At 39.1% G+C, this 144,179-nt stretch overlaps 7 protein-coding genes and 2 pseudogenes across 11 annotated transcripts; all 9 read right to left on the bottom strand.

Moving 5' to 3' along the window:
- Window positions 1–2,335: 2,335 nt before the first annotated feature.
- TAAR5 (trace amine associated receptor 5) lies at window positions 2,336–3,349 on the bottom strand. The gene has a single exon (XM_065928494.1). The coding sequence runs from the start codon at window positions 3,347–3,349 to the stop codon at window positions 2,336–2,338; it is 1,014 nt and encodes a 337-aa protein (XP_065784566.1).
- Window positions 3,350–12,748: 9,399 nt separating this feature from the next.
- LOC136163349 (trace amine-associated receptor 4) lies at window positions 12,749–13,792 on the bottom strand. Its single transcript, XM_065927783.1, has one exon. It carries the CDS (start codon window positions 13,790–13,792, stop codon window positions 12,749–12,751), a length of 1,044 nt encoding a protein of 347 aa, XP_065783855.1.
- Window positions 13,793–21,563: 7,771 nt separating this feature from the next.
- LOC136163348 (trace amine-associated receptor 3) lies at window positions 21,564–22,595 on the bottom strand. Its single transcript, XM_065927782.1, has one exon. It carries the CDS (start codon window positions 22,593–22,595, stop codon window positions 21,564–21,566), a length of 1,032 nt encoding a protein of 343 aa, XP_065783854.1.
- A 9,080-nt stretch (window positions 22,596–31,675) lies between these two features.
- On the bottom strand, window positions 31,676–36,262 carry LOC136163347 (trace amine-associated receptor 2). 2 transcript variants are annotated; one of them, XM_065927781.1, is made up of 2 exons: window positions 36,236–36,262; window positions 31,676–32,674 (listed from the first exon to the last, which is right to left on the bottom strand). In XM_065927781.1, the coding sequence occupies exon 2, from the start codon at window positions 32,594–32,596 to the stop codon at window positions 31,676–31,678; it is 921 nt and encodes a 306-aa protein (XP_065783853.1). In that variant the 5' UTR covers window positions 32,597–32,674; window positions 36,236–36,262. The 2 variants fall into 2 exon arrangements, with proteins under 2 accessions (XP_065783853.1, XP_065783852.1); XM_065927780.1 differs by lacking the exon at window positions 36,236–36,262 and having other exon boundaries at window positions 31,676–32,692.
- Window positions 36,263–48,257: 11,995 nt separating this feature from the next.
- TAAR1 (trace amine associated receptor 1) lies at window positions 48,258–49,268 on the bottom strand. The gene has a single exon (XM_065927779.1). The coding sequence runs from the start codon at window positions 49,266–49,268 to the stop codon at window positions 48,258–48,260; it is 1,011 nt and encodes a 336-aa protein (XP_065783851.1).
- Window positions 49,269–67,814: 18,546 nt separating this feature from the next.
- LOC136165225 (pantetheinase) lies at window positions 67,815–88,856 on the bottom strand. Of its 4 annotated transcripts, none has more exons than XM_065931331.1 (9): window positions 88,501–88,856; window positions 85,715–85,871; window positions 84,311–84,441; window positions 79,482–79,674; window positions 78,227–78,518; window positions 77,430–77,791; window positions 72,325–72,495; window positions 71,050–71,184; window positions 67,815–69,341 (listed from the first exon to the last, which is right to left on the bottom strand). In XM_065931331.1, exons 2-9 carry the CDS (start codon window positions 85,766–85,768, stop codon window positions 69,306–69,308), a joined length of 1,374 nt encoding a protein of 457 aa, XP_065787403.1. In that variant the 5' UTR covers window positions 85,769–85,871; window positions 88,501–88,856; the 3' UTR covers window positions 67,815–69,305. The 4 variants fall into 4 exon arrangements, with proteins under 4 accessions (XP_065787403.1, XP_065787402.1, XP_065787401.1 ...); XM_065931330.1 differs by lacking the exon at window positions 88,501–88,856 and adding an exon at window positions 70,683–70,737 and having other exon boundaries at window positions 85,715–85,945; XM_065931329.1 differs by lacking the exon at window positions 88,501–88,856 and having other exon boundaries at window positions 85,715–85,945.
- On the bottom strand, window positions 80,452–80,547 carry LOC136165748 (U6 spliceosomal RNA; annotated as a pseudogene).
- Window positions 88,857–94,244: 5,388 nt separating the features above from the next.
- On the bottom strand, window positions 94,245–100,849 carry LOC136164172 (vascular non-inflammatory molecule 3-like; annotated as a pseudogene).
- Window positions 100,850–107,922: 7,073 nt separating this feature from the next.
- VNN2 (vanin 2) lies at window positions 107,923–129,005 on the bottom strand. Its single transcript, XM_065927778.1, has 7 exons — window positions 128,782–129,005; window positions 128,531–128,661; window positions 122,533–122,725; window positions 119,302–119,590; window positions 117,228–117,601; window positions 115,540–115,710; window positions 107,923–110,595 (listed from the first exon to the last, which is right to left on the bottom strand). The coding sequence occupies exons 1-7, from the start codon at window positions 128,992–128,994 to the stop codon at window positions 110,404–110,406; spliced, it is 1,563 nt and encodes a 520-aa protein (XP_065783850.1). The 5' UTR covers window positions 128,995–129,005; the 3' UTR covers window positions 107,923–110,403.
- Window positions 129,006–144,179: the final 15,174 nt, after the last annotated feature.

The following is a 144,179-nucleotide window of genomic DNA, read 5'->3' as shown; positions in this document are numbered from 1 at the left end:
GTTCTTCAAATTCTCTCCTCACAGCCACATACTTCCTGAACTGAATATAACTTCAGAAAGCCTACTGTACATCTCCACACCAGTTTTCTTAGAATTTGAGTCACAGCCCTTAGTTTATAACTTTTAATCAGTAGGCATACAGATGTGTGCATCCTAAAACATGATGGATATTCCAGACACACCCACAAGTATCTTCTGTGACTCACAGAGAATAGATTAAGGTGTGCAAGATATGTTACTTTAATGCAGCCATCGTTATAATGGTAGCAGGCAGCTAACAGTATATATAAGTGGTTTGGTTTACATGTATTAAGTCATAAAATGGTTATGTGCAAAAAAAAATGAAGTCAGAAGTATTATTATCCTTATTTTATAACCCTAATGGATTGGGAATGGGTATGGATATATTCTAGGAAGGGAAGAGGAAAATGTGTTTTTAAAAATAATGACTGACATACTTTGCAAATTATATTTATTGCTACATCTAAGACACAGTGTTCCAAGCTCCTTAAAGTTTCAAAACTTTAGTACTAAGATAATTTGAATTTGTAATTCACTTGTAATTTATCTCATAATGCTTGAGCTAAATGCAAAAGAAAAAATAATTACTTTCAAGGAAGTATTAAATGTTAAAAAATACATTGAATAAGGCAGTGTGTACAGGAACACTGCTATAGTTTAAATAGATAACCAACAAAAACGTATCGTATAGCACATGGGACTCTGCTCAATGTTATTTGCCAGCCTGGATGGGAAGGAGATTTTGGGAGAAAATGGATACCTGTGTGTGTGGCTGAGTCCCTTCACTGCTCACCTGAAACTATCACAACATTGTTAATACAGGGTTGTTAATACATTATTGTTAATATTGTTAATACAATGATCAGCTACACCCCAATACAAAATGCTTTTGTTGTCAAAAAAAATTTAAAAACATTAAAAATATATTGGAAAATATTTTTACAACAAATGTATTTTTTTAATTATGAAAGAGTGGGATCAATAGAAGTTATTTTTCCATCAAAAATTAAAAGAAATAGATCCATTTTAGCTAACTTCATTGCCAAAATATGACTTTTACTTCTTTATTTATTGATTGCTATGTCTCCATCTGTATCTGCATCTGTATATCATCTATATATCTGTACTCCAGACACTTAAAATTAATTTACAAATAGTTTTCCAAGTAAGTAATTATTAATCTGAAAAAGTCACTAAGAAATATGGAATTAGACTGACTAGACACCTGTAGGGAAAGATTTAGGAAGAAAACAGAAACAATATGTACATAAAAGGCACGTCCTTCCTAGTAATAGCTCCTGTAAAGAATGATTCAATTCTGATCAAGCATGTGGCATAAATAGCTTATTTTTCTGAAGAAAATCCACATACCAGTGTATCTTGAAAAATAGGTCTAACTTGTATGATTTTTTAAAAGGAGAAAATATTAAAATGATGAGATGTGGAGCATCATTAATTTACAAACATGCCACACATTTTCATTTTTCAATTATTAAAGAAAAAAGAAGAAAACATTTCTCCAAGAATATAATACATTTACTCAATGAGCATTGAAACAAACCTGACTTATCATCGACCTGTTTAGCAACTGGGTTTCAGAGAGACAGCATTTTTAATGGGACCATTTTTAAAAAGAGACAGTCTGAACACTTGATCTGATTATGAAAAATGATGCAAAATTAGGATGCAAACAATATTTCCCAAATTTCAATTATACAAAGCTCAATTATTTGAACTTAAGGACATCTTAGAGAGCGAAGAGTACAAACCCCTGATTTTTTTTGATGGGGAAACTGATGAAGGGAGGGGTAAGATATTGTCCTGTGCTGCCAGCTTATAGGACCAGGTCAGGATCTCAGAAAACTGCCCTCTGAGTTTCTTTCCCTCACCTCTGCATCTTAATTGTCTCAGGGAAGTAATAAATGAGGAGATTAATATTTGCACAGAGTTTTGAATTATCCAATAAACATTTAGAGGATGGCACTCTCTCCTTTCCCTACTTTCTGTAGAAACATGGAAGGAGAAGAATGCTGTATCTTTTCCCAGAATAAGAGGTTTGTCTTTTTCCCCACTGCTCAAACCCTAGAAGCCTGCCCACAAACCTCCAACACGACACAGCCCACCCTCATAGTTCCACTCCTGCTTTTTGCAAAACCCTATCCTTGGATGGTTAGATGGCATCACCGACTCAATGAACATGAGTTTGAACAAACTCTGGGAGATAGCAGAGGACGAGGAGGCCTGGGGTGCTGCAGTTCATGGGGTCGCAAAGAGTCGGACATGACTTAGTGACTGAAAACAAGCCTGCATTCAGTCAGTCTTGGTACAAATCAATTGCGGGAGTCCGTGGTGAGAAGATCTCCCGGCTCAGGAGAAGTTTCAGCGCCTTCCTGAACCACCGGTAGGAAAAGACATAGATGATGGGGTTGCAGGCCGAGTTGAAGTAAGCAAGCCAGATAAAGGTGTCGAAGACCAGCGGTGGCGTGATGAAGTTAAGGAGGCTGTCGACCATCGTGTCCACGGTGAAGGGAAGCCAGCACAAGAGGTACACACCCACGGCGATGCCCAGGGTCTTGGCAGCTTTTCTTTCACGCTTGGCAACTCCAGCCAGGCTTTTGCTTAAGTTGTTGATCTGCTGAGCCTGCCTGGTTGCAACCACAAAGATCTTCACGTATAAGCTGATCATGATGAAGCAGGGGAAAAAGAAAACAGGGAAGTTTAGCCAGCCCCAAAACTTATTGAACAGCAGCTGGCAACTGCCCACACAAGGCATCTCTGCCAGCCACGGGTGGAGCCCTCTTTCTGCCACGTCTGTGTAGAGCAAGAAGGCAGTGTAAGCTGCTGGCACCCCCCAGCCTGCCAGGATGTACCCGAGGGCCACCCTGACCGTGAACTTAGAGGGATAGAGCAGGGGCTCACAGATAGCACAGTGGCGGTCGATGGAAATGAAACAGAGATGGAAGATGGAGGTGAGACAGAAGAGGGTGTCTAGGTAGGTGTGCAGGCGGCAGAGAGGGTCCCCGAAGAACCAGCAGCTCTCCACGGAGCGGACAGCGCTGAGGGGCAGCACCAGCAGACCCAGGGACATGTCGGCCAGGGCCAGCGAGAGCAGCAAGAGGTTGGTGGGAGTGTGAAGCGCTCTGAAGTAGGTCACAGCGAGCACCACAAACAAATTTCCTAGGACCGTGATCAGCACGCCTGCCGCACAGGACAGGTAGATGGCCAGCCGGATGCCCAGGGGATGGACTGTCCTGGGGCAAGACCCATTCATCTGGTAACAGAATGTCTCCGGGCGCTCTTCAGCATCTTGGTTGAGGACCACACTCATTTATGGTTTCTCTTCCTCTTCTCTTTCTGGGAAGGGTTGCCTGTCCCCAAGAACAACATCAACAACAACAAAATTTATCTGATAAATGACTAGAAAGTGAGATCTATAGGAAGACCTAGAGGAAGATTTGAATCAATTGAGCCTTGAAAATCAACTACAGCATGGGACTCAAGGTCCCAGAAGAGCTACTTCTGTTGGCCCTGGTTTGTCTGACTAAGCACTCTTAAAAGTACTGGAGACAAAAAAAAAAAAAAAAAAAAGTACTGGAGACAACATCCTTAAGGAAAGAGAAGAAGGATGTAAGTACATATTTCCTCAAAGAAAAAGCTAGTTATATTACAGTAAGTAAGTAAGTAAGTAGGTAAAGTCGCTCAGTCGTGTCCAGCTCTTTGCGACCTCACAGACTGTAGCCTACCAGGCTCCTCTGTCCATGGGATTTTCCAGGCAAGAGTACTGGAGTGGGTTGCCATTTATATCACAGTTGGGAGTATAAAATTATTGAGAGGTGTCTCTTCCATTTTTAAAACGTACCTGCTGTCAAATGTAAAGTGATATATAAGTGATGAGGGGGAATTGGATGAAAATAATAAAAAAGATACAAGCTTTCACTTATAAGATGAATAAGTACCTGGGATATAAAATACAACATGATAAATGTAATGAACACTGCTGTATGTTATACATGGGAATTCTTAGGAGAGCAAATCCTAAGAGTTCTCCTCACAAGGAAAAAATTTAAAATTATACAGTACTTCAACCTATACAGCACTGTAAGTCAATTATATCTCAATAAAACTGGAGAAAAAACAAAATTATTTTTGAGTCTGAACCAGGGAAGAATTAATTCTTGTTAATAAATCATTACTTGGGGAGATGTAACTTCTGGCTCCACCTTCTAAGAATTAAATAAGCCGACAGTAAAATCAACTGAGTAAGCTGTTTTTAATTTATTCACTTATATTGAGGTATCATGACATATGGGACTTCCCTGGTTGCTCAGTCAGTAAAGAATCTGCCTGCAGTGCAGGAGACCCAGGTTCGATCCCCCTGGGTCAGGAAGATCCCCTGGAAAAGGAAATGACAAACCACTCCAGTATCTTTGCCTGAAAATCCCATGGACAGAGGAGCCTGGTGGGCTGCAGTCCATGGGGTCACAAAGAGCCGGGCGCAATAGAGCGACTAACATGCACATAATGACATGTAACCTTAACTTAGTTTCAAGAACAACATAATGTTTTGATATTTATATATATTTATATTATGAAATGATCTGCACACTAAGTTTAGTTAGCATTCAACACTGCACAATTTTTCTTATGATGAAAACTTTTAAGATCTACTCTCTTAGCAACTTTCAAATATGCAGTACAGTAATATTAACTTCAGTCATTATCCCCATGACTTAATTATTTTATAAACAGATGTGTGAATGTTTTGACACCCTTCACCCATTCACTCAATTCCAGTCTCTGGCAGCTTCCAGTCTGTTCTCTGTATCTATGGGCTTGTTTTTTTAAATTCTACATATAAAAAGTGAGATCACACAGTATTTATTTTTCTCTGTCTGATTTATTTCACTTAGCATAATGCCCTCAAGGTCCATCAATATTGTCTCAGATTGCAAGATTAAATTTTTTATGACTTGAATTTTTTATGACTAAACTATATTCCATTTAATTTATTATTTATTTTTTAATTGGAGGGTAACTACTGCTTTACAATTTTGCACTGGTTTCTGCTGTCCAACACCACAAACCAATCATAAGTATAACTCCCTCCATCTTGAACCTCCTTTATGCCTGCCCACCTTCCTGCCCATCTAGGTCATCACAGAACACCAGGCTGGGCTCCTGTGTTATACGGCAACTTCCCACTGGTTGTGATAGTGGATCTATGTCAATGATACTTTCTCAATTTGTCCCATCCTCACCATCCCCTGCTACATCCACAAGTCTGTTATCTCCATCTGTGTCTCCATCCCTTCCCTGCAAAGAGTAAGCTTTTTTGAATTACATGTCAACTCTCCTCAGGGAAAGAATTCAGCATACAAATAATTAAATGAATAGAATTGCCCTATTTTAGTTTTGTGAGCTACACGATTTCTAAAGATAACACAATGTTTACACACCCTGGGGGAACTGTCACAAATAAAAAAAGCATTTTATCTATCTAGTCTAGTCACTAGTCTGTGAAATTTTAAACAAAGTCTAGTAAAATTGTATTCTGAGCTTTTAAGCTACTTACAGAAGAGTCAGAATCACTTCATGGAAAGGAGTTCTTCTTTTAGCAGGTGACATAAGGTACATAGCATTCACTTCCTTTAGCAAAGATGGCAGATGTACAAGCAGGTAATGATTTTATACTCCAAGTAGAAACTGCTCCTCTATTTTGGCATGTGAAAAAAATTAGTGCTGAAGGAGTACCCAGGGACCTAGTTTGCACAGTTCACACGTCTCAGTAGTTTAAGGCTTCTTCTCAATATAGGATCATTTATCCTGCTAATTAATTAGAGATGAAATTTAAAGACACTATTTTATTTTGCTTAATTTTACTTTAAGTGTGTTTCATATATCTCTTTTGCTTTAAGATTGTGTATTTTTCTCCCAGCATGAGAAATAATTGAGAGAATGATTGAGAATGAGAATAATAATAATAATAATGAGAATAATTGATCATAAGCCCTTTGGTTTGTGACTCCTACATGGGATTCATCATGGATTCTTTTTAAGCTCTCCATTTTGTGCTGGTTAAAGAAATCACAGAAGGTGAAACAGTTCACCTGGACATAGCAAAGTTAGATTCTTGTTCTGCCACTTCCTAGGTCATCACGGATCCTCTTCCTCCCTTTGTTTCCCCATTGATAAGACGACCTACGATTACAATCATATGTCTGTATATCACAGAGATAATATCGAGGAAAATAACATGTTCAGTCATACTCTGCTTGTTCTGTTTCTTGGTACCAAAGCTCCAAACCTCCTTTTTGGCCTTGGAGAAATCATTCCACAGTGCAAATTAAACTGATGTCACAAAAATGACAGAATTCTAAAGGGAACAATAGATTATATCTAGCAGCAGGGATGTAGGACAAGGTGGAAAGTCCAAAAAGAAAGGAAGGAATTTGGCATGTACCTCCCCCTTCTCTGCAAAGTCGGGGACACACCCAATGCTGACTGTCAGAAACTTGCCTTGTGCATGGTTTTAAGGTGACGGACTAAGACAGAAAAGACAAGCACAAGAAGATACACAGTCCATTTGTCTTGCAAACTGGAGGTTCAACTATTAACATTATAAGAATATACTCACCTCTAAAACAATGCATATTAAAAAAAAAAAATAAGCGTTTCCTAGTCAATACAGATTTAAGGACAAGTGTAGGCTATTTCCATGAAGTATATCCTACAATTTCTCCTGAACCAAGACTACAAAACAGACTGTTCAGGAATACCAGCTCCTAGTTTTACATCTTTTCTTCCATCTCCTTCTTCTAAACAAGCCACATCTGGTATCCCAAAGGCCATTCAAGAGTCTACATGGATTATTTTGATTAGTGTGCAATGAGAGACAGGAGCAGCTAACAGGTTATATGTCACCACTTCCTAGCTCAGCAATAATCCTGGAAAGGTGGTATTATATATATTATTTATACTGAATTGTCTCTAATTTGCATCATTTCCTTCCTATGTATATTAAAACCAAAGCATAATATGATGGGGAGGAAACAGTTAAAATCTAGTATTGGAAATTTCAATCTATTTCAATGCCTCCCCCTCACCTAACGGGTGAAATTCACCCTTCATCAGGCATAGAAGGTCCTCCCAGTTCACTCCCAACATCTCTGCAGTTTCATCTCTCTATATCACGTGGCCAAACTGGTTCTCACACAAATATCTGGCTGCTTTTTTCTTTCACTTGTTTTATTCCTTGTGATGAATTACGCTCTGCCAGCCTGAGAAATGTGTTTCCCAGAATCTCTTTATGTATATGATTCCAAGTTAGAGGAACTTTGGGGAGATTTGGAGAGCAGAAATGAAGCTGCAGTCATTATTCTTCTGCTTTTTCCTGGCAGACACAGAGGATGATATATTTGGATGGCATCACTGGCTCAATGGACACAAGTCTGAGCAAACTTCGGGAGCTGGTGAAGGGACAGGGAAGCCTGGCGTGCTGCAGTCCATGGGGTCACAAAGAGTTGGACACGACTTAGTGACTAAACAACAACAGTGGTGGACAGACAGAGGTAAGAGGCTCCAGCTTGGCCTCACTCCTGTCTGCTGGCACCGCTGACCAATGGTAGCCTCAGATATCCCATCAGATTCCTGGAAGGATGCACCGAGGCAGCAGTCAGCCAGAGACAATAGCTAACCATCGACTTCTCTATAAGCGCTGACTTTGCAGTCCTGTGTCTGACTGGTGGAGAAGGAAATGGCAGCCTGTGTTCTTGCCTGGAGCATCCCAGGGACAGAGGAGCCTGGTGGGCTGCCGTCTATGGGGTCGCACAGAGTCGGACACGACTGAAGCGACTTAGCAGCAGCAGTAGCAGCAGTGATTGGAAGTGAGTTCTTTAATGAACCTGATGATACAATCCTTTGGCCTAAAACTCAGGCTACCGCTCCTGCTGCTACACTGAAGTGCTCCTGTCACTTCAGTCGTGTCCAGTCTTTGTGACCCTATGGACTGCAACCCAGAAGGCTCCTCTGTCCATGAGATTCTCCAGGCAACAATGCTGGAGTGGGTTGTAATTTCCTTCTCCAAAATGCAGGCCATCTTCTCTAAATCCCAAACCTGGCTAAATTTTCCTCCTCCATGCTGCCTTAGCTTCCTGCAGTAGAACTGAGTGGTTATGGATCACAAGCTTCTTAAGGCCAGGATTTGTTTTATTCGTCTCAGATTCACACGCACTCAGAGCAGCTCTTGGCACACAGTAGATGGCCATTAAATGTTTAATGAACTGAGTGGTTTTTAACAAAGAGAACAAAGTGTCCATGGCAGTCACCATGCTGTTGAGAAAATGACTACTCTGTTCATCCTAGATAATACCTAGATAGAAGATCTATTTTGGATTAGGAATAAGGATGGGATGATTCACTTTTTATATGAACTGGCCTGGGAAGAGGATGTGGAGCTGTTTTGTGAAACAACTGAACTAACATTCATGGACACCCTTTGAAAACTACAAAAGTCCTCCATTGAGGTAAGAAAAGATTGTGACTGTGGTAGAAGCTTCTACCTTCTCCTTCATTTCTTCTCTATTTAGCTCAGCTCCTAGTGGGCTAAAAAAAAAAAAAATGCTAGGTGGTATAGAAAAAGGACCACCCCATGGCCTCAAACCCCAGTTTCTTGATGTTAGGTAACACATTTTATGTGATCTTAATAAGAAAAGAACTATGTGCTGAATGAATGGCTCCCCAACCTATTCAGTCCCTCAGATTCAGCAACCCAAACATTTGTGCTGAATCCCCAAAGAGGAAAAGAGGCTCATCATGGGAAGTGGATTATAAAGTGCTCCTGTCCTCATAAAGTGGTCTATTGCCCATCAGGCCCTGGAAGGAGGTCTAACTTGGCCTGAAGTCTGAGGAATTATTCCTGTTCTTTTGATTTTTCCAAAACAAGTGCCTTTCCCTCCAAATACTGCCTTCAGGATTATGGGTGGAGAAAATCTCCTCCTGAAGGACTACATTACTGCTCTCAGAACAGAATAAACTAATTCTCTATTAAGCATCTTAATGCCCAATTTTGATTTCATATACTGTACTGTGATAACAGTAATTTGCTGAAACATCTCAGTACTTAAATATGCTATATTCAAACTACTGAATTACAAGTACTAACTTTGGGAAGCTATGAGTGTTCAGTAGAACACAGATCAAGAGGTTATTGAGGATTTCCAACTGAATAGAGATGTTGTTAAAGGTGTTTTAAAATAATGAGTAGTTTTCTCAATAGATACACTGAAACAAGGATAGATTTTTTAAAAAAGCAAAAAGTTTCATGAAAGTCTTAGGATTTACCTATATGAATATTGGAAACCTTAGGATTAGCTGTACCGCATAGATGTGTGATGTCATTTTACCAGCTCAGAGAATCAGATATTCTGATATCACTGTAAGAATTACTACAATCAAATACACACTTATTTGTAGCAAATACATACATGCTAAAGGTAACAAGTTTTCTTTTTGCAATTCGCCAGTGACTTTTGGTTATTGTTATGAAAAACAACCTTACTTTCTGCAAAAAAGAAACCTAAGGTTGATGAATATGTTACTCTAGCTACATATGAACAGATTCTAAGTTTGTGACTATATTCCATTTGGGCTGGATGAATGAGCCTATTAATGATTTACATTTTAAAAAAATCTCAGTCTGCTGTGGCTGATTCATGTTGATGTATGTTAAAAACCAACACAGTATGGTAAAGCAATTATCCTTCAATTAAAAATAAATAAATTTTAAAACCTCAACCTGTTAATACATAGAATAGTGAACAATATTTCTGTACAACCACACCTTTCTATAAAGCACTTGTACTACTGAGGCATTAGGAAAGGAGAGACTTAATTTCTATCCTCAGGAAGTTCACTGTGTGAGCATGAAAATTGCAATCTGAATGTTGCACGTGTTTCTGAGCTGGTCAGTCATTTTCCACTGTGTGCCTCTTCTGGCCTTGCCCTCAAGTTTCCCAGCACAGCATTGTACACATATGACCAAAGCCTGTTAGGACATGTTTTAAATTCGGTTTAATCCTTCTTTACAAGTGGACTTTTCCCCCATCTTCCTTGCCAAGAGAAGGAGCCCCCACTGTCCAATATCCTTCATCATTGTTTCTTTCTGTGAATTTGAGGAGCTCCCTCCCGTTGTCCTCAAAGTTTCTATGTTTTGGTTATCCAGTGAATGCATCCAGTGATTTTTATTGGAAAAGAACTATACTAATCACTGTGGGATACAAAGATGAATAATATAAGGAGTCTTGCACACAAGAAGCTCATAATCTACATGAGCAGCCAACACATTTGTGCATACTTAACTCCAGTATTGGTGGCTCAGATGGTAAAGAATCCACCTGGTGCAAGAGACCCAGGTTTGATCCTTGGGTCAAGAAGATCCCCTAGAGAAAGAAAAGGCTACCCTCTCCAGTACTCTTGCCTGGAAAAACCCATGGATAGAGATGCATGGCAAGCTACAGTCCATGGAGTCGCAAAGAGTTGGACGCAACTGAATGAATTAAAAAGCAGAGACGTTACTTTGCCAACAAAGGTCCATCTTGTCAAAGCTATGGTTTTTCCAGTGGTCATGTATGGATGTGAGAGTTGGACTATAAAGAAAGCTGAGCACCAAAGAATTGATGCTTCTGAACTGTGGTGTTGGAGAAGACTCTTGAGAGTCCCTTGGACTGCAAGGAGATCCAACCAGTTCATCCTAAAGGAGATCAGTCCTGGGTGTTCATTGGAAGGACAGATGTTGAAGCTGAAACTCCAATACTTTGGCCACCTGATGCAAAGAACTGACTCATTTGAAAAGACCCTGATGATGGGAAAGATTGAAGGTGGGAGAAGAAGGGGATGACAGAGAATGAGATGGTTGGATGGCATCACTGACTCAGTGGACATGAGTTTGGGTGGACTCCGGGAGTTGGTGATAGACAGGGAGGCCTGGCATGCTGCAGTTCATGGGGCTGCAAAGAGTCAGACACAACTGAGTGAGTGAACTGAGCTGAACTGAACTGAATGACTAATCATGCAACTCCAGTACAAAGCAGGAGGCAGAAGAGACAGGATTGGGGTGGTGACGGGGGGCAGGGAACACAAAAGGAAGATGTCAGTTACATCGAATTTAAGATCTTATTGGGGCGCCAAAAAGATCCTCCTCTGGTAGTAAGAAAAAAGAAGCTCAAATTTGGGGGAAATGATAGGACTGAAAATAAATACATTTGAGACAAATACATGGAGAGGTAGTAATTGAAGCTGTAAGGCTAATAAGGTTAGAGCAGAATTTCTCAATCATGGCACTGTTGAAGTCTGGGACCAGAAAATCCTTTGTTGTCAGGGAGGCTGTTCCACGCACTGTGTGATTTTTGTCAGTATCTTTTACCTTTGCCCTTGAAATGTCAGTAGAACTCCCTCCCTGGCTATAAGAACCCAAAATGTCTCTAGACTTTGCCAAATGCACTCAAGGGGCAAAACTGTGCCAGGCTGAAGACCACTGGATGAGAGAGATAGAGTAACAGTGTGAAGGGCGAAAAGATCATAAAGGGCGCAGTTTGTGAAATAGGTTTCTAGGGCAGGAAAAGGAGGAGAAAAGCAAAACATGGAGAAGAGACAATCATTGAGGCAGTAAATATCAACCAAAACACTAGGGAGGGAAAGGACTTCAGTTTTGTGGCAGTAAGTATCAACCAAAACACTAGGGAGGGAAAGGACTTCAGTTTTATGAATGAAGCTTAATCTTGGTGAATAAAATGTGCACACACAGCCAAAGAGCTATCCAGAGCGCTTGTGTGTATACACGTAGGCCATGTGACTCTATAGATCAAAAACATATGTTAGAGAAAGAATACATTCCTAAAATCCATTCTGCTTATTTAATGAGACAGTCCAATTTTATCAAACTATTGCAAAAGTCACTTGAAAAAAAAAAAGAAAAAAAGTCACTTGAATTCTTTTTTAAGAGATTAAATCAGAATCAGTAAAACTGGAAGCAACCGCAGCTGCTTCCTTCTCCCTTCCCGTGTCCTCACATGCTCTGTAATTCAGCCTCACAATGTTCTCAAGCTCTCCCCAGTCTCCCAAAATGTAGTAATCTCAGGGAAGACTCAGATAAACTCTAAATGGCTATTAAAAGTGTGAAGTCCAACTGTCTCCTCTTTTGATGTTTACAGGATAAAAAGAAGATCCCCATCTGACATGCCAAAGGTGTGAAAAGCTAAATCTCTAATTTTGGAAATTTGGGAATCAACAAGTCTTGGGAGAGAGTTTCTTTTTACTGGAGGTATCTCCCCCACAACCCCAGAAATTGACCACTTTGGGAACTCTGGTATAACCAGAAGGCTAGATCTATTGATTCCACCTAGGTGTCTTTTACACCAGCTGCTGGATCAGATGGTAAAGAATCTGCTTGCAATGCAGAGTTCGATTCCTGGGTCAGGAAGATCTCCTGGAGAAGGGAATGGCAACCCACTCCAGTATCCTTGCCTGGAGAATTCCATGGAGAGAGGAGCCTGGTGGGCTATAATCTATGGTGTCACAAGGAATCTGACACAACTGGGTGACTAATACACAGGTGTCTATTACACCAACTGGAAGAATATCCTTGTCTAGTCAATCCACTCCCTTACCTCCAGGGGGAAAGAACATCCAGTTTCCTTAGCAGGAAAGAATTGTAGAGAATGGAGACCATTGCCTAAGCACATGCAGGAAATATGTTTAGGCTGGAAGAGTCAGGGTGGAAGATTGTTCCTGAGACAATTGTCCTCAATGCTTTGCGAAACCAAGGATAAAACATACCATATATAATGGGATTGAAAGTGGAATTAAAATAGCCCAACCAGAGAAAGACATTGTACAAATCTTCAGGCGTTGTAAAATTAATGAAAGGGTCTGTGATTGTCAAGACAAAAAAGGGCAGCCAACACAACACAAATACTCCCATGACGATGCTCAAAGTCTTGGTGGCTTTGCTTTCTATTTTGGTTGATGCCTTCATTTTGCTTTCTGACCCAATGTGTTTCATCATAGAACCTGTGCCAATTTGCTTAGCGTGCTTCCTGGCTACTGTGAAAATATGTATGTAAATTCCCACCATTACCGTCCCAGGGAGAAAGAAGGCTATAAAGGAGGCCAGCACCCCCCAGAGCTTATTAAATATCAGCACACATAAACCTGTACAGTCAATGGCTGCCACAAAGTCTTCTGCACCAATTATGTTTAATTCTGAGAATACCAGGCCGAAAGCAAAAAAGATGGGAATGGACCAACTGATGAAGAGAAAGACTCCTACGAGAGAGACGGTAATTTTGGTGACATAATGTAAAGGGTCACAGACAGCATAGTAGCGATCCACTGAGATGAAGCAGAGGTGGAAGATGGAGGTGGTACAGAGCATGATGTCACAGCAGCTGTGGACTTTGCAAAAGAGATCTCCAAAGTACCAGCAGGACTCAATGGACCGGATCATACTGAAGGGCATGACCACACAGCTCAGCAAGAAGTCAGTGGTGGCCATGGAGAGGATCAGGAAGTTGGTGGGGGAGTGGAGCTGCTTGAAGTGGGCAATGGAAATGATCACAATCAGGTTGCCCAGCATGGTCATTACTATGGCACCGATCATGACCACGTACATGGCACAGGCACTCAGCCCAGACCTCATGTTTCTAGGGCACGAATTGTTCACCAGAGCAAAGCAGAATTGTGCTTCTGAAGGGCTCCAAAGGTCCAGTGAATTCATAGTCTTGGTCTTGTGGGTACTATGAGTCTTTTGCAGAAATACTGTGTTTTTCTCTTTCCTGTGAAAGAAAGAGGAAAAACAATAAAAATAGTGCAGCTTTTCAGAGAGGCCCAACTAACTGCACTTTCGATCCTGGAATAAGCTCCCTACTGACCGTGAGTGATGCTTCATAACTTTAATGTGCATGTGAATCAGTTAGAGATCTTTTCAAAACACAGATTCTAGTTCTGGGGTGGGGACTAAGAATCTGCTTTTCTCACCAGCTCTTGGGAAATGCCAGTTCTATTAGTCAAAGGACCATCCCTTGATTAGAAAAGGACTAAATGCAACTAAATGAATATTGTCACCCAACATCTAAATAACCCAGTTAAAACCATCTAAATAATCCAGGTAAATGCATGTTCTGATTGTACCAATATGTTGTCTTTACTCAGGATTCTGAAAACATGGGCAGATCAGGAATTTTCCCTGTCCCACTTTTATTAATCAATTTGATTTACTGGATAATTCCCCTCAAGAATTACCAGGACCTCGGGAACTATTGTTTAATGCTGAGTTTAAATAAGAATTGTGATCTAAAGATTGTGCATCTTCTTTTTTTTAAATTTCTCTTGTGAGTATTTGCAAATGTTTTGGATCTTGCCATTTAATACATACTGTTCAATTAAGAAAATATTTTTCTCTTCAGTGTGGTCCATTTAGATTTCAGAGTTTAGAACTATAAACATAACTAAAAATACTCTAAATCCTACAAGATTATACAGGAATTGCCTCAAAAGAGGGGTGGGAAATATCTCAAGTGATAGATTGTGAAATTCTCTGGGTTGTCTCCTTCCATTTGGCAGCCACATTCATTCATAAGCTCACATTCAAGTTGATGTCATCTTGTCCACAGATTTTAAGTCTCGCGTTGGTAACGAATTTGACAGATAGGGTGCTCATTGATGTTATATGTAATTTACGCTGTTGTACTTAAAATGTGAAAATAATGGGACGGACTCATCTGGAATATGACAAGGGTTTGACTTGTTTTTCCAGTGCTAGGACTGGATGTGTGACTCTGATGACAAACGACAAGCATTCATGAGATCTAAGGCCAGGTTGGAGAATGGAGTTTAGCCTGAGAATAGATTAACATTCACTGGTCCATTGGGAAAATGAACCCACCAGCAAGTCCTTGCCAGATTTACTTGGAAAAGATGCTAGTGAGAATACATGTAACTTTGAAAATAATATTTACATTTACAATACTTGCTACCATAGCTTAACAAATTTTTCCAATGTGCATTATTTGAAACCTTAACATTATGGCACATTTTATTTGCTCTGGGTATACTGAATTAATTTCTTAGACTAGTATTTTTTTTAAGATATATTTTAACTAAACTGTTCCAATATTATGCAACTGAGTTGAACTTGAGAAACCAAAATAGAGAGTAAAATATGAGAGACAAAGATTTAGTCAACTGTTTTTTAAACTTGCAGAGTATCCAGCACTAATTATTTGATTACTTATCATTTTGGTTCCTAAACTCTGATACTGAATATAATAAAATCTTAAATGTCTAATCACCTTCTTTAATAAATGAACTTTTAAAAATTATTTTTATCCTTTTTACTCTTGTGAATTAAAGTTTTTTTCTTTAATTATTTTATAAATTATCTTGAAAGATATCTAACAATTACCACAAAATAACTTATACATTTGTCACTAATGGGCTTCCCTACAGGTAAAGAATGGCAACCCATTCAGTATTCTTGCCTGGAAAATTCCGTGAACAAAGGATTGATATAATTTAACCTCATAGGTTTGTAAAGTGAATTTTGCTTCTTTTATTTTGGAAGACAAGTTATGAAACAGCTGCTAGAAATTAATAGTATTATTTCATGTTTCTGATGAATGGTAGTGTATATTAGAGAAATATTTCAACATTTAAGTATCATATTAAGACAAAAGGATAGAATAAGACACATTTATTTTAAAAGGTAATACATGGAAGATTTGTTAAGATAATATCAAAGATAAGTAAACCTTCATCTTAAGTTCTGAGTTAAAAGTTGCAAAAATGAGTAAGCAAATGCAAGTATAACTGCTACTAGTCTACTGCTTTGTTAAAAAAGAAAATAGTCCAAAAAAAAAAAAGGAAGTTATTAAGTGCATGGGATTTTATTTAAAAACTTAACAAAGTAAAGATTCCTTTTCGTTGAAGATTCACCTCCAGAAAAGAATTTTTTAACAGTAATTTTTAACAATGTAAAGTTAAATCCTCTATGGCATCTGACTTCTATCATGGGACATTTTTGTTACACCTATTTAATTAATTAATTAATTTATTTATTATTGACATTTCAAAAAGGATCAAATTAATGACAACACTGCAAAGAATGGCCTAAGGAAAGTATAGAACGTTGTTAACTTTACCAGGAGGTAAAGTTTGCTTCTGAAGAGAAGCAAAAACTGTATTACTCTTTAGTTCAAATTTCATTCTTTCTGGGAAAAAATTACAGAATTGATAAACAGACTCAAGGACACTGAAATAATAATTTTGAAAAATGTAAAAATTCCTCAGAATTTTAAGGAAAATATGAAAAAGAAATTATATAATAATTTCCCTCAAGTATTAAATATTTAAAATTCTATTAATATATATGTATTTTCCTCAAATAAGAAGGAAAATATCCAACAAGCTCAATAATATATTGCAAATGAAATGGAAGAAATAAAGAGAGAACTTATATTTGCTTTATCAGGAATGATTTTTCTCCTCTTACTGGTTATGAGGCTTAAACATTCCACCTCTGAGACTGTTTTTCTGAAAACAATAATTTTATCTTGCTTTGCTCTATCTCACTCAAACAATAATTTCCTAGGTAAGAGAGAGTACTTGTGAATTAGATGTGAGAAATGACTGCTGTGGGTCTTTAGAATTGCCTCTTTAGATTTCCAGCGATTTTTAAAAATGATCCAAATTTATTTTTATAGATCTTAAGCTTTGTAGAATTTATTGATTAATATTTTAAGTTTGGTTCTTTGAACTTGAAATAAATAAACACATACGTATACATACATACACATATCTGATCTTTTCTCTCTCTTAAGATACTCCTCTTTTGCTTATCAGAATTTGTTTGGCTAAGTGATTTATTTGTTGTGTGAAGGTGTCTTACCATGCAAATGAGCCTTATGCTTCACCACTCTCTTCCCTGCTGATTTTCCCCGGAAAAGACCCTTAGGCCTGAGATCTTACTGGTAGGCTCCTGGCAGTCTGTGTTGTCATCAGTATTTATATACAAAATATGCCTCCTGTGGCTGCATTACCTGGGTTCTGCTTTTAACAGGAGTGTTCTTTAACAACTTCGGCATGTTGTCAGCAGAAATGCTATATTGAGTCACCAGAGAATTGGCTCTGGGAGAATAAAAGTTTTGTGCTGTCATCTCCATGACTCCAAAGGGGCACCAAGCACTAGCCTCACACAAGGCAAAAGTGGAGAAGATTGAAAGGGGGAGGGGAGGGTGGGAAGGAGGAAGGAAGGAAGGAGTTAAAATCCAACAAATGCTCACTCTACTTATTACCAAATGCTACATGTTTTCAAATAGTGAGTTTTTTAATTCCTGTGAAAATTTGACTAATTTATATATCTTTTCCTTTTGCTGCCATGTGCAGATCAGTGATACTCATTCACCCTGCAGTGCTTTGTCTATAATTTTCTGAGCCCAAACAAAAAGCAATAAGAGCCATGCTTCAAACCAACCAAGTGGAAAGGGGAAACTTCCATCATCATGTGGGTATTTTCATAGTCACTGGGAGAAGGTGTATCCACTAGTGCACTATAATTCCAATGGTGCACTAAGCTTCAGGGAGTTTATGATGACAATTTTATTATCCACCAAACCACAGAATTGTTATATTTTAAATACTCAATGCTTAGAGGGTATTAAAGCTTATTTATAAAAAATAGAATCAAATTATCTATGTTTAAATTAATTGGTCAAAATTAACTTTTACAGCCTCTAAGGATTTTCATCATAAAATGAATAGGAATGATCAGAAAATACTGTTTTCTTTACATGTTCATCTGGGTTTACAAAACTTCTCTTTAGAAATTTCTTCCCAGGTACATGAAGCAAATCAATCACATAGTATTAATATAGTTTGTGCTCAGTTTAAAATTAATCTTTATACATTTGTCATTTTCAGTATTTGTAATGTTGAAAGGAATTTAGCATTTACTACAATAGCTTTATGATTCCTACTTAAAAGTGTCATTAAATCATTGATTTAGCTATGATTTTTAAGTTGAGAGGAAGAAGTAAAGTTTCCTAAGTTTACTAAACTTATTATAATTGTTAAGATTTTTAAATTTACCATATTTGTAAGTCATAAAATTTGCAAGAGTTAGGTACTGGGGAATGTTTTATGTATGTTTGACAATTAAATTTTCAAAAAGTGACCTTGAAATTTTAATTTGATAAATGTAAATAAAATATTGAAGGAATTCAATTACCTAAGTCTCTAACTGCTTCTTAAAAGATGTTAAAATTCACTAAGTGTAGAATAACTTATAGTCTAAGTTAAATAAACTTCAATAGAAATTATAAGTTAAATAAATTTTAAAAGAAGAGCTAATTTCTTCAATATTGTTTTCTAACTGAAATATTAATTCTAAAAGTCAAAATTATCTTAAATAGTCTGTTTTATACACAAAAGGACACCAGAAATCTCAAGATGACAACTGATCTTCAAAAGAAAATAAGTTTGCCAAGTGGAGGAGGGTGAACCGCCCCCAGGGAGGGCCAACGCAGGGGGAATGACTTATTAGGGGGCCAGTGATTCCTTTAGAGGAGGGTAGACTTCAGAAGAGTGACTAAGTGTAGAAACTTAGTTTCTACACAGAGAGTTAATTTTTGTAGAAACACAAAGAAAGGCCAAGTCAGGCTTATACAGACCAAATGTCTTTGAGGAGAATTTCAAAATTTTATCTCAGAACAATGAAAACCTACATTCGTTCTTGGTTCAGCAGGAAACAGATGGTGCAATCAGCCTGTATGATTGAGGAGAGTTTAATTAAAAAAACAGAAACAAAAAAACAAAGAAAGAAACTATTTACAAAGACGTGGGCAGTGCTTAAGGGAAGCAGGCAGAAAATTCTAGCACCCAGGGACAGCAATAGCAGGAAAATCCTATGGACAGAGGAGCCTCGTGGGCTATAGTCCATCAGGTCGCAAAGAGGCAGACACGATGAGCATGGGAGCATTACCTTGGCTGGGCCCAAACTGATAGCAGACGAGGATGGTTCCAGGAGGACTAGAGGATGGCTCTATGGGAAAGGAATCTGAATGGCCTTTCCTGAAGGACTCAGCCAGCCCCAGGGTAACTGGGCAGGGAGGTGGCCTGTGTTAAGCACCCTGATTGCCCCTCCTTCCATCCTCACATCTCCTGCAGGTGTTTCCTGTCGGTAAAATGTCATCCATCAGACACTCCAGGGCAAGAGACCTTGTAAATCCTAATCCGATTCTGTGCTTTCTATACAGAGTTTGTGGAGAAGGCTTGGACAAACAGAAGGGATTTAGCTTGGAAACCACGTAAGATATTTAAGAGGAAAGTGTCAACTTGGGATAATTGTGCAGAGTAGATTGCAAAGCTGTGAAATGGGAAGCAAGAACACTAGCTAACATGGTGGGAGAAGAGGCGTATGCTGAGGATCAATTCTAAGTAAATATTCTTATCCCTTACTGAGAATGCAATATCTATCTCAGTGAATGTAGACAATTTTCCTGTAGCCTCTTGGCTATATATGATCAGTCGTGTCCGACTCTTTGTGACCCTGTGGACTGTAGTCCACTGGGCTCCTCTGTCCATGGGATTCTCCAGGCAAGAATACTGGAGTGGGTTGCCATTTCCTTCTCCAGTATATTTCATACAGCCAGCTAAGTCCATTCTAATAGATTGTTCCATTTATATTTAGATAGATTTATATGTTCAGTCTAATAATCCCATGCTAATGTTCCACATACTAAAGCTGGCCATCCCTACACTGCTCCCTTCCCACTTTGAAAATTCCTAATCCTGCTTCCGTGAGAAGCACATGGGCATAAACATACAGACACAGACACATACACACACAGACATACAAACAGAGGACAAAGACTCTCTCCTTTGATCAAATTTTAATCAAGCTCCTATGATTCCTCTGCTTGCCTAAGGCAACCTTGGACTTCCCTCTTTGCCGTGGTAGACTCTAGACTGAGCAAGAATCCTGCTAAGTCAGTTTAGCAAAAATCCCCCACTCTTGGTATCTGACTAGCCTCACTATCTTATCACTCTGCCCTGCGTTCAGGAAGAATTCTGATGAGTCAGTCTAGCAAGAATGCTGCTTGATATTTCCTCTTAATAATTTTCCATCCACTACTCACAACCCAGTCGCATGGGAGCAAATCCCCACTGCACCTTGTTAGAGCTGAATTCTATCTCTCTACTTTACTACAAAAACCTTATTGTAGAAGCTGTCCTTGAATAAAGTCTGCCTTACAATCTTTAACAAATGTTACGAATAATTTTTTTTCTCTAACACCCAGAACATGAAGTTTTTAAGAGTAAAGAAATTGTTCAGAAATAGAGAAACAGATGAGAATTTTAAAAGTTGAAGGAAGCCAAACAGAGCAGACCCATCACTGGACGTGAAGTGTATGTACTCCTGAAGGGGTGCAAGTCTATTTGAATGTCCTCATCTGTGAAGGGAGTGGCATAATAGGATCATGTCCATGGTCTTGTGAGACTCTCAGGAAGAAGGATCCTGGCCTTGCCCTCACAACCTAATATGCCTCTTCCTGGACAGAGCCTAAAATGTTCACCTCAAGACCAGCAGTCAGACTGGGTTAATAAATGCTCTTTGGTAAACATAAAAACATTCATTGGCTACCAGTTATACATTTATTCTGCACATTTGCTTTTCTACCAAGAAGTTGTTGTTGTTCAGCTGCTGAGTTCTGTCCAACTCTTTGTGACCCCACGGACTGTAGCACACCAGGCTCCTCTGTCCTCCACTATCTCCCAGAGTTTGCTCAAATTCATGTCCGTTGCATCGTTGATGCTATCTAACCAGCTCATCCTCTGCCAACCCTTCTCCTCCTGCCCCCTCAATCTTTCCCAGCATCAGGGTCTTTTCTAATGAGTGCAATGAGTCAGCTCTTCCCCTCAGGTAGCCAAAGTATGGGAGCTTCAGCTTCAGCACCAGTCCTTCTGAAGAATATTCAGGATTGATTTCTTTCAGGATTGACTGGTTTGATCTCCTTGCAGTCCAAGGGACTCTCAAGAGTCTTCTCCAACACCACAGTTCAAAAGTATCAATTCTTCGGCATTCAGCTTTCCTTATGACCCAACTCTCACATCCATACATGATTACTGGAAAAACCATTGCTTTGACTATACGGACTTTTGTCAGCAAAGTGATGTCTCTGCTTTTTAATACGCTGTCTAGCTTTGTCATAGCTTTCCTTCAAAGAGCAAATGTCTTAATTTCATGGTGCATGTAACAGGCACAGGGAATAAAAACTGTAATGAACGAAGTAGCCCTTACTGAATATTATGCTTCAAGACACAAGTTGAACCTATATATTTGAATTATATTATTAAATTATTCTTGGATCTAGAATTATTGAAATTTAATAAAATAATATTTGCAGTGACCTGGGGATGTAACGTACATGCTTCAGGTCGAAATAATAATCATCTCACTTTCAATACTCTGTTCACTTGTAATGGCCTTTTTCTTAATGTGCTTCAGGAAACAGATTTGCACTTTCTGAATGGGAGCTAAATATTTTTCCTGACACTATGTATTTAAGAGCTTTCCGAAACCATGGATAAAAGAAGCCATGAATGAGAGGATTGCAAGTAGAGTTGAAGTACCCAAGCCACACTAAAAGATCAAGTACTATCATGGGGGTGGAGTAGCCTAGATATGGGTCAATCAAAACAGCAAGAAAACAAGGCAACCAGCAAGCTAGAAACACTCCCATTACTATGCCCAGGGTCTTGGCTGCTTTGCGATCCTTTTTCTTGGATAAGTTTTTTCTCACTTCCCCCTTTGTGTTTTCAGGCATCTTGTCCATAACTCTAGCGTGTCGTTTGGAAACAATAAAGATTTTGCCATAAGTACCAACCATAATGGAGCCAGGAGTAAAAAAACATGTAGTGAATAATATCGTCCCCCAAAATTTGTTGAAAGCAAGGGCACAGAAATTGAAGCAAGCAATGAGAATCTCATAGTTCTGCATACCAGAAACGTTGGCCTTGGATAGAACTAAACCAAAAGAAAAAAGAGCAGGGGCTGACCAGCAGAAAGCCAGCAGCCGCTTTATCATGGAGATGGTCATTGTGGTTGTGTAGTGAAGAGGGTAACACACAGCATAAAATCTGTCAATAGCAATGGAGCAGAGGTGGAAAATGGAGGCCAGACTTAGCATCATGTCAAAGCTTGTGTGGAATTTGCAAAAGCCATCCCCAAAATACCAGCAGCTCTCTACTGATCGCACCATGCTATACGGCATGATGACCAAACCCAGCAGGAAGTCTGTGGTTGCCATGGAGAGGATCAGAAAGTTTGTGGGAGAGTGAAGCTGCTTGAAATGCGATATGGAGATGATTATGACCAGGTTTCCAAAGACAGTGATGAACATGGCTCCGATCATAATGGAGTACATTATTACTCGAATGTGAAAATGGCGGTTGGTGGGAGGACAGGACTTATTTCCAAATTTTGGACAACTGGATAAATCTTCAGGAATATGAGTTAGATCCATGGTGCTTTAATCTCTTTAAGCTCCTTTTTTGGAAGGTAAGTCAACGTTTCTTCTCCTTTTAAAACGATTCCAGGAAATTTCAGCCCTGAAAGTACAATGAAGTCACCTGTCATTAATTCAATTATAATATATTTAAATACTTAAAATTACATTATTGGTGCTTACTTTCTGAGTTGCTTGCTGCTCGCTCTTTCCTGTTCTAGTCAATTTTCTTCTATTTCATCCTTGTCTTTATTCATTCAAGGTGGGCTTATCTATTGGCTGTTTTATTCCCCATGATATATCGGAAGCATTTTAAAGATTTACTCCACTTACATGAAACATCTAAAATAGTCAGATTCATGAAGTAGATAATACAGCAGTGGTTACTGGGAGGATTGGGTGGTGGTTGTTCAATGTGTTTAAAGTTTCAGTTATGCTAGATGACTAAGGTCTAGAAGTCTGCAAGTCATAATGCCTATAATTAATAAGATGAAATTGTGCACTTGAAAATTCATTAAGATGGTGTATCTCATGGTAAGTGTACCACAAAGAAACAAGCAAATCAGAGAAATACAAGAAAACCTTGAGACATGTTGGATATGCCCAGTACCTTGATTATGGTGATGGTGTCACAGGTATTTGCATATGTTCAAACTCATCAAATTCTGTAGTTCTCAGCATCTTAATTATACTGCAATGAAGCTGTTTTTTTTTTTTTTTTTTAGAAAAAAGGGTTAACTTTCACCTTAAACAGTCACTTCCCCAGAAACTCCTTTGAATTGCAATATAAAAATACTTAATCCACAAAAGCCAAGTGAAATCACAATGTGTTTGCTTCTGCATTCTTTCAACAATTTGAAATCTTTTGTAAAAAGTACACAGATGTTTCAAGAGTTGTAAATGGCATGCGGCTACTGAAATGCACAGAAGACCAGGCACCTGCTATGGGTTAAACCATAGCTTCTATAGTCTGCTCCCTTCCTCTCCTCTGCTGTCTTCTACTCTTCATTTCCCTTCCTTGTCTTCCTTGAGTCTTCTTCCTTATCTGAGATTCTAACTGGTGCAGCCGTGTCACGTCTTGCATCACCGACTGACTCATTACAGTCACAGATTTCCCACTCACAGACCTTGGCCAATCAAATCTCACATGACTCATATTGATCATAGGCATGCCTTTCTCTCATTCTACTGGAGGCAAAGAACTAGTCTATCTTGTTTTCCCTGAAATCTCGGTACTTAGGTTAATGCTTGTAGCAGGCACTAGATGCATATTTATGAATGAACAAGGATACACATAAATGTGAAATTATGGTTGTTTTAAAATACTTGCACTGTTCCAATAAAAGCAACTGTTTCAATACACTTATAACTTTGCTGGAAAGAATCGAATAATTTCAGGAGCTCAGTTCATGAAAATATCTTTCTATATTAAATTGCTTCTGATACTGCTATAAAAGAATCACTCCCAGAGTAGCATTAGAGAGGCAGACCTGAGACATTTTCTCTAAACATATTTTACTGATCCTTTAGGCTAGTGAGATAAGACCTAAGGATTTTGAGTCCAGATATGGATATGAAGGTATTAGTAAAACAAAAACAAACAAACAAATAAAAAATGCTGCAGGACTTTCAGCTAAGTGCCTTTGGGAGATGGTGGCAGAGGTGGCATAAGAACCCACTCAGCACTCCATGACCCTGTTAGGATGGAGGGATATGTGTGCTCAATCATATCCAACTCTTTAGGCAACCCTATGGACTGTAGCCCGCCAGGCTACTCTGTCCATGCGATTTTCCAGGCAAGAATACTGGAATGAGTTGCCATTTCCTGCTCCAGGGGATCATCCCGACCTGGGGATTGAACTTACATCTCCTGTGTCTTCTGCATTGCTGGTGGATTCCTTACCAGCTAAATCATCAGGGAAGCCAGGATGGAGTTATACTGGCTTTAACGTCCCTTATGCATTGTTTGGTGCCTTACCTTTGCAGAGTTGGAACTGCTGACTCACATACTCTGAAAAATTAAAGAAAATACTATGTGGGAGACTTACAACTTACAACCACACTTACATACTTCTAAGTTCATGAACACGCAGGCAAAGTACACTATTATCCAAATTTAGTTTTTCCTCCTTTTTATCTGCTGAAAAAAATCAGATGGATTAGCAAGGGAAAATAAACATTAGTGTTGTTAGTTCTTTAATATACTAACTCAAATTAAATGTTTTAATTTTTTATTTGTTTGATAAGGTTGATAAAAAATGTGCTTTCACTTTCTCCTTTAACTTTTGATTGTTCCACGCTTCCTGGCATCTAAGGCTGAAGCCTAAAGTATTTCAGCTGTTAGAAAACTGCTTAAGAGAACTATATAAAGTTTCAAATCCACTTCTCAAAATGTAGACTTTTCTGAATGTCTCTGCTTATGTCTTTCAGTTAGGAGAAAGAGACTTTTTACTGAAAGTAGGACCAACTTAAAGACCTGGAACTAACACCAATAATAACTGTTTCATTTCTCTCTCCATTGATCAGAAAGTAATGTCAATATTTATAGTATCTATTAAAAAGAAAGATCTTAAACTCCAAGTCTCAAATATAAATTCTATTTTTTAAAGCTCCAAAATCATTCTAAATTATTCTAAATAAATAACTCATCTAAATAATAAATCATTCTAAATTAGCCTAAAAAGCAGATGCCATTCAAACAGCAGATTTGTGTTAATTTTTTTTATTAAATAAAGAAAAAAGTATGATTTTATGAGTAATTTAAAAATTTGAACTAGTATCTATAGTGCAACAGTGTAAATGGTACATGTAGTATAACAGGAAAGATAAGCAAAGGTTTGAAATTTACGAAAATCCATGATGTTGGATATTTTCTGTAAGTTCTCTAATGTCTTACACAGACCGTAATGAATATTTGAAGACTACAATAACAGAAACTGCTTGGAAACCATTCCAGGGATGACAATAAGTAGACTACATTCAGATGCTGTGCTGAAAACTAAGATAAAGAGAAGAAAAAAAAAATTTTTGTGACTGATTTCTATGACAAATGATTAATTTATTCCAAATAAATGGAATCACAGTCTGTAAGCAAGCTTCATAAAACCATATGGCAGTTGGCAATGGGCAGAGACAACCCCTTGAAAACAGTCTTCTTAAAAACATCTGGGAGCAGGAAAAACATTTTAACTGATAGTAAATACTTACCAGAAACAGGCAGAGAGAACTCCATGTCAGAGAGCGGGGAGAGAAAGGAGAGTGAAAATTAAAACCATAGTAAATATCTTTCTCATAAATAGCCATAAACTACAGAATTATTGAAAAACAAAGAGAAGAGAAAAATCTTTACTACAACTATCAAAGAAGTATGAGGTCCAAAGGAAATTGATCTAAATAAATGTTTTATCAAATATATGTGTACTTTTTTTGGTGGATACCCGAAAACGGTCTGGAAAAACATGCCTTGGCTAGAACATCAGAGCACTAGTTTGCCTGTGATAAATGATAAATATTTTCAGCATCTGTTGGCATGGAAACCCCGGTTGTAATCCTTCCTCCCTTCAATCTACAACACCCCAGCAACCTTTGGTCATGTATTCTCTATGTTCCCTGCAAACACCTGTGGTTTGGCCAATCCCCTTTTCTCCAGCTGACCCTTCATCTCTTGAAAATCTCAAGGCTCAGCTCAAATATCATTTCCTTCTAGAAACCTTTTTTCACTCTCCCAGTTGGACTACTGGGATGACTAAAGGTCTTAGAGTTATGTTGTCTTCCTTGTTTTCCAGCTAACTTTGATTTCAAGTGCCTTTTATTTCCTTTTCCTAGCACAACACTTAAAAAAATATGCCTGATGTCAATTTACAATTCAAATTTTTGAGAAATTTACAGTTAATGAGATTAAATGCCCTTAACCGTCTAAGGCTGGCAACACTTAGTACAGAGCTGTGTTCATCTCAGGCAAGCAGTAATGGCTTGCTGAATTAAATGGAAAGAAATCAATTCCAACACATTAAGAAACCTACAGAATAGGCACTTTGTCTCATGGTATTAGAGACATTTGGTTTGAGAAAGATTAAATCACTAGGGAAACAATAAATTTTGTTTATTTAAATATTTAAAAAAAATTTTATGGTGTTATGTTGGTTTCTGCCATACACCAGCTCAGATCAGCCATAATTATACATACATCCCCTTCCTCACTTACCTCCCTGCCCTCCCCTCATCCAATCCCTCCAGGTCATCACAGAGCCGCAGGCTGGGCGCCAGGTGCTACCCAGGAACTTCCCACCAGCTCTCCATCTTACACCCGATAGTGTGTATATGCTGATGCTACTTTCTCCATTCGGCCACTCTCTCCCTCCCGCACTGTGTCTGCAAGTCCAATCTCTACATCTGCATCTCCAGTCCTTCCCTGCAAATAGGTTCATCAATATAATGTTTCATGTATATGCATTAATACACTGTATTTGTTTTTCTCTTTCTGACTTACTTCATCCACCTCACTAGAGCTTACTCAAATTTGTTCTTTTTTACGGCTTATTTAGAAAGTACCTAATAAATCTTCTCCCTAGACATACTGAACTGAACTAAACATACAATATTCCAAATGAAACTGAGTCAACAAAAATTCTAGATATTTTAAAGTTTTTTAATTACTTGAAAGGCACATTTCCACTGCCTCGTCCCAACTTTTTCATGTATAGAATGTAACTAAGGTCTTGAGGGAGAGTTGCTACTAAATGCTGTAACTAACATTACAATCCAGGTCTTTTAGTTCCTGCTGCAATAAGCTTCCCATGATTGCTTACTATGTTAGAATGGGAAATAATAATAATATCAGTAAGAAAGTCTCTGGCTTCATCTGTTCATATTTCTTTCATAGAGCAAGGTGCTTATTAAATTATGGCTCATAATTGGCTATGGATGACATCATCTCCTGGAACATTTTTGGAAATGAAAAATCTCAGACCCCTCCCCAAATGCACTTTTGGCAGGATACTTATGTTATTTACATGACCATTGAATCCTGGAAGAATGGTTCTAGACAGCAAAGAAACTGTATTTTTAGTTTGAATATGAAATGAGTGGATAATCTTGAGGACTAAAGAGTGACAGACTAACTTAAGTAAATGCTGCTTGCAAGAGAAAAAATATCAAAAGTGAAATGTATAGTGTCTGGCAGTGAATTAAATAGTATATACCAAGAATTTTTTTATTTGGATATATTATCAAAGAGGAGAGTGCATTTTAACATTATTAAAATACATATGTAACATATTTACTATAAATTATGTCTTACATGGTTTCTGTTATCTGCAAAAACATTTTAAAAATGCCACTACATAGACTATAAACCTTGCCATTTTGATGGAAAATTTAAGGCATTTTTTAATAATAATTTTTTTGCAGCTAGAAAAAAATTCTGCCTTTCCTCTTGCATGCTATTGGTAACAATTTTTGGTTCTTTATAAAATTTAACTACTGTTATTCAGTTATTTTGGAGAAGAGAATAAATCAGGTTTTAGAAAAAACAGGATAGTACATTTCTAATTCTTTTTATTGACTCAGTACCTTCCCTCGCTTGATTAGTTAGTTGTGAATCATTGTGTCTCTTCTGCTGGCTTTGCAGGCATCGGGTCAGGATTGTAGAGAATGCAGTGTCAAGGACTGAGATATCCGACTCATATAAGTTTACCTCTTCCCTCCAGAGGACTGGAGTGAAGAACACAGATTCAGGAGTTCCTAGAGGGAAACTAAGCGCACAGTCCTGGTGGAATTGCTCTTTTAACTCTCTTTCCTGAGGGATATTGACCTATTCTGTCTGTTTTTAATTTCCCAGATAGTTTTCAGTGCTTTTTTTTTCCAAATAAAAGATGACAACTTCACATCAATTTCATGGTCATTTGGGCTTCATTCTGGTAAAATGGGGTAGAAAAATTTATATAGCTTAAAAACATATAGGCTTATGTAACTAAATTAAGTGTTGGCTGATATCCAAAGTAGAAACAATTATCCAAATCATAAAAGGCCTCATTTTACACTTTGATCCCTGGATGAAATAAGAAGATAATGGGATGGGAGAAAAGTATTTATTTTTGCTTCAGTGATTTGCACCAGTTTAATAGAATCCTTAGTTAAAAAAGCAAAAGTAGACAATCCCATTAAATCTTGATAAAAACTAGTATAGTAAATCAGGAACACTGAACAAGAAGTCCAGAAAGCTAAGTTCTAGTTCTGCTTCTACAAAAAATTATATCAGTTCAGTTCCATTCAGCTGCTCAGTCATGTCCGACTCTTTGCAACCCTATGGACTGCAGCATGCCGGGCTTCCCTCTCCATCACCAACTCCCAGAGCCTGCTCAAACCCATGTTCATCGTGTTGGTGATGCCATTCAGCCATCTCATTCTCTGTTGTCCCCTTCTCCTCCTGCCTTCAATCTTTCCCAGAATCAGTCTTTTCCAATGAGTCAGTTCTTGGCATCAGGTGGCCAAAGGATTGGAGTTTCAGCTTCAATACAACAGAAAACTGTATAGTCTATGGCCATACCACCCTGAACGTGCCCCATCTCGTCTGATCTCGGAAGCTAAGCAGGGTCGGGCCTGGTTAGTACTTGGATGGGAAAACTGTATAATCTGGGGCAAATCATTCAATCTCCCTGGGTTCAACTTTCTCATCTATAGTGGCCTATAAAATTCTGAGTGTGAGGGGAAACAGTACTGACTTTGGGAATGAATGGAGGATGAACAGTGGAAGAAGGAAAGTAGATGGGATGCTGGGTTACTGTCTTTCAACTAGCAAACAAGCCAGGATGACCACATTCTGAAACTAAAAAGTGCCTCAAAGAGACAGAGACTTAGAGAACAAATGTGCGGACACCAAGGTGGGAGGGAGGGGGTGGGGTGAATTGGGAAATAGGGTTGACATGTGTACGCTACTATGTATGAAGTAGATGGCTGGTGAGGGCCTGTTGTATACGATTCCACTTCTATGAGATCCCTAGAGTAGTCGAATTCATAGAGTTCCTAAGTACTTTGGTAGCTGCCAGGGGTTGGGGAGTAGAGGGTAGTAGGGTGGAGAAGAGGCATGGGGAGTTTTTAACGGGAACACAGTCTGGTTGAGGAGGGTGAAAAGTTTGAGAGATGGATGGTGGTGAGAGGTGCACAGCGATGTAAATGTACTTACTGCCTCTGCACTGCACAGTGAAATATGGTTAAAATAATTTTTAAAAAGTGCAAAGAAAATTATGTTTCAGTGAAAAGGGGAATACATGAGTAGAATATTTAGCTACATGAATGATTTTTAAAATATGAGAATTCTAATAGAGACGAAGCAGCATGAGAAACTTTTGGACCACGTAGGACTGACGAATTGTGACTTCATCCGTAAATACCAGAATAAACCACCACCGCCATCACAAACACTATCATTCTGTGAAAAGAACACCATTTCAAAGACGCTGCACTGTTCCACCTCAACCTTATCGGCTAGAGGGTGAGACCCACCTATCATTAGGACAGCAAGGATGGAAGGGACATAGAAGGTCTGGAGAACACAGGTCAGCCCATCTTCAAGCAACCAGGCAAGACTACCACTTAAGCTGGCTGCTGGGTATCACTATTCCCTTGTTATCTGTGCGATGAACTAAGATCAAAGCACATTTGTGGGGAGCTGGGTAAACATTTCCAAAAAGAGAAAAAATTTGCTCATTGATACAATGTAATGGAATAATTAAACAAACAAACAAAATTTCAGTGAAACACAGTGTCCTTACACACACACAAAACACATCCACAGACATCCTTGTATATATACAACTAAAATGAAGACTTCATAAGGCAATCTTTACCCTCAATGCAGGTCATGTATTCTGAAACTATCTACTTCCTTCTAGTCTGGTTTGCTTTTCATTAAAAATGTTTTTTGCAGTCAGTGGTAAACTAGAACCTCTCATGTCCACGTGCAGGAGTAGGTTAACTTTTGAGGAATTTTAGAACCTGTTGATATTACATTCATAGCTTGAAATCAGCTCAATGGGGGAAAAAAATCAGATTCTACAAATCTGGGCTTTTTTCTTTCTTTTCAGACCCAGATGTTAAACATTTTCTAGCACACCCTGGTTGTAGACTTCTAAGTGGATTTTACAAATTACTAATGGGTCACAACTTATAATTTAAAAGTCATTGAATAGCAAATGCTGTATAAAGTTTCTTGTACCCACCACCATAAATAGAAGCTTTCTTCTTTGCTTCCTCCTCCTGCTACTCTATTATTCAAAGATATATGTATACATATTAAGCAAAAAAGAGTGATTGAGTCAAAACACAACTTTTTTTGGTATGTACTTCACATTTATTAAAAACCAGTACACCAAATAGCCATACAAAGTGTGAATGAGCCTGAGAAAGAAAGGAAGAATTCTCTGGCTAGAAAAATAGAAAAGAAAAAAAAAAAGGAAAAACACCAACTGCATGATTAAGATGATACTTGGATGGAAATGTGGATGGAATCTGGGACCTCAGTTATACCGTGTCCATTTCTTATTTTATTTAAAAAAAAGTTCAATCTCACAACTGTAAAATCTAGTAAAGGCTTACATCTCAGCTATCAAATGACTGACTCTTGACAGCATATGGCTTCTTGAAATTGTTATTTCCATATTTACTCACCTATAATTTTTAGTGGTCGATGTTTCAAAATACCTCTGATCAGACTCTGAGGAAGAAAATGGAAATGAAATATCACACAAGATGTGTGTGATGGTGAGGATGGGGAGAGCAATAGTTGAGCTCTGCTTGTGTTCTGCTTTCTTCCAAATGGTACAAAGCTTTGTGTGTGTTCTCTTCTTCCCCTTTCTGGCTGTTCCTACCTTCTCTTCACCTTTCTGAGTTTCTTCTTTCTTCTCTACCAATAAGCAGTAAGAACTATTCTGAAAAGACAGGATTTGGGGTTCAAAGAAAAAGTTCTTTTCTCCTCTCAAGTTTTAGAAGCTAAAAACTTTCCATGGTACTTAAGTCACACACACATGCACACAGAGTTTAAGTAACTTCATTCTTCTAAATTCAAGTCCTTTGCTTCTATTCACTCACACAGAATAAGTCTAATCAGTTTCTTTTTCTGTAAACAAATTAGCATTATGAAAATGTGAGCTGAAAATTTTACCCAGGAAAATGTACTTCAGGGCTCTGCGAAACCAGGGATAGAAGAAACCATATATTAAGGGATTACATGTGGAGTTAAAATAGCCAAACCATGTCAAAGCATCAAACAAAACTACAGGAGTAGAGAAGCTCAGAAAGGGATCCAATAAAATCGTGAAAAAACAGGGAAACCAACATAATAAAAAAACACCCATCACTACCCCTAAAGTCTTGGCTGCTTTCTTGTCTTTCCTCATTTGATTATTTTGATTTTCTGGTAAGTTATTGATTGCACGAGCATGCTTTCTGGATACTGCAAAAATTTTGCCGTAAATCCCGACCATCACAGACCCAGGAGCGAAAAAACCTGCCATAAACAAGGTGGTCCCCCATAGCTTGTTGAACATCACTGGGCAGGAGCTAGAGCAAGCAACCAGGATATCATAGCCTTCTATTCCATCTGCGTAGGCCTCAGAGAAGACCACTCCGAAGGCAAATGTCCCGGGGACTGACCAGCAGAGAACCAGCAACTGTTTAATGACTGGAATCGTCATTTTGGTTGAATACTGTAAAGGGTAACAGATAGCATAAAATCTATCAATGGCCACTGAGCAAAGATGGAAAATGGATGTTATGCTGAGCATCAGATCAAAGCTATAATGAATCTTGCAAAACGTCAGCCCAAAATACCAGCAGTTCTCCACTGATCTTATCATACTGTATGGCATGATGGTGAATCCCAGCAGGAAATCAGTGACCGCCATGGAGAGGATGAGGAAGTTGGTTGGTGTGTGAAGCTGCTTAAAGTAGGAAATGGAAAGGATCACGGCGAGATTACCAAACACTGTGATGAATATGGCTCCAGCCATGAAGGAATACATGGCAGCTCGGACGCCTACCGGCCTTTCATTTTCTGGGCAAGATCCACTTCCATATTCAGAGCAATTCAGTAGTTTCTTAGGGAAAAGCAAGAACATGTGGGATTGTGTCAGTTAATAGATAATATATCATGTTTTTTATATACTTTCATAGAAAAATTTAGAAAAGACTTAAAGAAGATCATTTATGATGAATTATTATAATCTTTCTTATCTTAATCTGTATTTTATCTTAACCTGTAAATTTGCAATTCATAGAATTCTAACTTAATGAATTTAAGTGATCATTATTTACTTTACTCTTGCCTTTATTCAAATTAAGGCTTCCCTGCTAGCTCAGTTTGTAAAGAATCCACCTGCAATGCAGGAGACCCTGATTTGATTCCTGGGTCGGGAAGATCTGCTGGAGAAGGGAAAGGCTACCCACTCTGAGTTGGAACGTTCTGACCTGGAGAATTCCACGGGGTGGGAAAGAGTTGGACATAACTGAGCGATTTTCACTTTTCACTTATTCAAATTATACCACTGACATTCAGTAAGCTCTTAATTTAGGCCAGGGCCTGAAATTAGAAGGAGGAGGAGGAGGGGGGGAGTCAGGAAAAGATTGAGGGGAGGAAGAAAAGAGGAGGGGATAGATGGAAAAAAGGAGAAGAAGAAAAGTTTATTATTGAACTTAATATAATTGTTCTTCCCTGTGTACATAGGAAGAATAGACACTGATACTTATTAGACAATACATTCACTTCTTCCTCAAATGAGTCAGGAACATGTAACCAGACTTTGTTTGATTGGAATCTATTGGCTTATGGGACCAGGAGTTTACTAAGCGAAAAACAGATTTCTGCATATGTTCTATCACTCTCACTGTGCTTCTATTTCTTTCATGCTAATCTCATTTGAAAGAGGAAGAGTCACTTAAGGAAGTCTAATGGTCTGGAAGAATCATCCTCTTCTGCTAGTCATGGAACTGTGATAAGCATCTCACCATCAGAGCAGCTAAATCAGAGGAGGGCAAAGGCCAAAGCCGATCACCCCCACTTCTTTGCGAAGAGTAGGGGCTCCACTGCAGTGCGTCTCCTCAAGCCCCGTGCAATGATACCAGCCTGGCGAGTTTCAGCGTGTGGGTCACACAGAGAGCGAGGAGCTGGGCTGGGTACTAGCGAGTTTTAGGAAAGAAAGCCAGTTCTAAGCTGCAAATGCTCTCCATGCAAGGACCCAGCATCTTTATTTTGCATATAAACATCTGCATGTTACCATTTACATGTATACTTGGGATGGAACATGTTTATGAATTAAGATAACTTTTTTCTTTTTCTAATACATACTATTTATTTATTTTGCCTTGCTGGATCTTAGTTGCAGTGTGGAGTCTAGTTCCCCATCAGGGATCCAGCCTGGGCCCTCTGCATTGAACATGTGGATTCTCAGGCATAGAACCAACAGAGAAGTCTTAGGATAACTTTCTTCTTTAAATGTACATTAGGGAACAAAAAAAAAAACACTATCTAAATACAAATACATGCCCACAATCCCTGAGACACAATGAAAGGAACGAGAAAGCGTAAACTAATCCCTGGCAGTAGACAGTCTATAAAACAGCTAAAAAGACAAAACACATCAATGCTTAAAACCCAGATGATTTTGGATCACAGATTAAAAGCAACTGGTGATGAACTGACTGAAGAAAAGTCTAGGCGATATGTTCATTCAAAGATCAAAAGTGGACAAGAGGCTTTCAGGCTGGGTCAACAAGATGCCCCAGTGAGGATAAGACTTTTGCCTGGTTCTCACTGGGTGTGTAAGATTTGAACAGAAAAACAAAAACTCTATTTTAAGCGGGAAGGGTGAAGAAATGGCATAAGGTTATCCAGAGACCTTTGACAGTCATTCTCACGGTCTCTGAAACATGACAGAGAAAACTGGGTGTGGAGGAGAGGATAGAATGGGAGAAGGGAGAATTTCTAGTGTCAAGTTCCCTCAAGCCGCTGTTTTTAGTCTGCATTCAGTCAAAGGAGCTTTCCCACTTTGTTCTCATATTTAGGCAGTTATGTCTGAACTGTCTTCTACTCAAGTGTTAAAAGTGATTGCTGCATTCCCTAAGAAAGTGATTAAACTGTAGGAGCAGACCATAATAATAAAGAATTTTCTGATTATTCTAATATGATCTCATTTCTTTTTATCTTGTCATTAAATTTTTGTGCTTCCACTTTAAATATTCCACTGCTTTAGAACCCACTCTTTAAGGGTTTTAAGAGGCTTTTAAAAGTACTTTGTTCTGATAATCATTCTACTTTCATTGAATTATTCTGACCTTACCCAAGCAATTGGTTCCTTTCAGTTGCTTAATATCTATCAGAAACTCATGTTAATGAATCTTAACATATTAAATAATACATGTGAATAGTCTTAGCACAATGCCTGATGCATAAAGAACACTATCAAAGGTGACTGCCCTCTTGTTATTCTTCCTTTCCTTCCTTCCTTCTTTCCTGGTTGGGATGAACACCACATTCAACATTCAAGGACACATTTCACCAGAAAAGATGTCTCCTAAGAAAGCAAAGGAATGGGATTGTATGTAAAAACCCAGGTAACTGCCTTAACCTTCTGCCTCACACAGCTGAACACTTGTGGTAAATGATTTGCTCAGTAGCTTATAAACAAATAACCCTTTCCATAATTCTAAATCTTCTTCCTAGGAAACATGCTGCACTGCCAAAAGGCAGCACATTTTCCTGTTAGCATAGTTGAAAACCTCTGCCTTTTATTACAAATTTATATTAAGTCCTGCATCTATAATCTTCTGCATTCCTACATGTCTCTTTGTATTGGACCAAAATAAAAAAAAATCAATCTGCCAGCAATACCACTGTATTATTAGAGTGACAATTTGCTTCCTGAGAAAACCCAAGGAAAAGAAAGTGCAGATCCGTCCTTCTCAATCTCTTCTCCACATACCTGTTGTACTGCAGAGGATGACATTGCTAATTAAACTCCTTCCTAGAGGAACTGTACTTCTTTGTTTCTTTTCCATCTAAGTGAATGCTTTTATGGAACTGAACAAGCTGAACTATGTACATTGCGCTGTTCTGCAACTTAAACAATTAGTCTCAAGGGAATTTGGTCTGAAAATTAAAAAAAAAAAAGCAAAGCAAAACTTTGCCTTTCTAAAGTTTAACAGCTAAATGAGCCTAAACCATTCCTCCATCCTCCCAGGACTCTGCTTTCTGAAGTTTTCATCACCTCCAGCACTGGCAACTCTAAATCCACTATTATATGACAAATGTAAAAGTAACTCTAAACCTTCCAGTTATGGGTGACCCTAAGGAACCTGATTCAATTACACATGAATGAGATTGGTAGTTGGAGTAGAAGGATGATTATATGTCCTCCATCTCTTTAGGAAAATCTAACTGTCACAGTCCATGCATTGTCACATTTCAGTCACTAAGAAGGGCTCTTACCACCTAACATTTTTGTCTTTTTCCTTTGTTTAAAGGTGACTAAAAAAGCAAGTCTCATAAACCCTCTTAGATCTGGAGGAATGGAGCAAAATTATTATCTCTTTAAGGAACTCAAGTAATGATGCCAAAATCTCAGATGTTACTGACCTAAATCTGTTCACATGTTGAAGAACCTACCTTTCCGTTTTATCCTTTTAAAATGTGAAAGCTCCTTTTGCACTGTTGGGGACAACTTTGGGAGGCAACACACTCTAGATGTAGAGGAACTATAATACTGGTCACTAAAAAGCATCAGGGCCTGTCAACAGGACCTATTGTCCTTGTTGGAACTCTGCTCAATGTTATGTGGCAGCCTGGATGGGCGGGGAGTTTGGGGGAGAATGGGTACATATATTAATGTATGTACGGCTGAGTCCCTTCACTGTTCACCTGTAACTATCATGATATTGTTAACTGGCTATACCTCAATACAAAACAAAAACTTCAAAAGAAGACAGAAAAAAATCAGGGTCTGCTTGCCTGAATTAAAATTATAGCTATTCTCTGATTTGTCAGCTCAGTGTAGGGCTGTTGCTTGGATATGCCACTTGTGCGGTCACATGGGGTCACATGAAGTCCTGAGCTTCAGAGGGTCCACGCTTGGCTCAATGGCTCTGCTAATGCCCTTTTGGAATGTTTAATGCATTTTAGGAAAGAAACTGCAGGGCTTCCCTGGTGGTCCAGTGGGTCAAGAATCTGCTTGCCAATGCAGTATTCTTGCCTGGAGAATCCCATGGACAGAGGAGCCTGGCGGGCTATGATCCATCGAATTGCAGAGTCGGACACGACCGAAGAGACTTAGCAAATAGCACAGTGCAGGGGAGATGGGTTCAGTCCCAGGTCCGGGAAGATTCCACATGTCATGCGGCAACTACACCCGTGCAGGGCAGCTGCTGAGCGGGCGCTCCAGAGCCTGCATGCCGCAATGACTGAGCCCTCGTTCTGCACCCACAGAGCCCACACATCCGGAGCACATGCTCCACAAGAGAAGCCACTGCAATGAGAGGCCTGCACATCACAACTAGAGAGTAGCCTTCCCTCCCTGAAAGGAGAGAAAGCCCACATGCAGCATCAAAGAGCCAGCATAAACAAAAATAAAGGAACAACAACAAAAAAACCCTGCATTTTCAGTCTGCTGTGGGTTCCCTAAATTACATAGCTGGTCCTGCTTAATCTCTCTTGGGAGCTCTTCTTGAAGAAGAGAAATACAAAAAAATAAAAATCTCTTATTTCAGAATTATGAATTCAGAATAAATTCAGAATATGAATTTATATTCATATTTATGATAGTTGAGAAAATGTATATGAAGGTATTTTTTAAAGAAAACTTTACAAATATTAACACAGTTACTTGCCAAGAAGGTAGGACTTATTTTAAAAGCAGAAGGCATTACTACTCCAAGGTTGCCAGCAACTACTCTGTCTTCTGGGGGAAGACAGTAAGTCATTTTAGATAAATCTTCCTGGTTCTGTAAATAATTAGTTAAACACTCTCTTTTAATTATGTAGATGGGAGACATTTAGCAGAGGTAGGTTAGAATGTAAATTGTTGCTTTTAAAGAGCTAAGGAGCCAAAGGAATGAGTTTTGTCTTCTTCCTTTCCAAGGTTCACTGCGATAGAATATATCTAATAAACTAAAATATATCATCTTGATACACACTAGCTTAATCAAGAGCCTCATATCCCAGTTGGCAAGAAAGAACTCTAGGACTTTTCCGAGCAGGACTGACCGTGACACAGGGCAGATAGACAATCGACCCTTGAAAACTCCTCTGAACCAGCCTCTTTAATCCCAATGAAAAGATCTGAAAGTGAGAGAACTCTTTGGTGAACGTAAGTGCAGCGAGCGTCAGCTCAGGCCTCTCCTTTCTAAGCCCCTGGAATCTGGAGTGTCCCCTCTCAGCCCCGTTATCACATCTCTGCGGACGGAGCACCACCAGCCCGGGGGCTCCCTGGCGATACTTGCGACGGCGACGCCTTGTAGCAACTTGGGAGAACTGAGCCTTCGGATTCACTCCTTAGAGAACGTATCAGAAGATCAGAAAGGATATAAGAAAGGTGGTTAATTTAAGTAAAACACAGAGATATGATCTTGTTTTGTACCTCAAGCTGGAGAAAATGGATGTATCACTCATATAACTGTTCACATTTTTAATGAAACCCAGACGTGCAGAATTAATTACAATGAATCAGGCCATAGGGCTTCCCAGGTGGTGCTAATGGTCAAAAACTCCGCCAGTGCAGGTTAGGCATAAGAGACACCTGTTTGATTCCTGGGTCCCGAAGATGCCCTGGAGAAGGGAATGGCTACCCACTCCAGTGTTCTTGCCTGGAGAATCCCATGGACAGAGGAGCCTGGCGGGCTGCAGTCCATGGGGTCGCACAGAGTCGGACAGGACTAAAGGAACTTAAGGACGACCCGGTCACAATCAGGCCATACATCTTGCTTTATTGCTTCGGTTGTAACATACTGAGCACCCATGACTGTGAACTAGCTTGACAATAGTGTCCTTATTTCTGTATTCTGCAATCACTTCAGATAATTGCTACACTGAATTTTGTGTTTATCAGTTTTTGTATTCTTTTAATAGATTTATCATGCTATGGTTCATGATTAAATCAATGTATTGATGAGTGTCATTTTTCAAATTTCTTATAAAATGGGTATCATGCAATTTGTCTGTTAGAATTAGTTTTGCTCTTATTTTTTCACTTAATTTTATACTATATGTAACTGTAGTTCATTCATTTTTATTGCTATGTAATAATCTTTTCTCCTATCAAAAGATATTTGAATTATTTCTGGTTCTTTTGCTATTATGAATGGTGCTATTTTGAATATTCTTGTGTAAGTTTCTTGATACTAATAGTCAAAGGATTTTCTTGTAAACATACATGAGAAAATAATTATGGAGTAAAAGAATGTGAATATTCAGTTTCACATCACTAAACAAATTGTATTCCAAAGTGGCTGTACTATTCTAAATTCTCACAATCAATATGTAGAAATTCTATTGACTTATAATACAGATAACACATGATATTAACACAGTTAAATGTTTAAAATTTAATGAGTGAAGAGTTGTATTTTATTGTAGACTTGATTTGCATTTTCCTGATTTCCAATGAGGGACAGCATTTATTTGTGTGTTTATTGTTGTTTCCCTTCTGTGAAATCCTGTCATTTCTTTTTATTTACATTTTCCTTTTCTTCTTGATTTATACAAGCTATTTTTATATCCTTAATAATAACCTTTTATCAGTTATTATATATGTAGTAAATATATTCTCCCCATGGATAACGTGCCCTTTCCTTTCAGGTAGGTTTTTGATAAATGAAATTTCTTTTATATACCTAAATTTATCAATCATTTATGTTTTGTAACTTTATTTTTAAAAAATCCTTCCCCAGTTCCAAGTGAGAAAAATTGCCGTGTAAATTTTCTAGTGAAAATTTAAACATTTTGCCTTTAATATTTGTTTTTAATTTATCTGTAATTGTGTATGATGTGAAGTAAGAAAAAACCTTTTTTTTTCACATAAACCATCTTTTTCCAACTCCAATTATTGAGTAGAATTTCCTTTCCCCAATGCAGATGTCATGCATCAAAGTCCACACAGATCTCTGAGCTCTGCATACAATTCCATCCACTCACTCATTTAATGCTGCACAAATACCACATTGGCCTAGTTATCATGGCTTGTAATGACTCTTAATATTTAAATAGAATAAGTCCTTTCCCCCTCCTCTTCCCCTCCTCCTCCTCCTTCTTCTTCCTTCCTTCAAAGATGTTAATTATCTTTCCAAGATCCGTACAAATTATGTTGGATTTTGAGGGAATAATATTAATATCGCCTCACTATTATATCTCATTCATGAGCATGGGGTAGATCCACATTTATTTGGTCTTCTGTAATGCTCTATTAAGTAAACTTTCTTAATAGTCTACAAATGTGTCTTGCACACCTTCTGATAATTTCATTCCTGAGTAACTCAATTTTAAATTGGTGTATTTTTAAATCCATAGTTTCATTGTTGCTTATTACTGGTGCACACATTCAACTGAATTTTGTATTCAGGCAACTTGCTCAATTTTCCTATTGTTTGAAAATTTTCTCTGTAGACTCTTGAATTTTCTCTGTGGTTAATAATGCTACCTGCAAATTATTATGGTTCTATTTCCTCCTCTAATCCTTGAGGCCTTCAATTTCTAGTTCTTAATATACTGTACTAAGATCTTTAGGACAATGTTGATTGAGGCATTGTTATAAAATGATTAAGCTACTTTTAAAATGAAACAGTTGCTTCTTATGACATTTAAAAAGTCTATTAGGCAATATATGACAAAAACCACTAACACATTGTAAAGTAATTAGCCTCCAACTAATAAAAAATAAAGGAAAAACAAACAACTCTATTAGGGACTTCCTTGGGACTCCAGTGGTTAAGACTCCATGCTTCCATTACAGGGTGCTCGGGTTTGATTCATGGTAGGGAAACTAAGATCCCACCTGCTTTATGGCCAAAAAAAAAAAAAAAAAAAAAAGTCTTTTAAAGATGACAAGGTCATGAGGAGAAGACCTGACAAGCAAGGCAGATCAGGACTTCAGGGATTTCGAAAAGCTGCCCCGGCACTCACCTTAAAGATGATCTCTGTCTTTCTGATGCTTGCTATATTAGAATACTCCCTAATTTCTGTGACACGGGTAGACGGCCTTCCCCGATCTCTCTCCAAACAGAATCAACTTAGAACTTTAATCAATATGTCCCCTGGATGGTGGGATCCTATAAGATTATCCAGGATGAAAGGAGTGTTTCAGTTTAGACCCCTTTGCTGGCATTCTAGCCTGCTTGGCAAATGCGTACTAATGCACGTGACTGCTCACAACACCTTAATCATGAACAGCATAAAGAACCTGATCACACAAAAGGCCCTAATAGGCACAGAGCCCTTCGGGGGGTGAGGAAGCCCTATTAGAGAACACAAAAATATTACTCTATAAGTGGTTATAGTTAAAGATTTAGAAAAATAAGAGTTTAGAATTGTTCATTTTAACCAGGAATGCTAAACAGGGGCTGCCTCACCAGAGCTGCAGAGTCTTTGTGTGGTAAACCTTTTAGATAAATTTAACTGATAACTTCTGCAAAAGGACTGACCTTTGTGTTAATGAAAGAATAGATTTCGGAAAACAGCTTTGCATTCACCTAGGTCATAAAATGTCAATAGGCCCCAAGGCCAGAAAATAATGTACAAGACTCTCACAAAGAAGTTGCAGAAAACACCCTGGTTTCAAGAAGGATAAGCCAATGTAATATTAAACTATCTTCCCATTAAAAATATGTACTAACTTAGAATATAAAAGCCACGGTAAAAAAATAAAGATTTGCCAGACTCTGCTGCACCCCCCGTCTGGTCTCTCTCTCTCTCTCTTTCTTGCTGACGCCGTTCATCCTGAGGGTACCCCTGGATCCTGCTGAGGCTGGACCCCAGCAATTCAGGTCTCTATCCTTAGCATTTAGCTGACACAAAGACTGTTATATGTCAGGTGCTTAATAAGTTTGTTATGTGAGTGAATAAATGATTTAATGAATGAGTCAGTCTTCACTACAACTCTGAAAGTTACATGTTACCCATTTACAAACAAGGAAACTGAAATTTAAGGTTTGGTTAATTGCTTTCTGTTGTCAAACATGGCTGAATAGCTACTAATAAACTATGTTTGAGTATAAACTCAAGCCGAAATATTTCCAGGATTCATCCCAGCAATGATTCTGGTTTCTTTTGTTTGTAGTCTTATTTGATGGTTGTTACAGGGGTGGGAAGAAGAGAATTTAGATGACTCAATTACCCGGGTAATGACTACCATTTTTCACTTCTTTTTTAATTAGAACAAACATTAATCTAGTTATACGTATTCAAATTTAGCATTGTGGTAATTGCCTCTCTAGTCTACTACATGTAAAGCAGGTGTTAGTATGGTATTTTGTTGTGTTATATTTTGTTTTATTGTTCTTGCAACATGAACCATGGAAGAAAAATCAATGGATTATCTGTGTTTTTCCTTATTCTCCCAACTTTTAATAATTTTCTGCACTTGGGAGAATATACAGACAAAATGAAACTGCTAAGTCACTTAAAAATAAAGTCATTAGCACATTTCAAACTTATGATATCACTGTTTTCAAACTCTTCTATTAAAAGTAAAGTCTTATGAGAATTGCTAATAACAGTAATTAAATGTGTTGATTGGATATTTACCAATGTCCACAGTACTTCATTTACAGTTTGACACTTGGAACCTGCAATTCGAGCTTATAGTCCAAAGAGACCGGTATAAGCAGCATTTCTCTCTTTACTCTCATTTGTTAAACTTTTGAGTAAATGGAGACCAGAGGGCATCATTAACACATTGGCTGTTCTGCCTTGATTGTGATGGGAAATAATTTCACACTATTATTCATTGGGGAAGTAGTTGTACTTAGTGGAGACAGGAAAACATTTATCACAGAACTCTATTTGAAGAACCAAATGTTTGGGGAATTCTACAGATTATTAAGCAAAGTGCAAATCTGAAAAGAAAACTTTAGCTGATGCAAAAGAGGCAAAATAGTGACCTCTGTCTTAGTCTATCTTCTTATTTGATGTAAATGTGTTTACAGAGCTGGTATCATGAACAAAAAACAAAGAATCACTTCTCTGGAAGATTTCAGAAATCTCAGAAAAACCATTCAGCTAACATTACATTTCAACTCTGGTTGGAGATACAAGAAAACTCTTAACTATATACTCATTTTGTTTGTCCCTTAATGAGTAATTCCAGATTTTAGAATTGTAAGTAAATTACATGCATTGAGTAAATTAAGATTCTGTGTCAAAAAAGGGTATAACATGACAAAAACAACTTTTGTCTTAGTAGCAAGACTTTTTTTACTTGCATTTGGTTGTGGCCTTTGTCATCTATTTTCACTGAATTTTAAGCATAGGTTATAAGTGGTCCTTACAACTTTAATTTCTTCAATGATTGGCGCTAACCTGATGCCTCCATGGTATGCTGCAGGCTCACCATCAACTCTTATTGCCAAAACACCTTTCTTGCTTCAAGGGATACTAACAATAGTGGAATAGTTAGTAGAATAGCTGATTTGGGGATTTCATAAAAAGAAAGTTTTAAACGTGGGCAAACATGCTGCCGCGCTGCGCTATGCTGTCGCTTCGGTCGTGTCCGACTCTGTGCGACCCCATGGACTGTATGTAGCCCGCCAGGCCCCTCTGTCCATGGGGTTCTCCAGGCAAGAATACTGGAGCGGGTTGCCATGCCCTCCTCCAGGGGATCGTCCCAACCCAGGGGTCAAACATAAGCTTGTCAAATGAGATCCTTGTCAAAATCTTTTGTCTGTTATTACCATATTTTCTTTCATGAAAAGAACATCCTAATCCTGGAAATTTAGCAAGGAATGCTCTTAGACAAGAGACAGTCTATTCAATTCAATGCCTATTCCATAACGAAAAACTCTCAGACTGTGTTGACAAAACCCACTACAATATTGTAAAGTAATTAGCCTCCACCTAATAAAAATAAATGGGGGAAAAAAAAAGAAAAACTCTCAGACTGTGTCGATTTTCTCACTTCATAATGACCAGTAAACAGCGTGTCCCAGCCAACACTAGGCTTCAGACTGGGAAAATTTGAGAATCCCTGAGTTAGATGGCTAAGGCACCATTAGTTTGACAAAATAACATTAAAAGGCTTAAATTTCAAAACATGACTTTAGAAATAGTTTCTCCCACAAGGCACTCTACTTGATGCCCTGAGGTGACCTCAACGGGGGAGGAAGGGATACGTGTATCAGTGTAGCCGATTAACTCTGCTATGCCGCAGAGACTAACAGCACTGTGGGGCAACTATGTTCCATCGAAAATTAATTTAATAAATAAATGCTTAATTAAAATTTAAAAAATTAGAATGTTGCCCTTAAATCAGTTAGTCATCTTTCTTTTCTCCCTTCCTTGGACAAATGTTCCTGGAGCAACTATTCTGGCCCAGGCCCTGTGGCAGACGCTGGAGAAAACTGAGTCCCTACTCACAGGAGCTCATAGCCAGGGCTTCTGAGCTCATTTTTAAATGCATTGTGCTGTTCATTATTCCCCTAAATTTTCACTGTACAATATAAGCATTTGTTTATATTTGTTAAATGTAAGCACACACCAATAAAATGACAGAGAATAATGCTAATAAAATGTATTTGCTGAGTCTTTTTACGTGCATGGCCCCATGTTAGGCAGTATCTCTCATGTAATGATTAATGGTCCAGTGAGACAATATTATTGTCCTTATTTTGCAGGTGAGTAATTCACTGGGAGCTTACAGACTTCATAAAGGGATTTGAGGAGGAGGAGGAATACGGAACAGAAGGTCAGGACCTGTCAAAGACAAATTTACCTTCTCTAAATGCTTGTTTACAGTTGGCCATGTACTCAATGACCTGTTAGGAACACTTTGGGAAATGCATATATACTTTATCTTAAAAAAAAAAAATCTTCAATTTGATTCTTACATTACTTAGGTTATTTGAGTGCAACACTCAAAATATCTCTCAATACTTTTTTTGTATACTTTATAGTTTGCTAAATTTAAAAACATAAATCACTATTTATGAATCTTTAAACATTTCGGTTAATATTCACACTCTGGTTGACAGCATACAACAAACTGACTCATCAAAATCCACAATTTATGGGAGTTTATATGGTTTGCTTTACTTTTTTGGCAAAAATTATGATTCTCCAAAAATTGGATTATTGACTTCAAGAACCAAGTTGAAAATCAGGCTAGAACTTCCATTGTACTGATCTCTTAAGATTGCAATATTATTATTACAAAAAAATCAGTTCCAAAAAGTTCTTTGCTAGTACATTTTTATTTTTATCTCTTCTTGAATGGAAACTTATTTGAATACTTCTCTTTGAGAAAGGAGAGGAATATGACACTTTTTTGAATGGACTTTGTCTGGACTAGGAAAGGAGTGTTATACTGTGTTGTTACAACTGCCTTCTTTATGTTTACCATAATATTGTATGTCAAGTTCAAGTTCTTCTCTTGCATGCAACCAAAAGTTATGCCTACTGTGAATTCATTAGAAGACTATCTGGGAGTCATGAAATTCATGAGAGAATGGAGAACTCAGTTTGGAAATGAATACTTGGGTATCTCTGGAATCTGGGAGGCATGAACTCCGACAACACCAAGAGTCTTACCATATGAATAGAATGGAAATCCACATTTTTTTTTGCTTTCTGCTAATGATTCTGGTAAAAATAATTGTCTTTTCCCCTTCTTTTAAGGTTCAGTTTCTAAAGAAAGACCTTCTGAAATTTTTAGTGTAGATTTTCCACCCATCTGTTTAGTTAAGGGGAAAGGCAGAAGACCACTCTCTTGATTACAGTTCCAATAAATTATATCTAGTCGGGATGAGAAATTTCCCAAAGCTAATTGTATTCCAGTTGAGAAGCAGATTCTGGACAACTAAAAGACTAAAATACCTCTGCATGGAGGAACGGAAACTAGAATAAAGCTGCCAATTGGGAAAGACGAGGTGAGCCTTTCTTGTTTGCTGAAAGGATGGGTTACTGGTTGTTTTCTTATTAAGAGTTTTAAAAACAGAGGCTACAAAGAGAAATAGGCTATAGGGGATTTAGTACTAAGTCTAAAAGGTAGAATTATCTGAGTCATAAACTTGTCCCAAGAAAAATGTGATCTCAATAGCCATTTAAAATAGATGGAAGACAAAGATGACATATCAGCTTTATCAATGCTTAGTTGCTTAAGTCGCTTAGTTGTGTCTGACTCTTCATGACCCACTGGACTATGGCATATTACTCTAGAAATTCTGACTAATGAAGTACAGCAAAGACTGTAGATAAGAATAACTATTAGAAAAGAGAAAAAGTTTAGGATTTTTTGAGGATAATATGACTGTATAATGAAAATCCAAGCAAGTCAACTGAAAGGCTGGAATAAATTTTACTATACACAAGCAATAATATTATATAGAAAATATAATGACTTTTAAAAAGATACATTCATAACCATCAAGACACACAAACACAAAAGTATAAAACATCTAAGAATGTGTGGGAGCAAATGAAGAAAACCACAGAAACTTGCTATAAGGTATAGAAAACTATCTAAATGCTTTTGTTCCCTTTTTAAAATTTAACAAGAATAGTTTCACAAGTAGAAAAGTTAAGATAGTTTATGAAGCCAGGAGTGATTAGGGGCAACTTCTTACCATATACTAAGTGAAAAAGGTTTTAAAGCTGCTTTTAAAATCTACAAGAACAAAATCTAGTCAGATCAAGGAAACTAAATATACAGTCCTGAAAGAGATTGCAATAGATAGAAGGGTGTGAAAAGAAATGTATATACAGGAACTTGCATCTTAAAATTTTATTTAAAATTAACTGCTTCACCTTAACTTACCCATGAGGGTAAATCACAATTATGAAACAAATAAACTCAAATCCATGGTGCTGCTTAACATGATACCCACTACATGAAGTCTAGATTAGAAACAGTTCAAGTGCAAATTGATATTTATGATTAAGAATGCTTGCCCACTTCTCCTAAGGGATCTTACTTGAAACCACTATTTCTCCTTATTTTTCTTTTGTATATGCCATCGTAATAGACATGGGATATACTGTGTCCGATTATACATCTTCTTTACCTCATGTTTAGCTGCTCTGATGAATACCTGCTTCTCTTTCAGTGTAGCCTGGCACCCAACAAGTGAATTTGCTTTACTTCCTACAGCTTGCATTTTGAGTCCTATCACACCAGGCATGACCTTGAAATAGGATGAAATCCTCCCAGACATTTTTGTGAGCTTCACTAACAGCTGCTGTGTGCTTAGTTATGTGTCTGACTCTTTGTCAGACCCCATGGTCTTTAGCCCGCCAGGCTCCTCTGTCCATGGGCAAGAATACTGGAGTGGGTTGCCATGCCCTCCTCCAGGGGATCTTCCCAACCTGGGGGTCGAACCAAGGTCTCCTGCATTGCAGGCAGATTCTTTACTGTGTGAGCCACTAGGGAAGCCCCGGTAACAGGCATTTAATTGGGACTGTTCAAAAAAAAACAGAAAGAAAGAAAAAATGAACTAAGTGGTCAACAATGGGAAAATGGTTAAAAAAATATTTGTGCATCCATACAATTTAACATTTTGCATATTACAAAATGATGTTTTTAAGAACTTTGAATGATATAGCTCTTAAGTGAGCTATGAATGAGACTTTAATTTTTATTTTGTTTCTATACATTATTTTTATTTTCCTTTATTTTCCAAATTTCCTACAAGTATGAAAACAAAAAAAAAATTTTTTTAATGTAGACATTAATGGATTTAAAAATCAGAATATGTATTAATAATTAGTGACAAATAGCAAATTATGTGAAAACAATAGTAATATTTAATGTACACTTTTAATTGACTTTTTAAAAAGGCATATATATTCTAGCAAATGAATGATAAAGTCCTTCTAATTTCCATCTCCGAATGTAGCCTGTTAGTTTCCACCACTGAACAACTGAGTAAGGTACCACCTTCAATTTCATGGCAGTTCATGTAAGGGTAGGAAGTGTTCTTTAAAATTTTAAGTTATTAATTTCTGGACTTGTAAAACTTCAATATACATAATACAAATGGCATATAAGAAGCAAGATGTAAGCATCATCTCTCACTATACAATCTTTGACCCAAATATTTGATCAAAGTCCCTGCAATTGGCGCAGGTGGTTGATAATATGCATGTTCATAAACATGATCACCAACTATTTTCTAAAACACTAGAAATCAGTCCTGAATATTCACTGGAATGACTGATGCTAAACCTGAAACGCCAATATTTTGGCCACCTGATATGAAGAACTGACTCACTAGAAAAGACCCTGATGCTGGGAAAGATTGAAGGCAGGAGGACAAGGGGACAACAGAGGATGAGATAGTTGGATGGAATCACTGACTCAATGGACATGAGTTTGAGTAAGCTCCAGGAGTTGGTGATGGACAGGGAAACCTGGCGTGCTGCAGTCTATGGGGTCGCAGAGAGTTGGACATAAGTAAGCAACTGAACTGACTGACTGAAAGCATATTTCTATGGATTTATTCTGAAAACAGTTTACTCCTAGATGAATCTTTGTGGAAAATTTTGCCAACTAAAATCATCTTTAGTGCTCTTCTGAACCAGGGATAGAAAAATGCGTAAACCATTGGATTAAAAGTAGAATTCAAATAGCCAAACCAAATCAATGCATCGTTCAAAGTGGGTGGGATAGTATACTCCAGGAAAGGGTCCATGACCATGCAGACAAAGAAAGGACACCAGCATGTTAGGAAAACTCCCATCACAATCCCTAAAGTCTTTGCAGCTTTCCTTTCTCTGCTTCGTGAAATTCCATTTCTCTCTTTCAACCCAATTTGAACCTTCTGCTTTGCATCATGAATTGATCTTGCCTGGCCTTTTGCTATGAAATATATTCTACAATAGATGCACAACATAATAGAGCCAGGTATATAGAAAGAAGTCATAAAGGCCAGAACCCCAGATGTTTTGCTGAAGAAGACAGAGCAACTTGCTATGCAGTGACTGTGTTTGTAATACATCTCTTCAGCTCCTTTGAAGTTTAGCTCCAGAAAGATCATCCCAAATGCAAAAAGAGCAGGAATACTCCAACTAGTGAAGATCATCAGAGAAATAACCAAGATGTTGATCTTGGTTTTGTATCTCAGTGGGTCACACACAGCATAGTAGCGATCAATGGAAATGAAGGACAAGTGAAAAATGGACGCTGAACTCAGCATAATGTCAGTGCTGGTGTGAATTTTACAGAAGACTTCTCCAAAAGACCAGCGGTGCTCAACGGATCTCACCATGCTATAAGGCATGACCAGGCACCCCAGAAGAAAGTCCACAGTAGCCATGGATTGGATGAGCCAATTATTTAGGGTATGCAATTGCTTGAAGTGTGATATGGAAATAATAACTAGCAGATTGCCAACCACTGTGGTCAGAATTATGAGCACCATTAAACTATACAGGGAAGCCCGGATGTCGTTGGACCAGCTGCTTTTCACACAAGAAATATTAATTTTATTGTGGCAAAAGGACATCATTTCTATGCACTGGTTGTTATCTTTTCCTTAATGCATTGAAGAGTCTCTCTTCGAAATCCATGATCAGGTTAGAGTTCCTTCTCTTACTTCCATATATGTATTCCAGAAACCTGTGGGTTGGGGGGGGGGGGGAAGGAAATTATTAACAATTTTATTCTTCTCACTTTTAATGCATTTACCTATTACTTCTTGCTGAAAGATAATTATTTTGGAAAGAGGTTTTATTTCCAAGTTCAGTTCAGTAAATTCAGTTCCTATAAGTTTTTCTAACATCTACTTCATGTTAGTCATTGTGTTGGAGATGTAAAGCTGAATTATTAGTGTGAAATATATGATTCCATAATTCTGTAATACTCAGCTAAATTGTGGGGAATGTGCAATACATTTTGCAATATATGTTTACTGTATATTATGTGTAATAGTTAACATTATGTTACATACTTATATATTATAAAGATAAAAAGATGAGGAGAGAGAGTTCAGAAGAACAAAGTAAATTCTGGCTATCAGTGAATAAGCTGTCATTACATTGGGAAAATGCTAGAAAATAGCAACAAATCTTAGAATTTCAGGAATCTACTCTCCTTTTGAAGAAAGTAGGGAAAACCACTAGACCTTTCAGGTATGACCTAAATCAAATCCCTTATGACTATACAGTGGAAGTGAGAAATAGATTTAAGGGACTAGATCTGATAGACAGAGAGCCTGATGAACTATGGATGGAGGTTTGTGACATTGTACAGGAGACAGGAATCAAGACCATTCCCATGGTAAAGAAATACAAAAAGGCAAAATGGATGTCTGAGGAGGCCTTACAAATAGCTGTGAAAAGAAGAGAAGCGAAAAGCAAAGGAGAAAAGGAAAGATATTCCCATTTGAATGCAGAGTTCCAAAGAAGAGCAAGGAGAGATAAGAAAGCCTTCCTCAGTGATCAATGCAAAGAAATAGAGGAAAACAATAGAATGGGAAATACTAGAGATCTTTTCAAGAAAATTAGAGGTACCAAGGGAACATTTCATGCAAAGATGGGTTCGATAAAGGACAGAAATGGTATGGACCTAACAGAAGCAGAAGATATTAAGAAGAGGTGGCAAGAATATACAGAAGAACTATACAAAAAAGATCTTCATGACCCAGATAATCACGATGGTGTGATCACTCACCTAGAGCCAGACATCCTGGAATGTGAAGTCAAGTGGGCCTTGGGAAGCATCACTACGAACAAAGCTACTGGATGTGATGGAATTCCAGTTGAGCTATTTCAAATCCTAAAAGATGAAGTTGTGAAAGTGCTGCACTCAAAATGCCAGCAAATTTGGAGAACTCAGCAGTGGCCACAGGACTGGAAAAGGTCAGTTTTCATTCCAATCCCTACTAAAGGCAATCCCAAAGAATGCTCAAACCGCACAATTGCACTCATCTCACACTCTAGTAAAGTGATGCTCAAAATTCTCCAAGTCAGGCTTCAGCAATATGTGAACCGTGAACTTCCAGATGTTCAAACTGGTTTTAGAAAAGGCAGAGGAACCTGAGATCAAATTGCCAATATCTGCTGGATCATCGAAAAAGCAAGAGTTCCAGAAAAACATCTATTTCTGCTTTATTAAATACGCCAAAGCCTTCGACAGTGTGGATCACAATAAACTGTGGAAAATTCTGAAAGAGATGGGAATACCAGACAACCTGATCTGCCTCTAGAGAAATCTGTATGCAGGTCTGGAAGCAATAGTTAGAACTGGACATGGAACAATAGATTGGTTCCAAATAGGAAAAGGAGTACGTCAAGGCTGTATATTGTCACCCTGCTTATTTAACTTATATGCAGAGTACATCATGAGAAACGCTGGGCTGGATGAAGCAGAAGTTGGAATCAAGATTGCCGGGAGAAATATCAGTAACCTCAGATATGCAGATGACACCACCCTTATGGCAGAAAGTGAAGAGGAACTAAAAAGTCTCTTGAAGAAAGTGAAAGAGGAGAGTGAAAAAGTTGACTTAAAACTCAACATTCAGGAAACTAAGATCATGGCATCCAGTCCCATCACTTAATGGGAAATAGACAGGGAAACAGTGGAAAGAGTGTCAGACTTTATTTTTTGGGGCTCCAAAATCACTGCAGATGGTGACTGCCGCCATGAAATTAAAAGATGCTTACTCCTTGGAAGGAAAGTTATGATCAACCTAGACAGCATATGAAAAAGCAGAGACATTACTTTGCCAGCAAAGGTCCATCTAGTTAAGGCTATGGTTTTTCCAGTAGTCATGTATGGATGTGAGAGTTGGATGGTGAAGAAAGCTGAGCACCGAAGAATTGATGCTTTTGAACTATGGTGTTGGAGGACTCCTGAGAGTCCCTTGGACTGCAAGGAGATCCAACCAGTCCATTTTAAAGGAGATCAGTCCTGGGTGTTCATTGGAAGGACTGATGCTGAAGCTGAAACTCCAATACTTTGGCCACCTCATGCAAACAGCTGACTCGTTGATAAAGACCCTGATGCTGGGAAAGATTGAGGGCAGGAGAAGAAGAGGATGACAGAGGATGAGATGGCTGGATGGCATCACCGACTCGATGTACATGAATTTGAGTAAACTCCGGGAGTTTGTGATGGACAGGGAGGCCTGGCGTGCTGCGATTCATGGGGTTGCAAAGAGTCAGACACGACTGAGCGACTGAACTGAACTGACTGACCCTCTTTTTTTTATCTCTTCTCATTCCCTCTGGGCTGACAGTTTAGATCAAGACCACAGAGGAATCAAAATTTATCCAATGCTCAAATTGGAGGAACAAAATATTTAGCAATTAAAATGCATATTTTAATAAACTTGAAACATCTCTGCCCCTAGACCCTTTCAGCCTTCTATTCCCAGGAGGAAACATATCAAATGCATCTGTAAGATTTATTTTAGTAGACACCCTGGCCCACTTTATGACAGAACAAACAGCAGACTAAATATATTTATATTACTTGAATTGTGTAATGTTTGAATTATAATTGAAACGTCACTAAACAAATGATGGATTTTTTTTTTACTACAATATTTATGTGCTATCAACTAAACTAAAATTTAAAATTTTTTCCTCACTATTGCCCCCTTTTCCTTCTTTCTTTTACTTTTGTTGTTGATATATTAAAGGAATCAAACAGTGTTTAGAAGTGTTTGCTAATAATTTCTAACAATCAAGAAAATATCCCTGCCTGGTATCACATTGAGCAGCTTCACTTGGCAAGAACTAGGGTCCAAACATAAGTAAGTGAAGGTGGGGCAGAAAAACTGATTGCTCAGTTTCAGAAGACTATATTAATAGATGATGAAAACATCATCTGACAACTTTGTATGCCTTGTGCTTGGTTACCAGATAAAAACCCAATGGCTTCCTTCTCATAAAGATACATATTGTTTTCAGAGAAATAAACCTGAAGCATTGTATCCGAGAAATTATTGATGATATCAAAGACACTTCAGACGAATAATCTGTCTGGTCAACTTTAGAACTTTGCACATAATTTTTGTGCAAGCATTTTTAAATGCTATAATTTATTTTTTAAATAGATTTACTTAAATAAATGTTCTATGATGATATTATGAGTAAAACACTTATCTAAGAACATGACATAATAGTGGTTTCTTTCCTTCCAGCTTTAAGAATTTTGCTAACTAGAAATGATTACTCTCTGTGTTTATAAATTACCAAGTTGAACATACTATAGCAATACAGAGAGTTATTATTCTCTATTATATCTAGCTAGGCTTCCCAGGTGGCGCTAGTGGTAAAGAACGTGCCTGCCAGTTCAGGAAACATAAGAGACTCTGGCTGGATCCCTGGGTCAGGAAGATCCCCTGGAGGAGGGCATGGCCACCCACTCCAGTATTCTTGCCTGGAGAATCCCAGGGGCAGAGGAGCCTGGTGGGCTACAGTCCATGGGGTTGTAAAGAGTTAGACGCTACTGAAGCGACTTAGCATGAATGCTCTGATACCTAATTAAGTCAACAGTTCTGTGCAAATGATCTAATTACCTAATGTCTGAAAACGACCCTTGATTTAAAGAAATATTATTAGGCATTATAGTTTGAAGTAGATCTGTCTAGCAGGACAGGACTTCCCTGGTAGAGTGTCCCCAACTTCCTAATGTGAACCTATCTCCTAATCGACTCACCCACTACCCACCCACAAACCCTTCCATGTGTTCCCTCTGGAGCTCAGGGTCCTCACCCTACTTCCTCAGGCTCTTTTTAAAACTTCCCTCTCTTTGTTCCAACTGAAACTTTCTTTCCCCTGAGGATATCTCTTTCCTTACAGCCTTATCAAAGGTAATTGTTTCCTCTCCTGCATCCTTGGCTATCCTTTCTACTGCAGGACTTGGAGGAAGAACATGTCCTCTTGTACTCAATGACAGTGCAAATCATTGTCCCTTCTTCCTTCCTAAATTCATCCCTTGCAAAATTTGAAGTTCTGTGTTCAGACTATACCTCCTCTTGCTGCAGACTTCAGACTTCAAGTCATTTTTCTATATCTTAAAGATGTTAGCTCCTGGCCTACTCTCACTTTCTCCAAAGCTACTCCTGCCAAAATTCTTCATAATTTTCTTGTCCACATAAATGATTCAGTAGTGGACTTTCAGCTCCTTACTCCTCTGTCCTCCAACAAGCATGTCCTCCACATGTTTGCTCTGCATGGCTGTCTCACTTTCTTATTTAACTAAAGACACTAGATATGTACTGAGTTTAACTTTACGTTAGACATAATTTGGTCTCTTCCTATAAATCCAAAACCTCAAATTAGCTTAAGAATCTCTTAGTTTTGATGACCTAAATCTGATGCACTACTATATTCTGTGTAACATAGCAGAGACACTCTCAGATATAGTGTTTACCTTATCATAATAGTGCAGGAGATGATTTTCTCTCTTATCTATCAGTCTATGCTGATGTCTCCACAAACAAATGGATTTTTCCATGCTTCCTGTTACTTAAAGATGGAAACAATTTGCTTGCAAGGATGTTCCATCTGGACATTCCATGCTGCATCTGCTTAGTCACTTCAGTCGTGTCTGACTCTTTGTGACCCCATGGACTGTAGCCCACCAGGCTCCTCTGTCCATGGAATTCTCCAAGCAAGAATACTGGGGTGAGTGGCCATGCCCTTCTCCAGATGATCTTCTCGACCCAGGGCTCGAATTCAGGTCTCCTGCATTGCTGGCGGATTCTTTACCATCTGAGGCACCAGGGAAGCCCAATGAGTCATAATTTAAATATTTGGAAATTATGTCCATGACTAAAGACTGAATCACTGACCTTGTGAATCAAGCAGAGGAATATTACATACACTAAGCTAAAAAACAGACAGAAAGGCAGTCATTCTTTTTCAAGATATTTCCGTTGAATGCGTTCCTCTTGTTAGGCACTATGTGCTGGTGCAAGAGTGGTGAGCAGACACAATGAAACTCCCTGCTCTTCTGGAACCTACATACCAGTTGAAGGGTAGTGGTGGGCAATGCTAAAATTTGGGCTTCCTTGCTGGCTCAGTTGGTAAGGAATCTACCTGCGGTGCTGGAAACTTGGGTTCAATCTCTGGGTCAGGAAGATCCTCTGAAGAAGGAAAATTCCATGAACAGACTAGCCTGGCAGGCTCCAGTCCATGGGGTCACAAGAGTCAGACACAACCTAAGCAACCAAACCACCGTCACCGAGAATAAAAGCAAAAATAGTGAACAATATTATCTAAATTAAGATTAGGTTATATCAAAAAGAATTATGATAATAAAACACAATACAATGTTTTCTAAAAAAAAAATTGAAATAGAAAAAAGTAAATTTCAAGAAAACACTTATTATTGAAATTTAAATTTTCAGCTATTTCAATTATCTCTAGTTGTAATCAGAGTTAGTGAGTAGCTGGCAAGACACTTCTTGACCAGATCCTAAGATGCACAATTAATCATTTAATTTTGGGAAATTTCTCCAGCTGCATGTTTTAAATTTTAAAGTGTCAAATTGCTTTACCCAGCAAATGTTCAATGTGATAGTTTTCATATCAGCAACAAAAGTAAAAAGTGAAATTGTCTAAACTTATATTAGACACATAATGTTCATACATGTTCATTACATGTACATATACATACATGTTCAAAAAGATGCCAAATTGGAGGAGTTGACTCTTTTTATAAGACATAGAGAGATGTCCATGAGATCTTGTCAGGTAAAGAAAAAAATGCAGTGTTTTAAAGTACCATGTACATGAACACACACATATCTATAAAAGCATGAAGAATGGGTAAGGAATAATAGCTCCAACTGCTCAAAGATGGTAAGTTTGAAATTCATTAAATAAATAACAAAAAGGGAAATAATATCAATTTTAGCATTAATTTTTACTAGGTGAAATAATGGATGAGTTTTATTTTCTTCCCTATAATTTTTACATATTCCAAGTTTTCTACTACGAAAATGTTTCATTTCCATTTTCAGAAAAAAATATTTAATAAAATTAAGTAGGTTGTGAATTGCTTCGAATGAAACTTTAAATGAAACTTTCAAAAATCTATTGATAAATGATTATTAATAAATTATATTATTTGTACTTCATGTGTTTGTATAATTCTTCACCTGAGTAAAGAATTTGTCATGAAAAATCACACTTTTACTAAATTTCTTAACTCACCCATATGCTGTTTTTGTTCTATTATACAAACTTTGGACTCAAAATTAGAAATGGACTTGATAATAATGTTATTCACAAATATGTTTGCAGCTCTGTAATTTATTTAGTGTTTTTTAAAATAATGGAAGTATTTTTGAAAAATATTTATTTTAAAAGAGGGAAAGAGATAAAGGACAGGATTTCCAAATATTTAAGTCATAACTCATGGGATGTTCAGGTGGAACATCCCTGGAAGCAAATTGTTTCTATCTTTAAGTAACAAGAAACATGGCAAAATCCATTTGTTTGCTTAAGCATCAGCTTAGACCAATAGATAAGACAGAAAACAATCTCCGTAATATTATGATAAGGTAAACACACTATACCTGAGAGCGTCTCTGCTATGTTACACAAAAGATAATAGTGCATCAGATTTAGGTCATCAAAACTAAGAGATTCTTAAGTTAATGGATCTAATATATGGTATGTATAAATACACACACACAGAGGCACACATATTAAAGCACATCATTCAGAAATGCACTGCTATTTTTCCCACCAAGCAATATTTACCACAAATAAGATTTTAGTTCTGTAGTTTCATATATAGTAACAAGATACAATTTAATTTCTAAACCTGAAAAATTTCCATGAAGACTCCATTATTACATTAAAACTAGCCAAACACAACATGGAATTTCCTTCACTTTACAAGGAAAAAACATTTAAAAAAAATCTTTTTTTGAATTTTCTAGCCACCCACAGGTGAATTTTTAATCAAGGTGAAATATTTTGAAAACCTCATATAAAGTAAGCTATTTAAAATATATATAACTATTTTTATCCTCTCCTACTAAAATGACAGAAGCCTTGTGAATCTTCCCATCATATAACCCTAAATGTTAGTATATTTGTAAGTACCAAACCATTGATAACTCTTACTGCCTTGAGCATTCTCCCTGTAAAAGATCACCCAGGCCTCCTGGCTAATTTCTGTGGTTTGCAAGGCTATTCATTGTGTTCAGACCTACCTTCTCAGGAAAGGGTCACAGAGCAAGTGGATAAGCAGAAACACTACCTTTGGGAGGAGGCCATCCTCACTCGTGTCCTATACACCTGCTGCTGGCTCGAGCCACTGCTGATCAGTGATAGGCGGCAGTTAATGCAGACAGAATGACGCAAATATTAACATCTGGAAAAGATAAGCTGGTAATAAATCTTTCTGGAACAAGATAACAGTGTACGATCAAGAAAAATAGGTGAGAGGTGTGTTTATTCTAAATGAGCACCAGGAAGCTAGCAGTGAGCAAACTAAATAGAGAAGGTAAAATCCCTGTTACTTTAAAAATAATCTCAAGCGTGAGACACCAGCAACCACAGTCATGGGTGTTAACAGCATATAAGTGAAAACAAATGTCCACTAAGACTGACTTAATTGTTGATTGATTTGAAAGAAAAATACTCCTGTATTAGAACATCAGTACAAAGAAGATAACTAGAACTAAAAGGCAAAAACAAAACCCCTCACTTTCAAAATAGATGACTTGTACTTGATAAAGGTATATTTTTGAAGATTAGACTCTTTTTAAACCTAATAACATAGCTAGAAAATAATTTGATTTTTGAATCATGGTAGGAAAAAATGCATTTTAGCTCATGACTCAATACATATATAAATATGCATTCATAACAGAAACAATGCTGTCATTAAAAATACCCTTACCTCATTCAATTCACTCTAATATTCTATTTTATTCGATTTTACTTTTTTAGATGAGTGGGGTTTGTACCTCAATAATGTTACTAATCACAATTTTAAGAAAACCGCTTTAGAGATGATACGTATTTAGCCCACCAATTTTTAAATTCCTATATATAAAACTTCCAAAGAACTTCCAAAGTTCTTTCAAAACAAGGAGCCAGTGCCTTCAACATGGCAAAATAAATGGGTGAACAAGTGTAGTTTCTCATCTATTTCTATCAATCTGTTATTCTGCCATAGGAAATCATAGAATCATTATGACAGCTTGATTATTGGTTCCAATTCTCATTCTTCTAGCATCTACACCTTTGTCTTTGCTTCATTGGGAGTGGAGGGTGCTTCCTTGTCCTTTGAACTTGAACTTTGCCAATTAGCTTGTTTTGGCCAAAAGAGCGTAGACAGAAATGAAAGGGCGCCGGTTCCCAGCCTAGTCATTAAGGGGCCTCACCTGTTTCTGCGTCATCCCCATGAGGAGAACACACCCCAGCAGAGGCCACTTGTCCACAGAGGTTGAGGGGCATGTAGAGCAAAATGGGGCATGCAGCTCCCCAGCATTTGCAGAGCCTTCCTTGCTGACCCTACTGATTCATGCACTTAAGTGGCTATTATTTTAAGCTACTGAGTTTGGGGGTTGTTTTTCACACAGCACTGTCATAAGAATAACTGAGTTAAGTTATATTTCTGAAAGAAGCTCCTGAGATCTATTACCCATTCTCTTGCCGGGAGAAACACTGATACCAGAGAAGTATACTGACACCATACAATGGGCCACCTATGATCTAAACAGCCATTAACAAAAGCTGCAACCACACCAAGAAAGAAAGCGCAACATGAAAATTACCCTTTACTAGATGAAGATGGCCTTTTACTAAGTAAATGTAACTCCATCTTCAGAAATTCCTGTATATTAAAGGTTAGTTTAGGAAATAGCAAGTTTACCTCTTATTAACAGTACATAGAAAATATTATTCGTAGTTTCAAAACTATGGTCAGTGTGTGCCTAACTCACATATACACCTGTCATTTTGTGAATAAGGAAGAAAGCACAATGTCTCATGTATTGGAATTTATTAAGTTCCAGGAAATTAAAGATCTTATCTGCTTTGTTCATTATGGTCTCTACATTGTCTAAAATAGTGCCTTCACACCATTAACACTCAATGCACATTTGTTCTGTGAATAGCGGCTTCCTAATTTTCAAACGAAGGGTTGGTTGATTTCAGTTCCACCACTGAATGACTCACAGTGAAGACGTGATCCGAGTCTTTGGACCCGCAGGCTGTCTGCTGATCTTTTGAGTGGGGCACTCCTAGAGAATTCATGAGCTCCATGAAGACAGGGAACATATTTGCTCTTTTCACTGCTTTATCCTTAGGACCCAGCACATAGTAGGTGCTCAATAACTACTGATCAGTTGACTGTGAGATTTCTAGCAGATTAGATGAATATTCACACTGATAGCACTAGAAAAGTCAGAGCATGTGATGTTGCTTTGGAAGGTATCAATCCAGTGGTAATAGTTGAAGCTGAATCTGTGGTAGAGGATTAAAAGGAGAGACAGAGAAGAAGAGGGAGGAAATGAGCTGGAAATAAGGTAATAGGTTAAAGAATGTGCAATCATGATTTTGAAGCAATATGAGTGGATTATTGTGGACTAGAGGGAGGAGGTCAAAGGAAAGCTAGATGTATGAGATTAGAAAGATAGTGCATAGTGAAAAAATAGAAGTAGCTGGGTTAAATTTTTCTTGAGACATATGACAGTGAAAAGAAGATGAACTAGAATATTATTTTGAAGAGATGAAAAGTTCAGGTAAGTATAAGGGCAATTACAAATTCAAAATAAAAGACTTAATTCTCCTTTGTGAAAATCAGGGAAGAGGCTCTCTTCTCTCCATCTTCTTAGAGCACTTACTTTAGAAAATGTTTAAGTTTTTTCTCTGTCTCTATGAAATATATGTAAATCTTTCTAAAAACAAAATAAGCTGACTCTTGCCAGCTTTTTAACCCAGGAGTGCCTTGCCCAGGGACCTAGGAATGACTCTTTGAAACATAATTAACGAAGATAATGCCACTGGCTCTTAGTTTCTGTGGACTGGTAGGAGCCTAACCTCAATGAACACTTCACTCTGAAGATGTAGAACTACATTTTGCCATAAAGAAGAGTTTATATATCCTCTGGATAAAGCCAATTATTTAGCACAGATGGTCACCCCAACCACCAAGTGAATTTGAATAAACTATACATGACAAAGTCTGTCTAGTCAAGGCTATGGTTTTTCCAGTGGTCATGTGTGGATGTGAGAGTTGGACTACAAAGAAAGCTGAGCACCGAAAACTTGATGCTTTTGAACTGTGGTGCTGGAGAAGACTCTTGAGAGTCCCTTGGACTGCAAGGAGATACAACCAGTCCATCCTAAAGGAGATCAGTCCTGGGTGTTCATTGGAAGGACTGATGCTGAAGCTGAAACTCCAATACTTTGGCCACCTGATGCGAAGAGCTGACTCTTTGGAAAAGACCCTGATTCTAGGAGGGATTGGGGGCAGGAGGAGAAGGGGATGACAGAGGATGAGATGGTTGGATGGCATCACCGACTCAATGGATATGGGTTTGGGTGGACTCCGGGATTTGGTGATGGACAGGGAAGCCTGGCGTGCTGCGGTTCATGGGGCTGCAAAGAGTTGGACATGACTGAGTGACTGAACTGACTGACTCATGCATGACAGATGATGCTTTCAGTCCTCTTTCTTGAGGACTGTTATTGTTATCTTGAGAACATGTATGTATTAGTCAGGGTTCTCAGAAAAACCAGACCAGCAGGTCGTGTATACATATACGGACAGATTTACCATACAGCATGTGTGCGCTTAGTCGCTCAGTCATGTCCAACTCTTCGCGACCCCATGTACTGCAGCCCGCCAGGTTCCTCTGTCCATGGGGATTCTCCAGGCAAGAATACCGGAGTGGGTTGCCATTTCCTCCTCCAGGGATTATATAGCATTCGCTTCTGTAATTATGGATGCTGACAAGTCTCTGGATCTGCAGGGTGAGTTGGAAATTTGGAGACCGAGGAGATTCAGTAGTGTAGTTCTAGTCTGAAGGATGACAGGCTTGAGACCCAAAGAGGGTCAATACTGAGTTTGAATCCAAAGGCAGAAAAAAGCCACTGTCCTAGTTCAAAACCAGCCAGGCAGGAGGAATTCTCTCTTACTTAATGAAGGTTAACTTTTTGATTTTGTTTAGTCCCTCGACAGATTTGTGGTTACCAAAGTTGGGGGAAGGGAATTGGATAAATGTAGTCAAGACTAAAAACTTGGTTATAAAATAAGTAAGTTCTTGGGATATAAGGGACAACATGATAAATATAATTAACAGTGCTGTATGTATGGACTTACCAGGTGGCTCAGATGTAAAAATTCTGCCTGCCAATGCATAGACACAGGAGGTACCAGTTCAATCCCAGAGTCAGGGGGATCCCCTGGAGGAGGAAATGGTGCCCCACTACAGTATTCTTGACTGGAGGATCCCATTGACAGAGGAGCCTGGCGGGCTATAGTCCATGGGATTGCAAAGAGTTGGACATGACTGAGCACCCATGCATGTATGTTATATATGAAAATTGAGAAAATCCTGAGAGCTCTCAACTAAAAAAAAAAATTTATTTCTATTTCTTTAATTTTGTACCTATATGAGATGATGAATATGTACAAAATTTATGGTGAAAAGCACTTCATAATATATGTAAGTCATATGGTTATGTTGTACATCTTAAATTTACAGTACTGTGTGTCAATTATATCTCGACAAAACTGGAGTTAAAAAATAAAGTCAGTTCATCATACACACACACACAAATAGTGTGGAGGCCAAGGAACAAAGTGGTAATTCAAACACAGATCAGTTCAGAGCCTTGAGGATAGACCAAATGTTAGCAGGTTTCATAAATATCTTAAAACTCCATTCAGACGATAGATTGACTCATAAATAAAATCATTCTGATGCAACTAACTCTGAATATCTTCATGGACATTGTAGGAAGGATCTTTGGAGGGTTGTTTGGATATATATTCTTTGGCTACCACAAATAGAAGAATGAAAATATAATGGGGCATGCGGTTTATACACTTTAGAAAGGATACTTTCTCTTTCTTAACTGACCTTAAGACACTACACCTTGAGTGTTCATTTCTTACTAAACTTGAATCTCTGACTCAGATATTATATTCACATGGACCTATAGAGGGCAGCCTTTTGCAAATTTTTGTAGGATATAGGTGTTTTATACTGAATCCTTCCTCTTGCTTCCCAAGGACCCTAGAATAGAGTGACCCAGTATGAAACAATTTCAACCTTCTCATTTTTCCCTCTCAGAGGAGAGGGGAGAAGGAATATATTAGGACCCTGTGGATTTCCCACATAATAGTGGATTTCCCACAGTGTACTGCTCTGGACTTTCCCTTGCATCTTAGGACCTCTTGAAGACAAACCATAAACATATTGCTCCTGTGGGCATAGCCTAAGCTTGGTCACTCTCAATAATAATAATAATAATAATAATAATAAAAGGGAAATAATAAGGAAGAAGAGGAGGAGCAAGAAGAGAGATGAAGAAGGAAGAGGAGAAAATCACAGTGGAAGAAGAGGAGAAAAAAAGAGTCACAGGAGGGAGAGAAGAAAGAAAGGGGAGGAGAAACAACATTTACTGAAACAGTACCAGTCAATGGGTGAAGAGCCTTATGAGAAAACTCTAGTTTATTTCCATAACAACTCTACAGTAATAGATACTATCTTAATAATTGCTTCACAAAGGAAGGTAATGAGAATTAGAAACTTTAATTTAATACTAAGGGGCAGCAGAGGGTTTTGATTCCAGATTTGTCTGATTCCAGAGTTTCAGCTCCTAATCACTATGAAGAATTTCAAGGAAAAAAAGTTTGAGTGAAGGGATCTCTTATCTATAGCTGATTTCTCCTTCAGGCCCTTCAAACAGCTAGATAGCAAAAACTGAGATAACTACCCTATTGAGAACTTTGCTTAATATTCATAAGTGTTATGAATAAGTGGGCAAGAGAATCATATTATTTATAAGTTAGGAGAGGTTATGTTGCAACAAGTTCAATAAAGACTTTAAAAATGATCATCATGAAAAAAAAAATGTTAGGTGAGATAACAACATACTAACAGTAATTTCAGGGCTTCCCTGGTAGATCAGACAGTAAAGAATCTGCCTGCAATGTGTGACACTCGAGTTTGATCCCTGGGCTGGGAAGACACCCTGGAGAAGGGACTAGCAACCCACTCCAGTAGTCTTGCCTGGAGAATCAGTCAATCCTACAGGAAATCCACCCTGAATATTCATTGGAAGGACTGATGTTGAAGCTGAAGTTCCAATACTTTGGCCACCTGATGTTAAGAGCCGACTCATTGGAAAAGACCCTGATGCTGGGAAAGACTGAGGGCAGGAGGAGAAGGGGTGACAGAGGATGAGATGGTCGGATGGCATCACCGACTCAATGGACATGAGTCCATTTGCGCAAGCTCCAGAAAAGAGTGAGGTCCATGGGTGACAGAGTCAGACATGACTGAGCAACTTAACAATAATAATAGTATAGTAACAGCAATAGTAATTTCAAAATATTTTCAAAATACTATTTGTAATTTTTTTAGTCACTAAAATTATTATATTTTTCTCAGAAGTCTCTATAGATAACTTTCACATATTTCAGGTAAAATTGAATTATAAATATTTTTAGGCTAATAGTTTTATTTTCTTGCTATAATGCTTTTATAATTTATCTCTACAACAACTAGTTTCCTAGTACTAAGTACACACAATGTCAGGCATTTCAATTTTTTTTTTTTTACTCATACTGCTCTGGCAATAAATCCTCAGTTTTCTTTGACAGAGCAAGATGAAATTTTATCATAGACAGGAAGGAAAGAAATCAACTGGTTCATAATTTCAGCTAAATCAACATCATAACCCATTAAAACAGTATTTTTGATACTAATATGTTCATAACTCAAAGTTCATCTTGTCTACAAAGCATATTGCTCAAATATTAACTATTTATCAGATAATCTACCACTATGCTGACCGGTGGCTTTTCTTTGCTTTGGCAGGAGTTCAGAGTTTCTAGAATATATTGATGGCTAAACAGCTATTAACACTGATAAGAGCTCTTGCTATATTTATGCAACTGGACAACCATACGGAGCTGATTTCAAAACAGAAAGATTAAAAGAGTTCAGTCTTAACACACATAAGGGAGCACAATGAACACACTGTCACTGATCCTTCTAAATTTACCTCCCAAGTCCAAAAAACTTCCACTCTTAATGCTGGCAGTCCTCTCTCAGTGTCTCAAGGAAAATGTATATTCTCTATGCCATGTTAGCAGAGATGATCAACTGAGTTCAATCTTTCCTCAGGGTGGGTATATATATTTAATATTAGTTGTGTACCTCCACCTCAGCCCTCTACCTATCACCCTGTGATCTACCAAACTCTGTGGCTATTGAAGCTACAAGATGGACTGTGAGGAATGTAGTGTGTTGCTCTTATAAAGGTAGTGAAAGTGTGAGAATGATAGTCTCTCAGTCATGTCCGAATCTTAGTGACCACATGGACTGCAGGTCACTACAGTCCTCTGTTCACGAGGCTCCTCTGTCCATGAAAGTCTCCAGGCAATAACACTGGAGTGGATTGCCATTCCCTTCTCCAGGGGATCTTCCCAACCCAGGAGTTGAACCTGGGTCTCCTGCACTGCAGGTGGACCCTTAAAAATGCAAGTAAAATCTAGCTTTAATAATCATTAAGCAAAACATCAGTACCCACCACTTTAATCAAAAGGGATTAACAGTGAGTCCCTCAGGAAGCTGCAGTCTAGCATGGCTATCTAAGAAAACACTGATAATCCAGAAAGCTAAAGAACACATTGAACATGAAGCTCAACGGTTCATTTTTGAGAATCTGATACACCCGAGTTAGGAGATATGAACACAACACTTTGTGAAATAAAAGAAAATGTACATTAAAATGTTTTTTAAACTACAAAATGCTGTACACAACACATCAGTGATGCCTTTTACATACTCCTGGCAAGTACAGGTAAAATTGCCTTTAGATCAATGAACGATCAATGGAAAGTTTGAGCAACTGTTGGTATTGGCTTGCAATTAGCATGTTCATGGGATTAACAACAAAGTAATGGGGCAAGAGGCAAGTATAGTATAACTATAGGTTAAAGAATAAAGGAAGGGTTTAAAACTCAACGTTCAAAAATGAAGATCATGGCATCCAGTCCCTTCACTTCATGGTAAATAGATGGGGAAACAGTGGAAACAGTGACAGCCTTTATTTTCTTGGGCTCCAAAATCACTGCAGATGGTGACTGCAGCCATGAAGTTAAAAGATTCTTGCTCCTTGGATGAAAAGCTATGACCAACCTAAACAGCATATTAAAAAGCAGAGACATTACTTTGCCAAAAAGGTCCATCTTAGTCAAAGCTATGGTTTTTCCAGTAGTCAAGTATGGAAGTGAGAGTTGAACTATAAAGAAAGCTGAGCACTGACGAATTGATGCTTTTGAACTGTGATATTGGAGAAGACTCTTGAGAGTCCCTTGTACTGCGAGGAGATCAAACCAGTAAATCCTAAAGGAAATCAGTCCTGAATATTCATTGAAAGGACTTGTGCTAAAGCTGAAACTCTTAATATTTTGGCCAATACTTTGGCCACCTGATGCAAAGAACTAACTCATTGGAAAGCACGTTGATGCTAGGGAAGATTTAAGGCAGGAGAAGGGATGACAGAGAATAAGATGGTTGGATGGCATCACCAACTTGATGGACATGAGTTTGAACAAGTTCCAGGAGTTGGTTATAGACAGGGAAGCCTAGCATACTGCAAGCCAGAGTCCAACAAGACTGAGTGACTGAACTGAACTGAACTAGCCCCTCTGGTGACTCACGGCAGACATTAATCATTTATTAAGTGATGTTTATATGCTAAAGTTGAAGAAGAATGTAAGACACACATTTTTGAAGATCTTACTTTCAGTGAGTGATATTACTAGTGTTAGCCAAAATTTATAAATCTCTTCCCTTTCCTGAACATGCAGGGGAATTACACTTCTTATTTATTTAAATTTGGCTTGGCCATATGACTTTCTCTGGCCAATAAAATACGAGAGGAAATGGCATGTATCACGCTGGGTGAAAGCATTTATAAGGCATTGTACAATTTTTTCATATTCTTTTCTCATGCTGTAGAAATTATGGGAGCACAGCTGATAAGGAAAAGATACAAGGTGAAAAGAGCCCAGAGTTCTGATCTATGACACAAAGGCTAGCTTCCCTAGTCATTCCCCTAGACTCTGAATGAATAAGAAATAAACTTTTGCTTTAATGAGCCAGGATGTTTTTGATATTATTTACTACTGTACCATTCCCTAGCCTTTCCTGACTAAAATACATTCTAAAGAGAGAGAAAGTATAGCATCATGAAAGAGTAAACCTCTTCCTCAGTATCCAAGGGGGATTGATTTCAGGACCTCCTGTGGATACTAAACTTCTCAAATGTTCAAGCCCCTTACACAAAATGGTATAGTATTAGAATATAACCTATGCACATTCTCTAGTGCACTTTAAATTATCTGTAAATTGCTTATAATACCTTTATAATACCTAATACAATGTAAGTGGGCTTCCCAGGTGGTGCTAGTGGTAAAGAACCCTACTGACAATGCAGGAGATGCAGGAGACTCAGGTTCAATCCCTGGATAGGGAAGATCCTCTGGAGAAGGGAATGAAAACCCATTCCAGTATTCTTGCTTAGAGAAGCTCAAGGACAGAGGAGGCTGGCAGGTTACAATCCATAGGGTCGCAAAGAATTGGACACAACTGAAGTAATTTAGCATGCACACACAATGTACATGTTATGTAAACAGTGGCCAGAACATAGAAAATTCTGAACTTCTGAACTTTCTGAATTTTTTTTCCAAATATTTTCAATTTGCAGTTGATTGAGTCTGTGGGTGCACTAACCACAGATATGAAGGGCCAACGGTACATATATTTGAGGCAAAAGGAGCTAGATGTTTTAGGTTATCTTAACTACTTATTTTTGGTTGACTCTGAATATATTATCTTCTCCAAGCCTCAATGTTACCTTGTAAAATGAAGGCAATAATGCTTATTTAAAGGATTGTTTCATGTGAGAAAGTGCCCGTTTTTAGCAGTAAGTTAATTTAAACAGGGAAACCATTAGACTTAGGTGGTTCTAATACCTTAGAAACCTATGTGAGCAAATCAGAACCTAAGCCTGTAAATGCCTCAAAGTTAAGAAATCAAAATCTAAGCACAACCAGTTACAAACAGCCCACTAGACTTTCCCAAATAAGCTAGTTACTTAAGCTATTGCCAATCAAATAATTTCTTGCTTTGGATCTCCATCTTTCCTATAAAAGTCTTGTCTCTAACTCCCGTCAGAGGACTCTCCTAACCACTTTTGGTTTGGTGCTGCCCTATGCAAACTCGTTTTTGCTCAAATTAACTCTTAGAATGTTTAACATGCCTCAGTTTATCCTTTAAAAGTTCATGCTTGAAAACGTTCATTATTATTGTCATTGTTGTTCAGTCCTCAGCAATAATAAAATACAGTTGGGATATTTTAAAAATAAACACAGTTGTTGGTTCTGCTACACGTGGATGTCCCAATGCAATGGATGCTAAAGAACTGTTAAGGGCTGGAATATAATGGCTATTCTTTGAGAGTGTGAGGGGTGGGATATTTCCTGGCTCCAGAAAATAAGGGTGAGGGCCATGCATTCCTGCTGGGGTATTTTTATTTTGCATTTGTTTATTTTTTCCCTTTTTGCAACTTTGAATTTTTGGGGAGACCAGAGATCAAGACAACGTGGGAATATCCTTATCACAGTGAATAGACCACAGGTATTTTGAACCTTCTCCAAGGACTGACTACTCTTGGAATCTAGAAGTTCTGTTTTATTTATGTTTTTATTTCTTTTAATATTTATACAGCTATATTCCTAGATCTAAGGAACTTTTCTCCTTTAGTATCTTCCCCACCAACTTGAAAGTGAATACTTTTAGTAAGGAAAGAAAAAAAATACTATGGCAACATTTTGACAGTTTGGGGGATTTTTTAATGGAAAAAGAAGAATGAATTGAGATGGAGAAAATGTCCCTACCTGAAGCCCACACTAATCACTCTCTCCCAACTCCACTGGCTTCATTAAGTCTCTATTAAACAAGCCATTGAAGCAGCTCTCCCATCATCACAAAGATGCATTTAGTAAGGAATAAAGAAAAAGACAAAGAGTTGGATGAAGAGAGCAACAGTCCGTTGGTTCCTCCAGTCAGCGTTCCACAGCAGTTAGAACATGTCTTCGTGATCACAGCCTTCACATTCCAGAACTACAGCCAGCTGCTTAGCTGGCCAAGACCCTGCTTCTGGCATCTGGGTTCTATTCACCCAGCATTCTGTCTCAAACCTGCATGAAGAATCGCATCAGTCCAGGTCAACTGTTGTCAGCATGCCACCAGACACGGAGTCCCGTTAACCCTAACACCATTCATGTCCCCACAGGGTATGAACCAGATCAGGGACCTCTTGCTTTCTCCAGCATCCATGCCCAGGAAATGTTTGACTGTAGGAAATCTAAGTTTTCTAAGGTTGAGCCAAAACCACAGTCCACAGTTAGGAAAGCTCATGAAGTCTTTAACCCTGGTCACTGAAATTGACCAAGTCGTGAACTATGACTAGAAAGAGCAGCACAGCAGCCAAGAGCTCCTGCCATGCCTGGAGGCTGGGGGAGCCTGAGCCTGGAGGCTGAAGGAGCATGAGTCTGGAGGCTGGAGGAGCCTGAGCCTGGAGGCTGGAGGAGCATGAGCCTGGAGGCCGGAGGAGCATGAGCCTGGACGCCGGGGGAGCCTGAGCCTGGAGGCTGGGGGAGCATGAGCCTGGAGGCCGGAGGAGCATGAGCCTGGAGGCCGGGGGAGCATGAACCTGGAGGCTGGAGGAGCATGGAGGCTGGGGGAGCATGAGCCTGGAGGCTGGAGGAGCATGGAGGCTGGGGGAGCATGAGCCTGGAGGCTGGAGGAGCCTGGAGGCTGGGGGAGCATGAGCCTGGAGGCTGGAGGAGCATGAGTCTGGAGGCTGGGGGAGCATGAGGCTGTAGAGCAGGACTCAGACCTCCAAGTGCAAGCAGGCTCATTTACCTGTAGGATGCATTTTTGATTGTTGACTTTTGAAGAGATGCATAGTGCTTCCTGCTTGAGATCACCATACCCAAGCAAACCTTTCTCTCATAAGCATTTTTCTAGAAGCACAAACAACACTGACTCACATTTTAATCTGCACCTGTGTCCAACTAGGTGCCCCTTCATAAGTGCCAAGGCCTCAGAGTATAGTCACTGGGGTATATCTGTGTGTGTGCATGCGAATGTATGAATGAACACGTGTCTTTTGCATTATCATCCATTTTAAGAACCTTCATTTTTAGTTTTTAAAGAAAGTGCCATATTTTTATTAGATTGTGGAGAATCCTCATGGTTTTCCTCTGCTGCTTTTTTCTCTCCTCCTTCCCATTCAGCATTGCTTCACGTTAGACCTTATTTACTTTTCCATGCTTCTGTCTTTGGATTGAGCTGTTGATCAAGTGAGCATCACAATTATTTTAAGCAGAAGAAATAAAAATTACAGTTAAAAAGCACATCAAAACTATCATTAAAAAATCTATATGCATTAAAGAAATCCAGAGTGAAAATAACCAGAGCTGTGTATGAACACAGTAAATGCCATTTTTTAGAGTAAATTCACTGCTGCAATGTTTAATTTAAAAAAAAAAAATCACTTTAAGACAATGTAGAAAATTTGTCACAGGAAAAAATATCAGATAGTATATTAATATGAGCAGTTCTTAAATTATCTCCAGGAAAATTTAAAAACTAGAAACTAACACAACATTGTAAAGCAATTATACTTTCATTAAAATTTTTTAACTAAAAATAAAATAAAAAATGTTATTTCTTTCAGAAATGTCAGTAAAGACCAAATGCAACAAAAGACTATGATGTGGTATCTTAGAATGATTAAATATTAATCATGTTTATAAAATTATGTTCACTTGTTTGGGGTAATAGCCTATTAGACATATTTGGCCATAAGTTAATCAAGGTAATCTTTTTGTGATAATAATATAACAGAAAGCAAATGAAAATATTTTATTTCTCTTTGAGTGGAAGAATAAGAAAGACACTCAAGGATAATTTGCCCTAACTTGTTTTCAATACTAAGACGAATTGTTCTTTAATACTTTAGAGCAGGAGATGGCAATATTTCTCTGTAAAGGTAGTAAATATTTTCAGCTTCTTTGGCCATATAGTCTATACAGTCTCCATCACAGCTACTCAATTCCATAACTGCAGCGTGAAAAACACCATCAACAATACTGAACAAATGAACATGGCTTTCTTCAATAACACTTTAGGTATGAAGACTGAAATTTGAATTCCAAATGATTTTCATGTGTCACAAAATATTAGTCTTTTTTTAATTTTCTTTTTCAAATCTTCATAAACCTAAAAACCTTTCTTAGCTCACAGGCCATTAAGAAGCCAGATTTGATAAACGTCTACTTTAGACACCCTATTAATTTTCTTACAGGTTGACAAGACAGGCAAAGCTCTAAATAGGCAGTCAATCACCACTGAAAAGCACATAAAAAATCTTCAGGCTCTTGAGTAGGTTTCTAGATGTAAGCTCAGCTGCTCTCTGGGGTACATTAGTGCTAGCTATCAAGCCACACCCAATTGGCTTTTGAGTTTACTGACTTTTTAATCAAAATATACAGAGTGGCTGAACCATTAGAAAATACATGCACTTTGAACAATCAGGGGTGATAGGATTTTAGCAATAAATACATCACAATTGGCTTTCCTGTGAGAGTCCCATATCACTGTAAAAGTTAACATATGTACAATACTTACCATGAGCTGGGAAGTTGTCTAAGCACTTTAACTGTAGTAACTTATTTAATTCTCACTAAAAAAAAAAAAAAAAAAAAAAACCTAACAGATGGGTATAATTGTTGTTCTTTTTCAAAATTTTGTCACTTTATCTACTTTATATTGTCTGGTGTGTGTGTGTGTGCATGCGTGTGTGTGTTCTAAACAAGAGAAAAAATGTGTTAGCAATTCATTGATATGAATGATCATGAGCACTATTATCAAAATCCCAGGTCCATTCTTCTTTTCATATTCATTATTTTTTAAATGATCCAAAGTAAAGATAGAAAGTGTAAATATTCTACCAATCTAATGAGTACACAATAGGCATTATAACTGTGAACATTACCCTTAGCGCTTGTGCGGTGAGGGCTGGTAAAGCATTTGGCGCACTATCCTTCCCATATAACCTTCCAAAAAGAGTCACCGTCAGAACAGGTCCAGATGTTGGCTTCAGGCTGAACAAGCGTCCGTCACTTGATACCTAATTAAAGCACAGGGAAGCTGAGAATAACTTTCAGTTGTACAACCTCACAACACGCTCTTAAAATTCAGTACAATTGGATGAAGAAACAATGGAAGTAATGGCCATATTCTACTCCATCTGAAAAACTTGAAAAGGTACAGAGAAAAATTGGAGCTATAGAATTGGCACTTACTGAAATGGCTGTATTCTACATCTTATAATTTACTCATCTGAGAAGGCATCCCATGAGTTCATAAACACAAAACAATGGATTTGAGACTATATGAGAGAACTCTTGTTCTCTCAGGCAAGAAAGACTCCTCCAAAGGATCAGGAGGGCTTGACCAAGGTGGGGTTGAGCTGAGCATCTATCATCCCTCATACTCATCACAGCCTCCCTATCCACCCACTGTCCTCAACTCTCCACAGTAACTGTTTGGACCAAGAAAGGGGAGTAAGATTGGCACCTGCAGGCAGTCAGTGGGAGAATGTGGCTGAACAGAACACTTGAGCAGGAAGAAATTACTTCTGGCGTATTCTTTTTAAAAGGGTTGCTTCTTGCCAGTTCAGCCGCTATCTGATTCTCCTTCAGCTTTTCTTTCTTTCCTTTTCTAGATGGTCATCCAGGGCCTTCGAACACACCACAAAAAGAATTCTTTTCAACTGTCCTAGGCCATCCCTCCCCTAAACAAGGAGGCTTCCTCTGGTAGGACTGGTCCTGCAATTCTTCTCTAGTCTTCTTTCTACTTGACAGACCTTAAACCGTCCAGCCCGCTCTCTGAAGTCCCCACAGTAAGGTATGCTACTTTACACTAGCTTTTCTCTAAAATAGGGGTCCCCAACCTCCAGGATCTAATGCCTGATGATCTGAGGTGGAAATGATGTAACAATAAAAGAAATAAAATGCACAGTAAGTGTTATGTGCTTTTTTGTTGTTGTTCAGTAGCATCCCAAAACCATTCTCCCTGATGGTCCGTGGAAAAATTGTTTCCCAAAGAGGTTCCATGTGCCCCATGTCCTCGATCAGCCCTACGGCCAATTTTACTCTCTCCAAATGAAGACTGTCATGATATCTGCAAGCACTTGGGCAGGTTTTCTACTCAAAAGATGCTTCTTCTTACATAAAATGATTTATCAATATTAAGCAAAGATTTGTACCTGAAATTCTCCGGGTGCAAGCTGAATTTCACTCAGCAACACCTCAGGAAAGACATACTGGGTTGCGAACGTGCCACTGAGGGAGAACATTTCAAACCTGGTGGAAGCAGTCTCAACTGAGTCACCACAAGTGTCTAAGTCTGTTGTTTTACACTTCAGCAGAGTACAAATCTAGGAACAAAATAACAGAACAATACGTTTAAAAACAGTTAAGCCTTAGGAAAGCCAATTGAAACACTCTCTTGATCTAGCAAAAAATGTCTAGGTCCTTTTGTTTATAATGTTTGTTATAATATTGCTTCCTCATTAGACTAATCTGCTTTCTTGCTGAAAACTACTGCAATTAGCAAAAAAAAAAAAAAAAAAAGACTTCAGGCCCTAGTGTTTTCTGTGTACATGCCAAGTCACTTCAGTTGTGTCTGACTCTTTGTGACCCTATGGGCCATAAGCCCATCAGGCTCCTCTGTCCATGGGATTTTCCAAGCAAGAATACTGGCTGTGCCCTCCTCCAGGGGATCTTCCTAACCCAGGGATCAAACCCGCATCTCTTACATCTATTTCTGCAATTCACTATAAAAAGATTAAACCACATAAAGAAATAATAGGTCCTTGGTCTATAGCCATGAACAATTATACCTTATTGTTTTCAAGTTAGCCATGCTTTTAGTAATCAAGAGTGTTCAATTGTCTTTAGAAAGTTTAGACACTAGTTTAATTTCTATCTTATCATCTATTTGTAACAATGAAGGAACTTTGAAGTTGCAGAGAACTCTAGAGTTGGTCTAGAGCCAATCTGTGAACTGGAAGAATCACATACCCTACACCCGAGCAAGAGCTGAAAGCGCTTTCCTTATCCTACGTAGTTACACTATAATACACTATATTACAAAGTTATCTGTGTGAAAATTTAAGTGTATGAACCATCTCACCACGTGGATGCAAAGCCCCCAAAAGGAAGAACCTTCTTCACTTATCTCCATCTATACTGCATCTTCAAAATTTTACTCCAAGCCACCTTCATTTATTGCCTGACTAAAGCAATGGCCCTTAACTGGTCTTCCTCCTTCCACATTTGAAGTTGGAGAGCAAGTGTTTTTGGGCAAGTGTGTCAAGACGGGATGCAAACAACTTTCACATAAAGGTACAGTGAATACACGCTTCTACTTTGTTCCCTTGCAATCCTACTAAAACAAGCATTATTATTATTGTGGAAGATGTGAACCCACAAGATTAGGAGAACAGGAGGAGGATAGACTAGAGCACAAGTTTAGAAGTTTGGGTGTTGATACAAAAATGGTGACTGAGGAAGCAACCCACATGCCTGTCCACAGACTATTGGATTAAAATGATGTGGTACATATGTACAAAGGAGTCTTTGGAAGCTTTGTGGCTAAGTGTGTCCAACTCTTCTGCAATCCCACGGACTGTAGCCTGCCAGGCTCTTCTGTCCATGGGATTTCCCAGGCAAGAATACTGGAGCGGGTTGCCATAGTCTTCTCCAGGGGATCTTCCCAGCCCAGGGATCAAAACAGTGTCTCCTGAATTAGCATGGGGAAAGCCTAGAATCAACCTGTCTACATTGCAGAATGGGCTTCCTGGTGGTTCAGATGGTAAAGAGCCTGCCTGCAGTGCAGGAGACCCGGGTTGGATTCCTGGGTCAGGAAGATGCCTTGGAGAAGGGAATAGTTACCCACTCCAGTATTCTCGCCTGGATAATTCCATGGACAGAGGAGCCTGGTGGGCTACAGTCCATGAGGTCACAAGGAGTTGGACATGACTGGGTGACTTTCATTTTCGCTTTCACACTGCAGAATACTCAAAAGATTCCATCCCTGAGAGCACTAGGCACCTCAGTAACTGAGAGTAAGTTGAGGTGCTTAACGAAAGGAAAACTGGTAGGAAGTTGTTAAGGGTGCCTCAATGCTGAGTCCCCAGACACGGACGGGCAACTAGCCTTCCCCAGTTCCAGTAAAAGATGGAACCTTTATTTCCAGAGAGGGGAAAGCAGACAGTGTTTAGATGGAGACTCTGAACGACTCAGGAAGGAGAGTTTTTGAATGAATCATGCTGAATAGCGATACCAGGCCCTTCTACCTGGCATTTCCCCAACTTGACTGTCTTGTTCAGTCACCCAGTCTTTTCCACCTCTTTGTGACCCCATGGGCTGCAGCATGCCAGGCCTCTCTGTCCTCCATCAGCTCCCGAAGTTTGCCCAAGTTCAGGTCCGTTGCACTGGTGATGCCATCCAGCCATCTCATCCTCTGACACCCTCTTCTCCTTCTGCCCTCAATCTTTCCCAGCTTCAGGGACTTTTACAATGAGTCAGCTGCTGACTCTCTACATTCTGTTAAAGCAGTGTTTTTCCTTCTGGAATAGGGTTTCCTAATACATTACAGGACAGGAATCCCAGTTAAATCTGAAGTTTATGTAAACTAAAAATACCCAAGCCAGTTTTTAATATCAATATGTCCCAACTATTACCTGGACATATTTGTTTTTAATCTGTATTTATCTGAATTTTGAATTTACTGGGGCACCCTGTATTTTTATTTGCTAAATTAAGCAAACTTATTTAGTAAAGGAATTAGAAGAATTTTGAAATATGGGAAACTGAATCATCCCCAAAGGAAGTCTCTAAAGACACTTGCCTCAGGGATTCTTCTCGTAAAAAGCCCAGCTAGAATGTCCCCCCATGAAGCATAAAGTTGGCAAGTTATCAACCACATGCTCAGAATCTTCAATCAGTTTCAGTTGAAAAAAAAAAAAAAAAGCAAGAAAAGGGTCATCATACATGTGAAGAAATTTTCTAAATTTAGAATTTTAAATTTAAAAACCTGTCTGGCACGGGTGGCTTAGCTGAAGGATCACTGTCCGGCAATAAAAACAGAGAGTGTCTTGGATTTACTTGGAGCAGTAAGCAACCTCCCAACACTAAGAAGAGACCTATCGCTGATCCCCTCAAGTGGAGTCAAGACTTTGGGGCAGGCAGAGAGGCAGATAAGACTGCGAGGGAAGGAGGGAAAAGAGAGGAAGAATTGAAAGAATGCTATCTTGTTTTATAATCATTTCTTTAAACTTAAAAGTAGATCACAAATAATAAAAAATAATATATCACATTTTTTTATTTTAAAAAGCAGTACGGCAATAAAATACCATACATATGTACCACATATATAATGCAATATATGTCAATATGCCATGTAATATATGATAATATTCATGTGGCAATAGATACTCTTCTACAACATAATTTTAAAAACTTATTTCCAATCATTGGACTTTTTCTACCTGTGTTCTTGATAGCATTTTCCCCCCTTTCTTCTAGCACCTCAGAGCTCTGAGAAGGAATATTGATTCCTCCCACATTTTCATCCTTTCCTTTTTTGTTGCTCTTTCTCTTAGGCCTATAAAGATAACCAAGTTTCTTTCATCTATTGGAAAAACAGAAACAGCATTACCATGAGTCTCTGTCTAGCTCCTATCTTGCTTCCTTTCTTCCTGAATCAGATATGCTTTTTGAAGAAGAAATATTCACTCATTCTTTGAATATACCCACTTACCTCTCACTTTTCAACCCACTGTAATCTGTCTTTCACTCTATCATTCTGAGCCCAGGAGATTCCAACAAAATTATATATTATTCATGCAATAATGGTAAACCTATTGCACAATTACACTTCACAGTTTCCTCCTTCTGAGAGTCTCTACTTACCTTACCTTTCATAAGAGTTCTCTTTAAATGCTCCTTTATTTCTCAATCATAATTGCAGGTTCCTATTCTTCTGTTTATTTCCTGCCCAAACACAGGAGCTTCAAAAGATTCCACCTTTAGCTCACTATTCTTTACCATTAGTCAGCTTTTGCAATTCACTCTTTCTTGTGGGTTTATCACAACTTTTTTCCTGCTGATTTTCAAAACTGTATTTCTAAATCTAATATCTCCCTTAAGTGTCATATTACATTCGATAGCCTACTGGATACAACTGAATGTCCCCAAAGTAATGAAAAGCCCACACATCCAAAGCTGAATTTACCATCTCTCCCACTACCATCCAGTTTGCTCCTCCTCTCTAATCCTGATCTGTCAAAGCATCCCATTCATCCAGCCATTCTTGCCAGAAACCTGGTACATTCTAGACCCTTCATTCTGTTTTCCTATTCCATCTCAAATCAGCTACTAAGATTAGTTTTCTAAATATTTCTTGACTCCATATCCTTATTTTATTCATATGAACATAATCTTGATTGAAGCCCTTGCAGGACTATTTTAATAGTACAACTAGTCATTTTGCCCTGTGTTTCATGATCCACAGTGCAACCAAAACGATTTACTCATAAACAGTTGTGACAGCATCATTCCCTTGCTGAACACCTTCTGGCAGAAACCATCACTGATAGAACAAAGTCCACATCTTAGGAATGACAGGTAAGGTCCTGCAGGGTGTGATCCTGGCTCTATGCTCATCTTCCATCCATCCTCGCTTCCTATGCTAACACTTTAGTGACCCAGCTGTTTGTTCATTTCTGTATACCCTGCTTTTTGACACATCCACCCCCTTGCTCAGGCTCTTCACCCTATCTTGAATTCCCTCCCACTTTTTTTCTCCTAGATAAAACAGCATAAACTCAAGCATCATGTCTTCAGAAACTTTCCTGGATCTCCAAATTAGACTAAATGTAGCTCTTTATTATTCTTACAGCAAAATGCACCTTCTTTGTTCAATCACACGCCAACCTGTGCTGAAGCTATGGTCATCTGTCTTTCTCTGCTACGAAATTCCCCAAGAGGAGGGTCCATGCCTACTCATCTTCATCTCATTAGTGCTAAATATATATCTGGTATGTGTTTGGCATTCAAGAAATGTTTGCCAAAACGAGCAAGCATTGGACTGACATCTAAGATCAAAAGTTTTAGCAAATAAAAATTTAGGATACCCAACTAAAGAGAAACTTTAAGTAAACAGTCAATTTTCTTAGTATACACATAAACACCAAAGTAGGACATACTCATAATAAAAGTAATCCATTGTTTTTTTCAAATGCATGTTTAACTGGATGTCCTGTGTTTTATCCAGTAATTCCCCTGCCATCAAAACAATCATTACCTGTAAATAATAGGTCCCTTCAACAGTGTGTAGTCCATCAAATGCTCCCAGGGCATAAACTTCATCTGATCTTTTCTCAGACATCTTGTAACTTAAATGACAACAGAGATCTCTCTGGCAAACTGTGTAATTTCCTCCAATTCCTTTGAGCTCCAAGAAGCTGAATTCATCAAAAAAAACGATGCCTGTAAATTCCTGGTTTCCCATTGAGTAGGCTTTCACACCACTGGCATAGGAAGTCCAATTCACCACTGGCGTGGGGTGTGGGTGGGAGTCCAGTTGTGCAAGGAGGAGTTTTCCCTTCTCTGTTTTCATATCATAGTGAAATGCTCGTGGAGAATCAGGTGCATAGATGCCACTCCCTGGAAATGACAAGTTGGAAATGACGCTTAAAACAGAAAACAAAAAGGAGTTGCATGGGTGTTACAGTTATTCTAAACTCATATGAACATTTAACTTCTTCTAAGCTATATCTTTCATTAATTTCAGTAAAATATGCTGATAAAGTCAGACAGATGAAGTGAAATCCAGTAAAGTATGACATGAAGAAGCCAAGAAGAGAATTTCATGTAAAAAGTAGTGAATTTTGAAAAATAAAAAGAGAGTGTATATTCAAGTTGAATAAAACTAAACCAGTTTATGAAATACTTTGGGTTGAGATTGATTGTACTGCATGTCACCAGCTAGATATGCAAACATTAACAGCTGGAGAAATTTTGTAAAGGAGTACATGTTAGCTAGAAAAAAATATTTTTTTCATTTTTGATTACATCAAAATCTTAAAGGCTACACATTACCTGTCATTTTCTTCAAGGGGTAATGTAGATTAGCTGCTAGGAAGTTGACTTTCATGCCCATCGCCCAAGCTGAGTGGAATTCAATAGCTGACAAATGTGGCAAAACATTCATCCAACCTGTTGGGAAGAGTATGGTGTCCACATGGGAATCGCTCACCAGAGTCACAGCAGGATCATGGAAGAGAATATCAAAGCACGTGAAAATGCCAAACTTTCCAAAGGTGGTGTTGAAAGTCACGACCTCGGGTTCCTTGGGTGCATTGAACTGATCTTCATTCAAGAAAAGGTTTTGCTGCAATAAACAGAAGATGATGGGGGGAAATCTCTTTAAAGAAGTTGGTCCAGATGTCACGGCATCTAAAAAAGCTCAAGCACACATTTATTTTATTAAAGTGTGCCAACCTCATCTACGACCACTGTCTCCATAGGGAAAGAACGTTAGAGAATCAGAGATGATTATGCTGATAGGAACCTTTGGCTCAGGTTCCACATTCGATAGATATGTATAAGGAAGTCCTTATCTATTGACACCTTCTTGAATATTATTATACAAGACATAAAAGTGAAATGATAGCTTCTATTTGCCAAGAGCACTTAACAATTTTCTGCAGACAAAGAACCTTGTTTACTCTTTTTCTCTTTGAAAATAAGACTGTCTGGTAAGATTTTCATTCTAGCTTTAGCCTTTGCCAGGTCATGTCATTAAAAGTACAAGATGCAGGGCTTCTCTGCTGGTTCAATCCCTGGTCCAGGAAGATGCCACATGACGCAGGGCAACCAAGCCCACGCCCCACAGCTACGGAGCCAGTGCTCCAGAAGCCACTGCAATGAGAAGCCGGCAGGCTGCAACAGGGAGGGACCTCCCCTCACCGTAACTGGAAAAAAACCCACACGCAGCAACGAAGACCCAGTGCAGTCAAAAATAAATAAATAAATAAATATCTTTTTTAAAAAAGGAAAATGATCATCCATCATTAAAAAAAAAAAAAAGGACAAAGTCCAAAAGGCAATATTTTATTTCAAGGTGGGTCACTCCTACTGACTCCCACACACTTCTAATGACACACTCCTGTGTTCTTAAATGTACAGGAAATATACTTTTTCTAGGACCTTGCCACAAATAATCACTACTTTCTATGCTTTGTTTAGACCCTGTTTCCAAAATGAGCTTATTGTCAGCAATAATGATTGTTTTCCTTGTTCACTTTATCTTACTAAGCATTCAGTAACTGAATTATTTGCAAATAAATTCTACCTTATGGTAGCGTGCCACCAGTTTTCCCTTAGAATCAAACACCACATCAGTATTGTATTGGTAACGACCGTCAGGGGGACACTGAGGGTCACTGGCGTTGCATGACTTCTTGTCCCCGATATTTGCCACAACGTAGATGGAGTTGTCCTTGGCCAGACAGCTGAGTCTATGTTGCACTGGGGTATGGCCAAATCTGTTATATATTCATTGGAAGAGGAAAAAAAAACAAAGCTTAGCTTTTAATAGAATTCAGAATGAGAGTTTCCTGAATATATATGTAAACACAAAAATTAATTCTAAATAGCATAGATAGAAGGGAAAGATTAAAACAAGAAACTTCAAAGGAAGTACATGTTTGTGGCAATTTGGTTGTAGAAAACTATTCTATGATGAGATTCTGGGCTATGTATGTTTTTCATAGCATTTATCATCATCTGTTAATTATTATATTTATTTATATGCTCATCTTAGGCCTCCCTGGTCAAACAGCTGATAAAGAATCTGCCTGCAGTGCAGGGGAGCTGGGTTTGACCCCTGGGTCAGGAAGATCCCCTGGAGAAGTGAATGGCTACCCACTCCAGAACTCTTGCCAGGAGAATTCCATGGACAGAGGATCCTGGCGGGCTACAGCCTGTGGTGTCGCAGAGTCGGACATAACTGAGTGACTTTCACTTCATAACGTATATCACATCTTATAGATATTATGGGACAAAGACCCATATCTCCTGTTTGCTGAACCCACGTCTGAAAGAAAAATGGCATTAAAAACATTCTGAATGAAAGAACAACATCTTGGAAGTAAGATGATTCTGGGAAGATGATACCTGGAATCCCATCTTTCCACCTAATTCTAGGACTTCATCCGTTTCTTCCAAGCTGTCCAATTTGTTGCGTATAATTGTTCATAGTAGTTTCTTATGATCCCTTGTGTTCCTGTGGTATCGGTTACAAAGTACCCCCTTTCATTTCCAAAAATATGGAATGTTTCAGGGATTTTCACGCCATCCTTGCTTGGGGGACAATACTCGTCTTCTCTGTCTTGTTCCACTTTTAGTGTATGCGCGGCATAAGAGGAGTTCCTGCCTAATGGGTATAGAGTTTGAGTTTTGCTTGATGTTCTGGAGAAGGACACGATGGTTGCATAACAAGGTGTATGTTCTTAATACCACTGACTACATTTAAGGGTGGCTAAGATTCTAAATCTTATGTAATGTGTATTTTACCTCACTTTTTTTTTTTAAGTGGGAAAAAAGCCTTGGCAGTAGAAAGGGAAATCTTGTTCAGGAAACTAGCCACTCTCTCTGGAGCAATAGCATCTTTAGGGGAAAAAAGGGAATTTTAAAGATGCATTTTGGGTCATAGGAGAAGAGGTCTGTACAAGAAGTTAAGAAATCTTTTCCAAATGTAATAGACAAAGAGGTACCATTAGATGTTTTGAGAACAGAAGTCACATGATATGAATTTTCTTCAAGATTAGTAGGTTATTGAAACATAGAATGTACTAGAATATCAGACTATAAATGTGGGGAATCATTAGAAAGCTGTTATCTTAGTTCAGTTTAGAAGAAATAAGGGTTGGATTAGAGCAGTGCCAGCCTGTATGGAAAAACAGAAACACTGAAATATTTGTTAATGCTTGATTTCTTTATTCCTTATCATGTTACCAGTAGTTGTCCCAGTAAAGCAATTAAAACACAATTTTGAACAGTAAGACCTCAGAGTATATAACATATAGCCATATTTATTCTTTATTGGCATAACACTGAAATAATAAATGGCTAATAGAAGGTAATTGAAGAATATCTGAGAAAGCTGTGATAACTATTGGAAGAATGAAAATTTGGTGCCATCTGCTGGCAATATAATCAAAACCATAGCAATGAAAAAATCAACGAGGATAGGAAACATCTTTTAAAATTATTATTTTAATGCATCTATATAAATGACCATTTAATAATACTTCCCTTCACTTGCTTAAATTAATATCTGAAATGCACAATATAAATATGAGACATTAAACCATTAAACCATTTGAAACATGTCAAATCTTTTCAAATACTCTAAGTGGTAGAATAGGCACATGAAATAGAACCCTACTGTTCTGGATTTCTAAAACAGCCCTGATTGCATATTTTCCTCTTGTCTATATTAATTTTGAAAGCTTATCATATATTCTAATCTATTTCCATCTAAACTAATTGTTCAAACTCTTTGCTATACCCAGAAAGGCTCCCAAATTCTTTGTTAGACCACAAGTTTTGATTTGGAGTTTCAAAATGCATTTGGCTTATGTTAGCCTGAATCTGTTTCTCACTTAATCCATAATATTTTCTAAGCCCCTAATAAATGCAGAGTTCTGTCCTAGGTCTACTGGGAACAGAAAAAGGAGGTGAAATGGAAGAATTAAAGTGTATTTCCTAAGGCAAAGTATTCAATCTCAAAATATAATAAAAACTGTCAGTTATGAAAGACAACTTTTCCTAACTTTTAAGAAGTGCACATGAAACATTTAGCAAATATTTGTTGGGTCCTACCACTACACGGAGGCGTCCCTGGTGGCCCAGTGGCAAAGATTCTGCCTGCAATGTGGGAACCGCAGAAGACACAGGTTTGATCCCTGGGTTGGGAAGATCCCCTGGAGGAGGGCATGGTAACCCACTCCAGTATTCTTGCCTGGAGAATCCCAAGGACAGAGGAGCTTGACAGACTACAGTCCATAGGGTTGCACAGAGTCGAACACGACTGAAGTGACTTAAGATGCGTGCACAGGCATGCACCACTACAGGAAACACCATGCTAGACACGTGGGCATCTGGGGAAAAGGCATTCTACGCAGAGCTGTCCACGTGCACAAGGTGGGAGATACTGGGGAAAGCAGGGCTGGTGCACTTCAAAATCCTCTTCAGACTTCTACCGTCTTCATCCAAACACCAGCATCTCTTTGCCTAGGTTACCATCATAGCTTTTAAACTATCTCCTGCATTTTTACTGATCTTTCTGGACTCTTGTCTCCATGAGGACACAGGAATGATCCTTATAAAACTGAAGCCAGAGCATGTCACTTCTCAGCTCAAAACTCACTTAGCTTTCTCACCTAAGTACCAAAATCATTAGTCTGGCCCATGGACCCTTTTACTATCGGGGCCCTCCAAGCTGTCTGTCTTTCTGCCTCCATCTCCTACTTTTCTCCCACTTCTTCACATCATTTCATCCACACTAACTTTGTTGCTGTTCCTAATATGCCAAACATGCACTCTGACCACGGAACCTTGGTGTTTAGAATTCCCTTGGCCTGGAAGGTTCTTTTCTCAGATACCCACATGACTTCCTCCCTCACTTCCTTTAAGTCTTGCTTAGATACCACCATGAAGCCCTCTGATAGCATAAAAATTTAGACCTCATACTTTCCACCATATTCACCTCTCCTGTTTTATTTTTTTCCTATAATATTTATTTCTACTCCATACTGTAGATAGGTTGACAGGTGATAGATAACTAAACAAATATCTTTTTTTAAAATTTCAGTTGGCTGTTTTCACACTTGAATATAAGCTCCAAAGGACAAAGTTTTTTAGTTCTTTTTGTTCACTCCATTGTCCAGAACTGTGCTTGGATATAACAGGTATTCAAAAACTGTGTTAAGTAAAAGCAAGGACAGAGATTTTATTGGTTGATGGAAAAAAAGAAAGACTACCAGACTTCTTGAAGTGGAACAAATGCAACACCCTGGTGGGAATTCTCAGATAGGCCCTAGGAAATTTGGTTCTAGGGAAAGGTCATTCAGAAAGAAAGAAAGGCAATTCCTAATGGGAGTAAGAACGAAAGGCTTGTCATTTAGAACTGAACCTTGAGCATAGGACATGGTTAAATAAGAAATAATTATGCTGCAATGAAATTAAAATAATTTGTTAATATTAAGGTAAATAATAGTGAACTTTGTCAAAAATCAAGGTGTCCCTATATGCAGACACAGTTGTTAAGTTTGTGTGGTTTTGAGAGCTTTTCCAAAAAAGGAATTCCTACAGTTTTAGCAATGGTGCATTTGGAAATGTGAGTCAACTGACATGATTCTCTTAAATGTATAGTTCATATGTTTTCCTTATATTATAATAGTGTAGTTTTATCAGACTTCATATTTCTTATTCTAGATTTGACTTAAACCACTTATATGGGACTTCCCTGGTGGTCCAGTGGCCAAGACTCCGGGCTCCCAAAGCAAGGGGCCCAAGTCCAATCCCTGGTCAGGGAACTTGACCCCGCATGCAGCAACTAAGCTCCAGCACAGCCATATAAATTAAAAACAGAAAATAACCACTGACACAGTTCTGCTTTACCCACCTCCTAGGTCCTCATCTTAAGCTTTGAGAATTTCATATACTTTCGTGTCATCCAACTGTCTTATTGATGAGAAAGGGAAATTTTTAATATTAAACTGACATGTGACTCTGTTTCACTATTTTCTCACACAGTTTTAAAAGTACAGACCTACACAGGAAAGCAATTTTCTGCTCACCAGTAAGGAGTCAGAAGAGTAGAGTTTGGATATGGTTCTTCCTCTAACCAAACACCCTGTGGCCCTAAGTAAGTTACACTATCATCTCTCCATATTCTTTCCCTCAGTGGAAATTCACATCGGAATTCAATTCTGATGTCATCTTATAGCACTAACTTTATATTCACGTTCCTAACACACATATTTGTAGGAGATGAAAAATTTTAAAATTATCATGAAACTTACAGCTGATAGTGAAGCTTATACAATGATCTACAAAGTTTTCTCAGATAAAGTTAATGTTCATGGTTAAATTCTCCATAATGCATTTCTTTACCTGTCAGGATTATCACAAGGGATCCAGTTCACTTGAGGGTCTGGGATATCCTCCAAGTATGGGTAGATAGATTCCCTGCTGAAGTTAAAACCATAAATGCCATCTTCTGGGGTCACAATGATATGCGCACCCTGTTACAAATGAAGCAGAATCAATATATTTTTCAAATAAGCAAGCAATCAAAGAGGCGACCTGCAAGAGGACCTGAGTGGCTGAGAAACAAAATTTCCTTTTTTTTTCCATCTTATTCTTCTGTTTTTTAAATATATTTATAATTTATTTTCTTTGCCCAACCACTTTCATTTCCTAATCCCATAGTTATCATTTCTATGTCACTTTTTCATTGTTTCATAGCTGCTAATAGTTTTCCAGGCTACTCACAGGCTTGCCACTTGCTGCGGTTGTTAACTATAAACCTAACTCTTCCCTGAATAAACACCCTCCCTGACCTTTGGCCAGTTATCTTGCCTGAGTAGGTCAGGATACTTATCACTCACTCTTCTGCTCCAGTCTTCCCCACCTCATACCTTACAAGTGCAATCCCCACTTCTCAGAAAAGAGCTCTGACATGGTTATCTGAAGGGTGCCAGGCATAGAGGTCCAACCTGAGCTCACCTGCGCAACTCTGGTGGAAGAGTCGCCCTGAAAGCTGCTGTGTGTGTGTGGCCTTTAAGGAAGCAGTTGAACTAAAGGTGAAAAAAACCCTCAGAACTCTTAATAAGCTTTTAAATCTTTGTATGTACAAGAATGTATGTTGATAAATATATGCTATATGTATACATTCATGACTCTCATCAGACTTTATATATCCCTTGTCTTTACCTGCTCTATACATAGCTTATTTCAGCCACATTCATTCAAGCCACACATGCAGATTTAACCCTTCATTCAATTCAAGAACTTACTAAGCACTAACATATGTACTTTTGTAATTAGTATGAAGTATATAATATACACTGGTAAGCAATTTGCAACTTAAGTTAGTTTTGGTGTTACAAACTAACATAATAACTTACAAACTCTGAAGATCACAAAAGTACACCATTACTCTAAGAATAGCTACTGATGCCTGACCCATTCATCCTCCAACCCTCCACCTGTGACAGAAAAGAGCAACAAAATCAACAGAACAGTTGAATTCACAGTAAATTCCTCTAAGATTTGTTGTCACTTAATAATACCCAAGTTGTGTCTTCTAAATATTGCTCTCACTGTTAGGGAAGCATGTAATAGTGTCCTTGCCCTAAAAACTAGGAGCCGGGAGGCCTTTGATTGCAAAACAAGGTCTTGGCTACCCTGAGACATCTGTCATTCCAAAGTGTAACTGACCCTGACAGCGATTCTATCTATGAGGACGCCACCCTTTCTCTACATGGCAGCCAGAGCACACTTGAGAAATGGTACCTGCTTTGATGCTGACGTCACGGCTCCCTCCAGAAGATCCAAATTCCGGTTCATTACTGCCAAGGCCTCTTCAGGAGACACGGGCACGGGGGTGGCATTAGGCAGTATGACTGCGTGCTCATAAACAGCTGCAATAAAGGTATCCAGGGAGCTGGCTCTGGAGACGCAGAGAAACAAAACGGCCACAGAGTTCAGTATCTGAGACACAGTCATGCTGAAGTCCAGCGGCTGCTGAAAAGCAGAGTAAGCCCTGTTATTTATAGACAGAGAGAACACAGAGAGCCACGTGGCTCCTGGAACTTAGTACTTTCAAAATAAATGACAAAAGCTAGCTTTAAGAAAGCCCTGTGATTTTTACATTGCAGACATAGATGTAAACAGATCTTACATAACAAATGACCTTCCCTTCTTACAGGGCTCGGTGAGGATCAAATAAGAAAATGCATGTACGTTTCCATTTGCTAGGGTTGTCATAACAAAGTACCATACACTAGGTGGTTTAAACACCAGAAATGTATTGTCTTGCATTTCTGGGGGATAGAAGTTTCAGAGGAAGGGGTTAGCCGAATTGGCTCCCCCTGAGGGCTGTGAGGGATAGATTTGTTCCTTCCTCTTTCCTTGTATTTAGCTGTCTCCTCCCTGTGTGTCTTCACCCAGTATTCTCTCTGTGGGCACGTCTGAGTCCCCCAAACTTTTACTTTTTTTACAAGGCCACCAGTCAATGGCTTTAGTGCCCATCCTACTCCAGTATGACATCATCTTAAGTGATTACATCTGAAATGATCATATTTCCAAATAAAGTCACATGCTGAGGGGCAGAGGGTTAGAACTTAAGCATATGAATTTCTGGAATTCATACATCCTAGAGCTTCAACACCTAGTAGTTTATGTAAATAACTTGAAGAATAAACAGCTTTTCAATTGTGAGTTATTATTACAATCACCTTGTGAATATTTGAATTTCATATTTTGTTCACTTTCGTTGCCTCAAAATGGTGAAGACTCAGGACAAAGAGGAATATTCATTATCTATATGACATATCACCCCCAAAAGTAATGGCTTCTAAGAGTAAGCTTGTATGATCTCACATTTTCTGTGGGTCAGGAGACCTAGGGCAGCTTGGCTGGGTTCCTCTGTCCCACGATTACCAAAGCTGGACTGGGAAAAGAGTCAGCTCTAAGTTCTCGGCTCACATGGCTCCAGGCAGGCCTTGGGTCCACACTGGCTGTGGCCCAATGCGTTCCTTGCAGTGAAGGCCCCTGGTCGCACTAAAAGGAAACTCATATGCTGGCATCCAGCTTCCCTCAAAGCCAGGTCACAAGAGAACCCACCATCCAAGATAGAAGCCGCAGTCTTTAGTAATGTCATCTAGAAAGTGACAGCCCGTCAATTGTGTTGTATTATATTCATTAAAAGTACGGTGCAGGGACCCCAAAGCTGGTGCTCTGTGACAAGCTAGGGGGGTGGGATGGGGTAGGAGATGGGAAGGGGATTCAAGAAGGAGGGGACACATGTATACCTATGGTCAATTCATGTTCATAAATGGCAAAACCCATCACAATATTGCAAAGCAATTATCCTCTAATTAAAAAGAAATGTAAAAAAAAAAAAACACCCAGTCTGCACACTTGTTGGGAGGGGCTTACTTACCCAAGGGCATATATGAGGCACAGATTACTCTGGACCATCTTAGAGACTGCAAACCACACAAGTCGTAGAGGGTGAGTATAAAGAATGAGAGGGAGAATGAGAAGGTGATAGAGGGAGAGAGAAGAGGGGGAAAATAATGTAAAATAGAAAAAAGCTTAGAAATTTTGGTATGGAATTAGAAGGCAAATTTAGTTGTGAATTAAGGAAAACTTTATGTTTACAGAATTAGTGCTTATGATTATATGTTTTAATTTTAGATTTCGCTTTGGATGGTGTTTTTATTGTTCAGTTTGCAGAAGAGTATGTACGATTATTTTTTTTTTAACTTCAGTACTATCGTAACTTTATTCTGTGACTGCCAAAGCAGCCAAGAGGTTGTGTTTACCAGGTACTCTTAAGTCTGTAGCAAATACCAGCTCCCTCTGCTTGCCGATCTCCTTGGGGTTTTCCCTTCCCAGGTGGGTAGAAATACATGTACTTCAGTACTTCACAAGGGTGTTGACCCGAAACAGACTATGGGATATTTCTCCAGCAAAGATGGGTTTATTCAGGATCAGCAGAGAATTGCAGTTCGGGATCTGCCACCATGGTGAGCAGGGCAAGAGAAAGAATGCTTTTATAGAGAGAAAAAGGAAGTTGAGAGAACTAGAGTAAACAAAAAGTCCCTGGTTTTTCCTTGGCTGAGATCTTGCCACAAAAATTCCTTGCCAGGAAAGGAGAGAGTGGTCTTCTTCCTGCTTGCTCTGCTCTTGTCACGGGACATAAGAACTTCCCCTCCTGGTCCCCCAACTCTATTTAATGGAGGTTTGCATTTATCCTTTTTTTTTTTTTTTTTTCACAAAGAGATTGCAATCATTCCATAAGAATTTATAAAGGAAGCTCTAAAAGAAAAGTTAAAACTGGAATGAGTCACCTAGAGATTTAAAAAGTATACTGCTTTGATCTTATTAGAATTAAAATTTAAATAAGAATCTCCCTTTGTGTTTCCAGTTTGACGTAACAAGAGTTTCGAAGTCCTCTCATTTTCTCAACCAAAAAACAACAACAACTACAACTGAAAAGCAGCAACTTTTTTAGATGTCAGAAAACTGAAGTCAGCACACATCACTACCCCCAAAATTAGAGACAGGCTTACCTGGAGTAGAAGTCCACTCAGGCAGCCAGTCCTGGTATGATCACTCCAACTGTGTTTGCCAAATTACTGGACAGGCTTGTGAGATAAACACGGAGTGGGAGGGAGGGTGTGGAGGAGGTTTCAGTATTAGGAGGGTCCTCACATTTTTCTGACTTTTCTCCAGAAGCCCAACCAGGTTCTCTGAGGGAATAATGAGGAAGTAAAATATCCTGTGCTGCTTCTTATAGGAGAAGGAAAAATGCACCTACTTTGAAATACATCCAGAGCGTTCTGTTCTCTTAACCAAACCTGTCTTCAATGGAAACAATTTACTAGAGCCTAACCTTTCTGGGGGACAGTAAAACCCCATCTCTAACCCCCTTTAACCTGCCTGTCCCAACTAAAGGAGGAAAGAAGACAACTGAAAAACACTTGTGAAGGTCACAACCCAGGGACACAATCCTATTATAAGACAGAGATTTAATAGGGCTATTAAATAGCCCTACTTAAGCTGATGGATGGAATTCTATTGCAAGAACAACAAAAAATAAATAGATTTAACAGACAGAGGGCTAGATAACTCCTCCCCTTCCCCCACATTTACTACTACATCAAGATTCCAGTCTACCTGACACATACCATTTGGGAGAAATCCTTACGTGGATGATTGTTCTTGCAATAGAATTCCATCCACCAGCTTAAACTGGGACTGGTGATACCAATAGCCTCTCTTATGATGCCTCAGTTAAATTTCTGATCCCTAATATTACCTAAAAATTGGATTTGCCTCTTGGTGTGTATATCTTGAGCCAGAAGATATAATCAACCCAAAGGGCGGAAGGAAGGATTTTTTTTTTAACTTGCAACAAGTTAGAACACCGAGGATATTGCAAAATGGGGGAAGGTTTACTCTAAGGGTGCATTGGTATTCATGAAGGGCCTTGAGCAAAGAAGAATTCAGCATAGACTTGGGGCCAAGGTTGGCAGGCTCCAGGTTCTAGTTGGCTGAAGTTAGGAGGGTCATCATCTTTTCTTAGATTCCAGTCAGCCTGGTGGTTGGTGAGTGAGTCCTCAGTGGGTGTTTGGATCCTACAAAACAGCTCAAGAATGTGCTTCAGACCGATCTTTACCTTCAGAATTGAACTGGGAGTCTTTACAACTGATACATTGTCTCCAAGACAGTCAAGTCATATTTCTGGCCTCGATACAGCTGTTTGTTTTTTTAATTTTTTTAAATTGGAATATAATCCTTTTACAATGTTGTGTTAGTTCGTACTATACAATGAAGCAAATTGAAGTAGCCATATGCATACATATTCCCCTCCCTCTTGGACCTTCCTTCCACCCCCACTCCATCCAGCCCCGAGGTCATCACAGAGCTCAGAGCTGAGCTCCCAGTGCTAGCAAGCAGTACACACAGCAGGGTATATATGTCAATCCCAATCTCCCAGCCTGATCTCAGAGTTTCCTTTAAAAAAATCTTTAATTCTCTTGTTCCCTTAAAATCATTTTCTATGGAGACCTATTCTGCAAAGACAAGCACTGTGGCTAGGCTTAGATCACTAAATGGCTTAGGTCTAAACTGGCTTCTCTCATGTTAAGAAAGCCATGTCTGATTCTTTTCCTCTGGGAGGCCCCCCTATCCTATCTGCCTACAGGTATCTGTCTACGGGTACACAAAGGAAACAGTGAATGCGGCGGTTTAAGGGATTAGACTAATTCTTGCCCCAGCACTGCCACTAGCTTGCTGTGGGACCTTGGAGCGTTCATTTCCCTTATCAGCGATCTCCTCAGCTGACCCAGCTAATCTAGTTGATTTAGCTGATCCAGCTAATTTAAGAGAGATCAACAAAATGCTGATCTCATAGGGCGACATTGAGGATGAGATAAGATGAGCATCTGAGAACATCTGTGTGTATACCTATGCACACGTGTTTTATGTGCAATATTGTGACTTATAATAAGAAATATATATTTGATCTTTATCCTCATAGACAGAGGAGCATCGCAGGCTACAGGTCATGGGATTGCAAAGTGACTAAATGACTGAGTGACTAACACTTGACATTTTTTCCTCCACAGAGCGTTTGAAATCCATGGAATTTTTTGTGATGAGAGAAATAAAGATGTCTTTTGTTTTGATAAAATAAAGTGACTTTTGGAAAGTACCTAAGGCTGAGAGCTGGTTGATAGGAGAACCAGCCAAGGGTTTAGAAGCTTGGAACTTTCAGTCCCATCCCCCTGACCTCCAGAGAGGGAGGAGGAGCTAACCTATGGTCAATAGTTTAATCAGTCATACCTATGTCATGATGGGGTTCAGAGAGCTTTCTGGTTTGTAAATGGGAAGACATGTGGGAAGAATCGCATGCTCCAGAGGACAGGGAAGCTTAGAGTCCCTCTCCCATACCTCACCTTCTGCACCTCTTCCATCTGGCTGTTCTTCAGTAACACCCTTTTGTCATAAACTGGTAATCAAGTAAGTAAACTGTTCCTCTGAGTTCTGTGAGCACTCTGGGAAACTCATCAAACCTAAGGAGAAGGTCCATGAAACTTCTAATCTATAGCCAATTGGTCAGAAGGACAGGAGACAACGGGGTTCACAACCCAAGTCTGACGTGGGGAGAAGGCAGTCTTATGGCATCCAACACCATCTGCAGTTAGATGAGGTCAGAATTGCACTGAACTGTTGGACTCCCAGCTGGTGTTGGAAAATTTCTTGATGGTGTTGGGGAAAAATTCACACATCAAAATCAGGTGTCAGAATCATAGCTGGTAATCAGAAGTGGTATTAGAGTCAGAATTCTAGTGTGTGTGATAAAAGATTAGATCTCTGTTTCTCTACAGTTTCTAAGTATACTATGGGTCTCAATCACCAGTTGCAGGAACTCTGTGAGCCTATGGACTGTAGCCTGCCAGGCTCCTCTGTCCATGGGATTGTACAAGCAAGAATACTAGAGTGAGTTGTTATTCCCTTCTCCAGGGGATCTTCTTGGCCCAGAGACTGAATCCACATCTCTTGTGTCTCCTGCATTGGCAAACAGATTCTTTACCATTAGCATCACTTGGGAGGTCCTCTAAGTATATTCACCTACATATTAATGTTTAATGGCTAGAATACTGTCAATTTCCTATTGACATTAATCTAATTGATAAAGTTGTTTATATTGTAAGACTATATATGTTTACCATAGGACTTAATACACCTTTTGGTTTTTTTTTAATAGTCTCTAATCATTATTATATGACTTAAACTAACTCTCATGAAAAAAATTTTTTTTTCCTTCCAATGAATTATATACATTGTTGCCTCAGAAACAGTAGCTGAAGACAGGAGAGTGGCTTCACTTTCCAAAGAAAAAATTTCAATGAGGAAGACACAGTTGTGAGGGTTGAGTCTAGCAAGGTCCTTATTAATGAGTCATGGTAAATAAAATGAGAATTAAGGAGGAGAAGGGGCAGAGACAAAAATAGAGCTCAAAGAAATAAAAGACATGGGATGTTAAAAGATAAGGGCCAAAACAACATGGGATATAAAAAGAGGAACACTAGGTTGTTTAGTCACGGTAAGAGCTGAGAACACCCATGGGATGCAGTGATTCTGCAGTTCCTGGGACTAGAGAAGGGGCAGAGGTTGGCTATAAAAGATGCATGGGGTAAGGGGTGGTGAGGAAGCTGGGGCCACTAGATACTAAAGCAAGCTCCAAACAACTGTCTAGAAGAGGAAGAAGAAGCTTAGAAAGAACCAACACGAGGTCATCATGGGGAAGAAGCCTCCATCCTGCACAGAGGAGTCCAGAGCACAGATTCCACCCTAGCCCCTGGAGAGAGATTCCAGGTATGATGGAAGCAGAGAGACCACAGGTATTTTCTGCTGCCTAGAATGTCTCCAACTTCCTGGAACTGGATTGAATTAAATCAAGTGGAAATAAACACTTGGGAAAAATCTAGAAAAGCAGTTGTCATATCTTTTAGAGGAGGGGAAATGTGTTCCCAAACTCGGAGAGATCCTCAGCCTCTCCCACACATCCTAGAGAGCTCCTCTTCTCTCACATACATGTATCTCTTCCCAGAGTTAATAAGTGACCAACCAGGAGAAGGACTCAGGATGCCAGGGTCAAGGGGCCGAAGGTAACTGGGGAAAAGGTGACAGGCTGGCGTTTTCTAGGGAAGACCCTGTCTAGCACAGGCTCCAACAAACTCCAGAGGATGAGAGGGTTTAACCAGGATTGGGTACATTCTAAGACAAAACTTTCAGAAGGAAACACTGTGTGTTCTGAAGTAGATCATTTATTCATTTATCTCTTTTTAAATTTCCGTTCACAAGTATCTAACTACCATACAGATATTCCATAAAAGTAGAATAAAGAGATAATGGAAGAATTTCAACTTGCTAAAAAGTTATTTAAAAGATATCTGTGTTTTTAACTTTCTGTATCCTAACTGACCAGGACCAAATACTCTCCACATTCTCCACACTAACCCTGAGCATTTACAAATGAGAGATACAGTATTTGCATTCATTAGAGCAGTTACCACACAAGGACTCTTCATGGCTCTCCTCCCATAGAACATGTTGCACCATACTTGGACATAGTGACACACACTTATGTGCACCCACACAGAAGATGACTGCAACTCCCAGAGCGAGTATGCAAAACGTGTGCACTCATCCATTTCTTTTTAAGTCTTCTTAAGTTGGCTGTTTCTGCAAAGTCATGACACATCTTCTAAACAGATATTATGGGCTGGGCTCTCTCTCCCCCCCACCCCTTTGCCAGGCGAATCCTGAAAGGATGGCAGTGAATGAGGATCACTGTAGTTACCCAGGGCCCTGCCCTAAGCATGGAGGATCCCTCTCAAACACTCTTCCATAAAGGGTTAGAACCAAGATAGGCAAAGGGGCTCTGCCTCAGCTCCGCAGACATCCATCTCTTGAAACCTAATCAAAGAAAGCAAAGGATTAACTTCAGTGCAGATTTGGTTTCTGGTCCAGAGGCCTTCTCTGACAATGTCACTCTAAAAGCAGCATGAAGTAGTCAAATGCCCACAAACTTTGGAATCAGAAGCTCCCTGTTTCAGATCTACATATGTAGTAATATCAGAAAGACCTTGGATGAACATGCAGTAAATAAATCTACTGCCCTGGTGATCTTTACAAATAAAGAAAACATTAGCTGCTGGCTATCATTGGCAATCAATATTTTTATTTTAATTCCTCTATAATCATCTTCCTTTGATTCTCAAAATCACATTTATGTAACAAAATAAAACCCCAAATTCTCCATCACAGCCTAAAGACAGTCTAGAACTACAACTTGTCTTCATATCATAGTGTCTTTGTGTAAGTTGTTTACATAAGTTGAACCTCAGTGTTACAACGCTGTCTCATTATTTCAAATTTTCATTATGCCAATCTACTCCATCTGTTCATATCTCATTAAAGTTAATTTAAAAAGTCATTAAAGAACTTTTCTGGTGGTACAGTGGGTAAGAGTCCACCTGCCAAAGCACGGGACAGGGGTTTGATCCCTGGTCTGGGAAGATGCCACATGCCTCAGAGCAACTAAACATACGCACCACAACTGCTGAAGCCCGCACACCCCACAACAAGCGCAGCCACTGCAATGAGAAGCTTGTGCGACCCAGGGAAGAGTAACCCCAGCTGGCGGCAACTAGAGAAAGCCTGCTCACAGCAAGGAAGACCCAGGCCCATCAAAAATAAATAAATATTTAATTAATTAATTTGGGGGGAAAAAAAAGAATCATTAAAGCAATGCTTGGCTTGAAAGTGAAGGGGTCCCAAGACTGTGGCTGCCCTTTGGGGCAGGACTCGGGGGAGTCCTGCAGCTGGTGTGCAGCTGGTCATGTGCAGCTGGCGTTGTGGGTTCGGCAGCAAGCAGGTTGCCTCGCAGGGCGCGGGCCCATGCTGAACGGAAGGGGGAACGGAAGGGCCCATACGGAGAGGCCGGGCAGGGTATTGTACAGGCCTTGGGGCAGAGGTGCTGTCAACCTGGAACTCTTCCACCACCACCGCAGCCGGGCCATGTGAGAGAATATCAAAACAAGTGAAAATGCCCAGCGTCCCAAAGGGAGTGTTGGGAGTCACATGTTCTGAATCCGTGGGTAAATCAAAGTGAACTTCAGGTGCAAAAAGATTGAATTGCTAATGAAAAGCAAAAAGGGGGAAGATTGGTAAGAAAACTGGCAAATAAAAGTGATGAATATTTGCAAAATCTTTTCTTGCATGTATTTTAGTGTGCATATTTAAAACTATTACACATAAATTAGTGTAAATTATGCCCACTATACCACTGTCTTGTGAGTTTTCTCACAGGCCCCTCAGCTTGTCCCCTGGACTCGATGGATATCCCAGCTCCACAGGCCACTCTCTCAGGCATCAGTCTGAGAGCCGCCCATGACCTTGGAGGCCACGACCCCAACTTACCTTGCTAGTGAAGGCCTCGCTCCTCCCACAGCCCCGCCCCCGGGAGGTGGCACCCTCTCTCGACCCCGCCCCCAGAAGCCCCGTCCCTATCTTACCCCACCCCCGCACTGGTCCCACCACCAAAAAACCCTGAAATACTTCATTTTTCTCACAACCAGTGAATCAACCAATGAGATCATATTTACAAATAATATTTAAAAGATGAATATTTGTCTTAAAGTCACTTGAAATTTCGAACATCACAAATTTCTGATGGTTTTCCATTCAGTTCTTTAAGGACTAACATCACCGCCCATGTGAAGTTTAACACGTGTTAATAAACTAAACATTGTCATGTCTCCCCATGATATGGCTAGGTTTATATAAGTGAGGTGAAGTAAACTGGAACTTGGGCAATGTAATAGCTAAACCTTGTTAATTAGTAAGCCATTAGAAATTTTTCTCCAGCTTGGTTACTGCTCCCAGACTCCATCTACCCTGGGCTCAAGAGTGCAGCCTTACCTTCTGCTCAGGTTTTTATTTGGCGTGATGTGTGCATATGCGCTCAGGCCACACCCCATCCCACCCCCACCACTGAGGTTCCCAAACTCTTCTGTCCTCTGCTCAGGTGGAAGCCCATCCTTCATTCCCAAGAGACTGATTCAAGCCAGGCAAGTGGCCCCTAGGTGGGTTGAAGGAATAATAAGGTTTCTGTGGGGTTTTTAGGAAAGAGAAATTCAGTCTTCCTCTGGATTTTGTCCCTATTAGGATATGTGCTTTGTAACTAGCAGCCTTGTGGCTTCTGAAAGGATAGTCAGCCGAGAGAAAGTTGGAACTTTTTTACAAGGAACTAAGAGAGCTAGAGGGTGACTTTCCCTGGTGGTCCAGAGGTCCACACTCCCAATGCAAGGGACATAGGTTCGATCCCTAGTCAGAGAACTGAGATCCTGCCTGCAGTATGGCATGGCCTGAAAGGATAAAAAAACACACCATAAAAAAAAGAGAGAGCGAGCCGGGGGGATGGCTGACATCTTCCAGGCCTTAAGATACAGACCATGCCAGAAACTAGACCTATCCTTTCTATGATTTATATTTTCTCAGGTACCTGAGCAAGGGCATTCCATTGCTTTTGGTGTTGTTTCAAATCAATTTCAGTTGGGGGTTTTTCTATCATTTCAATCAAAAAGATCCTAATGGAATGAATGACTAAAGCTTAATAGCAAACACTAACAAACTGGGTCAAAAAACTTACTCTAGTATTAAATCATGTGATGAAACAGAATTTCTCCATCTTTCTCAGAGAAAATCCTGTGAGGCTATTAGCACATCTGCTTTAATATTCTGCCAGATTCTATTTTATGACTAATTCAAATTCGTAACCCTTATATAAAAGTCAAAGTAAGTTAAGTCCCCTTTTCAACTAAATGTAATAATTAAGGAATGTGTTTATAACAGTCTCCTCACCAGCATTCAACAGACAAGTCTATATAGATATCACAAACAAAAATAAGTCAAGATCAGCTAGGGCACAAGCAATTCACACCTTATGATAGTGGGCCATAAGCCTGCCCTCAAAATTAAACACCACATCAGTGTTGTATTGGTAATGACCATCAGGGGGACACTGAGGGTCACTGGCATTAAACGGATTTTTGTCCCCGATATTTGCCACAATGTAGATGAGTTGTCCTTGGCCAGACAGCTGAGTTTTTGTTGCAAAGGGGTCCAGCCAAGCCTAATTCAATAAGTACTGCCTTAAACTTACAGTGTGTCAATGATTTTTGAACATCCAAACTGATACTTTATTTGCCTGTCATTATAACACACAACAACTCTGGGTTAAGAATCAACAGAAGGGGAGGGTGGGATGTTTCGAAAGAACAGCATGTATATTATCTGTGGTGAAACAGACCACCAGCCCAGGTGGGAGGCATGAGTCAAGTGCTCGGGCCTGTTGGGCTGGGAAGATCCAGAGGAATCGGGTGGAGAGGGAGGTGAGATGGGAGACCGGGATGGGGAATTCGTGTAACTCTATGGCTGATTCACATCAATGTATGACAAAACCCACTGAAAAATAAAAAAATTAAAAAAAAAAAAAAAAAAAAAAGAATCAACAGCAAAGATTTAAAAGCTCATATGCAATACAATGGCTTCCCAGGTGGGGCAGTGATAAAGCATCTGCTTGCAATGCAGGAGACACAGGTTGGATCCCTGGATCAGGAAGATCCCATAGAGTAGGAAACAGCAATCCACTCCAGTATTCTTGCCTGGAGAATCCCATGGACAGAGGAGGCTGGCAGGCAACCTCGGAGGGGTTGCAAAGGGTCAGAGAGCACACACATGCAATACAATCTTCTTCTTTATGAAAACTAACCTATTCTAGCTGCCAGATTCACAACAGCAGTGCAAGACCAAAGCACAGAATGGATGGAAGAGGAAGAGGAGGAAGAAGAGAAGCAACAGATTTTCTTATGAAGTTCTCCCAGGAAGACAAATGAAGGGCTTTTCTAATGGAGAGAATCTTTTCCATAATGCAAGCCACATTCCTAGTAGGAGGCAGTGAACAGTTGGTCCCAGGCCAACCATCCTCTACAAATGCAGCTTTAGGTACTAGAAATATTTTTTAAAAGGAAGGAAAAGAAAAGGAAATAAAAAGATTTCACCCTTTTGTCTGTGCCCTTACATGTCAAGTTAGCATAATAACTTCCCTTCCACCTTAGAGGGCCCTTGTGTGAAACCTTGGGATAAGTGCACAGTATGAAATTGCTTTTCAAAGTAATGCCCAAACCTTCCAGATTGGAGATGTTTATCCTAGAAGTAAAAAGGGGTTGAGATGAGTAAATAGGTAAGACTATAGCTGGCTTCAAATTTTTAAAAGACTCTAATTTGAAGATGAGTCACATATTCGAACATGCTATAAAGGCAGTAGGGACACCAAAAGAAGTTATGAGAGATTTCACTGGAAAAGAAAATCCAAATTTCTGCAACTTGAATGTGCTAAGAAGTGGATTTACTAGTCATGGAGATTTCAAGTAGAAGACGATGCTTCCGGCACTCAGAGCCCTTTCTGTTAGCGTGACTCAGTGGAAATGGCCGTGCTTGAATTCCAGCAAGGCTAATTACCAATTGTGAGACCTTAAGCCCCCCTCTTTTCCTCATATTTGAAGTGGGAGATAGTTCCCTGGTGGTGTAGTGGCTAAGATTATGTACTGCTGATGCGGGCACCCAGGGTTCAATCCCTGCTCAAGGGACTAGATCCCACATGCCCCAACTAAAGATCCTGCCTGCTGCAACGAAAATTGAAGATCATGTGTGCTGCAAGTAAGACCTGGCGCAACCAAATAAATAAAAACAATAAAATAAATGTATATTTTTTAAAAAATGAATAAGTAAACTACTTAAACTGAATAAAACAATGTGCTTAGTGTATCAAGTGCAGATTCAGGAACCAAGTAGGTGCTCAATAAATAAATAATGGCCATTATGGACTTTGTAACAACAAGAAGACCGCCCAGGGACGCTGATGACTTGATTGCCTGTAGAGGTCATTCAGACTCGCCGAGGTTTCTCAGGCCCCCTACAATTGATGTTGAACTAATCTTTGACTAGAAAGGACAGATTTGTGACTATTATTTCAGATCATTTCTTTTCTCTTGCCTTCAGGAAAAACAGAGTGATACTGTCAACGTGCATATTCATTAAGGAAGGCCTTAATAAAACACGTATATATCTTATTTTGGTTTTCTTTTTTTGGCTAGATAATTAGGGCACTTTAATGTTTCCTATTAGTTCCCCATGGGGAAAGCTCCAGGAAGCATGAGGTGTGTCAGTGTTCTAAATGATAGTATTTAAATACACAAGGATGACTATGTGGACCTGAAATATCCCTTTTAGAGATGAGTGTGACTAGGGAAGAAATGGTGGCTTTCTTTACCAATATTAGCATTTTCTTAAATACTGGATTTTTCCTTTCTACAACACAGAGCTGAAGGTTTGCCATTTGCATGTCTGCAAGACTGAATAATATTAAAGTTTCATCTGTCACCTACTTTCCCTACTTAAAATATTTCACCAGAGACTTTTTTTTAGGACATCTTTCCCCTAGGAAAGTCAGTTTTGTCAGCCCAGACAAACAGAGTGTATTTCAGTCTAAGCCTCTTGAGTTATTGCACATAATGAGTCCTTCCTGCTCTGGGAAAAGCCCCATAAACAAGCAAACAATGAGTCATAATTACATGGTTACTGTAAACACAGACTGTGCAACATTTTGAGAATATTTTTCCAAAGGTGAAAATCCCAGGGTGAGACCTGACTCACATATAAGAGCTCTTATGTTGCAACACTGGACTTGGCTTTCCAATTAATTTCAGATGGTCAGAATTATTAAAGAAGTTTCTCTTTTTGTGCACTTGATAAAAGCTTTAAGCAGATGCCTGTAAATTTAAAACTAGCACAGTAAATAACTTTTTAATGCATTGATTTTGCCATCATGTAGGATCTATTTTAAAAAGTAAGTACACTTAAAATGATTTATTTTCATAATCTTCCTTATATTTTATGCAGATTTTCTTTCAGAAAGTTATGCTTAAACTACAGCTATAAACAACTGCTACACTTTCTTGAAGGACAAGAAAGCAAAATTTCAGAGCCTGCTCCTGTTTAAAAAAAAAAAAAGTAATAGTTTTTTTTTAAGGAATAATTAACACTCAAGAGGACACCATACTGTATAGATTCTATGTATTATTTCACTTTCCATTCATTTTGTGGGGGTGGGGTGAGGTCGGGGGTGGGATTTGGCCGTGCTGCATGGCTTGTGGAATCGTAGTTTCCCTATCAGTGATGGGGAGGGCCCCAGAGGGCCCCAGTCAGGTCCTCGGTAGTGAAAGCTGAGACTCCTAATCACTGGGCCACCAGGAAATTCCCTACACATACATCTACTCTATAAAGTGAAGTAGGAAAGGAAATTATATTATCTCTATTTTACTTCAAGAGGTTAGGTTTTCTTTCCCACATCACTTAGCCAAGAGGTGGTAGGATATAGTCTCAGAGAAAACACCTCGTTTTCAAGCCCTGTGCAATTTCCACTCACCATACTGATGACATTGCATGCCGATATCAAAGCCTTTTGGAATATAAGTGCACTCATCTTTTTACCATTCCTGCAAAGGAGGCATGTATTCATGGGTGAACCCTTACTTACATCTGAGAACATAAGTCCTAGATTTTGCAACTTTCTCACTTTGTTGAAAACCAGTTAATCACATCTATTATGAAATGTGTGTACACATATTATTCATCCATAAATAACCAACCAGACATCATCACAAATCATTTACCAAATAGGAGACATGCCAGGTGGTGCACAATACGAAGAATTAGAGAAGTCAAAGCCCAATGCCACAGACTGTCAGCAACAATACTAGTCAAGCTTACTGAATTTGCTATGTTACAATAACACAACTTTTTGTTTAAAGGTCAAAAGGTAATGACTTTACCTCTGGGGTCTCTACATGGAATCCAGTTTGCTTCAAGGTCTGGGATATCCTCCAAATAGGGATAAATGGTCTCCCTTGTGAGGATCCAGTCATAAATTCCATCTTCTGGGGTCACAATGATATGTGCGCCCTGCACAAGTAGGAGCAAAAAATTTTCTACTGAATTCAAAACACTCACAGTCTTATGAAGTTTCAGATTTTCTTTCCAATATCCCAGCCAGTGTATCAGGGGCAATACCTGCCTGGCTGCCAGTTTAAGTGCTTTCTCTAAAACATCTATATTCTTGTTCATCAGGAGCAAAGCTGCTTCTTTTAGCACGGGTGTTTCTGTTCTGTTTGGTAATATAACAGCATACTCAAGCACTGCAGCAAGAAAAGTGTCCAGTGCACCAACTCTCAGGACAAAGAGCACCAAAATGGCCACATATTTTGGAAAATATGATATAATCATAGATAAAATTTAGTGTGCTTTGTTAAGCTCAGATTCTTGTACTTTGTATCGCTGGAACAACTTTTATGTTAAAGACCTGCCTATCTGCTACCACTACTTATACTATCTCAGGAATAGATTTTATAACACAATGTTGAGAGAGGACATTGTGCAAGAAGTACATAATCAGATTGACTCTAGTGCGAGATGCTACCCTTGGCACTGTTAAGAGGTCCAACCAAGTCTAGAATTGGAAGTAGTAAGCCAAGCAGACGAGTTCACACCATTCCAAAACACACTTGGGGTTGAACTCTTTTCTTCTAATAAAATATTTTATGAAACTATTTCAATATTTTCAATCAAAATATTTTATTAAATGGCTCAATATCTCCATTAATAGGGCCAATGTGGAATCATTGTAGTAGGAACTATCATAGCAACAATTTGTGAAAACTTACATAGTTAGCTATGACAGATATGCAACAGAGTCTAAGGCAAGCCTCAGTTTTAATAGAGCTCCCAAAATAACAGGAGAGAACGTTTGCATACTTGCTAATGACTGAACTCAATGTTTATGACCAGTGGCCCTAAGTGTTTGCACTATAAGAAGCTATCAGCAGAAACCACAGTTGCCAGTTTCTCTTGGAAAGCCTGCCTAACAGTCTGAAATACTGGAACTTTACCTGAACACTGTGTAAAACATAGATAGATGACAAAATGGTCAGTGATGGTGAGTGCCCACCTGGCTGAATCTCTGGTCCTCTCTGGAACCCAGCCAATGCTGTGAAGTTTATGTGCAGAAACCAAAGAGCTAGGCTTTGGGGGCATACAATTTATTCATCTTTATAGGATCTGCTCACTTTTCAAGGGAGGCCCTCTTCCCTAAATACTTATACATGACTCAAAATCTAATCTTCAGGAGGTTTTTTCCTTATGCTTCATCTGATGTAGGGAAACTGGCAAGTTTTGGATATTTGTGTCTTTTTTGTTTCTTTGGTTGCTTCAGTTCTATTGTAAACCCTTTAATTGGAGTAAACTTTTTTCATTATCAGAATATGCCTTCATTTCCCCAGATCCCCTACTGAGTTTCCATGTGACTTTATGTCCTGAAATAATAATATCAATCAGGTGCAAATTCATTTCAGAAAAAAAATTGAGGACAGTATTAGAATTACATAAGACAGATGAATTGCTTTATAATGAGAAGGAACTTATTTTCATGCCAGGTTGAAATTCTACCTGTTGCTTCGCTTGACCTGACTTTCTGAATAGAGTAAAAAAGAAACAAAGGAATTTCCCTTCACACTCCTTAATTCCATAAAGTATATAAACTTTTTATTATTTTGAAATCAATAGAAACATGTTTCAGATAGTTTTTTACCAAGTATGGCTAAGTAATGTCTTGCCTCATATATATATATGAGGAGTAGGAAGTGATTATGGATACAAGTTGTTTAAACAAGGTTTGAACTTAAATATTCAAGTACCTAACTTGAATGACAGTTCAAAATTATTATGGCATTAGGATATTTAGAATCTAAAGTTCTGTATTAAAATAAATATAATTATGCTTTTATTAATAAATATGTAAGTCACAAAATTTTAAAATAGAGAAGGACCCCTGGAAGAATGTCTCTAAAAGTTCGTTGGCTCTCCCCAGGTCTTTAGTTCCAACATCCATTACAAACCTGCTCTCCATTTTTATTGTCAGAAACGTAATTCTATGGCCAACCGTTACTCTACCAGGCTTACCATCAACCCTTCTGATTTCACTCCTAGTAACCTAACCTTCAATCAATACTGCAAACCATAAACTTTCCTTAACCCTTGCTTTCATTAAGTAAAATGCTTCCCATGTGTATATCAAATCAAGGCAGACAATCAGAGCCTTCTCCCACTCTGTCCCATTTTGTCTTTCCTGGTCTTAGCCAAGACCACCCTACTTTTTATATGTTAATACATATACTACCAGTCTGATCCTGGATTGATTCCTCGCTAACTCCTGCCCCTCCAACTCAAGTTTCTCACCTCTCACTTTTGTTGTTCACTTCTCTGAACTCTGAATGCACTCATGGTCAATAGCCACAGTGTTAGTTTCCATTCCTTATTCTAGCATCTAGCCCCTACAGCAGATCCTTTTCTACTTCATACCTTTAACTTCCCTCTATGAACTGAAAACTATTGCCTCTATCTTTAGCTCAAACTTCTTTCCTGAACTCCAGGATTGTTTATCCAACTAAATAGACTTCCACAAGCTCCTGCAAAGCATCAGTCCACTTGCCAGCATCCATACCTATCATTCCACCTCCTATCCTCTCACTATCAATGACTGCTTGTGCCCCTCTCTAAGTCCATTTCCTATCTTTGTCCACCAGATCCCAAACACAATGCTTTGTAAATTCTCTCTTCCTCTCCATCATGAATTTTTCTTTGTCTATTGGGTTAATTATGCTGTTGTATCCCCTACCCTAAAAAAAATCTACCCTCTCTTGATCTGATATCACCTTCTAGTTCCTGCCTCATTTTTTGGCTCCATTGTACAACAAAATTTTTTACATGGTTGTGTCTCTGTCTTAATTCCTTCCCTCCTATCAGGATTTTGCCTCTGACTTAATCACTTTGTCAAGGTCACCATTGACCTCTCCTTTACTAAATCAGTTGGTCAGTTCTCATTCCCAACTTCATTGCCTTGTTGGCTACCTCATTCTTAGAACACTTTCTTCCCCCACAATCTCCTGGTTTTCCCTACTTCTCCATCCTCCAAACCACTAGCAAAGTACTATTTTATTGAAGTATAGTTGATTTACAATGTTGTGTTAATTACTGCAGTACTGCAAATTGATCCAGTTACATATATATATACATTCTTTTTCATATTCTTTTCCATTATGCTTTATTATAGGATAATGAATATAGTTCTCTGTGCTTTACAGTAGGACTTTGTTGCTTATCCATTCTACATAAAAAAGTGCAAAGTAATTTTTAAATTACTTTAGTAATTTTAGTTCATCATGATACTCTAAAATCCTTTGATGGGTCTTTTAGCTTCAGGATAAAGTCCAGACTTCATTTGTTCTTCAATGATCTGATCCTTGCCTATCTTTCTGGCCTCATATGTTTTCATTATCTCTCCTTTCTCTTCCTCCTTTTACCCTCCCCTGCTTCAATATATTGGTCTCTGCTTGCAGCATGCCATTCTTCTTCGTCTTTGCTGACATGACTAACTCTGCCTAGAATGTCATGATTGACTTACCCAGCTGGTAGCTGACAACTCTCTTGTCTCCCAAGGCAAAATTAATCCATCGTTACATTCTGTACCTTTCATCATATGTGTTAAATAAGATGCATGACACAGTGTGAGGTGTGAGGCATATTCTACTTGCTCAATATTTGATTATTATGATGAGTGATAAAGATGATGCTCTGTCTCCTCTTCTAGACTGATTCTTGGAAAAGTAGCTTTTATTTTATTCCTCATCACCATCCAGCACAGGACCTTCACAGTCAGCTGTAGGAATCTAAAAAAACATTGTTGGATCTCTTAAGGGGCACAGGGAGACACCCACAAGAATGATCAGAGAACCTTTATTTATAATGTGAAATAATATTCAGTTCAGTTCAGTCACTCAGTTGTGTCCGACTCTTTGCGACCCCATGAACTGCAGCACGCCAGGCCTCCCTGTCCATCACCAACTCCTGTAGTTCATCCAAACTCATGTCCATTGTGTCGGTGATGCCATCCAACCATCTCATCCTCCATTGTCCCCTTCTCCTCCTGCCCTCAATCTTTCCCAGCATCAGGGTCTTTTCCAATGAGTCAGCTCTTCGCATCAGGTGGCCAAAGTGTTGGAGTTTCAGCTTCAACATCAGTCCTTCCAATGAACACCCAGGATTGATCTCCTTTAGGATGGACTGGTTGGATCTCCTTGCAGTCCAAGGGACTCTCAAGAGTCTTCTCCAACACCATGGTTCAAAAGCATCAATTCTTCGGCGCTCAGCTTTCTTTATAGTCCAACTCTCACATCCATACATGACTACTGGGAAAACCATAGCCTTAACTAGATAGACCTTTGTTGGTAAAGTAATGTCTCTGCTTTTTAATATGCTGTCTAGGTTGGTCATAACTTTCCTTTCAAGGAGTAAGTGTCTTTTAATTTCATGGCTGAAATAACATTAATGATAAGTATAATAAGTCTATATCTCCAAAGTAAAAAACCTAAGCAAAACCACACACACACACACAAAAAAGTAGGGACAAAGCCTGTTGAAACTGATGATTCAGTCAGCTGACCTTACCTTTTGACTCAGTTCGTCACCGAGAAATCACATAAGTCCCCAAAAAGCATATACTCAAGGTCAAAGATATGTGGCCACGAAGCCTGCGTTCTCACATGGGGGAGCCCAAAGTTTATCATTTCAGCAGCCCTCCTGTAAGTGAAGAGCATGGCAGCTCAAAAGAAGCCCGAGAATGGGCCCGCTACTGTTTTTACTGAGGTCTGGGTGAGAGGCCATGAGAACACGCCTGGGACGACCACTGTATCACCACCGACTGCGTCCACGTTTTGTCCTTTACTACATTATCCCAGGGGGCATCCGTAGTTAAGAACCCACCCACTTGCCAGTCCAGGACAGGTAAGGAGACTCGGATTTGATCCCTGGGTCCAGAAGATCCCCTGGAGGAGGGCACGGCGACCTTCTCCAGGATTCTTGCCTGGAGAATCCCATGGACAGAGGAGCCAGGCGGGCTATAGTCCAAGGGGTCGCAGAGTCAGACACGACTGAAGCGACTTAGCACATAGGCACATGATCAAACTTAGCCAAGATTTCAGGGCAGCAGGTTTGCCACGCCCACCATATTCATCAGTAGGAAAGAAGACAAATGAATATTGTCTTATCTGCTGTATCAGACAAGATGCAACCAAGAAAACAGAACCTGCACCAGTTATTTTAGGAGAATTTAATGTAGGGATTTGGTTAAACAGGTATTTGATGACTGAAGGACAAAAAAGAACACAGGGGTAACACAGGCAGTAACTGCCATTCCTGGCATTCATGAACAAACGGAAAAGGAGGAAGTAGGAGCTAGAAGCTTTCCAGGGAAGCCTGTGGAGCTGAGGCTCAGACCCCTAGGGTGGGGCGCTCTCCAGCTGGTGTAAGAAGCCAGCTCCCCAGGGGAGGGCCCCAACAGAGCTGGGACTCATCTCTTAGGGAGACATTGGTTGCCGCTGTTATTTTTGAAGGAGGGCAATGACATCAGTTCTGGGTGTGGGGAAAAAAGCAGAACTAAAAACTAGAAGCAGCTGGTGCTGGAACAAACGACTGCCGTCAGGCGCAGGCGCGCGGTACTGGCAAGTGGGCCAACGGGGTCCCTCCGCTCCTTGTCCAATCTGTGGTGTCCGTCTAGCGCCCTCTATGGGCAGAACCTCCCAGGGAGCCGGGGGGCAAAGGAGACACGCGTTTGCCTACCCTCAACCTCATCATCACAAGGAAGAATACAGCCGTGGGTTTGGAGCTGAGACAATAGCTGAATAACCAGCACACTACTGTAATTGGACAACAGACACTGTGAAAATGCATGAAGTAAACTGATGCTCACTTGCATAGATTAAACTCATAATTCCTTATGCAAAAATAAGAAGTAAGCAGAATATGTGTAATTTGATGCCACATATACAAAGTTTAAAAAGATGAAAAATAGTACTCAAATATTTTTAGCATATGTAATCAACTGCCAAGAAGTCATAAGAATGATCAAAAATAATCTTAGGATAATGACTTCCTCTAATAAAAGCAGAAAACGAAAGGAGAAGAATGCATTTGGAAGGAAATACAAAAAGTATCCACTCTGTTTGCAGCATCTTATTCCATAAACTTGGCAGACGGTACATATTCTTTCACTTAATGTCTTGTACTATCCCTTTATCATTTTTTCTAGTATATTTGGATTTCTTTCTTTTACATTAGTGAGGTATTTAATTGATGAATATGTTCCTAGCTATGAGGCATGAGTTAGGACTGACTAGTAAGGCATACATCTACCCTCCAGCTACACACTTCCTATTTTTATTTTCATGGGTCAAGAGCATATTTATACTAGATGTCTCCCAGTAAGAGTAGATAATAAGCAATTGCTTTTACATCATGTCCAAATGACAGTGCTCTCACTAATTCACTGATATGTTCTATACATCCCTAAGATATGTAAATCTGAATTCATATATGGTCATATTGGAAGTATGGTCTGGCCAATGAAAGATTTATATCTCATACAGTAGGATCTACAGAATTATCATGTCCCAAATACAAACAGACATCCATTCTGGGCATCCATTCTCTCTGTTCTTAGTAATTTTTTTTTTTTCCAGTTCATCCAGCAGCTTTGTTTCAGGCATTGCACTACAGGTTAGAAATACATTATGGACAGTAAGCATGATTTCTTCCCTGAGAAACTCATTTCAGTGGCAATTATATAAAATGTGATAATTTTTATAACATGATGTGTTACAAGTACTTACCAATGCTTGAGGCTTGAAAGAACTTAGAACGGATGTAAAATCTTGTAGAAATAATTTATTTTAGGCCTTATATACTGTGCTTTAAAATCTACCATTCCTTATATTTTTAATTAAGTCTTAAAATTTATAATCTCTGGTGTTTTTGAGTTCTAGCAAATGGAGCCTTACTTTTAATCCTGAAGTTGCTATAGTGGATCTCCTAATTATAAATAAGAGAAGGGCAAACTATATGCAGGTGGGTGGGCGATGAAAATCAAACAATAAAGACATCTGAAATGTGTTTTATGTGAGGTCTGATGCCAAAAGCATTAAATTCCTGTCCCATGGTAACTATCTGAGAGTCCTTATAAACTGTCTGTGAAAACACCCATTTTAGCCCTCTGGAATTCAAATATTTTGTAAGTCTGTTATACCTGCCCTTAACTTACAAAGCTTTTTGGCTCATTAGTCATCCTGGGTAACTGTTTTCAAATTTGACCTTCTGATTCTAGAAGATACATAAACTGTTATACTCTTTATCATAAAAAAAGAATATTGGCCTCTTTTTTGGTTTCTTTTCTCTTTATTCATGAAGGGTTAAAAAAAATCGGACTCTTAGAAAGCTAATCTTTAAACAGCATTATGAAAAACTCAAAATTATCAATATCCTAGAATGTTTTCATCATTTGATATTTCTTTATTTAAAAGATTAGAATCATAGTATAAAATGATCTAAGTATAAGAATTTCTGAGTCTCCAGCCAGCAGACCAAATTTCAAGAGTTTGACAGGAGTAACTGAGGGTATTTTCTTTTTAATTAATATCTGAGATAAAAAAATGAAAAGTACATAAGAGGAGCAGGGGAACAAGGGCTTATAAGTCTTACAGTTGATCAAAGCTATCACCAGGGTTATTCAACTCATATTTATATGAGATGTCACAAGTCTCTTGAGGACAAGTAAGTTAATATCACTCAGTTTATCCCTACTATTTTTCTCTTTTTATCTTCAAGGGGCCTGGAAATTCTCTGGGAAGATTGTCAAAATATCTTCTTTCCTCCTCCAAATACTACTCCATGTCTCCAGATCCTGTAACTAAAGGAATCCTCTTCATAGTTGTTACTGTTTTCATATCCAAGTATCTTTCCAAGAATGACTTTGTTAGAGGTATCTGTGTGTGCCTGCGTGCTTGTGTGTGTACGTGTGTGTGCGGTATGACCAAATTTACGTAAGCAGTCCTCAGCTCTGAGATTTTTTTCATAACACTTATCTATGAAATACCTAGGAGATACGGTCAGAATGGAGTTAGAGAATGTGAATGGACTTTTAAAATGAGGTCAAAACAGGAAAAAAAAATTACCACTGGAAATCACTCATGTAGATGAAAGAGCTGACACCATGACAATGGGTCAAAATGCAAAGATGGACTAAAAAAGGCAGAAAGTAGAGGTAATGATCATTGCAGAGAAGGCTGTGAATATATGTTAGAAATTACTGGACTAGATTGTATAAGGTCACCAGGGCAAAGTCACAGAGTGGCAAAGAGATCAGAGAGAATATATAGACCATGTCCCAGTACTTGGTACCTGGAACATAGTATGAAATCAACAAACGCTGTCTGAATGAAGGGACAAAAGACGGAGGGTGAGCGCTGAGGGGAAGTGGAAGCTGAAGAGAGAGAAACTGGGAAGCTTGCTCTCTGTAACAAAGCATTTCAGGAAAAAAGGATGAGTGGAAACCAGTACCTTGGTTATTCCCTCCAGAACCAACTCAAGAACAAACATGAAATTTTAAGGTGAGACAGAAAGATGATTACCAAAGAAACTGGACTCTGACCTTAGATTCCTTAGAAACTAAAGAGCTACTCCTTCAGGTGCATTTCCCCGAATCAAGGCCAAATGAAACTACACTTAAGTTGTTTGGTAAATAAAATGCATGTGTGAAAATCACTGATGCGACATTGTAATGCAAACACTTTTACAGTCAAGTACTCTTAGTTTTCCTGGGGACTGGTGCTATTTGTTTTTCCCTCTTGCTTTTGCTTTTAATGAATTCTAGTATAGCTGACAACTCTAAATGTGAATCAGGGGAAGCACTGTCCCTTAGCATCTGTGAGGAAATCATTGTTTATATCTTTCTCAAACCAGTGAGTTTAACTTCAGAGGCTGACTACCAGTCAACACTGAAACTTCTGAAAGTGAGATATGATTGCGCATGCATCATAAAACATGCCACAAAACCATTGCATGATGTCTAACTTCCTCAAGCAAAATTGACAAATCTGAAATGTTCTATATTTTATGAAAAGATAAAAGAGCATACAGTTTTGATGATTTTGGAATATTACATACATGTACATTCCCTGTCACTAAAAACAGACTACTCAATGTTGAAAACAGTGTTACTATTAACAGTCATTGTCTCTGTGTTATGGTATTTGTGATTGTTAAATTATCCCATAGCCGTTAAGTAGGAGTGTTTCGAGCTATGACTCCCCAAGAAACTGGACTAGGTGTTAGTTTTTCTAAACATCTCAAAACAACTTGTTTTGTTAAGATAAACTTAAACATTGGAGTTTACGTTTCCAATGGAATTCCGATGAGTTTGTTTCCATCTGATTAGAAAGCAAATTCCCCCACAATCATTAGCACAGAAAACTGAATGAATTCAAGTTGTCTTTAATGTCAAATGGAATTCAGTCATAAATCTCAGTTCCGCTCATTCCCATCATTACTGCTCTCTTTCAAAGCCATCAATGCATTTAAAATGTCCCTGAATCTCTTCACTCTGCTCCTGCTAACACACACACGAGTAGACACAAATGTTATACGGCAAATAAGGCTGGAGCCAGGATTCGATCCTCATCTATCTGGCCCAAACATCAATCATACCATTATACCATACTGTGATATTTCAGCATAGGCAAAAAAAGAGGCAAAATTCCTGTAGCCCTTAAAAATAATCCTTGATTATTTCCTTGAGGAAAAAATATTTGGAAATCATTGGTCTATACTAGTGAGCTAGTCATTCCATATTTCTTAGTAAATCTGAGATGAATCAATGACTATGGTAAAGTGATGTTCTACGCCATCACAGTATACTGCAAGGTTACGATCATTAATAATGTGGGTAGCATCAGGTACGCTGTTGCTGAGTTGCTGGTCCCGCCTGAGATGGAATGTGCGTCCTTGGTGTACCATCTCCCAAAGAGCGACACTGTCAGGACAGGCTCAGATGATCCATTCTTGTTTACCAAACGCCCATCTTCTAGTACCTAAAGGAAAAGTGGGAAGAGTATAGCCAACTTAATTAAAATATACATTACATGCAGACTCATGACTTTGAAACCACCCTAGATATCACAGTTGATCAAGTAGGGTACTAGGAAAGGGGCCTGGGGCCAGGGCTTGGGGAACCGGTGGGAAGGGTAGGGGACAGCTATTTTATATGTAAGGAAGACTAGAGCCATTCTATAAGGTTCAATAATTGAGTTTACACAATCAAACGTAACCTTTAACAGAAAGTCAGAAATCATCAGTAGCAAAAATTTATTGAGTCCAATTATATGCAAGATAACCAGGAGCCAGAAGAGTACAAACAGCACTCTTCCCTCAAGAAGCTTAAAAGTTAGTGCTAGAAACTGAGCAGATTCCAAATATAAAGAGAGAAATCAGTATAATAGTATCTTGGCAAGAGAAACAGGTATGTGCTTAGGAAGTCTGAGAAGGAATAGCTGAACTGGTCAGCTTCCCAGAGTGGGAAACAAACTGCTACAAGGAGGAGAATTTCCCCCTGGGGTTGTATGATGGAAGACTCTGTGCCAAGTGGAGATCAAGCCGCAAAGGCTCATTCTAAGACAAATATGTGTGTGGCGGGGGCTGGGGGGGGCGCTGTGGGTGGCCTTCTCCAGACTCACAGTGTGCTAGGCAATGTGCGTGCTTGCTCATTCCCATTTGGTTAGAACCAGTGAGATATTCACCCCATTTTATAGGTAGGAAATTCAGAGGTTAACTGACACACAAACTTGCATAATTAGTTTCAGAGACCAGTGCCGTGGTGTGTAAGCTCACAACAACAGACTGTTAAATCTCCAGGAACTTTGACAGCTGGTTGTTAAGCATGGCTGTTCTTGAAATTGATCATGGTGAGAGTATTTACACCATGATAATTGGCAAATGGCACACATCAGAGCTTTGCTTCTCCCTTAGAGAGTGGCTTGTTACAATTTATAGTGCATCACTAGTTGAAGATTAGTGAAGAGAAGACTAAGGTATATGGTCAAAAAGAAAAGCAAGGGTTAGACATGCAGAAATTGTGAACAATCGGATCTCTCCTGAAGTCACAGAGGCTTCTCTGTAAGGGAGTAACGTATGCAAAATAATGGAACAAGAAGAAACACAAATAGACAACAGAACAAGAATAAAGAAAATGAATTTATAGAAAGAAACACAAATAGAGAGACAAGAGAACAGGAAATAAAGAGAATGAATTTATCAGTTGTGGAAAGGACAATTTGGATGGGGGAAGAACTTAGAAGGTAAGAAGTTAGATGCTTCATAACTAGAAGTAGAAAACAGCTAAATATCCTCAAAGATAATTATTGTGGTGACACATCAACATAAAAACACAGTTCACTAACAAGTTGTCAAATGCACAACCTGTTGGTAGTTAGTTAAGTGTTCACTGTTTCTAAATTGTTCCTTGTTAACTAAACTGTTCGTTAAAGGAACAAAAATGAAATACCAGAGGCATATTTCAAATTATAGTTGGGTGAAAGTTTGAAACACGTTAAACACAAATATTTGGTTTTCTTGTGACTTTTCATTAATATAGTAAAATCGTGTCTATGTCAACTTCCTTGCGATTAACTTTTCCATATCAGTGATTGTATCTTAGGTTCTAGCTAGAACTTAGCATTTTTACTAGTTTCCTGTTACAAATTTTCCTAAAATATACCATATAATTAATTGACCTCCTAAATAGTATATACTCAATATAATTTGATCCTTTTGATTATTCTCTTACACTGGGAGTTCTTACCCACAAAAATCAAATCAATCAATTAACCCAACAAAATGTGGGACTATGGAAAAATACAGGTCTCACCCCCAGAGACTCTGATTTACTGATCTACAGTGGGACCTGGTCTCTTACTCTTCCAGTCCGTCTGATAATATACCAGAGTTAACTTCAAATAGTAAAGCAATGCTTCCCAGAGTTGTGGTCGATAACACTTCATACTCTTAGCTAGAACTAGGGGTGGGGAAAAGATAAGAAGTAAATATACTGAAATCTCTGCAGAAGGCATCTTCAAAGATAATGTGTAAATATATGTTGATGGAGAGTCTATATCCAGGGAAACTGGGGAAACACTCAGGAAAACACGGTTGGTGTGACTCTTGTAAAACTCTTGCCGTCTATGGTGTTAGAACGGATATCTCTAGAAACAGCAAGTTAACATGATCTGCAAAGTTTCTAGAGAAAGAATAACTAAAAGATAAAATTCTTGATCATTGATTTTTTTTTTTTAATTGTTCATTTGGTTAGTTGGTTCTTCCTTTTGTCTTTCTTATGAGTTTACTTGGTGTCTGTTCCTTAGAACCTGATGAACTTCAGGGAAAGTCATGCCACAGAGAATCTATACTTGTAAAATGAAAACCAGTACCCTAACTAGGAAACATCCTCCAAGGAACTGTTATCCCAAAACCCCTGCTTGCCAGCAGACAAATGCCTCTTTTACAGCTCTGAGGAGTGAACACACAGTGTATCCCATTTCTTCTTTTTGCAGATGAGCTGGAGTAGACGCTGCTGCTGCCGCTAAGTCACTTCAGTCGTGTCTGACTCCGTGTGACCCCATAGACGGCAGCCCATCAGGCTCCCTGTCCCTGGGATTCTCCAGGCAAGAACACTGGAGTGGGTAGGTGAGATATGGCCCAAGTGCTAAATATAATGTAAGTGCCTAATTTATTTATTTATTATCATTTTTGGCCATACCATGCAGCATGCGAGATCTTACTTCCCTGATCAGGGATCAAACCCATGCCCCCTTCACTGGAAGTGCAAAGTCTTAACCAATGGACTGCCAGGGAAGTCTCTGTAAGTGCTAAACTTAAAGGGTAGATACGATCCCTCCCTGTCCTCCCTCCTTCTATCCAAAAATAAAGGGCCAGTGTCCAAGGACAGGAGGTAGCATGACTAATTCTGAGAATTTTGAGTTGAGATCAACAAATTAAGTGCTTAACCAGTTACTATTTTATTTTATTCTCTCATTGTTTCCTACCGCCTAAAACCATTTGTGATGAAAAGTTTAAAATCCTCATCAACTAGCACCACCAATTTCTTCAAGTATATTGATGTGGTTCAGAGTGATAGTCACATGGCATCTCGGACTTTGGAACTTTATTGTGATCTGGAAAACTCCAACTGTTTTTTCTCTTTCTCCCATGGATGAGACTCTTTTGTGAGATAAATGTTCTGTCCTATTTTGGAGTAAATCCTCAAAGAGATACAAGTCTAAGAGTACATGGCATGGGGAAAATTTTTCAAAACAGTATCCAGAAAATTAGATTGTGTGCTCAGTTGAAATGGCAAGGCTTAGCTAGGTGGGATGCATGGTGACAAAGGAGATCCAAGGGGAGGGCATGTATGTATACATATCGCTGATTCACTTCATTGGACAGCAGCAACTAACACACCATTGTAAACTAATTATACTGTAATTAAAAAATAAAATGAATGGCAAGGCTTACAAGACACAGTGCACACATACCACTAGACCCCATGTCTTCCTAAGCTTACCTGAGTGAACCCTACCCTCCTTTCTTTTGCTTCCTTGAATTCGCAGATAATTTCAACTTATCGACACATGTTTGTGCCAGGCTATCAACTTTTAACTATTGGATTTCAGTTCCAGATCTCTTACTTCAGATCTGATCATGGTTTTCTGTAGTTGGCACCAAAGGTTTTATTCCAGCCTCAATGTGCTCCTGAGATTCTCTGCCTTTCTGGGTTCTATGGCAGCCAAGGATTCCAGTTCTCTGAGTTTCCCAGCCTTAAGACTGCACTGTATGTTAAACTGTTGGTGTCACAGAATTAAACATTTTTACAAATATGACATATTCCAATCTGATAATACAAGCAGACACAGATATATAACCATAAGCAGTCTGCAATTTTAAAGATTCCCTTGCTTGATGCTTTGGATTAATTAGCTTAGATTCTATTTTTCTTTTGTAAAAACAAAAAATGCAGTGATTTCATTTAGGTTTCTAAAACTCTGCCACGATTTGTCACAGTTTGATGAAGACATTAAATTCCAAACTTGTGGAGTGTGTGTATGTACGTGTGTGTATATGCACCATGTACTAAGTAGCAGATATAAACCTGCAGAATCTTAATTTTAATTTGAGACCAACTTAATTTGTGGATGAACTAGCTATGACCACTGTGGTTTATGAAATAAATATTTGATTTTCTATTTGTCTTCACATGTTAGAAAAAAGAAATTAAAACTCTGTAAGTAAATATTCTGCAATGAATGGTTCTTCAGATTCATAGGCCTTAGGTATCTTGTGTTGTTCCAACAAAGTGTCATCACATAAGAATTAGTTGCTGTAAGTTGCAAATATGGTCACAAACCCACCCCCGCTCTTATCCATACCCTTTGCAATGTGATTTCACAGCTCTTCCCATTGAGAGTTCTGCATCATTTATTTCTTCACCCTTTGAATCTACACTGGTCATGTGACTTGCTTATGGTAGATGAAATATTTGCAAACACAGTCCAAGCAGAGACTTGAAAAGAACTTGCCTATTGTGTTTCTTTCTCTATTTATGCTCTTGGACTCTTTCATTTAACATGTGGACAAGCCCAGGCTTTCTGGAAGATAAGGGACCATAGAACATGCCTCCAGTCATTCCAGATGTTCAAGATACGGCCATCACCAACCAACCTACCCCAGCCAGCTCACTTGCTAGCAGCAGATGCATGAATGAGCCCAGCCAAGATCAGCTGAGCCCCTTCTAGTCCAGAAGAACTGCTTAGTCACACCCAGTTCACAGCACCAACCACAATATCAAGCTAAAGAAACGGTTATTGTGCAAAGTCATGAAATTTTGAGGAAGTTTGTTACACAGCAAAGGTTAACAGAAACTGTTTTCTTAGCCTGTTTGACTTCAGAAGACAGATAAAATGAAGACACTCTTAAAATTCTCCTACCTCAAATTTTTCAGGTGCCAGCTTGATTTTAGAAAGTAGCACTTCAGGAAAAACATACTGTGTTCCAAATGTGCCGCTTAGGGAGAACCATTCAAATCTCGTCAGAGCAGTTTCTACTGGCTGTCCACACGTTGCCAAATTAGTAGATCCGCATTTCAGCATTGTGCATACCTGTGTAGAAGAGATGCATATGAACTCCAACACCTTGCATATAAGTTACTTGTAGAACTGTTGACTCAGTTTATAGCAAAGAAAATATTTTCTCCATTTGCTAAAGGGATTTGGATCATATAATTACTTGATTTATTGGAAATGGCAAATGATTAAGAGCCAACCCACACATCTGGGCAACCAGTGGATTGAAAGAAAGAAGCCAGTTTTCATAATAGGAAAGAACAAATCCGACTCCATTTTGGATCTGGTTCTTTTACTTTAACCTTTGTATTCTAGTGCTTTTGCTACAAGTTAATCACTGAATGGAGACTGGTGCGCTCAGTTGCTCAGTCATGTCCAGCTCTTTGCAACTCCTTGGACTGCAGCCTGCCAGGCTTTTCTGTCCAGGGAATTTTCCAGGCAAGATTACTGAAGTGGGTTGCCAGTTCCTCCTCCAGGGGATCTTCCTGAGTCTCTGACATCTCCTGCATTGGCAGGTGGATACTTCACCACTGTGTCACCTGGAAGCCTAAATGGAGGTTGCCTATAAGCTTAAATTATACATAATGAACTGTCTCTGAGAATCGTGCCTTTCATGTAATAAGCTAAAATACCTCTGTTTAGCTCATAGGGAATATCTAGACTAGGTCCGCTTATGAATGACTCCAAGAAGAAACATTTTACATTTCCCTTCCAGAGTCTGACCGGAACCAGGACTTTACCTTTTCCCCTTTCAGTATAAAAGAAGTCTGATTTCTACCTCAGGAAAGACAGTTCTTTGGGACACTAGTCCATCATCTCAGTTTGCTGGCTTTCCAAATGAGGTCACTGTTCCTTGCCACAACAACTCATATCTCAATTTATTGGTCTGTCCCACTGTGAGCAGTACAAGCTTCAATTTGGTATCAGATATAAACCATTCATCTGGTATGTCAGATGGTGGCATTTGGTTCAAGAAAGTGGAACTCTTTGGGCAACAGAAGTACTAAAGTCAAAAGAATGATTAGAATTTTGACCATCTCTTTTTTTTCCCCATATCTGTTTCCTTAGAAGAAAGCAATGAGGCACAGAGTGTAATAATAAAATGCAAATGCATAGTCAACACTATACAAAAAGCTTACACTTTAAAAATTTGTCATTGGAAGGGCAGGAAATGACTAGGACATATGGTTACCAGAGCAGTTAAAATAAAAATGATATCCCTACTTATTGTTAGTTTTAAAAGTTAAAATAAGACTTTATATTTAGATATGTCAGCAAAATTACTTAAGGAAGCCACTTCAATATGTAAGCTAGTTCATTAGCCAATTAGAAAATCAGGTTAATATTCTTTAGTGTGTTCAAAGCAAGCAATCAGATGATGTTTAGCTCCCCTGCAAATATTATAGGATTAATCCCAAAGCATGTGTGTGTGACACTGGTAATGCATGGAGTCAAGCCACAAAAAAGCACTGGATTCCCTGGGACAAATATGAAAAGTTGACCCTGGAATTTACTCACACCCAAACACTCGTCTTCACTTGAGTTGAGATTACCTGCCAATATTCTCTTCTCCTTTTCCCATGAAGTCCTGCAAAAGCTCCTAGAACATACACTTCACTCCCCTCCTGTCCTAACATCCTGTAACTTAGATGACAGCAGAGCTCTTTTTGACACACAGTAAGATTTCCTGCACTTTCAGAGAGCTTTGTGAAGTTGAACTCATCGCGGGAAATAAATCCCCTGAAGGAATTTTTTGCTCCTGGAAAGGGTGTGATGGAGGTGGCGTAGGCACTCCAATTCACAGCTGGTGGGTAGGTCGGGGAGTTCCGGGGATGGGAATCCACCTCCGCAAAGAGAATCTTTCCTGACTCTGTTTCCATATCATGATGGTAGACTTTGGGAGAGTGTGGTGCATAGATACCACTGCCTGTGAATGGAAGACAAGTCTTTTAAAAACAAACAAACAAACAAACCCAATACCCCCAGTTTCCCCATCAGAACTGAGCATGTGGTCATGTCACAAGACTAGTCATGAGACGGCACAAGGCATTGAACACCCAGGTACTTCTCCTATTCTCCACTGGAGGAGATTAAAAATTGAATGATTACTGGTCTCATTCAATAAACTTGGAACATAATTTATTACCATAAAAGAAAATTTAGCCAAATATTAAAACCACTGAATCACTGAAGTTTCTGAGATGTGCATGCTAAGTCACTACAGTCGTGTCTGATCCTCTGTGATCCTATGGGCTATAGGCCACCAGGCTCCTCTGTCTATGGGTTCTCCAGGCAAGAATACTGCAATGGGTTGCCATTTACTCCTCCAGAGGATATCCCCAACCCAGGGATAGAACTGGCATCTCCTATGTCTCCTGCATTGGCAGGTGTGTTCTTTGCCACAGGCCCTTTGAGAGGTAGGGACGGTAACATAAAAGAATAGTCCCTCCTGTTCTCCATTGTGGTGGTTTTCAAATATGTCCAAAAATTCTTCATTATTCCTCTCTCCACTGGCTGGATCTAATTTGCTTTACCTTGAGTGCGGGCTTGACTTAGTGACATACTCCTAATGAATATAATGAGGTAGAAATAATGGCTTGTGACAAGTCATAAAAAGCTGTGCAGCATTCCCCTATCTCTCTCCATCTTTTTCTCCTTACTAGCTCTGGAGAAAGTCAACTGCTATATCATGAGGATATATCACACAGCCCTATGGAGAGGCCATGTGACAAGAAATGAAAGTCTCCTGTCAACAGTTACTGAGAAAGAGAGGAACTCTACCAAGAGTCACACGAGTGAGCCATCCTGAACACAGACCTGCCAGCCCCAGTTAAGTCTTCAAGTGACTCTTAGCCCAGGCAAAGGCTTGATGTAAACCCAAGAGATGGCCTGAGCCAGGACCACCCAAGCTACTCCCCAGTTCCTGACCAACACAAACTGTGAGATAGCAGATGTTTCTGGTTTTACGCCACTTCCGCTTTTTACTTTTTGAGTAATTTATTACACAGCAACACATCAATAACACGCTCCTCTGCCTTCACCAGTTTTAGAGCACATCTTGTTTAGTTTCCTGCTTTGCTACATACTGCTGTTGCTGGGTAGTGACTTCAGTCCTGGCTGACTCTGTGAGTTGTAGCCCCCCAGGCCCTCTGTCCATGGAATTCTCCAGGCAAGAGTACTGGAGTGGGTTGCTATGCCCTCCTCCAGGGGATCTTCCCAACCCAGGTATCGAACCCAGGTCTCTGCATTGCAGGCAGATTACCACTGAACTACCAGGGAAGCTCTTGCTACCTACTAACTGATGCGTTTGGCAGGTTACTTGCATTTTTGTGTGTCTAAGTTTTCTAATCCACAAAACCAGACTGATAATCCTCAGCCCACACAAATGAAATAATACACATAAAAGTCTTAACACAGACATAGCTATTATATGTAGCTGTTATTATAACAGTAGCTCTTCTCTTCTTCTTCTTCTTCTTTTTTTTTTTTTTTTTTTTGTGAACAGATACAAGCTTAGTGAGAAATCCCAACAAAGAACTAAAAAAAATTACAACAGGTCATATCCAAAGCATGAGTTTCTCTCCATTTAGAAATATAATCTGCAAACCTCATCTAGTCATGGATTACCTGTCATTTTTAGGTTGACATCATGTGTGTTTGCTGCAAGAAGATTAACTCTCATTCCCATTGCCCATGCTGAATGAAATTCAATAGCTGTCAAAAGGGGCAAAACGTTCATCCAAGCTGTGGGAAACAATATGGTGTCCACGTGGAAATCTTTCACCAGGGTCACAGCAGGATCATGGAAGAGAATATCAAAGCACGTGAAAATGCCAAACTTTCCAAAGGTGGTGCTGAAAGTCACTAACTCCGGCTTTTCGGGGACATCAAACTGAAGCTCACGGTAGAGGTGGTACTGTAATAAACACCCAGGATAAAACCAGAAAAGCCTTGTTTATTGAAGAGATGACACATGAAGACCTTCCAAGTTAGTAATTACCTGCTCAACAATGGGAACTGTATAGAAGGTGAATGCCACTGGTGATTGGAAGCTAACTTTCAAAGAAAAATAAGGAGAAGCACAGTTTCTCTCTGTCTCTCTGTGTCTCTCTCTGTCTCTGTCTCTCTTGCTCTCCTTTTCTTTCTCTCTCCCCCTCCTCTTGCCTCTCCTTACCTGCCTCCCTCTCTCAGTTAGGGCCAAATATCTCCCCATGAATTGCAAACACTATGTGCTTCTTGAAAGATGAAGATTTACATCATTTTTCTTTGAGTCCCTGGTACCTAAAAATACAATTGTCGTTGTTGCTTAGTTGCTGAGATATGTCCAGTTCTTTGTGACCCCATGGACTATAGCCCGCCAGGCTCCTCTGTCCATGGGATTTCCCAGAAAAGAATATAGGAGATGGTTGTCATTTCCTTCTCCAGGGGATCTTCCTGACCCAGGGATTGAACCCGAGTCTCCTGCATTGGCAGGTGGATTCTTTACCACTGAGTCACCAGAGAAGCAGAAATATAATAGATACACAATAAATATCTGTTAAGCAGGTGAGGGAGGCCCCATCCCTGTTTACCATGTCCCTTCCAAAGTAATCTCAGGGACTGTTATCCAGTTTTGAGAATTGTTGTTAAACACAAATGTTTTATTTCATTCTGATTCCTTCCAAGTAAGGTTGAGAAACAAACCTAGTCTAATTTGCTAATCAGGGTCATAGCTTAATAAAATGATTTGCAAAGTAGGAAAAGCTGAGAGTTAGAAGCAAGACTATTAAAACTCCTCTCAATGTTTATTTTCTATCTAAAAATTTTTTAATTGAAATTTACTAGCATTTTAAGAATCAATCGACAAAAGTACTCTTATCAGATCCATATGTCAGAGGACATCGGTCACGAACTGTTCTGAGGTGCCCTGCTGAGACAGTGAGAGCTTCTCACTTTAGGATGACTCAGGTCCTCACCAGCTGCCCACATCCTGTACACTGCGCCATCCTGCCATTTACTGGGTCTGGTTAAGTGGATTGATCAACTATGTTATCAGTTTAACTAGGTCAACACTTACAGAATAGAAGAGTAACTGCAAAAGTAGCCTATAAAATGATACTAGCGATGCAAACATGGTCTCCAAAGTAATAAAAATGACATTTCTATTCCTAATGTGAGTCACATTTTTGAGAACATGAAAGTTTAATTACATTTGAAAACAAGTTGACAGACCACAAGATTACATAGAAAACTTTTGGGTCTTATTTATAAATGCACAAATAAATGCATAAATAAATATAAACATATTTTTAAGGACTCGTGTTAAATTATTTTTCATAGAGGTATATGATCAAAAACATTTGAAAATCTTTGATGCTATATCTTTCTCCTTGCCTAAAATTTATTTTTTACCTAGGACTTCCAGGAGATAATTTCTCCACTCAGAAGATTCTGAGGTTCCAATATAAGATGATTAGAAAAAAGAATATGGGACAGGAAAAGGGACATTCACACGGACCTGTACACCCCATATTCATGTAAAAGTTCAGTCTCTCTCCCTGCCCAATTTGGTACAAAATTGTGGCTTTAGGTTATTTTATTCCTTCAGGTTATTTTACTCAGATTTTAAAGCAAAAATTTTATAATTTGACCTTAAATCAATAAAAGGATAATTAAATCAACTGGTATAGAAACTAAAAAGAAAGATCATTTTTGTAACTTGATAGAAAACAAAGAAATTAGCTTCTATGAAACCGGTTCATACAGTATGAAAACATTTTATCATTTTAGTGTTAAATGTTATCCAGGTCAGAAAGCAACGGTTAGAACTGGACATGGAGCAACAGACTGGTTCCAAATAGGAAAAGCAGTACGTCAAGGCTGTGTATTGTCACCCTGCTTATTTAACTTATATGCAGAGTACATCATGAGAAACGGTGGGCTGAATGAAGCACAAGCTGGAATCAAAGTTGCCAGGGGAAATATTAATAACTTCAGATATGCAGATGCCACCACCCTTATGGCAGAAATTGAAGAAGAACTAAAGAGCCTCTTGATGAAAGTGAAAGAGGAGAGTGAAAAAGTTGGCTTAAAACTCAACAATCAGAAAACTAAGGCCATGGCATCTGAACCCATCACTTAATGGCAAATAGATGGGGAAAGAGTGGTTGACTTTATTTTGGGGGGCTCCAAAATCACTACAGATGGTGACTGCAGCCATGAAATTAAAAGACGCTTCCTCCTTGGAAGGGAAGTTATGACCAACCTAGACAGCATATAAAAAAGCAGAGACATTACTTTGCCAACAAAGGCCCATCCAGTCAAGGCTATGGTTTTTCCAGTAGTCATGTATGGATGTGATAGTTGGACCATAAAGAAGGCTGAAAGCCAAAAAATTGATGCTTTTGAACTGTGGTGCTGGAGAAGACTTGAGAGTCCCTTGGATACCAAGGAGACCAAACACATCAATCCTAAAGAAAATCAACCCTGAATATTCATTGGAAGTACTGATGCTGAAACTGAAGCTCCAATACTTTGCCATCTGATGTGAAGAGACAAGTCATTGGAAAAGGCCCTGATGCTGGAAAAGATTGAAGGCAAAAGGAGAAGAGGGTGGCAGAGGATGAGATGGTTAGATAGCACCACCGACTCAATGGACATGAATTTGAACAAATTCTAAGAGCTAGTGAAGGGCAGAGAAGCCTGGCAAGCTGCAGTCTGTGGGGTTGCAAAGAGTCAGACAGGACTTAGTGATTGAACAATAAAAACAATGTTTGAACAATAAAACATCGTATTATAAGGAAATGAAGCTCTATCTCCTAAACACAGAATACACCCTTCTCAAAGGAGGCTCCATTTTACACACTCACCCCCTCTTACCTTATGGTAACGTGCCACCAGCTTTCCCGTTTTATCATACACCACGTTGGTGTTGTATTGATAATGGCCATTAGAAGGACACTTGGTACGACCGGAATTACATGGTTTTTTGTCACCCATATTTGCCACGACATAGATAGAGTTGTTCTTGGCCAAGCAGCTGAGTCTTGCTTGTACTGGTGTATGACCAAATCTAAATCGAATTTTAATTAAGACATTTCAATGTCAAAGAGAGAAAGGCCAATACTGTATGATATCACTCAGACATGGAATTTTTAAAAGTCAAACTTGTAGAAACAGAAAATAGAATGGTGGATATCGGAAGTTGGATTGTGGGAAATTGGGGACATGTAGTTTAAGGGTACAAACTTGTAACTTATAAATAGTTAAATCCCAGAGACTGAATGCATAACATAATGCTTATATTCATATATATGCATGTATGATAAACTTTAAAGTCACTATGAAACTAGGTCTGAATTTTCTCACATACACACAAAAACTACTAATTATGTGACATGATAGAGATCATATTTAGAAGTCACAAGTTAAACTTGGTGAATTTTTTCCACATTGTATCTATTACTCCAGCAATTCATTATTCACCCTCCTGTAGCGACAGTTTTCATCTCTTCAAGAGATCACTCCATCAACACATACATATACACTAGGACCTCTCATCTGTGGGAAAAAAATAGAAACCTCTCTTGACCCCCACATGCCCTTCTAATTTATTTTTTCCTTAGGTCCCTAGGTTCATAGGTCCCTCTTAAAATAAAACTCCCTGAAATAGCTGGCCCTCTTTCTGGATCAGCCCATCTTCTCCCGTTCTCTTTGGAAGTGCTCAGATTAGGCTTCATTGCTCTCGTCCCACCTGACAACCCCTACTAATGCAAGTGATGACAGCCACATCTTACCTTATCTTGTACCACTTCTGCCTCAGCTGACGGAGTTACAGCCCCCTCCTGGAAACACTTCACCCCACCTATTGGACCCCACTCTCTCGTCCTCCTACTCACTGGCGGCTTTTCTCCATCTCCTTTTCTGGTTCCTCCTCTTCTGCCCTGAGTCTAAACATTGAAGTTTCCTGTGGCTCAAGCAATAGATTACTTCTCTTCTCTAACTCATTCCACTGGTGAACCCATCTCGGTGTTAAATATTGTCTCTCTATTAGAGATAAGTTTCTCTTCTTTTTCAAAGGGAATTTTATTCTTTTATTATTTCCAGCAATAATCCAACTCCTATAGTCTTGAATTTAAGATGTATTGGGGAGTTTGGTTCTTAGTAGTTTGGGAATAGTTAAATGAGCTCTCCTTCTGGGTCGTGGTGGCAAGGGTGTCTCAGTTGGTTAGCGGTGCGATCCACAGTTACACGTATTATTCGGGTGGTGGAATGCCACTGGAACCCCCTGGAAAAGTCCTGTTAGCCACTGGACCAAGGCCAGTCGTGAGGGCCATGACCTTTGGACTCTGGAGATTCCAAGACAATTAAGTGACAAGGAGCAGAATAAAAAAGAAGGGACATGATCCTTCCATCTGTGCCTTTCTTTTTAGCTGTGACTCTGTGGCCTTATGTGGCAGTTATGCAAAATAGTCTATAATTCTTATCTTTGGATTTGCAATGAGTGTGAAAAAGAATGTTTGCATGGCTTATTGAAAAATCTGACTACTGTGTCTTTACAATGAACAGAATAACTTTATATGATGAAAGTAATGTTTTTGTTCTTACTGTAGAAATACTTTTTTCAAAGTTTGTACATGATTAAGGACATAAAAAAATGTGCTTGACAGGTCTCTTGTTTTACCCAGAATAAACAATATGCAGACCTGTGGTTACATCTATGAATAGATCATTCTTTGAGACAGTTCTTCTTCCCCTGAGGACCAAGATTTTTGCTCTTTAACATTACTGACCAGTGTGGAGTTGGCATACCTTTGTGCATGGTCAGTTGTGTCTGACTCTTAGTGACTCCATAGACTGTAGCCTGACAGGCTCCTCTATCTCTGGGGCTCTTCAGGCAAGAGTACTGGAGTGGGGACTGTTTCCTCCTCCAGGGGATCTTCCCAGTTTAGGGATGGAACCCATGTCTTTTACATCTCCTGCATTGGCAGGCAGATTCTTCACTACTAGGGCCACCTGGGAAGCCCAGCATAGCTTTATTGATAAATTATTAATATTATTTGAGAATAATCATGCTAAATGTGAAAGGAATAGAGTGAGCGCCACGTCAGGATATCTTTCTTAAACAAAGTATGATTATAAGTATTTAAAAATGCAACTACTATTATTGTGTAGATGATAGATATTGTGTTTTATTTCTTAAAGCTTAATAGGTTTGAATATGGACTTTATTTGTAGAAAGTAAATAAGAGGAAATCTATAAAAGCATGTCTGAAAATAATTATCTATTTATCCATCCTATAAACCATATTATGACATGTGTTTCATTGAGAGCAATGTGATTTGAAAAAAAATGAGATTACAGGGGACCCAGATTTACTTAGATATTTATAGATGGTTCCTGATTTGAACTGCCACTGGCAAAGTACATTCATGACCTCAGCAATAAGAATCTGATAAGATTCACTTTTGATTTTTAAAGCACAATTAAGTGTTCTGGAGCTTGCATTTAACAGGCAGTTTAAATTCAAACCCCCGGATGACTCTTCCTCATGACTACATTTCTGCTTCCTTACCGTAGATCTCTAGACATTTGCTGGTGAATGAGTGAATGAATAAATGAAAAGGAATGGATTGATAAGTACTCTTATCCATGTTAGTAAACCTGATTTGAAAATGTTTTTCTCCCTGATTTTCTACCTCAAACCCTGATCTTGTATTTCATGCCAGACTCAAATATGTATCCGCCAGGGTTACATCTCCACTTGGATGTCTATTAAGTTACAGCTCAAACTTCAGATGCACAAAGTTAATTCCCTAAGTTCCATCCCAGACTTGCTCTTCCTTCATTGCTCCTGTAACCGACCAGGACTAGCGGACCTAAGCAGAACAGCCTCCCCCACCCCACCCCACCCTGCCCTGTCTTCCACCTGCCTCTTTTTTGTAGAAAAACTTTAGTCTCCCAGGCCCCCCCTGAGTCACAAAAATTTAGCTCAAGAATTAATGACTGGAAGAATGTAAAGACATAGGAAGAAAAAAATAGCAGTTGGGCCAGGAGGACTGGTAACAATTTAAAGAATAGATCAGCCATACAGGAGCACAGAATGTTAGGTCTTCCCCTGAGGACATAAAAATCAGTGTCTGACACACACTCCTAGTTGTTTTGCAGACACTAAAACCCTCATCAGATGGAAAAAGCTAAGTGCATGAAGGCCATGAGCATGTAGCTCCCAATCTGGCTGGAATCTGAGGATTGATGATGTTAACCCCTGTGACATCACCCTATTACCTCTCCATCAGCTAATCAGAGAATTGTGCATGAGCTGATCACACACTCTGCAACTCTCTCCCTTACCTTGCCTTTAAAAACCCTTCCCTAAAGACCCAGAGGGATGGGATGGAGAGGGAGGCAGGAGGGGGGGTCGGGAAGGGGAACACATGTAAATCCATGGCTGATTCATGTCAATAAATATTATTTAAAAAATAAAATAAAATAAAAACCCTTCCCTAAAATCCATCGGGGGTTTGGTTCTTTTGAGCATTAGCCACTGGTACTCCTGGCTTGACATTGAACTTTCCTTCGCCACGACCTTGTATCAGTAGATGGTCTTTCCAATGCCTGGACAAGAGAAACCAAACTTGGTTCACGAACACTCCCTATGTCCCTAAATGGCAGGTTTGTGTCTCCAACTGCTTAGGCCAAACATTTGGGAGTCACTCTTTTGTTTGTTTGTTTGGAGAATTTTGTTTTGGCTGTAAGGCATGGCTTGTGGGACCTTAGTTCCCTGACCAGGGATTGAACCTAGTCCCCTAAAGCAGAAGTTCGTAGTCCTAACCATTAGCAGTAATCTTTTGATGCTGGACAACTTTGTTTACTTTTATTTGTTTGGTTTTTTCTTGGAGGTGGGGGGTGTTGCAGAAACCCCTATATATCTTGGTTCCTCCCTTACCTCTTTGGAACAGTCCAAAGAAGTATCTGAGCAACTGAATCCCAGGCTTAAGGCCTTGGTAAAGTCCCAAATAAAACATAATTGTCAAATTTTAGATTGTATTTGTTTTTTCAGTCAACACCCCTACTATTATCTCCAAATGACATTCTATATGATAAATGAGTTTGTTTGCATCTATCTTCCCCCACAAGAATACTCATAAGCCATGGGGAGGGCAAAGACTTTGCTTTAAAAGTGCTATATCCCCTATTCTTAAAATAGTATCTGGTACATAGCAGGTGTTCAATAAGTAATCATTAAATGAATTAAATGTGACTACATTGGATGACAATGCAAACCCATTTTCTTTTAAAATTTCTTTTTTGTAGCATAGAGCTATGAGAGAGGTATTGACTAACCACCTGGAATAGACCTGTCCTGAAGCCTTCACCATGTGACTCTAGTGGTAAAGAACAGGCCTGCCAATGTAAGAGACATAAGAGACGTGGATTCGATCAGGAAGATCCCCTGGAGGAGGGCATGCAAACCACTCCAGTATTCTTGCCTGGAGACCCCCATGGACAGAGGAGGTGGGCTAATGCCCACGGGGTCAGAGAGAGTTGAATACAACTGAGGCAACTTAGCATGCCAAGCTTCACCAGTTTTCATAGCTACTGTGATCTCTGACTGGCCCATAAATTGGCCAAATATGTTGTTTGTTTTTTTTTTTTAACTAAGAAATCCATCTCACAATCCTACTGTGAGATGAAAAACAAATGGGTTGTCCTCTTCTCAAAACTTCTAGGCAGAAAGACTGTCCAGCTGTTGCCCCTTTTCTTCCACAGCAAACACCATGGGAAGCATCAACTCAGAACAAGAAAAACAGGAAAGTGGGGCTGCTGACTGTCACGGAACCCAGTATTCTCCTCGTTGTGTGGCTAAGCCCTTTAGAGCTGAGGAAAGCCATTTTCTGATAACCCATACGTAAGCTTCAGACTTAACAGTAGTGCCTCAAAAAGCATGGTACCCATGATCCCCAGCAAAAGTATGGCAGAGGAATGTTTAATAAGCTTAATTTGAGGTACCAGAGTGAAAAAAGCATAAAAGGGTATGAGATGGTGAGAGGATCTGAGAGTTGAGAAAGAATGGGTATGAAGTATAGACGTGTTCAACCTGTACCTCAATAGTTCAAGCCTTAGTAGGTAGTAGAAGTTATATATTAATATACATATATATTAAATATTTTATATTGGAAAGTTTATGAATTAATTTTTCCCAGGAAAATTAACTTTACAAGCCTAGGAAACTGCAAAATGTCAAAGCATAAAGTCTTATGATTCAGATCTTTCTGCATGAGAAACAGATTCTAGAGCAGAGAGATGATGAAACTGAAGTCTGATACCATCAACAGAGACTTTGGAATATTTTCTGAATGCAAGCCACGGTCCGCTTCAGAAATTAATTTACTATTTATATTCATGAGATTGCCTTCCCCTTAGTTTTTAATCCCAAAGATAAATATCTTATTTATATATTTCTCCAAATTTGATAAGCATATTAGATTATAAATAATTGTTAAATGGTATCTAAGTACAGTTTTAAAAATCAGATGAATGTCTACATATATATAAAACTTATACTACATATATGAACAGTTAGGATTTATTATTTTCTGTAGTAAGCATATACATTTTAGAGAATCACAGTACTTTGTACAAACAACTATGACTGGGACTTCCCTCACGGTCCAGTGATTACGAATTCGCCTTCCAGTGTAGGGGAGGCAGGTTCTATCACTGGTCGGGGATCTAAGGAACTAAGACTCCACATGCTGTGGGGCAATGAAGCCCAAACGTCACAACTGGAGAAGTCTGCATGCTGCAACAAAGACCCAGCATAGCCTAAATAAATAAGTAAATATGTTTTAAAAAATAGGGTACTTCAAATACCTGCGGGGGTCTTGACATGGAATCCAGTTCACCTGAGGATCTGGGATATTCTCCAGATAAGGGAAAATGGTTTCCCTGGTAAATTTCCATCCATAAAGTGCATCTTCTGGGGTCACGATGATCTGAGCACCCTGCTCAAAACAAGTTAAATCAGAATTATTTCTCTATGTATGTAGACAATTCAACACTCCAGTTTTCATCAGCTCTCATGCCTGTCTTACGAATTATGATTTGCAGAAATAAAAGAATACCTGCTCAGCTGCCTGCTTAATTGCCTTCTCCAGAATATCTATGTTCTTGTTCATGAGGAACAAGGCCTCACCCGGAGAAACAGGTGCTTTTGTATCATTTGGCAGTATGACAGCATGTTCATACACTGCAGCTTTAAAAGTATCCAGAGCACTGACATGCAGAATTATTAGGGCAAACACTGCCACGGAAGTTTGTAAAGAGGAAGTGATCATGGCTAAGGGATCCTGAGTTCTGCAAGTGAAAGCAACATTCATGCAGCATTTATAGAGGAAGGAACATTTATGTAACACGTGACTGCCAGTTCTTATTTTATAATCTCATGAATATTATGTCTCATCATTTCAGAGGAAACAAATTTCAGTTCCATGAATACAATCAAAAAGTATTACAAGGACTGTACAAGATGTACTGTTGATAAAGTCTAATGACAAATTTCAAAAGAAGAATTCAAATATAACATAATTCTACCCTTTTATTAATAGAAAGAAAATAGCTTACTAAATTAACTCTCATATGAAAACTATGATACAATAAATTTCATTTTTAAAAATTACAAAAACCAGATAAAATTTTTTTTTCTGTTCTGTTGAAGGATCTACCTTGTGTTTATTTTCAGAAGATGAGAAAACTTTTAAAATATTTACTACTAGGAGAATGCAGTATAGGGTGATTTTGGGGGCAGAATTCACCCAGATCAACACTCTGACTTACTTATTAAAGACTCTGAATGTGCACTCCACAAAAACAAGATTTTGTGTCTGGTTTACTCATTGTTGCAACCTTAGTGCCCAAAGCACTGATCCTCCAGGAGCTGGTCCCTGGTGTTTGGCCAGCAGAGAAATCAAGAACCTCTCCTTAGGGAGCCTCTGTCCTTAGGGAGCTAAGCCTCCTTCCTCCCCGACTCATTTCCTTCCTTCCTTTCTCTCTTTGGAAACAGATGCAAGGGAAGGGGAAGTATCTCACTTGGGCTAGTGACTACAAAGATCATCTCTGTCGTAAACTCAGATAAGATGGAAATTTCATTTTTTTAGGGGCAAATGACCACAAAAATGAGCTTTAAAACACACATACACATACATTATGTGACCACTGATAACCTCCTGAATGAAGCGAAAGTGTTAGTCGCTCAGTCGAGTCCGACTCTTTGCAACTCATGAACTGTAGCCCACCAGGCTCCTCTGTCCATGGGATTCTCCAGGCAAGAATGGAGTGGGTTCCCATTTCCTTCTCCAGGGGTCTTCCTGACCCAGAGATTGAATCCAGGTGTCCTGCATTGCAGGCAGGGTCTTTACCATCTGAGCCACCAGGGAAGCTGGTCCTTCCTAGGACATCCATACTCTCCCTTCTCCAGTTCAATTCTATCACACAAGCATTTAGTGCATTTTGTTTGTCTGTTTGATTTTGTTTTTTAATCTGATTCTTTCTTTCAAATACTTGTAAAACAGCATAAAAGAGTGGAAACAAATAAACAAAATTCTTGATATAGGTGAGGTCTAAAGGTTATAAACCAGGTCTGCTCAAATGTTCTGCATTGAAGAGAAGTTTTTAGTAAAGAAATTACTTATTACCTATATAGAATAGAAAACTGAAAATAATTTTTTAGAAAAATGTTCAAGTCTTTTAGTGGATAATGTGAAGAGATTTTTTATCATCTATTTTCATACAGTAAAACATGAATGCCTTTAGAGTCTAGAGAGTGTGTAACACAAACAACATTTTATAGGACAGGAATTGGAGACATAGAGAGACAGAGTGATTTAAAACAGTGAGGTGTTTCTCACTGTTTATTCCAGAATCTTTTCCTGATACCTAAGACATCATGCGTGCGTCTGTACTCTGGTTTAACGTCTGTATCCAGGTGTCTGAATATTCAGTTGCATCTTTTAAGGAGTTCTATTCAAAATGATCATCTTAGGAAGCTCACAGGTAAATCTAAATATGAACAAATACTTGATGTAGCTGTTGGAAATAGCATGTACAGTCATTGATAGTATTTCCTCATAGGTAGCAAGGATGACACATCAAAAATAAGGAAGCAAAACAGAAAAACTAGGCCCTTCTTTTAAAATTGTTTTCTCTTGATACTATATACCAAAAAAAAAAAAAAAAAAAATGTGTAGTTGAGGGCTTTAAGCTCTTGCATTTCTACCAGTATAATTTGGGTCATGATCTGCTTCCTTGTCATTTAATCTCACCAACTGGTAATACTTCATTATCGCTTTTGCTTAGTAGTATTTAGGTAAGCTGGTGAAAATACACAAACAATCTTTACTTTTGGAGGGTACGAACAGAAACATCCTTATCTTTCTTTCGAATCTCAGTGTTTCCAAATTTCCTGGATGTTTTTCTCTCTTTGTTGCTACACACAAGAAATATAGTGTTTTGTTTACTAGAGGTTTTTGGCTGGAGGGCAAAAGGGGAAATGGTTTCTGATGCAAAGTCAAGGTGATGAAGTTTCCTTTTTTCTCTGTAGCATTTCAAAATTGTCTCATAAAAATCGAGAATTTGAATAACAAAATATTGGAAGAGTCAGAAACTAGTAAATGAAACAGCAATTTAAATACGGAAAGATCTATAAAATATAAGAAAAAGAAAATGAGTTTTACAAACATTTGCCATAGAGTAACTGATATACTTTTAAATCTTCACCAAATTCAGGACAGAGAACTTTAAGAGTTTACATTTTCATGTTCATAAACGTGACTGCTTAAGTAAGGCTGAATTAACTTCTTCAGTTTATAATTCAGCTATAAAATAATGTTTCCTGGCCACAGGAAACACTGAATAATTATAATTTATTGCTAATAAGATCTATTTCCTAATTTACCAGTTTCCTAATTTACCAGGAAATAGGTAAATTTCTTAATTTACCAAGCAATTCAAAGTTTTAAATGAAGAGTCACTATAAAAACTTGACAAGAGTTCAAATATTTGTTTCTAACTGGGATCTGATCATCTCAAAAACAGTCTTCAACTGAACTTGGTTTTCTGGCTCTAGTAAGTAAGAAGAGTAGAAACGCAGTTTCTTTCTTTTTTTTTTTTTCCTTTTTCTCATTTTTGACAATACCACACAGCTTGTGAGATCTTAGTTCCCCAACCAGAGATTGAACCCGGACTCACTGCAGCAAAAGCACTAATTCTTAACCACTCGACCACCAAGGAATTCCCTAGAAATGTAGTTTCTGCTTTGTATTCCACTTCTCTGAACCTCTATTTCTCACCTAAAAGTTCAGGTAATCATGCGTGCTCTATCATTTTCACAGAGTTGTCCTAAGAGTCAGAGGCACATGAAAGTCCTCTGCAAGATTATGATGGAATGACAGTAATTAACAAAAAGGGGGAGACAATTTATGTTAGGTCCACAGAACCCCTATTTTCAGTTGAACAGATCTAGTTCATTTGGTGCTCTGTGCTGAGGATGAAGTCAGGAACATAGCACCCGTGCACCAGCTCCTGGAGCATGCACAGCTGGGCCTGGCAGACACACATCCATGTGGCAGCGGCAGCGCGATAAGAATGCCAAGGCCTCAGAAAGGCAAGGAGTGGCTCCTGGCTCTGACTCAAGCCTCAGCACTTCCTGGTTTCCAAGGTTGAAATAACATTAACAAAGACTCAGAAATAGCATGTACAGTCATTGATGGCATTTCCTCATAGGTAGCAAGGATGACATCAAAAATAAGTAAACAAAACAGAAAAACCAGATCCTTGATGGGATGGTGATGGAGGCGGGAGGGGGGACCGGGATGGGGAACACATGTAAATCCATGGCTGATTCATGTCAATGTATGGCAAAAACCACTACAATATTGTAAAGTAATTAGCCTCCAACTAAGAAAAAAAAAAGAAAATTGCTTTTGATACTATATACCAAAAAAAGAGATAACACTGTACCCCCAAAGAAGTACTTAGTGGTAAAGGACAATGTTTTGTCCCCATTTGGGTTGTGCTTTGGTCTTCAGCATGCCTCTCTGACTCAGCCTCTGAGAAAGAAAATGCTTCTTGAGCCAAATCAGCCTGAACTTGAGCAGAACCAGCCTGAACTTTAACCACATTTTGGAGTCATGTCCCACCCAGATGAGGTGCTCCTCCAGCTCTGGACTTGAATGGGTGTTCAACTCTTCAGACAGTTCAAGCAACTCAAACCAAGAGAGACTCTTAGAGAGTAAGAATTCTAGCCTGGTTCTCCTAGAAAGGATGGAAGGGTTGGGCATAGGAAGTTGCTAATCACCACCTGTTTTTGACCTCTGGCAACAGCAATTTCACATGGTTCAAACTACCCTTCTGTTTTCTTGCTCTCAAAAGTTTAGGACCGTGGTAAGACAAACTACAGAAGCCTCTTTGATCTGGCTTCTAGCAGTATGCTCCCACACTGTCCTCAAGAGAAAAAGAGTTTATTTTGTTCTAATCCAACACTGCCAGAAGTTCATTGACTTCACCAACAGGAACTTCTGAAATGTCTCTTAGTTGGTGCTATAGACTGAATGTTTGTGTTCCCCCCACAAAATATATTGAAATCTAAACCCCAGTGTGATTGTATTAGGAGGTGAAGCCCTTGAGAGGTGATTAGACCATAAGGGTGAAGCTCTCATGAATGTAATCCCTGCCTTTATAATGGAAACCCCAGAGATCCACTTTGCCTCTTCTACCACATGAGGACACAGTGAGAAGATCACCATCTATGAACCAGGAAGTGGGTCCTATCAGCACCTTGTTCTTGAACTTAGCCTTCAGAACTGTGACAAAGAAATTTCTGTTGTTTTAAAGTACCCAATTGATGGTATTCTCTTGTAGCAGCCTGAACTAAGACAGTTGGATTCAATGCTTTGGGTAAGGTCAGGACTGCCACATATGACACAAATCCCTAGGACCGGAATCAAAGTCACTTATTTATTTACATAGGCAGATGTAGAAGCCTGCATTTGAAAGGGTTGTTGTTTAGTTGCTAAATCATGTCTGACTCTTTGCAACCCCATGGACTACAATATGCCAAACTCAAATACAGGTCCATTGAGTTAGTGATGCCATCCAACCACCTCATTCTCTGTCACTCTCTTCTCCTGTTGCCCTCAATCTTTCCCAGCACCAGGGTCTTTTCCAATGAGTTGGTTCTTTGCATTGGGTGGCCAGGGTATTGGAGCTTCAGCTTCAGCATCAGTCCTTCCAATGAATATTCAAGATTGATTTCCTTTAGGATTGACAGGTTTGATCTCCTTGATGTCCAAGGGACTCTCAAGAGTCTTCAGCACTACAATTTAAAAGCATCAGTTCATCCATGCTCAGCCTTTTTTTATGGTCAAACTCTCACATATGTACATGAAAATCCATAACTACTGGAAAAACCATAGCTTTGACTATTCAGGCTTTGGTCAGCAAGGTGTTGTGTCTGCTTTTTAATATGCTATCTAGGTTCATGCTGTCTAGCTTTTATTCCAAGGGGCAAGCGTCTTTTAATTTCATGGCTGCAGTCACCATCTGCAATGATTTTGGAGTCCAAGAAAATAAAATCTGTCACTGTTTCCACTTTTTATTCTTCTATTTGTCATGAAGTGATGGGACCAGATGCTGTGATCTGTTTTCTGAATGTTGAGTTTTAAGCAGATTTTCACTCTCCTCTTTCACCCTCATCAGGAGGCTCTCTAGTTTCTCTTCACTTTCTGCCATTAGAGTGGTATCATCTACATATCTGAGGTTGTTGATATTTCTCCTGGCAATCTTCACTTCAGCTTGTGATTCATCCAGCCCAGCATGTCGCATGATGTACTCTGCAAGTAAGTTAAATAAGCAGGCTGACAATAAACAGCCTTTTGTATTATTTTCCCAATTTTGACCAGTCCACTGTTTCATATCTGCTTTTAAATGTTGTTTCTTGGAGTGCATACAGGTTTCTCAGGAGATTGGTACAGTGGTCTGGTAACTCCATCTCTTGAAGAATTTTCCACAATTTGTGATCCACACAGTCATGGCAACCCACTCCAGAATTCTTGCCTGGAGAATCCCACAGACAGAGGAGACTGGTGGGCTACAGTTCATAGGGTCACAAAGAGCTGCTCACAACTGAAGCAAATGAACACACACACACACAATCAAAGGCTTCAGCATAGTCAATGAAGCAGAAGTAGATTTTTTCTGGAATTCCCTTGCTTTTTCTATGATCCAATGGATGTTGACAATTTGATCTCTGGATCCTCTGCCTTTTCTAAATCCAGCTTGTACATCTGGAAGTTCTCGGTTCATGTACTGTTGAAGCTTGGCTTGATGGATTTTGAGAAGTACCTTACTGGCATGGGAAATGAGTACAATTGTATGCTAATTTGAATATTCCTTGTCATTACCTTTCTTTAGGATTGGAATGAAAACTGACCTTTTGCAGATCTGTAGCCACTGCTGAGTTTTCCAAATTTGCTGGCATATTGGGTGCAACACTTTAACAGCATCATCTTTTAGGAATTGAAATAGCTCAGCTGGAATTCTATCACCTCCACTAGCTTTGTTCATGGTAACGCTTCCTAAGGCCCACTTAACTTCACACTCCAGGATGTCTGCGTCTAGGTGAGTGATCTTGTCATTGTGGCTATCTGGGTCATTAAGACTTTTTTGTATTTGAAAGGGCACATACGATATAAAAATAAAACTGAAATCTCAGGTACTTACATGGGGAAAAAAATGAAAAGATAGGTTAAAAATAGAAAAGCACCAAGCAGTGGTACATTTACTGTTTTGTTGAGCAATATGAGGGCACCACAATAATTCACCAATAATTTACCTTGTTCTTCATGGGCAAGGATGTGAAAAAGCATGTTTTTTACATGAAGCAACTACTCACAAGCTTGGTCTACATGAAATCCTCCACCCACCCCTGGCTGGATCCCATCTGCTTTCTTCTTTCTGTGGCCTGTAGCTCCTTCAGTCACCTCTGAGTTTCCGTTTTGGCTTACTTTCTGTACAGAGAGCAGGTGGCCAGGGGAGGCTGACACCATAGGCACCAGGAGAAGGAGTGTGTATATTATTCTAGCCTGGCAACTCTGATTACTGGGTTTTTCTTTCAAGCAGTTGTAGAGGCCAGATGGAACTATAGGGTTGGCCAAAAAGTTCATTTGAGTTTTTTCCATAAGATGTTACTGAAAACCCAAATGAATTTTTTTGTCAATTCAATACATGATTTCTACTGAGCAATGACAAAATAGCAGAAGAAGTAATAGAACAATAGAAGCTGGGCACGTCCTAGCCTTCAAGGCCTAACCAAAGTTGACTCTTACATTTATTCCATATTCTTTCTTTTTAGCATATTTTTCTTCTATTGTAAAACATATCCACTCTTGAACTTCCCTCCAGGTAGAGATAACTAAATTCTGCATGGTCTTGCATCTAATTACTATTTGCTTACTTGGCATGAATTTTTCCCCACTGTATTGATGAGTGTCATGATCATATTGGGTAATGGTTAAAGTATGGACCCTGAAGACAGAACTCCTGGGTTTGAACCACTCCCTGTGTGTATGGCCATGAGCCAGTTACACATCCTCTCCTTACATTTCTCTCACCTGGAAAGTGTTGATAAGTGGGCTGAATAGCTTTTGCTGTTATTATCATCTCACACCCAAAATGTGGAGGCCCTTTGGTGAGGGTGATGCCCAGTGCAGCTTTGACACAGGTCTTTAAATCTCTCAGGTCAGATGCCTACCTGTTTTTGGCCACTAATTTGCTAAAAGAATGTCAGTTAGTTCACATTCTCTATTTTCTCATTTCCACAAAATTGTTCATGTTTCCTCTCTTCTAATGTCAGCCTGACCTGAATGGCTTCTCTTGGGATTATTAACTTAAAGTCCATGTCTATGAGCTCATCTGGATGGTTTTTCCTTTAGCAGTCCCACGGGTTTGCTCTCTAAACAATAACTCTCCCTATTTCATGCATCACTCTATTATTTTATTTTATCTTATTTAAGCCTATTTATTTAAACATACATACACACAAAACTTACTGAGAAACTGGGTTAGTCATACGTTACAGTTGAGAAGATTGCGCAACGGTAAAACTGCCTTGGAAAACCGCTTGGGGGTTGCTTTAAAAACTAATCACAAAAATGGGCCAAAGAACTAAACAGACATTTCTCCAAAGAAGACATACAGATGGCTAACAAACACATGAAAAGATGCTCCACATCACTCATCATCAGAGAAATGCAAATCAAAACCACAATGAGGTACCATTACACGCCAGTCAGGATGACTGCTATCCAAAAGTCTACAAGCAATAAATGCTGGAGAGGGTGTGGAGAAAAGGGAACCCTCTTACACTGTTGGTGGGAATGCAAACTAGTACAGCCACTATGGAAAACAGTGTGGAGATTTCTTAAAAAACTGGAAATAGAACTGCCATATGACCCAGCAATACCACTTCTGGGCATACACACTGAGGAATCTAGATCTGAAAGAGACACGTGCACCCCAATGTTCATCGCAGCACTGTTTATAATAGCCAGGACATGGAAACAACCTAGATGCCCATCAGCAGATGAATGGATAAGGAAGCTATGGTACATATACACCATGGAATATTACTCAGCCGTTAAAAAGAATTCATTTGAATCAGTTCTAATGAGATGGATGAAACTGGAGCCCATTATACAGAGTGAGGTGAGCCAGAAAGATAAAGAACATTACAGTATACTAACACATATATACAGAATTTAGAAAGATGGTAACAATGGCCCTATATGCAGGGCAGAAGAAGAGACGCAGAAGTACAGAACAGACTTTTGAACTCTGTGGGAGAAGGGGAGGGTGGGAAGTTTCGAAAGAACAGCATGTATCAAGTGCTCGGGCCTGTTGGGCTGGGAAGATCCAGAGGAATCGGGTGGAGAGGGGGGTGGGATGGGAGACCGGGATGGGGAATTCGTGTAACTCTATGGCTGATTCACATCAATGTATAACAAAACCCACTGAAAAATAAAAAAATTAAAAAAAAAAAAAAAAAACTAATCACAGCCGCACCCCTCCTGAGTGACAGTCATGCTTGGAGGGAGGGCAGGGTCGCAGTACCTCCCACAGCCTCTTGTTCCTTGTTCTAGAAGAGGTCAGGCAAATGTTTGTAGAGAATTTAGAGGTTTCAGTGAGGGAAGAATTTCCTTATGAGCAGCGTCTTCCATTTCTTGTAAGCTGGGCCATTCACCAAAGTGACTATATTCAAAGACAAAGAAGAAAAGCTGAAGTCTGTGTTTGTTTGCTTTGACCCACCCAGAATCCAAATCTTAGGCTTTGCTAAGTGAAATTTGTTTATATGGAAGATCAATTAATATGCTGTATCTGTTTGGGAGTTCTTGCTCCTCTGTGTCCTGAGAACAAATCAAAACACATTCAGGAATGAAAAAGTGTGGGAGGATCTTTCTTTCTTGTGCAGTTAATTTTTTCCAATTAACAACGTGTTTGACCTCAAGTATATTTTTTCTTTCAGAGAGTTTGCAGTGGCATTCATGTAATTACTTTTTTTCCCACTTATTAGTTGGAGGCTAATTACTTTACAATATTGTAGTGGGTTTTGCCATACATTGACATGAGTCAGCCATGGATTTACACGTGTTCCCCATCTTGAACCCCTCTCCCACCTCCCTCCCCATCCCATCCCTCTGGGTCACCCCAGTGCACCAGCCCTGAGCACTTGTCTCATGCATCCAACCTGGGCTGATGATCTGTTTCACACTTGATAATATACATGTTTCGATGCTGTTCTCTCAGATTATCCCACCCTCGCGTTCTCCCATAGAGTCCAAAAGTCAGAGAAATGCAAATCGAAACCTCAATGAGGTACCATTACATGCCAGTCAGGATGGCTGCTATCCAAAAGTCTACAAGCAATAAATGCTGGAGAGGGTGTGGAGAAAAGGGAACCCTCTTACACTGTTGGTGGGAATGCACACTAGTACAGCTACTATGGAGAACAGTGTGGAGATTCCTTAAAAAACTGGAAATAGAACTGCCATATGACCCAGCAATACCACTCCTGGGCATACACACTGAGGAAATCAGATCTGAAAGAGACACGTGCACCCCAATGTTCATCGCAGCACTGTTTATAATAGTCAGGACATGGAAGCAACCTAGATGCCCATCAGCAGACGAATGGATAAGGAAGCTGTGGTACATATACACCATGGAATATTACTCAGCCGTTAAAAAGAATTCACTTGAATCAGTTCTAATGAGATGGATGAAACTGGAGCCCATTATACAGAGTGAAGTAAGTCAGAAAGATAAAGATCAATATAGTATACTAATGCATATATATGGAATTTAAAAAGATGGTAAGGATAACCCTATATGCAAAACAGAAAAAGAGACACAGATGCATTTATGTAATTAAATCTCGCAACTTCCTTACTACCAGATGGCAGTGGCAGGACATGCACATCCTTGTCCTCATCCTATTCGTGTTCCAGATCTGCAAGCTGGACCCAGCTCTTAGGAATGGGCACACTGACAACCAGGTAACTCTGATCGTCATCAGATACATAAATAAAAGAGGCAACAGCAAACCAGTAATAGCCTTAGAAAACAACAGAGGAAATGAATATAACCATTCATTTCACTTAAGTTCTGAAAATGTTTGAAGGAAAAGTATTAATATGATGTTTTCAAACATTCAGTAAACAGAAATCTCAATGAAATAGAGTTGGGAGATCAGAGGGGAAGCTCTCATACCCTGCGAGGATAGCAGAGCCCAATGGGGGAAAGAAAAACCCATCTTCTTTCCTGGCAAGGACTCTGCCAATGAAATGCCAAGGCCTGTTTGTTTCCCAGTGCCCTTCCAACTTGCTTTTCCCTTTATAGAAGTGTTCTCCTTCCCTGGCTGTGTGGGGTCTTGTGCATGGCTCACCATGGCTACGAACCCTGAACTGCGGTTCTCTGTTGATTCCAAATAAACCCATCTCTGTTGAGGAACTATCTGGCCATCTATTTGTTTCAGGTCAATGTGTTCAAACAAAATATTTACCTACACTGGCTTTAATTCTCTTAAAAGAAAAAAAAAACTTTTCAAATTCTGATTTGAAACTGATTTCATGCCAACAAGAAACTGAAATCAGCCAACAACTGATTTCATGGCTGTAACTTTTGAAACATATAACAATGTGACTTAACTGATTTGTTTTTCAAACTTATCTTGAATGACAAAAACCTAAAAATGATAATAATACTGCATTTTGTATTAGTTGTGCTGTTGACCACAATCAGTAAGAAATACACTCCAGATTATTTTAGTACTGCTGATGCAATTGCACTAGACTATAAACCACAAGCTATGCCTGAACATCATGTTTCTTAGATTGTCACCTACAAATAAACTGGGATTCAAAGTGGATCTGTTGATTTTCTGAAAGAAAGGCACAACATGGAAGTTGCCAATTAAGTTTTATTTTGGGCAAAATGAGGACTGCAGCCTGGGAGACAGCACTTCAGATAGCTTTGAGAGACTGCTTCAAAGAGACAGATGGAGGAAGGTCAGTATATATACGATTTTGGCGAAAGGGGAAATACATGCAATTAAGCACATATGTTTCCAGAAGGTTTCTGCTAGTCAGGAGGAAAAGTTTCCACCAGGAAGGATTTTTGTGCTTTTCTAGATATGAGGAAATACAAGAACTGGCCTCATAAAATAGGCTCCCGAAAATGTCCAACTATCTGAAGACCTATCCTGCCAGTGTTTTCCCCCTGAGCACAGAGAGCCTCACTTTTGCTCTCCACACTGAACTTCTTTCAGAGGATGTTGAAACTCAGTAGAAGTGTCAGCAAATAATTTAATCCTCATTGAGATACAGGGTAAGTGCGCATGGCAACTGCCAATTTGTAGTTGACAGGAAATAGTGCAAGTATTTTAAGAGTTGCAAGTTGTTCTTAACAAAAAACTGAATATGTAAAATTTTGTTTCAGTTTTTAATACTTTAGATAACATTTTACTTTTTCTAAGTATGCTGTTTCAGAGTCTTACGCTCCTGCATGTTTATTTCATAACTTGAGGACATATGATACTGATACCAAAGGAAAGAAGCCCATCATAACTAGTCTTTAGATCATTCCATGTTGCAATGATTGTATATAAATAAAAGATACCAGCTCTTTACTTGTCACTTACTAATTGTACTTAGTGAAAATCAGTTGGCAGTTCAGTATTTGTTATCCACCTCACTTGCCAGCTAGATATGAGAGGTATGTTTAACATTTAAATCTGGATGACTTAATAAGCAAGTAAACAGAATATTACATTGATGTATAATATTTAATACTTATTGTCCAAAACTAATTTCCTATGTAAAATATACAGGTAATTTGGGGAAAAATAATCAAGCAATTAATCATGCAATTACCTTACAACTCAACAGTTGTATCCCTGGGCATTTATCCCAGAGAAGATATTTTCACATAAAAACCTGTACATGAATGTTAGTAGCAGCTTTGTTTTAGCTATAAACTGAAAACAATCCAAATGTTCTTCAATGGATGAATAACCAAGCTGTATGCCCATCATGATGGAGAAAGCAATGGCACCCCACTCCAGTACTCTTGCCTGGAAAATCCCATGGACGGAGGAGCCTGGTGGGCTGCAGTTCATGGGGTCGCTAAGAGTCGGACACGGCTGAGCGACTTGACTTTCACTTTTCACTTTCATGCATTGGAGAAGGAAATGGCAGCCCACTCCAGTGTTCTTGCCTGGAGAATCCCAGGGACGGCGGAGTCTGGTGGGCTGCCGTCTATGGGGTTGCACAGAGTCAGACATGACTGAAGGGACTTAGCTGTAGCAGCATAACCATCATATAACACTCTTCAGTGAGAAATGAACTACTGACACATTCAACAATGTGGATGGGTTTCAAGAATCTTATGCAGAATGAAATAAGGCAATTTCAGAAGATAACATACTATATGATTTTATTTATGCAGCATTCTTGGCATGACAAAATTACAGAAATGGAGAACAGATTAGTGATTGTCAGAGATGAAGGAAGGAGTAAGTGTAGCAAGCAGAGATTAAAAAAACCTTCCTCAGCAATCAATGCAAAGAAATAGAGGAAAACAACAGAATGGGAAAGACTAGAGATCTCTTCAAGAAAATTAGAGATACCAAGGGAACATTTCATGCAAAGACGGGCTCAATAAAGGACAGAAATGGTATGGAGCTAACAGAAGCAGAAGATATTAAGAAGAGGTGGCAAGAATACACAGAAGAACTGTACAGAAAAGATCTTCACGACCAAGATAAACACGATGGTGTGATCACTCACCTAGAGCCAGATATCCTGGAATGTGAAGTCAAGCGGGCCTTAGAAACCATCACTATGAACAAAGCTAGTGGAGGTGATGGAATTACAGTTGAACTATTTCAAATCCTGAAAGATGATGCTGTGAAAGTGCTGCATTCAATATGTCAGCAAATTTGGAAAACTGAGCAGTGGCCACAGGACTGGAAAAGGTCAGTTTTCATTCCAATCCCAAGGAAAGGCAATCCCAAAGAATGCTCAAACTACTGCACAATTGCACTCATCTCATACACTAGTAAAGTAATGCTCAAAATTCTCCAAGCCAGGCTTCAGCAATACGTGAACCGTGAACTTCCAGATATTGAAGCTGGTTTTAGAAAAGGCAGAGGAACCAGAGATCAAATTGCCAACATCTGCTGGATCATAGAAAAAGCGAGAGAGTCCAGAAAAACATCTATTTCTGCTTTATTGAATACGCCAAAGTCTTCGACTGTGTGGATGACAATAAACTGTGGAAAATTCTTAAAGAGATGGGAATACCAGACCATCTGACCTGTCTCTTGAGAAACCTGTATGCAGGTCAGGAAGCAACAGTTAGAACTGGACATGGAAAAACAAACTGGTTCCAAATAGGAAAAGGAATACGTCAAGGCTGTATATTGTCACCCTGCTTATTTAACTTATATGCAGAGTACATCATGAGAAACGCTGGGCTGGAAGAAGCACAAGCTGGAATCAAGATTGCCAGGAGAAATATCAGTAACCTCATATGCAGACGACACCACCCTTATGGCAGAAAGTGAAGAGGATCTAAAAAGCCTCTTGAAGAAAGTGAAAGAGGAGAGTGAAAAAGTTGGCTTAAAGCTCAACATTCAGAAAACTAAGATCATGGCATCTGGTCCCATCACTTCATGGGAAATAGATGGGGAAACAGTGGCAACAGTGTCAGACTTTATTTTGGGGGGGGGACTCCAAAATCACTGCAGATGGTGATTGCAGCCATGAAATTAAAAGATGCTTACTCCTTGGAAGGAAAGTTATGACTGACCTAGACAGCATATTTAAAAGCAGAGACATTACTTTGCCAGCAAAGGTCCATCTAGTCAAGGCTATGGTTTTTCCAGTAGTCACGTATGGATGTGAGAGTTGGATGGTGAAGAAAGTTGAGCGCCAAAAAATTGATGCTTTTGAACTATGGTGTTGGAGAAGACTCTTGAGAGTCCCTTGGACTGCAAGGAGATCCAACCAGTCCATCCTAAAGGAGATCAGTCCTGGTTGTTCATTGGAAGGACTGATGTTGAAGCTGAAACTCCAATACTTTGGCCACCTGATACAAAGAGCTGACTCATTGGAAAAGGCCTAATGCTGGGGGGGATTGGGGGCAGGAGGAGAATGGGACGACAGAGGATGAGATGGCTGGATGGCATCACCGACTCGATGGGCATGAGTTTGGGTGGACTCCGGGAGTTGGTGATGGACAGGGAGGCCTGGCGTACTGCGATTCACGGGGTTGCAAAGAGTCGGACATGACTGAGCGAATGAACTGAACTGAAGTGTGAAAGAAAAGTGGCAGCTTGGGGCAACGTGAAGATTAGGAATCTTTCTTTATCTTGACTCTACCAATATGATGCTGCTGCTGCTAAGTCTCTTCAGTCACGTCCGACTTTGTGCGACCCCAGAGGCAGCAGCCCACCAGGCTGCCCCGTCCCTGGGATTCTCCAGGCAAGAACACTGGAGTGGGTTGCCATTTCCTTCTCCAATGCATGAACGTGGAAAGTGAAAGTGAAGTCACTCAGTCGTGTTCAACTCTTAGGGACCCCATGGACTGCAGCCCACCAGGCTCCTCTGTCCATGGGATTTTCCAGGTGAGAGTACTGGAGTGGGTTGCCATTGCCTTCTCTCCCACCAATATAACCTGCTTATAATATTGTTCTACAGGTGTTACAAGCTGTTTCCATTGGGGTATCTGCGTAAAGAATAAGATGATCTCTGGGTATTATTTCTTATAACTACATATGAATCAACAATTATCACAAATTTTTTTAAGTTTAATTTCTTTAAATCTGTGATTTTACTTGTCCTGTTTATTTTTTCTTTGACTTAGTTTGTATGTTATATATGCATAGGATGCAATGTGATCTTAACATAAA

This window comes from Muntiacus reevesi, chromosome 3, assembly GCF_963930625.1.
Source record: "Muntiacus reevesi chromosome 3, mMunRee1.1, whole genome shotgun sequence".
NCBI classification, from domain to species: Eukaryota; Metazoa; Chordata; class Mammalia; order Artiodactyla; family Cervidae; genus Muntiacus; species Muntiacus reevesi.
Note: the sequence above shows the minus strand (reverse complement) of the source record. Positions and strands in the feature narration are given on the sequence as shown.

Coding starts and splice junctions, on each gene's coding strand:
- TAAR5 (XM_065928494.1), bottom strand. CDS start 3,349: ATGAGTGTGGTCCTCAACCAAGATGCTGAAGAGCGCCCGGAGACATTC.
- LOC136163349 (XM_065927783.1), bottom strand. CDS start 13,792: ATGAATTCACTGGACCTTTGGAGCCCTTCAGAAGCACAATTCTGCTTT.
- LOC136163348 (XM_065927782.1), bottom strand. CDS start 22,595: ATGGATCTAACTCATATTCCTGAAGATTTATCCAGTTGTCCAAAATTT.
- LOC136163347 (XM_065927780.1), bottom strand. CDS start 32,692: ATGTTCTTGCTTTTCCCTAAGAAACTACTGAATTGCTCTGAATATGGA.
- TAAR1 (XM_065927779.1), bottom strand. CDS start 49,268: ATGATGTCCTTTTGCCACAATAAAATTAATATTTCTTGTGTGAAAAGC.
- LOC136165225 (XM_065931328.1), bottom strand. CDS start 85,927: ATGACTGTGTCTCAGATACTGAACTCTGTGGCCGTTTTGTTTCTCTGC. Junction 79,675..84,310: donor CCTTGTGATAATCCTGACAG/GTAAAGAAATGC, acceptor AATATATAACAG/ATTTGGCCATACCCCAGTGC. Junction 72,496..77,429: donor AAGGGACCTATTATTTACAG/GTAATGATTGTT, acceptor TTTTGTTCCTAG/ATTTGTACTCTGCTGAAGTG.
- VNN2 (XM_065927778.1), bottom strand. CDS start 128,994: ATGATCACTTCCTCTTTACAAACTTCCGTGGCAGTGTTTGCCCTAATA. Junction 128,662..128,781: donor TTAAGCAGGCAGCTGAGCAG/GTATTCTTTTAT, acceptor TGTTTTGAGCAG/GGTGCTCAGATCATCGTGAC. Junction 122,726..128,530: donor CCATGTCAAGACCCCCGCAG/GTATTTGAAGTA, acceptor AATTCGATTTAG/ATTTGGTCATACACCAGTAC.